The sequence below is a fragment of the Pelodiscus sinensis genome, chromosome 5 (assembly GCF_052426305.1).
Source record: "Pelodiscus sinensis isolate ZL-2025 chromosome 5, ASM5242630v1, whole genome shotgun sequence".
NCBI classification, from domain to species: Eukaryota; Metazoa; Chordata; order Testudines; family Trionychidae; genus Pelodiscus; species Pelodiscus sinensis.
Genome location: NC_143056.1, coordinates 30818389 through 30925442, shown reverse-complemented (window position 1 = coordinate 30925442; position 107054 = coordinate 30818389). Strand labels below are relative to the sequence as shown.

General features: G+C 43.6%; 1 protein-coding gene across 2 annotated transcripts; it reads right to left on the bottom strand.

Annotated features, from left to right (window-relative positions):
* Nucleotides 1-7275: 7275 nt before the first annotated feature.
* TRIP11 (thyroid hormone receptor interactor 11) lies at nucleotides 7276-92648 on the bottom strand. Of its 2 annotated transcripts, XM_075926705.2 has the most exons (21): nucleotides 92188-92648; nucleotides 79083-79159; nucleotides 76480-76590; nucleotides 74317-74595; nucleotides 73659-73727; nucleotides 69437-69602; nucleotides 65679-66044; nucleotides 61162-61202; nucleotides 56301-56396; nucleotides 50723-50929; nucleotides 46593-49619; nucleotides 43184-43324; nucleotides 41085-41278; nucleotides 36592-36755; nucleotides 34476-34579; nucleotides 32861-32960; nucleotides 16629-16710; nucleotides 16041-16155; nucleotides 14865-14990; nucleotides 12537-12666; nucleotides 7276-9438 (listed from the first exon to the last, which is right to left on the bottom strand). In XM_075926705.2, the coding sequence occupies exons 1-21, from the start codon at nucleotides 92324-92326 to the stop codon at nucleotides 9218-9220; spliced, it is 5955 nt and encodes a 1984-aa protein (XP_075782820.2). In that variant the 5' UTR covers nucleotides 92327-92648; the 3' UTR covers nucleotides 7276-9217. The 2 variants fall into 2 exon arrangements, with proteins under 2 accessions (XP_075782820.2, XP_014434360.3); XM_014578874.4 differs by lacking the exon at nucleotides 56301-56396.
* Nucleotides 92649-107054: the final 14406 nt, after the last annotated feature.

Genomic DNA, 107054 nt, shown 5'->3' with positions numbered 1-107054 from the left:
GAAAATTCTGAGCAAAAATGCTATTAAATCCCATCAAGACTGCGAGAAGCCATTTCATAAGAATCTTACACTGGCTATGAACAAACTCATTAACTGTTTGTTCAAGGCAGTCATAAACAGATGTAAATCATTAAAGAAATTAACAGCCTATTGTCACGTCAGTAAGGAAGCACATAATATCAAATCACTCAAAGTGGGCAGTCACTTAATGAAAAATGTCCTAATGAAAAATGTCTAGTTATGTTAAATTGATATTTGTTTTTATTTCAGCAAACATGCTTATTTCTTTGATCAAGTATTTCTCATTTGTTTGCCTAAATATGAAAGTGTTAGTAATTTGTCCAAATGATCATTCTGAAACATCAACTAATATGGTCAGCATAGAAAACCCATATTTTTCCTCTGATCTTGCTCTTTTATCCCTAGCTGTTACTAATAGATCAGTTCTCTTGGGCATTATTTGAAACAAAAAGTATTTCACTGATGCTACATATTTAAAGTTTCTAAATCTTAACAGCAAAAAAATCCAACTGTACTTAAATGTGAGTCTGTGGCAATTACATCTATTAGTTCACCATAGATATGACATTTGTGCTGCAGTAAACAACATGTGCAAGTCATTTTTTCTTTTAAATAAAAGCTAGCAGCTGTTCTAATTTTTTTATTCTGCATTATTGATTGCCAATTTACATGTATCATTTTTATTGTTAGCTTTTAAACTTTGTAATGCTGCACATAAATTAAAAAGTATATATATTTATATAGTGCAATGTAGTAAACCACAAATACTACAAGCTGTAGATTTTCACCTTACAAATATTTAAAACAATGAAAGCTAATAAAGATTTTACTAACTAGTAGGTTTGGCAAAATAAGTTTCGTGCTATAAAGATGGATCAAAATATGACAAAATCTCTTAAAATTTTTAAAGCCCTCTTGCTGGCACAGTGTCTCACATATATGTACGGATTTAAATGTCTCTATTTGCTTTTGATATTTAGGAATTTCCAAAGAGTGCATTTTGATGAAAGGAAGACTTTGAACGTACAAATAAAATTGGGAAGTTAGATTTTTGTTGATCAGAAGGTAAGTCGGGCTTAGCTTTCAAAGTTCTTTTTATAAATACTTCTTTGTACTTCCAAATTTAGGCCCTGATTTAATTAGTGCAATTGATTCTTTAGGTTGTTGTTGTTGCCACAGCAAAGTTTTTCTCTCCACAATGAAATGAAAATTTCCATTTTTCTTAAATAAAAGTTTAATGTTACTTGGGTTAAAGCTTAGTCTTCTCTAGAACTTGGGTTGCCAAGATACCTAGAAAATCACAGCACATAATTAACAAATGTGTATTAAATATATAAAATGAATTATTGCAACTGAAAATTGAAATCTTGAACTTTAAAAGTCATTAAGCAGCAGCTAAGCTTAGGGTTGCCAGATGGTTTAACCAAAAATACCGAACACCGCCTCCCTCCCCGCAAAAAAATAACACCAAGAAAAAAAATTCTGCTGAGAAAAGAAAAAGGGGGAGACCAAAGTTATTGAGCCAAAAAAAAATAATTAAAAAATTAAAAATCAGCATGGCCCCTTTAAGAGGCTTTTTTTTTTTTTTTTTGCCACTGGCCATTTTGTTTTTCTGCTCCAAATACAAGACAAACCCCTGTGGAACCAGGTAAGTGGGGGGAGGAGGATGTCTGGCAGGGAGTCCAGGGGGCCCAGCAGAGGGTTGAGGGGGATCTGGGGTCTGGGCCCAGTTACTGAATGTGTCGTAGCCTTGCCAGGTGTCCAGTATTTTTGCCTCCTGGTGGGGGGAAAATCAGAAAATACCAGACATTATAGGTGTCAGGTACTTTCTGAATTTTTTTACTGGACAGGAGGCAAAAATACTGGACGGTCCAGGTCAATACTGGACACCTAGCAACCCTAGCTGAGCTACATGAAAAACTGGTAGTAGCATAAATTTCAGAACTACAAAATTTCCAAGAAGCTTAAAAACTAGGTTTGACAGAATTCAATTTATTTTAAATGGTGGAAGTTAAAAGCTTTACAGACTTTAAAACATAACTTGTCAACATCATATGTGAAAATACAAATCTTCTTATATAACACATCATACCTAATTTTACTATTGACTTGTTAGTCTGTCTGTAATAAGTCAATTTAGAATTTGAAATCACTGGGGTTTGAGTCTAATAAGTTCTCAAGTAGCACTTTTCTTTCTTTGCCTATCTGTACATTTTGATCATCATTGACAAGGCATTTTATTTTCATTGGGTTTGTGTGTAAACAGCGAAAGAGACATTAACCAACCTTTATCAATATAAAACTAACCCTTCTTCCAAGCCTACTTATATAACATGAGAGAACTACTTTTAAGTTAAATGACATTTTCTTTTGTATTAATAATGCCATTGTACTAATCAATCATTGCTTTATAAATTCTTTAAAGTAGTCTGCCTTGTTACAAATTATTTGTGAAAAGTCTTTGTCAAGTGCATAAATCAGGAAAGTAAATGAGATACACATTAAGAGTTGCCATTTCACTTAGTTTTATCTACCTAAGTTGCTGCCTACAGTTTGTTTATACAGGCAGTCCCCGGGTTACGTACAAGATAGGGACTGTAGGTTTGTTCTTAAGTTGAATTTGTATGTAAGTCGGAACTGGTACATATTGTAGGGGAAACTCTAGCCAAACATTTTTTTTAGTTTTGGATAGCATAGGGAAAGGTTAACTCCCCTCTAATGTTTGTTTTGCTGTCTGTTCCCCTGTTCAGAAGATTTCACATCTATTTCTGTCCGTGACAAACTCAGGACTAAAGGAGTAACTCATCAAATACCAAACAGCTCTGCACCATGCTTTGAGCTAATAGCTTTATTTCCACACACCACCCAGGGTTCTAGGAGGAGGGTCCTTTTTTTGCTAACACAATGAGGCCAGCACTTTGTTTGTTTTGGTGGAGTCTTTGTTTGCCCAGGGAGCCCAGCATGTATAGGGGGAGGAGGGGCGGAGAGGCTGCTTTTGTCTGCTGTTCGGCAGCCTGTTGCTGGCAGGGGGGGAGGGGGCGGGTGTGCAGGCTGCGAGGCCGCGGGGGGGGGGGGGGCAGCGGGCGTGGGGAGGCACTTTTCCTCTGCCCGGCAGCTCTGTGGGACCCCAGTCGGAGCTGGCCCGAGGAGGAGAAGGTGGATTCTAGGACCCAGGTGAGCGAGCCCCGGGGACGCTGCTGCGCTCCGGGAGCCTGGCATGTATAGAGGGGAGGAGGGGCAGAGAGGCTGCTTTTGTCTGCTGTTGGGCAGCCTGTTGCTCAGGGGAGGGGGCAGCCTGTTGCTGGCAGGGGGGGAGGGGCGGGGCGTGCAGGCGGCGAGGCCGCGGGGGGGGGGGGGGCAGCGGGCGTGGGGAGGCACTTTTCCTCTGCCCGGCAGCTCTGCGGGACCCCAGTCGGAGCCGGCCCGAGGAGGAGGAGGAGGATCCTAGGACCCAGGTGAGCGAGCCCCGGGAATGCTGCTGCGCATGTGCGGGAGTTGCCTCACCCCGTTCGTATCTAGGGATCCGACGTAAGTCGGATCCACGTAAGTCCGAGACTGCCTGTACTGTGATAAATGAGTCATGTTTATTTTTATTGAACATTGGTGATAAAACCGTATTGCAGACAGTTGCACAGATGAGTTTTTAATTAGGGCTGTCAATTAGTGGGCATTAACGCCTGCAATTAACGCAGGGCAGAATTAATGAATAAAAAAAATTAACTCGCATTAATCCCAGAAGTCGGCACACCAGCATAAGCTGCTCCAGAGGCCGTCTCTGGTAAGATGCAGTAATGCACACTGCCACCAAAGGGCGCACAGAAAAATTAAGCAGCCAGAAAGGAGGGGAAAAAAAACCTGAAGACTGGTTCCAGCTCCAACAGAGAAGTAAACAAGAAAAGTAAAGATCCTGACACCCATCCTTCTCCCCTCCCAGGTGACCATATTTTTAAAAATAAAGCAGCCTGGGTGGGGGTGGGGGTTGCCTATGCTGTCATTCTCCCCCTACCCCACCAGCAGGGCTCACCCAAGCCACCCTCTTTTTGCTTCCTGGGACTGGGACTGACCCTCCCCACACATCTGATTCTGGGGCTGAGTCCACTGTCCCAAACTCTGCACTGCCCATGGTGGGGTCTAACCCTCCCTCCCCCTGCCCTGGGGCTGACTTGAGCTTGGGAGCTAATCCCCACCCCGAGTCCTATGCCACCTCCAATTGGGGGCTGAGTTCCCCTCCTGAATTCTGCACTGCTCACCACAGAGTCGAGCCCCCTCTGGCCCTGTGCCGCTCACAGCTGGGGCAGAGCTAAAAAAGGACTCTTGAATAGGACACAAATATATTGATTATATAGAAGAATTTAAATACAACTTTCATGATAGAATTTGCACTACAATTCTTTGGAGATGTGAACTGAAGTTATTTTTTAGTGTAAATGTTTTGTAATAAAAAATAAATACAAAGTGAGCACTATACACTTGTATTCTGTGTTGTAACTGAAATCAATGTATTAGAAGATGTAGAAAACATCCAAAAATATTTAAATAGATAGTATTCTTATTTTTTAATTGCATGATTAATCGTGATTAATTTTTTTTAACCACCAGACAGCCCTACTTTTAATGCAAGATATATTTTATTGCATAATGCCTCCAGTTTAACAGAACTACTGTGATACTTCTCTTCATTTGCGTAGCATGGAGTTGAGCAAAGAACCCAAAATGGTGTGATTTAAAATTTTCCCCTTTACAGTGATCTTGGAAAAAAAAGCTGCAGCAAATTAGAATCATGTTGTTCTCCTAAGACAAATTATAAAGAGGCTTATCAGATCAACCTTGGGGAGGATTCACTATGCAGTTCTTCCTGTGGGAATGGAGGTTTGAGGGACATAGTAAAATAAAAAACTTAAAATTGCATCCACTAAAAAAAGCAAAAAGATGTTTCAAGTACTGCACCTGCTCCTATGATCACAATCTTGTTTTTATGCTCACCTTTTTGCTATGTAAAATGTTTCTCCCCTGCCTTACTGTGGGAAAGACCCACACAAATAGCAGGAAAAACTGATTTAACTAATAGACTGTAAATACGGAAACAGATTATGTACGAAGAATCAAAGTAAATAAAAAGGAAAGATCAGAGGAAAACATTTTCACTAATCTTTCAGTAACCACAATCTTGAGCATTGCTTACAATAGTAACAGACAAAACATTCTCAGAAGGAAGTGTGATTAAGTCAACACAGTCCTTTCTGTACACTCTAGTGCAGTGGTCTCCAACGTATAAAGCACACTTTTGCTTTTTGAATTTAAGTCAGTCCAGTATCTACCTCAAACCCGAAAACCCTTGCCCTGCCTCCTTCCCTATGGCCCTGTACCTACACTACCCCTTCTCCCAGGCCCCACCCTGCTCACTCTGTGGAGATGGGGGCATGGAAAGGGAGACACACCCTGACATCAGCATCCCTTTCTTCCACCCTGCACAGCAAGCAGGAGGGCCAGCTCCAAGACAGCAGTGGGGAGAGGGAGAGGCAGCTGAAGACAGCCTCCCAGCCAAACCAGTCAGAATCAGCTGTCAGAAGCTCCAGGATATACCAGTAGATCCCAATCTACTGGTTGGTGACCATTGCACTAGTGGCTAAATACTGGGCTGAACAGTATTATTTCCCAAGGAGGAATGCAGTGGGGGAGCCACAATCTCTAATAGTTACCCACAGACTTCCTAGAACATGATTCGTGTTTCTCTTGGAGAAAGGAAAATGTATTAGGGACTCTGATATTTCCTGACTACCTGTGCTGCCTAGTCAAATCTTCCAAAGGATGAGAAGATTTTGGTGACATTTACCAAGCTATTGAAAAATGGTCGTGATCTAAAGTCAATGGTTCAAACAGGCATTATTTCCTGGTACCTATGAAGCTAACTTGTTTCACTTGTATGCATTTTAAATTTGGTAGAATTTTTACAAATCAAGATGAACATAAGAACATAGGAATGGCTGTACTCGGTCAGACCAAAGGTCCATCCAGCCCAGTACCCTGTTTGCCAACAGTGACAATGCCAGATGTCCCAGAGGGAGTGAATCGAACAGGTAATGATCAAGCGATCTTTCTCCTGCCATCCATCTCCACCCTCTGACAAACAGAGGCTAGGGATGCCATTCCTTACCCATACTGGCTATTAGCCATTTTATGGACTTAACCTCCATGAATTTATCTAGTTCTTTTTAAAACCCTGTTATAGTCCTAGCCTTCACAACCTCCTCAGGCAAGGAGTTCCACAGATGGACTGTGCGCTGTCTGAAGAACTTCCTTTTGTTTTAAACCTGCTGCCCATTAGTTTCATTTGGAGGCCCCTAGTTCTTATATTAAGGGAACAAGTAAATAACTTTTCCTTATTCACCTTCTCCACACCACTCATGATTTTATAGACCTCTATCATACCCCCCTTTAGTCTCCTCTTTTCCAAGCTGAGAAGTCCCAGTCTCTTTAATCTCTCCTCATATGGGACCCATTCCAAACCCCTAATCATTTTAGTTGCCCTTCTCTGAACCTTTTCTAATGCCAGTATATCTTTTTTGAGATGACACCACATCTGTATGCAGTATTCAAGATGTGGGCGTACCATGGATTTATATAAGGGCAATAAGATATTCTCTGTCTTATTCTCTATCCCTTTTTTAATGATTCCTAACATCCTGTTTGCTTTTTTGACTGCCGCTACACACTGCGTGGATGTCTTCAGAGAACTGTCCACGATGACTCCGAGATCTCTTTCCTGATTAGTTGTAGCTAAATTAGCCCCATCATATTATATGTATAGTTGGGGTTATTTTTACCAATGTGCATTAATTTAAATTTATCCACGTTAAATTTCATTTGCCATTTTGTTGCCCAGTCACTTAGTTTGGTGAGATCTTTTTTTAAGTTCTTCACTGTCTGCTTTGATCTTAACTATTTTGAGCAGTTTAGTATTGTCTGCAAACTTTGTCACCTCACTGTTTACCCTTTTCTCCAGATCATTTATGAATAAGTTGATTGGTCCTAGGACTGACTCTTTGGGAATAGCACTAGTTACCCCTCTCCAGTCTGAAAATTTACCATTTATTCCTACCCTTTGTTTCTGGTCTTAAATTTTTGATGAAAATAGTAATTAGCCAAAACATGGCTATCAGCCTCTATAATCAGGAGCTGCCAGCACATGTCCACTTGTATTATGATATACACTATAAAATAAATTATTTTAAAAAGATAAACATTTCTGATATATCAGCTCATCAAAAAGATTTTATTTGAAGTGATCACTCACCCTGAAATAAATATAATTACACATATATAAGAGACTGCACAGACACACCACATGGTTTAAATTTTCTTTAGTCTTTTGGATACAAAATTAGTCATTCTATGAAGGTGGTTTTTTCAATAACACCACACATTTTAAATAGCTTACCTGAATATTCTCAAGAAAGGTATCCAAAAGTGTAATAGGAATTTAAAATGTAGTTCTTATACAACACAATACTTGCTTTCATACATTAAAATATGCCTACTGACCTTTCAGAAATCAAATTTCGAAAGACTTAAAAGTATTCATTAATTTAGCCATAATAGAATTTTATAACAGATACTAGTGATCTGAAACAAAAATTCAATTATTACCAATCTGCTTCTAAATTTGCATTAACCTTCCATTTGAAATTCATACATTGGAGAATGGAATCATCATATGAAAATTATTCTGAAACTGAATTCTTTATGAAGACTGAAGTAACAGAATGAGAAACTTTGTTAGAGAATGCTTTAAAGGAAATGAAGGGATTTTATTTTACTTAAAGAAAAGTCTTGTTGAATTCATTATTTTGGCAGATTCTATACAAGTTTCTGTGTTTCATTTTATTAAACATAATTCACAACAATTTAAATGAAGGGTATGAAATGAAAATGGAGGGAGAGGATTAAAGGCTGACAGTTCTAATATAGAACATGTACAATAATCACCTTTAACACCATGGTACTAAACAAGGAATGGCACAAACAGGATTAGAAACTAGGCATTTCCAACAAAGAAGCTTTGTTGCAGATTTTAACTGTTTTTCTAAAAAGGTTAGTTTTAACTTTCGGTATGCAATTCAATACTTTGTCTGCAACACGTAGTATAAAGTGTACAAGTCATCACAGCAAAATTAACATAATAATTGGCTTTGGTTCTGGTCTTCTATGGGCCTATTTACAAATCTGGGATAGGCAAACATTTACCTTGAAGTTCTATACATATGTTCAAACTTTAAACCTGTTTCAAATCAGAATAAAAGGATTTTAAATATACATCTTACACCATTACAATACATTAGCACGTATATATAGAATTTATATATATATATATATATATTTATATATCTCCATTGATAGCTATTCACCACATGGAAGTTTTCAGAAAAATCAAATATTCTCCAAAACCTTGGTTTCCAGAATTAACTCCTTGGTGCCCAGAACTAACTCTTTGGTGCCAGTTGTTTTGCATTGCCATAGCAGCTATCAGACTGGGAAAAATACAGTTCCTAGTACAAAAACGACTGATGTGCCTCAAAGTGGCCAACAATTTGGGGTATAACTTATCCTTTTGATATGAGAGTGAGATGTGTTATTACATAAATATCACAGTGGGTAGTTTCAAGTATACCTTGTCATCTCCAGTAATCCAACTCCTACATGTCTCCCTACTTCCTTTGAAATTTGTATTATGAGTGGACATGCCAAGTATGATCCTATTATAATTTTGGTGAAATTTTAATTTCCAGTGGAGGTTCCTCATATGCCTGTTATCAATAACAGATTGTGCTCTTTGAAAAACTGACCCCAACACCAAAGAGTTAATATTGCTGTTGCACTCCTGAAATAACCGAGTACAGCTAGTGTTTTTGACTCCACGGCTTGTCTAACATTTCTACAACTAAGATAGAATAATTTTCTCTAGTTTAAAACCTACCTCAGAACCAATATGAAAAAAGAGCTATAAAGAGAGCAGTTAGTCCTGTGACTCCTACAATTTCCATAGTACTGTTTAGTTCATAATTAAATTTAAAGAAAAACCAAGAAAATCTGCCAACAGGTACATAGCTTTTACAAAAGGCCTCTTTGTGATAAATTATATACAATAAAGAGTTCTCATTTCCTTAAAGTGCTACCATCAATACTGATTCGGAATCATCTATTGTTTCAAGAGGTCTTTTAGTACAGCACCAGCACTGGCATCAGGCAACACTGGCAATGGTGTAAAAGTAGGCAAGGCATCAGAAATAGGTTTCATAAGCAGATGCCCCGATCCACCAGCTCCAAGAGAAGTGGGGGTGATAAGAGGCACTGCTGCAGATCGAGGTGCCAAGAATGGATTTGCATCTGATCTTCTGCTGGTTCCTGAACCTATAGTTTCTGAGATTAAAAAAACACACACACACACACACACACATTAGAAACCATTTACAGTCCAGCAATTGTCTGCATTTGTGTAGAAAGCAAATTATTCTTCAACTGACTCATTCACTGCATCAAATTGAATCTTCTTGACCTAGACTTCAAGGCCTTTCATAACTCTGGATCCTCTCTAGTTATATGCTTTATTATTACATCTCACTCACAAAATTATACCCCAGCTTTCATCATCCATGTATCAACTTCTCACAATCTGCACTTTTCTACAAAATGCTTTCCTATACCAGATTTTGTTCAAGTCGTTTCAAATTTGTATGAAAATTATCTGTCCCAGATGTAACTAGGACCCTACCAGATTAATGGCTGTGAAAAATGCATCACGGACATGAAATCTGTCTCGTGAAGGGAGGGGCACAGGTTTGGGGAGTCCTACTGTTCACAGAACTTCAGCTACTAGTCCCATACAAGCTGCAACATCCTTTGCCCCATTCAGAGGACACTCCTAGGGCAGTCAGACCCATCGCTGGGAACCTTATGCAGCTGCAGGAAGCTACACTGGAGCTGTCTGGAAATCCTGTTCTGAAGCCAGCACCATCAGCACCAGAGTGCAGAAGTGAGTGTAGTATGATATGGAATTGCCACCCTTACTTTCGTGCTCCCATTAGTAGCAGCACAGAAGTGAGGGTGGCAACACCATGACATTCTTACCATTGTGGTGCTGCTGATAATGGTGCTGCCTGTAGAGCTGTGCACCAATCCAACAACTACTACTCTCCATCTGCCCAACTCTGCAGGCAGCACCACCAGCAGCAGTGCAGAAGTAAGGTGACAATACAATGACCCTCCCTACAATAGACTTTCAATGCCATCCACAACCTGCTTTTGTGTAGTGACCCCCTCTAGTTACAATGCTGAAATTTCAAATTTAAATATTTAAAACTATGACATTTAATATTTTAAAAATCCTATGACCCAGAAAATGAGCAAAATTTGAGAGGACCCTAGATATAACCAACCTTTTCCCTTTGTGTGCAGACAGCAGAGGGGGAAGCGGGCAAAAAAAAAAAAATCAGGCTTATTGTAGAATCTCACTTTCTACTACTACTCCATACTAATTTCATAAATGTTTTAAAGATCTTTTATCACATAACTGGTTCAAACTTCTATAAATACAGCAAAGTCACTCAACTCCTTTTGCACTGGTATGGAATTTACATCCTTATCCTATGCTTTAAAACTACTTTCATAAAGTTTATCTCTGGCAACTGAAAACTTAGATACCAAAACAATTAAGGGATATAGGATGGGTGTCTGGTTTTATAAGGCAACAATATGGTTCCTAAAAGAATAAAGGACCTCAGAACTTAGTTTTTCCAGACTAGGGAAATAGGCTTTTGCCAAATAAAATAGGGTGCCCTGTCTATTATATTATAAATGACAAGAGCACAAAGAAATATAAAACCTAATTTAAGTTTATTGAAAGTATTGCTTTCAGAGATAAGCTCACACAACACACTGGAAATTCCTTTTGTTTCTTCAATTTAGTTTACTATAAAAGAGTTATTTAAAACTTAATATTGTGGCTTGCAATTGTTGACATTTTAATTTAAACATGCCTCTATGACGGGGTGGGCAATAATTTTTGATGGGAGGCCACTCCAAGATTTTGGAAAGGAGTGCTCCCCCCTCCCCAAAGATTAATAGAGGAGATGCAGGGTCTGGGATGGAGGCTGGGTGGAAGAAAGCCTGGGGTAAGGGACTAGGGTGCAGGAGGGAGACTGGAGTCTGGGAGGGAGCTGGGATGAAGCAGGTGGTTGTGACCTTGGGTAGTGGATTGGAGTGCAGGGGTTTGGGATGTGTGTAGGAGGGGATTGTGATCTGGGGCAGGAGATTGGGGTGCCAGATCTGGGAGCTGGTATGGGTGTAAGAAGGGGACAGAGGGTTTGGGTATGCTGAGTTGGGGGAGGGCAGAGAGTTGGGGCAGGAAAGACTGGGGTGCCAGAAGTAGGCTGTGGCCAGGAGATTTACTTGTCAGCTGCCAAACTAGCCTGCCTGCCTGCCGACTTAAAATGTTTCCTAACCAGCCAGCCTGCTTTCCGGGTCATGTGCTTCATGAATAACTGAGCCCACGGTGTGATTCTTCTTAGTTGCCTGTTATTCTAAGCAGCTCCCATTGGCTGGTTTTCTAGATCCCAGCCAATGGGAATATGCTGGGGGCAGGATGGCTCCTAAAACTTCCCCCCTCCTCTCCAGTTAAAAAAAACAAAAAACCAGAGCCCTGCAGCCATGTTTCTGCACAGCGCACGGGGCTGTGGGGCAAGCTGGGGTGCCTTCCTGGGCTGTATTTTGCCCAGACCTGCTCTATGATCAGCAACAGTTGGCATCTAAAAATGAAGTCCTAAAAAGCACAAAAATACATTCCAGGTGCAGAAGACTAATTAATTAAATTAAGGACTTGATCCTGCCAGGTGCTGAGCATCCTAAACACACATTATTCAGTGGTATGTGCTCAATGTCATACAGGATCAGAATTTAAATAAAAGTAAATTGATATTTTTGTACATATCTGCTAGGAAGTATTTCAAGCACAGGCATAATTATTAAAATATTCTGACTTTATCAACATGGAGAACAAATCAGAGATCCTTTCTCAGATCAAAAATCAATCTGCTAGTTTTAGCTTAATACTTAGGAAGTGAACTGGTGTTACACCTCACAAAACCACCACAAGCTTGGCACTGTAAGCTCAATGAGACCCAGGCTGAACAGCAGGTTATGCTGCAAATCAAGACTAGAGAGCAGACATAACCATATGCCGGGAAGATTACCCACCATCTGTTTGGCTCTAGTTTTCACTTTCATCGTGAAAAGCAATATATACACTCAGAGATTAAGGGAATTTTTGGGAGATGGGAAAAAAACGGTATTTCTAAGTGGTCTAAGGTAGCTAGGAACTTAATTCTCATATGCCTTTTTAAAAATCGCATCAGACTGAAAATCAGGAAAGACATGCGCATGCACACACACCTATACAGTGTGTCTCTTTCCCCTTACATTTAACACATAACTTCAAAATTTCCACTAAGGCAGGGTGTTACCTGTAAGGCTGCTAGAATTACAAATTCCTGTTGCTCCTAAAGGCTTCATGTCATGAACAGAGAGCTTGGGTAGGGGAAGATTTGGACGTGATTCTGTTTCAAGGAACTTCACAAATAGTTCTGAAAAAGACTAAAAAGAATATTCCGAGTAATTAGAACATTTTCAATACTTTTTATGCATATTCTAGGAACATCATTTTCTTTTATTTGTAACTGTTTCTGGGCCAAGATTTAGATTGAACTTGAAAAGGTCAGTATTGTGCTGCCAGAATTTTCCTAGCCCTGGGCCATGAGTCATCAGACCTTACAATTGGTGATCAAGGAATTTGACATACGTAAGTTAACATTCAGTGACATGGCAAAAATATATTTAAAACTTTAATAGGTTTCAAAGATAACATTTTTACCTTCACCAAAGTCTGATTATTTTTGGAATTTCATGCTGCTACTCACAGAATAAGCAGTGGAACACCGACACAGAAACAGTAGCATCTAGACTACAGGGAATGGTTGAAAGAAGATATGCAAATTCTGCAGAAATTGGCATATCTTCTTCTGATCCCACTTTCAAAAGCAGAGCTTTCTCGAAAGTGAAATTAAGATGCAGCTTTTTTCGACGAACCCCCCCTTTGTCGAAAAGCCACATAAACCTCCTTTTTTGAGGAAAAGCGGCTTTTCAACAAAGGGGGCGGTTCACCAAAAAAGCTGCATCTTAATTACTTCACTTTCGAAAGCTCCACTTTCAAAAGGGTGATCGGAAGAAGATATGCAAATTCCCGTAGAATTCGCATGTCCTCTTTTGACCATTCCGCATAGTTTAGATACACCCTAAGTTGCAACAACTTAATAACGTGGAGAAAATAATCAGATTTATTTTTAAAAGAACACCATTACTTTCTACATTTTGTTTATGAGAGACACTATGCCATGGATATGGGAACAGGAACTGCTTTTGATGTCAGCAAAAACGTAAGACATAGACTTCGCTAGGAGAACAAGCATTACAGAAAGAAAAATATTAACCTTCTTTATGCCTGTGAATCTAAGACAATTTAAATTATTAGCAGACAGACACACTGGGAAAAACCTCTCAGAGTGGTAGCTGTGTTAGTCTGTAACTTCAAAAACAACAAGCAGACTTGTGGCACCTTAAAGACTAAGAAAAGTATACAGGATCATGAGTTTTCATGGGTAAAAATCACTTCATCAGATCAACTGGGAGTGGGAAAAACCTTTTCTAAATTAAACTGACATTTACACCTTAAAATCACATCTCTGACTGGTAACTTAGGCCACGTTTTCACTACAAAGAAGATTGACACCTGTCTATGTTCCCGAGTTTAATTTAGCAAGTCTAGTAAAGATCTTTTAAATCAAACGCTGAAGGTGCCCCCATTGATGCCGGTACTCCTTGATCCACAAGGAGTAAGAGAAGTTGATGGGAGCACTTGTTCCCTTCGGCCTCCTGATGTGGAGGTAGTGCCGAAGGTGGAATTACGGTATGTCGATTCCAGCTATGCAATTAAGTCAGCTGGAGTTGGGTATCTTAATTTAACCTTTGGGGTAAGTATAGACTAGGCCTTACTTTATTACTCTACTTTATTGCTTGTGTCATTAGAGCAGCCAGTATCCTCCCACACTCTTACAATTTATGATTAATGCTTTACATCAATTCAACATTTTTTATTCTGTGGAAAAGTGAAACCCAAGACAACCCCTAAAGCATCCCACTTCCAAATCCTCTTATTATTCCTCACTGTTTGATTCTCAAATATGTTATATTCTGCTGACCACTAAGAAAGGCTCTATTCTATGGAATATGGTGTCGTCATAACCACTTTATACAAGTTAAGTGGCTGTGTTCTCAAGAACTTCTGAACCCAAGACCAACAATGTACAGCATAGAAAAGCTAGGAATTCCAGCTTTCAAGTTAAAATTGAAGGGAGCATGAAGGTGCTTGGGGTAAGAGAAGGACAAAACTGTAATCAAAAGTATTTCACAGTCTGATATATCCTGCTGAAGACTCTCAGCTTTCAGAAAACATTTTTAACCTTCTAGCTCTGAAGGTTCATACAATAAAGGTCCCTGGTGGACAATGATGTCTTAAGTCTCCAGAAGACTAGCAATATTTTTGTAATAGCCAAACACTTAGCATGGCCCACAAACCAGTATGACTTTTGAGCTCCTGTTTACTGGCTTTAAACAAATTCAAGATCTATTATCAGTAAAACCAACATTAAATCAAGCCCAAAATATCAAAACTAAAAATGCTAGCATTTATATGGAACTGCCATGCAAATGTAGAGAATTGTATATTTAATCCTTACACTATTGAAAACAGATTGATTAGTTGGCCTTAATGGTGTGCTAGGGACACTTTTTGATCCAGCTCCTCCTCCACCAAGCCAACCAGTCACCCATCTGGTAACACCTTTTTGATCTTCAGACAATAACTAGAGAGAAATAAAAAAAAAAGAGAGAAATGCTGAAACAAAGAAAAAAACCACCAGCCAATCAACAAAAAAGCAAGCAAGCAAACAAAAAGTACCTTATGGGCTGGCTCCCTTACATTTGCTCACGAATTGCAAAGGGAACTGTGTCAGAACCTTATACTGAAATTGGAAAAGGTTTAGGAAAGGGCAACAAAAATGATTAGGGTATAAAACAGCTGCAATATGAGGCAATATTAATAAAACTGGAACTTTGCAGTTTGGAAAAAAGACAACTAAAGGGGGATATGATTGAGGTCTATAACATCATGACTGGTATGGAGAAAGTATAAAGGAAGTGTTGTTTACTCCTCATAATACAAGAACTAGGGGGTCACCAAATTAAATTAATAGGCAGCAGATTTCAAATAAACAAAATGAATTTTTTTCACACAACGCACAGTTAACCCGTGCAACTCCTTGCCAGAGGATATTTTGAAGACAAGACTATAATAGGATTAAAAAAAATTAATAGAAGATAGGTCCATCAATGACTACTGGCCAGGATGTACAGGGATAGTGTCCCTACTCTGTTTGCCAAAAGCTGGGAATGGGTGTCAAGGGATGGGTCACTCGATGATCATCTGTTCCATTCACTCTCTCTGGAGCATCTGGCATTGGCCTCTGTCAGAAGATAGATACTGGACTAGATGGACTTTTAGTTTGACCCATTATGGCTGTTCTTATGTTCTAGATCTTCATGGTATTGTTTCTCCCTCCTCAGAGCGCTGTATTAGCAACCAAGTAAAGATCTTCCCTTCTACTACATCAACATATATCAGACAAGATAACATCCTGCATCTATTATTCTATTAAAGTCACTGTGAGATAAAGAGGGACATGCTGATCCTACTATAAGAATGAATACAGATGAGAGGCCAGTATTTTATATTTCCCATAAACATTGCCTGGCCTTGGCATTTAGTAGTAGCCAAGAACAACATTTTGGTTTATTAATATCACAAATATACATCAAATGAAAGAAGAAATCTAGTTTTTAAATTCAGTATTTACCTGATCTAGCTCTTCCTTTTTGATCCCCAAAATACTTCCCATTAACCGTAAGACTTCATGACGCTTATTCTTTGGAGTATGAAAATGCCCAATGAAGAGATTTCTCATCAAAACCCTACAAAAATTAAGAGAAAGAGCTAATTAATTCATTCAGCTTTTACAGAACCCCTGGTGTCAAAATATTAACTAGGGATGTTAGATAGTGTGTAGTTGAATAGTTTTGTAACTGCATAAAATATTATTCGTTACATAACAGTCCCCAGGGTTGGGGCTGGGCAGTCAGTGTGCTCCGGCCCCACTCCCAGGAAAGCCCCCTGAAACTCTATGCTGCTGCTTCTCTATCCAGCTCCCTGTGCAGACCGGCGCCACCTGCCAGCCCTCCGTGGGACAGAGGCTATTTTGCGGCAGCCTCCCATGCTTACCCCCCTGTGCTGCTGCCTCTGAAAGATGATCATCTGAAAAGAGGCAGCAGTGGGGCAGGAGGGGGGATGGGACAGCCAGCTCCTTGCCTGCCCTGCTGCCTCTGTAGCATGGATAGAATTAGAAGCAAAGTGACTATAAATACACCAATTTTAAAGTGTCACTTACTTGTCCACTTTCCCTTCTGTGCTGTTTATAAGGTTCATTAGCTTGTTTTGTGCATCTTCTAACATTTCTTGTTTGAGCTCACCTAGAGAATTAATATGTAATTTCACTGTAAATGAACTAAAATAGAAGACTTTAAGATTATATACACTTCAAAATCATATACAAATTTATGTTTTCAAAGAAAATGCATTGATATTATTAAAATAAAAGATTTTTTTAAATAAAGATGATGTGTTTGGAAAGCGTTCACTTAATTCTGCTAAGGTTAAATTAACTAACGCTGGAAAATAAGCCCTTATGTAACAGTTCATGAGCTGTTTCAATACATTCCTTGTGTGATTTCACTCCTATCTGAAAACTTACAGGCTATGTCTACACTACAGGGTTTTGCCAGCAGAGAGTATGCTAATGAAGCATTCATTAGCATTTGTTGCGCTTTCATTAGCATATTCTCTGCCTGAGGCTTTTTGCGCAAGAGGTTTCTGTGCAAAAACAAGCAGTATAGACAGGTAGGTCTGTTTTGCGCAAAAACTCCCTTTTGCACAAGATCTGTATGCTTCCTCTTTTAAGGCATAAGGATCTTGCACAAAAGAGAGTTTTGTGCAAAACGGGTGCATCTACACTGCTTGTTTTGGCACAAAAACCTCTTGCGCAAAAAGCCTTCGGCAGAGAATATACAAATGACAGCACGACAAATGCTAATGAGTGCTTCGTTAGTATTCTCTCTGCCGGCAAAACCCTCTAGTGTAGACATAGCCATATAGTATAAAGTATGAATTCAGAAACAACTTAGGTCACCAGTCTAGACAAACCTACCCCACAGAGTCTACTGAATTAAACACAAATGACTATTGACACCCAACAAGCTTGTAAATGTTAGCACTTTTCTCATGTTGGGAAATAGGTTTATTTGCATTTTTCTTTTTCCCATTTTCCAGGTATAATTTTGCAGACTGCCAATTTGACACAAAACTGACTCTTACGATGTTCTCTGGTCTGTAACAGGATCAGTGTATCCCATCTGGTCAAGAGTGTGCTGCCTTTTTAGCTTCCCAGTGCATACAGTCCCATCCTTTCTAGGAGTTTGGTTTATTAAAACAATATCACAGTTCAACATCAAGTCAATGCAAAACAAACTTTCACCAACTCAAGCATTCCTTCCCAAAACAAAGGTACAGCTGTTCGGCCCTAAAGACTCTGATCAGTAAAGCTTCTATTTCTGCTTTCTGTAGAAATCTCCCACCACACAATCCCATCTCTTTGCAATAGATGCTCCCGAAGTGGATTCTTCCTCTGGCCCTGGGTCATTCTTCTCACTCTCTTTAGCAACTCCATGCTGCCAACACATAATTCAGTCACAGTCCTATGCTGTAAAGCAGGGTGTTAAACATGTGCATGTACCTTAGAACCAGCATACTTACACGGTCTATTTTACCAATAATCCATACGATGAAAAGGAGTTATAGGAGAAACTGAAATGGCTTTTTGGAAGTATGAAAATTCAGTATAAAAAGGTTGGCAAACATCATAGATGCCATGAAACTTACTGAGATATGCAGCTGAGGGATAAAGGAGAGGGCCAAAGGCTGAGAGATATACGGCTATGATTTGCAAATTGAATGTGTATCAATATTTATGGAGCTAAACTAAAACATTAAAAAAAAGATCCATTAGCTGCTATCTTGAATTCCTACTGGCCAACTACATATTCCAATTGGTTACCGTGTTACAATAGCTGATATTCACCAGATCAGGGTGAGTGGAAATCATATGTAAAATGGTCAGCTACAGGGTATGAAAACTGGTTTTGTGATTGATACATTGAGTTACCAAGAACAATGATTAATTTCATACAGACCAAATAGGTATAGCCCTTTCATTGTTAGGAACATAATTTTTCCCCTGGCATCCATTTCTCTATGCATCTAATCTTACTATAGATTTTAGAAATGTGTCTGTCTGTTCAAGAACTCCCTCCTAAACAGTAAGGGAAAGGTCAGGATTTGGTTGTGCCAAGATAATGAGATATGCTTGGAATTTGTTTCTCATAAAATGCAAAGGGAGGAGTCTGCCAGGTGTTACTGCAGAAGGATCATAGCAGGGCAGCAAGAGGCCAGAGATAGGGTCTGAGACAGCTATAACCCCAGTAAGGCACAGGGGTGGAGAAAGGGACAGCTATCTACCATATATTTCAGAGAGTTTGTCTGTCCTGCAACCTGGAGACATGCACACCTCCCCGGGCTGTGCCCTCCGCAGCGGCCATGGACAGGCACTTGTCACCTGGCCTCAAGCTGTTGAGGTGAGACAGGGCTGGGGTTGCTCTCTCTTCCCGGGACAGCCTTCATACTGAATTCCTCATCCCCAGCCACCCTTCCCCCAAAACAATGATTTAAATGAAGAAAAACAAAACTTACTTGAGTTAAGAACATGAGCAACACTGGGTAAATCTAGTATTACATATAACTCAACTACTTGCCTTTTCTTAGATACATACAACCACCTAACTACCCTATGTAACTATCTTGGACTTTGCTTGACATTCCATCATCCAATAATGTGATAAAAAAAATAAAATCTTAAAGAAATTCACAAAACCAAACCATTAACCAATAAGCCAAGAGTTCTACTCATAAAACTATATTAAAATATGGAATCAAAAATAGTTATTAGATAAATGAAATATTTTTTGTGCAATCAAATATCAAACTGCTGGACAACTTCATCTTCAAAATGTAATGGTATTTAAGAGAAAGTTGACAATTGCTTAGGAATTAAAAGATATTTCCAGGGTAGTATAAGATGCTAACCAACAGTGTTAGATGCTGACCTCTGGTATACTGCAAAAGCACCACAGGGGGCAGCAAGGAGCCAGAGATGGGGACCAAAGTTCCCTGTAAGCTGTACACCCACACAGGCACACAGCCCTTTTCTGAGTCCTGTGCAGAGGTTCAGAACTCCCTGTACAGGCAGGGAACTCAGCTTATCGGCCGGAAAAGAGGGGGTGGGGGCACGTGGCAAGTTCTAGGTGTGATGCTAGTTGTTTCGTAGGATGAAACCCTATTTGCAAGATCTCTGAAACATGCATCTGTCTGTTAGAAAGGATGATACAAGTACTCCATGGTCTCAGAGGTAGCCATGTTAGTCTGTAACTTAAAAAAACAAAAAACAAACCAACCCTTAAAAAAAGAATGGTCCGGCAGCACTTTAGAGATTAACAAAATACATAAATAATATTAGGAGCTTTGGTGGGAACACCCATGTCTTCAAAGGGCAGTGTTAATTTTCTTTTTATTTGATTTCATATTAAATAATCATAAGAATTGTTCCTTGTTAATTATCCCTTATTTTAATGCTTTCTTCCACAGGTATGGACTATTTAAAATATATATTTAAAGCTATAGTTTTTATTTGTACCAGTGGGTGCACATCCACACATTACCTAAATACTGGTGTGTCTCATAAGAAATTTCAACCTACCCAAAAGAAAATCCAACCCATTTAAGGATGGAAAATCATAGAGGAAACACAGAGGGACCAGGAGGTGGCAACCTTCATGGCAAATTCCAAAGGAAAATGTCCTCTTTGAAGATCTAGCACCAACTTGATCAATCTTTGACTCTTTATCTAGCTTACATTTGTCACCAACATGCAGGATGCTGGAATGTCTCATTCACAAGTTTTCATTGATCAGTTTCCTCTCTGTGACAGAGAATCTCTTTGTCACTTCAGCTACAATGACAATTCACTAGATTGTCACAGACAGTCTGCTTCAACATCAACACCCTCGCGAACTGGAGAGGACTTCTCCCATCAATAAAATTAAAACAATTGCCTGATTTGAATTCCCTCAGCGTTACATTCACCCTAATGCAAGGGACAGGTAAAAACCTCTATGTACCATATATAAAGGTCGTAAGTGAGGCTTAACTGGAGCACAGGAACTCTGTGCAGAGTCTCTGTGATAAAATGGATTTCAAGTAACACTAACAGAAACCAGGAGCTTTTGCTTCCTTTGCTCTGTAGAGTTGAGTGGCTACCATTCCCAATCCTGTAGGAACGTCCCATCAGTTTAATCTACCCTGGCAAAAGGTTCCCCTGCTTATGCATTGGTATATTTCAGAGTGTTTCAAACTATACTTGTAAATGTTCAAGTTTTTTTCAATTTAAAAAATAATATTTTCTGTATTAAGAAACTGACCATAAGATATGGACATCTACTAGTCCCTATCAATAACATATGCTAGTAAAATTCCTAAGCAAAGTCAATAAGTAAATACGTATTTGGGGGCAACTTTATCTTTTTTGTTACAAATGATCTGACATACATGGAAAAATACTTCATTCTAATTTCCACATGGATTGTAATCCTTCACAAAATTCAGCCCACAATCATGTTGGCACAGTGAGGTTCTCTCAGTTAACAACTCCTCCCCCCATGCCACCCTCAGCAGGACTTTCTACATACATCAAAGACCTGAGCGATAAAATTGATAAGTTCTAATGTATCCTGTTTGAGGACTCCATATATAACTAATAGTTTTGCTTCACAAAATGAATTTTACAGTGTACAGAGTGGAAAGTAACTAGTTTCACGTTGGGAAAAATCTTACTCCAGGGGCATAAGGATTAAACTTTTTATTCAAAACAAAGTAAAAACTTTTATATATACTATTTAGAGATTGATTGATCTCTGTTCACGATTACTCTCTAACACATACCCCTTTAATAATCAGACTTTTTATTGTACAACACTATCAATTATATTCAAAATGCAAGAGGATGCTTAGAAATTCTACATATTAGCATTAATAAACTTTGAGAATTGATTTGATCAGCGAATCATCCTGATGCATAAAGTGCCAGAGTATCTCAGCAAAGCTTAAATACAAACATACACATGCAAATTACAAAAGTTTTGTAAATGCTAGACATTGAGGATGGGGATTACACTGCATTTAAAATGAAGGTTTTAACTATATAAATTATCATAATTTATATAAAAAAAACTTAGCATGTGGGATTACCCAAGACATTTTAAGAAAAGATGACAGCTCTGAATGTAATTTAGTTGATCCAGTATTTTGTGTAACAGGGAAGAGAAAATCATTTTTGAAAACATCATAGAATATAGAACACTAGAACTGGAAGAGACCTTGAGAGGTCATCGAGTCCAGTCCCCTGCCCTCATGGCAGGACCAAGCACCGTCTAGCCCATCCCAGATAGATATCTATCTAACCTGCTCTTGAATATCTCCAGAGATGGAAATTCCACAACCTCCCTAGGCAACTTATTCCAGTGTTTAACCACCCTGACAGGCAGGAAGTTTTTCCTAATGTCCAACCTAAACCTCCCTTGCTGCAGTTTAAGCCCACTGTTCCTTGTCCTGTCCTCAGAGGCCAAGGAAAACAATTTTTCTCCTTCCCCATCATAAAACTCCTTTAGGTACTTGAAAACTGCTATCATGTCCCCTCTCAGGGTGTGTCTAGACTACAAGGTTTTGTCGACAAAAGTGGACTTTTGTCGACAAAACTAAACCTGCGTCTACACTACCACTGAGTTCTGTCAACATAACATCGACAGAACTCAGCAGTTTTGTCGACACTGGTAAACCTCATTTTACGAGGAATAACGCCTTTTGTCGACAGAGTTCTGTCAACAGAAGGCGTTATTGCATCTTAACTGTTCTTTGCGTCTACACTGCTATGTCGACAAAGCAGCTTGCTTTGTCGACAGAACTGAATGTAGTCTATACGCTCTTTGTCGACAGAAGCTTTGTCGACAGTATCTGTAGACAAAACTTCTGTCGACAAAAGCCTGTAGTCTAGACGTACCCTCAGTCTCCTCTTTTCTAAACTAAACAAGCCCAATTCTTTCAGTCTTCCCTCATAGCTCATGTTCTCTAGTCCTTTAGTATTTTTTCTTCCTCTTCTCTAGACCTTCTCCAATTTCTCCACATCTTTCTTGAAATATGATGTCCAGAACTGGACACAATACCCCAATTGAGGACTAATCAGCGCAGAATAGAGCGGAAGAATGAATTCTCATGTCTTGCTCACAACACTCCTGTTAATGCATCCCAGAATCATGTTTGCTTTTTTTGTAACAGCATCACACTGCTGACTCATATTTAGTTTGTGGTCCACTATGATCCTTAGATCCCTTTCTGCAGTACTCCTTCCTAGATAGCTGCTTCCCATTCTGTATGTGACAATCTGATTGTTCCTTCCTAAAGTGGAGTACTTTGCATTTGTCGATATTAAACTTAATCCTATTCCTCATCCCATTTCTCCAGATCATTTTGAATTATGACCCTATCCTCCAAAGCAGTTGGAACCCTTCCCAACTTGGTATCATCTGCAAACTTAATAAGCATACCCTCTATGCCAATATCTAAATCTATGAAGATATTGAACAGACCCAGTCCCAAAACAGACCCCTGCGGAACCCCACTTATTATGCCCTTCCAGCAGGATCGTGAACTGTTAATAACTACTTTCTGAGAATAGTTATCCAGCCAGTTATGCACCCACCTTATAGTAGCCCCATCTAAGTTATATTTGCTTAGTTTATTGATAAGATGATTATGCGGGACCATATCAAAAGGCTTACTAAGGTCTAGGTATAACACATATACCACTTTTCCTTTATCCACAAGACTTGTTATCCTATCAAAGAAAGCTATCAGATTGGTTTGACATGATTTTTTTTTTTTTTTTTTTTTTTTTTACAAATCCAGGCTGGCTGTTACCTATAACCTTACTACCTCCAAGTGTTTGCATATGAATTCCTTAATTACTTGCTCCATTATCTTTCCTGGCACAGAAGTTAAACTGACTGGTCTGTAGTTTCCTGGGTTGTTCTTATGTCCCTTTTTATAAATGGGCACTATATTAGCCCTTTTCCAGTCTTCTGGAATCTCTCCTGTCTTCCAGGATTTTTCAAAGATGATAACTAAAGGCTCAGGTACCTCTTCTATCAGCTCCTTGAGTATCCTAGGATGCATTTCATCAGGTCCTGGTGACCTGCAGACATCTAACTTTTCTAAGTAATTTTTAACTTGTTCTTTTTTTATTTTAACTTCTAAACCTACCCTCTTCCACTAGCATTCACTATGTTAGGCATTCCTTCATCATCAGACTTCTTAGTGAAGACCAAAACAAAGAAGTCATTAAGCACCTCTGCCAATTCCAAATTTCCTGTTACTGTTTCTCTCTCCTCACTGAGCAGTGGGCTTACCCTATCCTTGGTTTTCCCTCTTGCTTCTAATATATTTATAGAATGTCTTCTTGTTTACCTTTATGTCTCTAGCTCGTTTGAGTTCATTTTGTGCCTTTGCCTTTCTAATCTTTCCCATGCATACCTGTATTGTTTGCTTATGTTCATCCTTTGTAATTTATCCTAGTTTCCACTTTTTATATGACTCCTTTTTTAGTTTTAGATCATGCAAGATCTCCTGGTTAAGCCAAGGCGGTCTTTTGCCATACTTTCTATCTTCCTACACAGCAGACTAGCTTGCTTTTGGGTCCTTAATAATATCCCTTTTAAAAACTGCCAACTCTCTTCAGTTTTCTTTCCTCTTAGTCTTGCTTCCCATGGGACTTTACATACCATTACAAAATCAAAACATTGACAGGAGCAGATATATCTGAAATTAACTTTTAACAGTTCTCCTCTTTAAAAAAAATAAATAAAATAAAATAAAATAAAATATTGACCAGATTTCAGCGTAATGATGTTGCTTTAGACCAGGGATGGGCAATAAAAAGATGGCAGCCCCCAGGCTTAGTCCCTAGCAGGCTGCTGCCACTAATTTTACTTGTGCCTCACAGGTATTGGAGGATTGCAGCTCTGATTGGCTGTGAATCTCCATTTGCGGCCAACATGAGTGGTGGGAAGCATTGCAGACTGGGACCCTGCTTCCCGCTGCTTGCATTGGCTGCTAATGGTGACTTGCAGCCAAAGAGATCTGCGATCCTCTGATACCTGCAGAGGAAGCAGATAAACATGGACACAGGGTCTGCCAGGGACCAATCCTGCGGATCAGATCTGGCCCACGGGCCAGAATTTGCCCACCCCTGCTATAGTCTATGCTAATTTTCAACTATCCATCTAAAAAGTTATCCTCATAGTCAAAACAAACATTGCCGATACATTTTAAAATTAAATTATTAATGATAAATATATGATTCTGCTTTTGCCAAAACATTTATTCCATCATGAGCTCTCTAAGGGTCACTTTAAAGACTATCTTCTATCATAAGGTTAATAAGAGTCAATTTAATGGCTATTACACACCCACAACCATGTGTAGAGTGAATAAATTGTTTAGAAGCAAACAGATTTCTGATGTGGAGTCTATTAAAATATTGTAACATCACAAGAATAATTCACAGTTGAATACAATTTAATCATTCACTTCATGGCTATGAAAACAGTGCATAATAGAAGGGAGCTGAACTGAAATTCAGCATGGATCGTCTTAAACAAGTCTTATATGACAGTCTCTAATAATTGGTTAACTATTTATGGGAATTCAAAAAACTGCATCTGGTATGTCTTCTATTTTTCCCATTAAATATCAATTCTCCTGCCCCCCAAAAAAAAATCCATAAAGAAATTCTCCAAAAGCTTTGGCCAACAAAGCTCTGTCTGGGAATGTATTTGGCCCGTGTTCAAGAGGACATATATGCTTTCTTGAATATGTAAGATTTTAAACTGAGAGCCTTCTCTTAAAAATCCACAAAAATCTATCTGACAGATACTTCTAAGTAAGTAAAATGTTATTTCCCTTATACATCAAATGTGAGACAAGGTGGGTGAGATAGTATCTTTTATTGGAGCAAATACTGCTGGTGGAAGAAACAAGCTTTAGAATTACAAAGCTCTTATTCAGATTTGGATATTCTCTCATATATCCTGGGATCAACATGGCTAAAACAACGCTGCAAAGAACACTTTATAGTTTGAAATAATAATAATAAGAAGAATTAAACTTACCTTTAAGTTCAACCCTACAGACCCTCATTTCCCACAATCATAATCATCAAATAAAAAAATATGGGATTCAATTTACCCTGGCATGAGCGCATCCTCTCACAAAAGAAGGTGAGTTTTGTCCACTTACACCGAGGCTCAATTTGGCCCCTGGTGTTGGTGAGAGTTTCACAGGGAATGGCTGTGCTGAAATCAAGCCATACAGACGGTTGAACTAAAACCAAAAAAGTTAACTAGCTGCATGTTCATACAGCAGCTTGCTATTTAATTTAGGATGTACAGAAGTCATGTGTGAACTTGGGAAAATACCCCTAACTTAACACATTGGAGGCCAAGTTTTGCACACACACAGCTGGAATTTCAGTAAACACTTATTGAATCAACTAAGAGTCACACTTTTTTTGGAAAATGGTTGCTAAAATAGCAGAGAGCTGCAAAATTACTTTGCATCCCCACTTCCTCTTTGACCCCAAGCATTCTTATCTGTTTGTTTTAAAAGGAAAAGTTTGTTTTAAGGAAGAAGAATAAGTTGATCAATGCATATAAGGAGCAAACAAAAATAAAAACACCAAAAAAGTTTTAAAACGAGCAGTAGGAATCAGATGAATATGTTCGTTGCACAACAGCAGATGATATTCTTCTTTCTAGTGGACAACAAGACACACCGGGCTTCTTCCCCCCTGGGAAACTCAAAAGAAGGAGGATCCTCCAATAATTTCTCATTGACAGGGGGGAAGAGAAGAGAATGAGCAAAAAAACAAGAGTTGCTAATAACTGCAGTGTATAAATGACCTTTTGCCACCACCTCATCTTCATACAAATTAATTAATGTGGACACTTTCTGACTCTCTTCCTACCGCCAGATTCTCATCAAGCCTGAATCTATGCAGAGATGGGCAGAGTGAAAGCAGAGTGTACAAATACAGTAATGGCAAAGCAGATCAATCAACCACCATAAAACTGAAGGCAATAGCATTAACTGTATATCTTATTTAAGAAAGGAACATGACTAATGTAGAAGGGATTATAGATCTAGTCTGGATTATATTGATATAGCTATACAGCAGAGCTAGCACAACATTAACATACTATCAGACTATTCTGGTGTAGGGATGTTAAATTTAAATTAATCAGCTAATCGAGTAGTCATTGGAATTTCCATCGACTACTTAATTAGTCGATAAGTGGGGTTCTGGCTATCTCCCTGCCTCTCTCCCTTTGAAACGCACAAGAGCTACCCAAGATTATTGTATATTTCAAAGAGAGAGATGCAGCAGGTTCGTTGCCTCTCTTCCTTTGAAATTACAAGAGCCACTTGTGACTCCTGTACCATTTCAAAGGGAGAAGAGCAGCAGTTGCATTGGCACAAGTGGGACTGTTTCAATCCCTGTTCACGCTGTTTCTCTTATGCCATCTGCCTCCCTAATGCCCGCAGAGATGGTGCTGGGGGGAACTGGCTTTTATGCGGCTCCCCACAGCACTGCGTCATGCTTTCCCATCCCCCTTGCTGCGTCTCTCTGATAAGAGGCAGCAATGGGGAGGGAGGGAGGGGAAAGCAACCAGTCGAGTTCCTATTTGACTATCGGATAAGCATTTGCTTATCAGGTAGTCAACTAGTTGCTTACATCCCTACTCTGGTAACAACTCAAATTAATTGATTCAAAAAGAAAATAAAAACAATATGAACCCCAAAGTTCTCTATATACTCATTATCTGAACTGCATCAGAGGTATCTGTTTAAAAACTAATATTTTCACAAATCTAACCTTACTGATGTTTTGTCTCATACAAATACCTAAATTTTCAAAATTACGTTTTTGCGATGTGAACTTGAGGCTGTATCATACAATGTGCTAATAAAGGTATGTAAAAGCAGAGTTGATAATTTTCATTGGAATATTACTGTGCTTTTTAAAAGTTTGCTTACATTGTTTTAATGCTAAAGCTCTTTGTCAATGAATCATTAATCTGCAGCTTGTTTATGAAAGAAAATGCCACACAACTCTTCTTTATATGATTCATGTCTATGTGCAGTCATAAAGCAAAAACAATTTATCTTTTTCAAAACTGTTTCTCCTGGCAAACTCCTTCACCGTCTGGCCAAGTTTTGTCTTAAAAATAACGTATAATATAACAACATCTATCAACATTAAAAATATTTAATCTAAGAATATGTGCAAAGCATCTTTCTAAACAGGGCAATGAAGAATCTTGTATTCCAAAATAAGTGAAATCAGAAACAAAAATACAGTCTTTAAACCAATCTCAGAGGTAGGCACATAACTTCCAATGATGTCAATGGGAGTTAGCTGTATGTGAAGCGATCTGACGCTTTATTAAGAAAATTTTAAAAAATAAGCACAAAGCATAAATATAAATTGCTCTTTGCTTACCAACCACCTCTGGTTCTCTCTCTACTGCAAATTGTTTAAAGATCTAAAGCAGGAATGTTAATTAATACATGTTAACACCCACGATTAGCACAGGAAAGCATTGACGTGTTAATTTTTTTAACATGTTGATCACAGGTGTTTCCATAGCACTGCTCTTTGAAACACCACTGTGGTGTTTCAAAGGGGCAGTGCTGCACGGAGCCTGGGGTCAGCTGGGGAAAGGAGGGCAGCTAGTGCAACATAGATAAAGACCACACACCTCCAAGAACTCCACCCCTTTCTTCGAGTGCTCGTTCCTGTTTGTATTTTGCTGTGGATGACCCTCAAGCAATACGCATATTTGAAGAGGGGACAAACTTGCAGGCAGTTTAAATGCTTGCAAGATTGACACCCCAAAGATAGAGGCCTGAACTAGGGTGTTATGCCTTATGAAAGTATGGCTAGAGCTCCACATTTCTGCTTTCTGAATGTAAGTAAGGACTAGGGATGTAAGCAACTAGTCGACTATCCAATACACAAAAGCTTATCAGATAGCTGACTAGTCACTTGACTAGTAGCTTCCTCACCCTTGCTGCCTCTATCAGAAGCATCAAGCTGGGGAGCAGGAGCTTGCACTGGGAGGAGCCGGCTTAAAAGCCAGTTCTCCCACAACACCCTCTCCACGGATGACAGGGGAGGGGTAGTGGGATCAGACGCGAGCCAGGAATCAGCTGATTCCTGGTTCACACCCAGTCTCAGACACTGTGCCTCTGCTTTTTAAAAATCAGAAGCGCAGCAGGGGGGACCCAGTGCGAGACGGGACAGTTGATTCCTGGCTTGCGCTGGGTTCCTACTGCTGCTCTTTAGCCTTTTAAATGTATTAAGAGCCTGCCGGGCTCAGAAACCTGGGAACTAATCCTGCTGCAATTCTGCCTTTGAAGTGTATTAAGAGCCTATTAGCTCTTAATACATTTAGAAGGCTAAAGCGCAGCAGGAAGGACCCAGTGCAAGCTGAGACAGCTCATTCCCAGTTTGTGCTGGGTCCCCACTGTTGCACACCAGCCTTTTAAATGTATTTAAAAGGCTTGTGTACAGTAGGGAGGAGAGGGGGAGACCCTGAGTGATCCAATAATCAGCTGTCCCAGCTCATGCTGGCCCCCCCCCCCCCCCCACACACACACTGTGCTTTAGCCTTCTGAATTTATGAAGAGCCTGTAAGCTCTTAATACATTTAAAAGGCAGAGTTGCAGCAGGGTTATCTCCTGGGCTGAGCTCACTTGCTTATCGACTAGTTGATGGAAAATCCATCGATTAGTTGATTAAATGTTACATCCCTACTAAGGACAACTCATGAAGTGATTACTGAGGTTGCTTTTGCAGGAAAGGAGACACAACCCAAGACACACCCTGAGAGAATAAAGCTTGCCCTCTCATTCATTCTGCTATAGAAAAAGATAATGTATGCGACATTCTGATCATTTTAATTTTTGCAGGTAAAGTACTAATGCACATCTCACCCTGAAGTAACAAGTCTGCTCTCTTCATTGGTGATAGGAGACATCACAAAAAAACAGTAGTAAGTGTATTGCCTGATTTATGTAGAAGTATAAAATTCACCCCTAAAGTGATTTCAGGTGCAGGCATAGAAAGACTATCTTTGTGAAATACTGCATATAGTGGATCAGCCATTGTAGTGATGAGTTCACCTACACATCTGGCAAAAGTGACAGCAATCTTTAGTGGTTTTTTTCCAAGAAAGCTCATACTAGATATATTTTTGTTAGTCTCTAAGGTGCCACAGAACTACTACTTGTTGTTAAAAAATAACTGATTACCTTGAGCCTAATTAATGTCGAGAATACTAAGATGAGTTCCCACGATGGGGTTTGGTTTCAACACTGAGGGGAGACACTTCAGAAACCTTGATGTCATCGGGTGATTTAAAGAATGAATAGCTTTCAATTGCCTGGGCCATTAGGGAGCAATGAGAATGACTAACTAAGTGCTCTGTCCTACCGGATCTTCCATAGAAACTGAGGAAATAGCAGAATGGGAGGAAAAGCATATCTAGGACAACAGGAGAATACTGCCTTTGAAGCTGTGTCCCTGAAGTCTCTTGGAACAAAATGTGTCATGCTTCCTGATCACATGGGATTCAAGTATCTCAAGCAGCAGCTCCCCTCTCAATGAAAATGTTATTCTCCCACCTTGTTGTGTTGTTCCCATTCATAATCAGTGTCAAAATGTCTGGTGAGGCTGTCTGGCAGTGAATTGGGGCATCCCGTAGGTGCAATGACACCATAATATTGTTCCTAATACACCAATTCAATAAATTTACCATTTCCATGTGTGGTGGATGGATTTAGCCCCTCCCTGTTTATGTGGCACATTGTCACAATTTTGTCTAATATTATCAGGATATAAAAGAATGATAAGAATGCCATGATGACTTCAGACTGCTTTTAGTTCCAAGAGAGTTAGACGTTCAAGTGTGATCATCTGTATCGGGGCAGGCGCCTGGGTTAATTTAACCCGGCCTGTGGCAAATCTCTGCACCACAGCCTGAAGCAGAAGTGCTGGCTTGCCCCGCTGAGAGAGGAAACCCTGAACCTCGGCACCCTACCCCCCCACTGCAGGGCTGAAGCATGGTGAGCACTCTTAAGTATAAGTGAAGAGCAGAGTTTTTTTGCTTCCCACCTTGGGAGCAGGTGAATAGAGAGGTCGTCCCCCCATTTGTGTGTGGTTCCCGACTGATTTTTCTGAGGGTACATCTAGACTGCAGCTCTATTTTGGGATACTGGAAGTATCCGAAATACCACCACCACGTTTTTAAACGCCATTTCCCGAAATAGCAGGTGCATTATTCCAGCATCCCTGTAGCTCTCATTCCACAAGAGTTAAGGGATTTGTCGGAATAGTGCCTTATTTTGAAATTTGGCACTGTCTACAGAGCACCAAATTTCAAAATAAACTCTTTTGACCTAGACTCAGAATAAACTACGCAATTTGATTAACACAAATTGCATAGCTTATTCCAACAGAAGGATGTTGTCTAGATGCACCCTGAGAGTCAGTGGCTTTCACTGAAAAAAGGTTTCCCATCCCTGATCTATATGAATTCCCCAGCCCAACAAAGAAGTATCTGTAATTACCATTATCTGGTGTGGGGAGAAGGAAAGGGCACTATACATTCACACTGAGGGTATTTCCATTATGTCAGCGAAGCCATCATCTTGAGAGTATATATACTGTTCAGAGCAAGCATGTCAGCAACATAAGTGGAATTTGGTAAATGGCATCAATTCACATAAGTACACAATGACACAGAAGAGTGAGGCACATCCAAATTGATGTCTGAGGGTTGTACATGATTTGGTCAGATCGATTGTGACATGGAATATGCCTGTAGCAAAATAAGACCTTGCCCTGATCAAGTCCAGAGTTGCTCCTCCAAATTTTATGGACTATGTTGGGGTCAGAGTAGATTTTTCCAAGTTCAATAAGATACCCAAGAATGTTAAGAGATGAAGCAGCAATGGAATTGATACCTGGACTTTAGGTCAGGACTTGCCTTTCAGAAGCCAGTCATCTAAGCATGGGGTCACGGTGGAGCTGTTGCAACTAAGCTATTCTGCTACTGATGCAAGGCCAAATAGAAGCATTTTATACAGGTAGTGGTCAGACCCACTGCAAATCTGAGGAAACCTTCTGAGAGAAGGGAGAATGTCCACATGAAAATAAGCAGCTTTCATGTCAAGGGCTATGAACCAAGTGTCTTTGATCTAGGATGGAATTACTGATGCCATTGTGATAATGCAACATTTCTGTTTACAAATAAAAACACTGAGTTGACATGAGTAAAGAATATGTCTCCACCCTCCTTCTTACGGAGCAGGAAATATTTAAAGAAATATCTTTCTCTCTGATGCTAATGTGGCACCCCTTCATTGCTTCCTTGTCATAGTGGTTCCTGAAGAATAGTAGGGAACAGGGATTAGAATAGGACAGAGAGAGAAATTATTTGTATAGCTGGAAGGGATAATATCATTCATCTGTCTGTTGTTACTATCCAAAATCAGGAAAATTAGGCTCCGTGGCCACTGAAGTGAACCTTGGAATACAGTGCTTATGATATCAACATCAGTGGCAGCTCCTGAGTGTTCTGCCAAAAATATTTTCTGGACCGAGGAGGTTGGATAGATGCAGCTAATGTAAAGAGGAGCAACAAATCTAGATCATTGCCCCCCTAGTTTGGGACTGTCTGAAGACCCATTGTATGGTCCATGAGATTCTTGCTAAGCCAGTGTTCTAGCATCTTCTTTGTCTGGCAAGGAAAAGTGCCAGACACTGAATTTAGTGAAGGCATGAGCTTCTCTGACAGTAGTAAGGGCCTGTTTAGTGGCTGTCAGACTGAAAAGCAGCAAGGACAGGAAATCATTTTTGAAGTCTCATATCCTGGGCATAATCTAACTCCCGTAACAGAGAAGCTGGGGTGGGATTCTAACACTAACTATACTAATACTAGATAGCAAAAACTCTATAGGTCCACAAAATGTCATGTAATTTTGAATAGTTACAGAATGAAGGGAAAGGATCAGCTTTAGGTACTGGAGGTTTGGTTCCAAATTAGGTGGTTGGTCTGAACTGCTCCTTATGCATGTGGTTTGGAGACCAAAGGAGCAGGTGTGGACCAATGAATAAGACTTTTTCAGTCCCAGTGACTAGAGAACACTTGTATCTAAAAGTGAAATCCATACAGGGACCAACACTCAAAGACCAGTTCACATCTTAGTGTGATTCTACTGAAAAGCTAACGATCTCCTCAATTTCTTGCACACGTTTAGAAAAAAAATCAACTTGTTTACCTTGTTTCCTAAGGTCCTCAATCTGCTCCTCTTTGAGATCCAACTGCTCTGTTAGCCTTGATGCTGCATCCAAAGCAGCATTTGCTTCCTCTAAACTTTCCTGCAAGGGAGGGAAAATCACTATCACACTTACCTATTGTGAAAACAAAAATCAAGTATTCCAGATTCAAAGACCTTAATTACTGTTATTTTAAACACTTGGGACTTTAAAAATCCAAGGAAAATAGATAATCGGAAAATTTCATCTTACTGGTTAGCTTGCCCTCCTTTTCTTCCTCCCTTGCAACCAAAGACTATTACTAATGAATTACAAGCATAGATATATTAGAAATGTCTGTCTGTCCGTCTGAGTCTGTTCGTTCAAGAAGTCTTCCTAAATAGTAAGAGCTAGGTCCACCGAATTTGGTATGCAGCCTCCTCTTATCCTATCGCAAGGCAAAGTCAGGGTTTGATTGTGCCAAGAAAATGGGAAGTGCTGGGAATGGAACAGTTTTTCCATAGCATGGAAAGGGAGAGGAAGCAGAGCGAGGAGGGATGTGATATTCAGAGTGACCACTGGGAGAACCAAGCCCACAGCAGAGAGATGTATGCAGAGTGGCCACGAGGGGCAGCTACACCACCAAGAGAGTGGACAACAGGGCTGGGGCTCCACCATCTTGCCTACCATGAGACCAAGTAGCCCTCTGCCCCAAAACTTCCCCTCAAACTCCTGGACACAGTGCCGGAAGGTGGGAAAGGCCCCTTGTGGGTGGGGCACTCCGGAGGAAGAGGGAAGAAATCTTCTGGTGGGTGGAGTTATGGGGGAGGGGCAGAAGGCCCCAGATGGCTGGGGGGGAGACTCTGCCAGTCAAAGAGGGAGAGAAAACCCCTATGAATGGGACCTTACCCACCATACTCTGAGCCCTTACTCACCCATCCCAGCCTTCACTCTTGCATTCCCTCAAGTCCTCAACCTCCTGCCCTGCCTCTCTCCCACATCCCCATGCACCTGCTCTAACTCCTGCACTTAGAGTTGCCAGATGGTTTAACCAAGAATACCAAACGCCCCCTACTCCCCCCAAAAAAACACTGGGGGAAAAATTCTGTTGAGGAAAAAAAAGGGGGGGGGGAGACCAAAGTTGTTGGGGGGGGAGGGGGGAGGACCCGGAGAGTTGTTATGCAAAAAAAAATAAATAAAAAAAACCAGCACAGCCCCTTTAAGAAATGCCCTTGAGGCTTTTTGGCCCTAGCAGATTGCCAGTGGCCATCCATCATCTTGTCTTCCTGCTCCGGGCCCGACAACTCCCCTGAGGAACCCAGTAAGCACCTGGTATTTTTGCCTCCTGGCCAGGGGAAAGAAAAAAAAAAAATCAGAAAGTACCGGACATTTTAGGTGTCCAGTGTTTTCTGAATTTTTTTTTTTTTTTTTTTACCGGACAGGTAAAAATATCTGACTGTCCAGGTCAATACCAGACACCTGGCAACCTTACCTGCACTTCCCACAAGTCCCCTGTCCTGAAAGACCCAGACAATGCCAGGTAAGTCTTCTATTGTAATATATTCCGGTGTAATAACATATTCAAAAACCAACAACTGGGAATATTTAGTACTGTAATTTAAAAAATTTTCCGCCTACCTGCAAAGACTCAACCTTCCCTTCTAGTTTTTCAGCTTTTTTTTTCCATTCTGCTGTTTGTTTTTGGTGTTTTTCTAATTCTGCTGAATACATGGCTTTCTCCTCTAAAAGGGAAAAAAAGACCATCATACAATTAGCTCTCACTTTCTAATCCTCTAGGTTTTGTGATGCAAAGCAGTAAGACTAACTATGGAAATCCAAATACAACACAGCTAGCAATGAAATTTTGGACCCACTGATGTCAATGGGATTTTTACCATTGAATTCAATGGGACCAGAATTTCACTCTAAGCCAGGGGTAGGCAAGAGCCCATCAGCAGGCCGGATCTGGCCCACCAAGTTCTTTCATTTGGCCTATGCAGCAGCTCCTGAACCTGCCCTCTAACACGTTGCCTGGGAACTGGGGAGACGTTATTTAACTATTAGCAGCTACAGGGAAGGAGTGAGCCCTTTAAATAGAAGCAGTTGAAAGGGCTTGCACCTCCCCAGCTCCAAGGCAACATGCTAGCAGTGTGGCTGGGAGCTGCTAGCCCCTTCACCTGCTTCTATTTAAAGAACTTGCGACTTCCCAGTAAGACCTTTAAATAGAAGCAGTTGAAAGGGCTTGTAGATCCTGGGCCCACTGCTAGTGTGTTGCCTGGGAGCCACCGGGGATGCGCAAGCCCTTTCACTGGCTTCTATTTAATGGGTTTGTGCCTGCCGGTAGGCTGCCAGGAAATGCATTAGTAGTGCCTGGCAGGCGCAAGCCCTTTAAATAGCAGGAGTTGAAAGGGCTTGTGCCTCCCTGGAGACTCCCATGCAAAGCATTAGCAGGCTGGGAGCCCTTTCAACTGCTTCTATTTAAAAGGCTTGTGCCTTCCCAGCAGCTGCTAAAGACACAAGACCTTTAATTAGAAGCAACTGAAAGACTGCAGCTCTCACCCCCTGCTAACGCATTGCCTGGTTGCTGCAGGGGAGGCACCATCAAGGTTCCCTGTAAGCCGCGCAACTGCAAACTCGTACAGCAATTTTCTGAGCTCCGCCCAGAAGTTTAAAAGTCTTGTGCAGGCAGGGAGCTCAGCTGATTTGCAGGGGGAAGGGCATTTCACTGAGCAAGCAGCTAGGTGCCTGCTTGAATTGAGGAGCTCTGAGAGATTAATTAACTGGCTAATGAGAAATCAGAGGGGAGGGGAGTTTAGAGGATCCCTCTGCAGGAGGAGAAAGAGACAAACTCAGCACTCTCAAAACCCCATCTCCTGGGAAGGGGTAGGGAAGGGGCTGACTGCATAGGGTAAGTTGGGGAAAGAGAGGGTCATTGGGTGTTGGTATCTGTGTAGTGAGGTGGAGGCAGGGGGCAGTTTGTTTGGGGTGTCTTACTAGCTACAGTCCTCTCTCTCTGACTGGGTTATGGGGGGAGCAGGCTGCAATGGAAGTGTGTGCCAGGACATTTGCATAATTGCATTTCAGACAGTTTGCATAAGGTGTTAATGACTTATGTTAAGCAACAGAATGTTTTGGAGAGTTGCAAATATCTAAAGCTCTGAATTAATGATTTTTTTAAAATCTGTGTTACTAAATAATACATGGTATATTGTATTGCATTAAGGCCAGACCTTTGCTATTAGGCTCTTATTAGTCAAAAGTAGCAAGTACTGTACTAGCTTGAGCTGTTAGAAAGGTTGATTCATGTACTCCAAGGGTAGTGTTAATTTTCTTTTTTTAATTTAATTTCATATTAAATACCGTTTGCGTGCATGCACATATGCACACACACAAAATCTGTGGTGCACATGAGAAATTTCAACCCGCCCAAAAGAAAATTCAACCTCCCCAAGGATAGAAAATGATAGAGGCAACACTAGATGTGAGCCCTTTCAACTCCTGCTATTTAAAGGCCCTTCCCCCTCCAAGGCGGCCTGCAAACACTTTGAACATTTTTCAAGTGGCCTCCCCTTCAAAAATTACTGCCTACCCCTGTGCTCCAAGCATATTATAAGTAAAATACAAATTTTGACATTAAAAAATACTTGAAAGCAAGTGGTGACCACCAAAACTGAAAACACTGCAAACTACAGCAATTATACTGAATGAAAATACTCAGTGCAATCTTTTCTTCAAGATTTTTTATGTAACTTACCTTGCTGGAATTGCTCTAATACCATTTGCAGGTTGGCTAGTGACAGTGCATACTGTTTCACCTGATCCTGTGAGATGGTAAGCTGAAGAACAGTTTCATCTCTTTGCCTGGTCACTAGGTTTAGCTGTTCTTGCAAGGATTCCACCTGCAGACTAGCTTGATGGCTTCACCACAAGAAAAAAAATATATACACATACATGTTTACACATACATACATATAATTCCAATTATCTGGATTCCCTCTCTCAGGTAAGCAAAATTATCTGAATCCACAGTGCATCCCCAATGTTAATTAATAGAACCGGCATTGATCCAAAAGTCTGGGATGTCCCGCAGCCCAATCGGATGAATGGGAACATAGTGTAGCATAGTACAGTGTGTAAAATGCTGCCTGAATACAGAAGAACCTCAGAGTTATGACCACCTCGGGAATGGAACTTGTTCCTATCTCTGAAATGTTTGCAATTCCGAATAAAACGTTATGGCTGTTCTTTCAAAAGTTAACATTACTTCATAACAGCTCTGAAAATTTATTATGCAGAGGAAAAATACTGCCCTGATTTTTTAGTAGTTTACATTTAACACAGTATTCTGCTTTTTTCCCTTTTGGGTCCATTGCTGACGGATTGTGTTCTTCTAGTTCCGAATGAGGTGAGTGGCTGACTAGTCAGTTTGTAACTGACCTTCTACCATATCTATTTTCTTCCTTGATTATACAGGCTGAAAGTATTTTCATAGAAATAGGGTTCTGATCTCAAAGGCCCAATTCTTTTCCCACTGAAATCATAGGTGTCTTTCCATCAAATGTCATGCAAGTTCACTATTCCAGAGTTCAGTTGATCTTGTTCCTTATTTTCCATTTGAAGTCACATTCCTCTATTTATTACAACCAAAAGATTATTGATCTGATTTACTACTATGTTATTCCCATTTTATGCTAGGACTAAAATGTATGGGAAATAACTAGAGCTGCCTGGAAAACACATGAAAAATTTGGAAAAATATTCTGATGAACAGGGCTCGACAAATAATACAATCTACTCGCCTGTGGTGAGTAGATTGCAACCCAGAAGAACCGGGTTTAGGCGATCTGTGCATGCGCAGATCGCCAGACAGCGCAGCGGGCGAGCAGGGCTCACCGCGGTTCAGCGAGCCCTGCTGAGGAAGACAATTATATAACTTTTTTCAGCCTTTCCCAATAGTTCTAGAAATAAGCGGAAGAAAATATTTTGCAAAGCAAAGATCCTTGTTTTGTGCTAATACCATTTATGCTGATGACTGAAGGAACGAACAATAAACACAATATGTTGTGCAAGAGAAACAAGATGTCACATAGATCTGTAAGGAAGCCAATTATTTTTTAAAGTTTAACAATATTTGGACACAATTTCCCCCCCTTGCTTTTTATGAAACTAAACTGTTCATTCTCCAAATTTATTTTAAATTAAAAGGTCCTAAATATGGGAATATAGCAGACAGGAAGAAGAACATAGATTCTATTTATATACTAGCCAATTAGCCCATCATAAGATAGGATTTTCAGGTCTCTCCTCCTCATCTCTCTCTCCTCCTCCTCCTGCCTCCCACTCTCTCTCCGTCTCTTTTTTCTCTTCTCCTCCTGCCTCTCACTCAGGGGACCGCGAGCCCAAACAGCTGTTTGGGCTCCACGCTCCCTGTGCTGCATGGGGAGCACAGACCCCAAATGGCCACTTGCGCCATTTGCTCCCGTGCGGCAGCCTGGCTGAGCGGCGCAGAAGTCAGCCGAGCTCCATGGTGGGAGGCAAAGGGGGGCAGGGCGGTGACGTTCACGGCCAGGGGGCAGGGCCCAGAGCAACTGTCATGCCGCACGTCACCACCCCACCCCTCTTTGCCTCTCGCTGTGGTGCTCAGCTGACTTCTGCACCGCTTAGCTGGGCCGCCGGGGGGAGCAAGTGGAGAAAGCGGCTATTTGGGCTCCCCTGCGGTGGCCTGGCTGAGCGGCCCAGAAGTCAGCTGAGCGCCATGGCAGAAGGCGAAGGGGGGGGGGGCGAGCAGTGACGTGACGCACACAGTCAGGCCCCACCCCCTGGCGGTGTACGTCACCGCCCCGCACCTCTTCCCATCCTGCCATGGCACTCAGCTGACTTCTGCACCACTCAGCCGGACCGCCACGGGAGAGCAAGCAGTGCAAGTGGCCGTTTGGGCCCCGTGCTTCCCATGCAGCATGGGGGTGCTGCATGGGGACCACGGCACTCAAACAGCCGCTTGCTCCCCTGCAACGGCCCGACTGAGAGGTGCAGAAATCAGCCAAGCACCACGGCGGGAGGCAATAATGCCGCCCAGAGGGAACAGCTAGCGTTACAGCATCACAGACATTGGGCTACTATATATATGATTTAAAAAATACGCATCTTTCTGTCCCATCTGTGAGTCCATTTGTTCAAGAACTTCTAAAGGGTAAGAGGTAGGGCCACCAAATTTAGTATGCAGCTTCCTCTTATAGTAACTTAAAGCAAGGTAATAATTTGGTTGTGCCAGGATAATGGGATGTGCCTGGAATTCAGCTGTTTCTCATAAAATACAAAGGGAGGAATCTTCCAGGAGGGAGTTTATACTGCAGAAGGACCACAGAGGGGCAACAAGGAGCCAGAGATGAGGATGGGGACAGCTATAACCCCACTGGGCCAGTATGGGGCAAGGATGAAGATGGGGACAGCTATCAACTACATAATTAAGAGAGTTCATCGGTTTGTGTGTCTCTCTGTCTCCAAGTAAGGGAACATGCACCCCTCCCATGGCTGTGCCTGCTGGAGCTACAGCAGCCATGGACAAGCGCTTCTCACCTAGCCCCAAGCTGCTGCAGTGAGAGGGGGCTCAGATGATCCTCTCTCCCCAGGGCAGTCTGCATACTGAATCTCTTATTCCCAGTCCCACCCCCGAACAATGATTTCAATGAAGAAAACCAAAATGTATTTGTGTTAAGGACCCGAGCAACGCTGAGTAAATCTTCTAATGTATTTATAATGAAAACATTCACCTATCCATGGCCTTGACTACTTATTTCTTTGGTCAGCTGGAATTAGGCAGGAGAGCAATGTTTATATTTTTAAAATAAGACAGACAATCTTTTACATTAGCATACATGTTTCAAGGCAATCACAGGATAATTTTCTCTCTCTGAATATGGTTACAAAGTCATATTTTAGCAGCAAGAGTATGACAGGTATTACAGCAGTGGTTTGCAACCTATTCATCGTGGGCCACATATGCAGCTCACTGTGTTATGTGGGCTGCATTCACATAATATATATAATACCCCACTTGCTGTGGTTGCCCCGGTCAGGTACATGACCCTCAACACCTACTCCCAGTCAGAGACAGGGGAGATCCACCCACTGAGTAATAGACCATCCTAACTTGGAAGCAGTCCATGGGACAAATTTCCACTCCACACGAGCTTTATCCTACAGATAGGACCTAAAGGGCAGCTTCCTGCTTTGGCTATTAGCTCTGGGTCTGGACATAGCAGAGGAAGGGCAGATGAGCGCCCTCAAGTCCCGCTGTCCCATCCCTTTGCCCTTTCGCTTTCCCTTCCACACTGTCTCCTGCCCTATACCCCTCCCCTCTGCTCTATTCCTCCATCCTCTTCTCTTCCCCATGTCCTCTCCCATCTCTCCTCTTTCCCCACTGCCTCTGATGGCACAAACAGGACTCAGCATACACAGAAGACAATGACAGGATGTGGTACCCTGGAGCTGGCAGTCCTGGAGTGAGCTTGGAGAAACTGGGGTGGGGTGAGGGGAAGGATGCCTGTGGCTGACGCAGATTGAGGACTCACCACTTCCTACCAATGGATTTTTCAGTCATAAGTGTTCCTGCAGTGTGGAGATAGGAGGGAGGAAGCAGCAGACTAAGCTCTTCTCCCAACACAGGGGGCTTCTTCATCTTCCCTGCGGCATCTTTCCTTTGGCCAGCCAGCCCACCCCTGGCCGGAACCAGTATGGAAAACTGAATTTTTTTTAAGCACAGCTGGGGCACAGCTATGTGTTAACTGGGGCGCATGCGCCCTATGGGCCAAGGGTGGAGAACCACTGTATTAAATAAAATAATTGGCTTATATTTGACAGCTCCTGCCCCCTGTGAGGACTCTCGTGTATCCTACTGGTACTACATCTGCCATAGATACCTATGGAAAACCAACCCAAAGAGGTAAGTGTTTCTGTATCTTAAATAAATATGAAATAGTAGCAGATGTACCTGGCTGTTGCTCAGGTCTTGAACTAAAGTAATCATTTGGGGGGGGGAAGAGGAGGGAGAGCAGAAATAAATGAAAAATGTACACGCTTCATTGCAATTATTCTATTTTTTGAAAATGAAGGCTGGAGTGAGGGTTATAGGGTAGGGAGAATCCAGGGCATATCTAAGCTCTTTAAAGCTAATAAAAATCACATCATCACTCTAGAATACGGCAATTATCCAAGGAAATGCGGATGTTGCATCAAGGCAAATATTACCTGGCATTTTCCACTGCAGTAGAAGAGGATACTAGTTTTTCTTCCAAAACCGTGACTTTCTTTCTTAGTTTGGTTTCTCGGTCCTCTGCAGCTAAAGCTTCCTGTGTATAGGAGTCCTCCATTTCTAAGAGGTGACTGCGCAGTCTCTCTAGTTCTTGGTTTAGACGCTGCTCCTTATCACGTAAATGTTGCACCTGAGTAGAATGTATTTCACATTCAATAATACATACTACTTTGTGCATGGTACTGTAAGCAAATCAAATTATTCCCTTTGATAGATATTTAGGGCTACTAAATGATTTAAAAATCATGACCAATGGTGAGATTACAAAAGTCATGATTAATCATAGTTTTAATCACAGTTTATTGTGTTAAACAACAGAATAACAATTTACATTTATTATAAATATTTTTGGATATTTGTCTACATTTTAAAACATTCATTTCAATTACAATACAATATATAAATTACACAGTGCTCACTTGATACTACTTTTGATTGTAAATATTTGCACTGTAAAAAACAAAAATAGTATTTTCATCAATTCATCTGCAGTGCAATCTCTATTGTGAAACTGCAACTTACAAATGAAGAGTTTTATTTTACATGACTGCACTAAGACCAAAACGATGTAAAACTTTAGAGCCTACAACTCCACGTAGTCCTACTTCTTGTTCAGACAATCATTAAGACAATCAAGTATGTTTACATTTATGGAAAATAATGCTATGTTTCTTATTTATAAATGATGAGCTTTCGTGGGGCAGACACACTTCTTCAGCCCCACAAAAGCGCATCACCTAATAAACTACCTTGTTAGTCTTTAAAGTGCTACGTGACTGCTTTTTTTGTGTTTTACCAAAATCAGACTAACACGGCTACCTCTCTGTTTATAAATGTTTTCCAAAAGTGAGGAACACGAAGGTTCTGCTTTTTAACAAGCCAAAGCTGTTGAAACTAATGCACTCTCATTTTCATCACCTGAGTCAGCTGCCACCAATAAAAAGCTGACTTTCTTTTTTGGTGGTTCATGTTCTGTAGTTTACACATTGGAATGTTGCTTGTTTAAGATTTGATAGCATGTTCCACACTTTGTGCCTTTCAGATTTTGGAAGGCACGTCAGATTCTTAAATCTTGGGTCAAGTACTGCAGCTATCGTTAGAAATCTCACTTTGGTATCTTCTTTACATTTTTTCAAATCTTCTGTGAAAGTGTTCTGAAAGCGAACAACATATGCTGGGCCATCATTCAAGACTGCCATAACATGAAACATATAGCAGAATCTGATCAAAACCACATAGCAGGAGATATAATATTCTCCCACATAGAGTTCAGTCACAAATTTAAACAACAGTTTTTTAATAAGCGACATCAGCAAGGACGCATGACCTCTGCAATGGTAGTTGAAGCATGAAGGGAACATGAATGTTTAGCATATCTGGCACATAAACCTTGCAACATTGGCTAACACAGTATCATGCGAATGTCTGTTCTCATTTTCAGATAAGACTATGAATAAAAAACAAGCAGAATTATCTCCCATAAATGTAAACAAATGTGTCACTCTCCACTATTAGCTGAACAAAAGAACTGATTAGACTTACTAGCTCTAAATTTGTAATTTTTGCTTTTGAATGCCTACATATATGTATATACACAGAGAGAGAGAGAGAGAAAAAAAAATATCAGTTGCACTTTCACAATAAAAAGATTGCCTTATAGTACTTGCATGAGGTAAACTGAAAAATACAAATATTTTCACTGTAAAAATAAAGTAATAAAAATAATATAAAGTGAGCACTGTACACTTTATATTCTATATTGTAACAGAAATCAATATAAATGAAAATATTGAATAATGTCCAAAATATTTATAATGCCTTTAAATTGACATTCTATTATTGTTTAATAGTATTATTAAGACTTCCATTAATCACAACTTTTGATATCGTTAATTTGTTTTTGTTAATGACTTGAGTTAACTGCAATTAATTTATAGCTCTAATTATGTTGCACAGATATACATTTTAGATGCTTTTTTATAGTTATCTAAGAATCTTAAAACAAGGTAAGCTATAGTCTTGTTTCATGTCATACCTCATTCTGTAGGGCACTGCTCTCCATTTGTTTTTGTTTGAGTGCTAACATGACTTGGTCTCTCTCTTGCTGAAAAGAAACTGCCTTTTCTTGCATTGACTTAACTTCATTTAACAGATGATTCAATTCCCCCATCTTGCCCTTTGAAAGGTGGATATACAATTTTAAAAAGGTTAGGAACTTATAAAAACTTTGAGGAATATATGCTTAAAACACTAAAAGAGTCTATTACTACTATTTATTACACATTTCTTCATTAACATGTTAGGCACAGCATAAAAGAAAGCATATTTTCTGTCCCACTTTAAAAAAGATTTAACAGACATGGATGGAGGAAGACCGTATCTACTGCACAGAAGATGATCCTTTGAAGAAATAGTTGCCTATTTTGTAATGATTTCACTGTCATATTGTCAATAGATCAGAAATTGTCATACACAAATATAATTGTTCACTAAATGCACTGAATAGATATCTAGCATCCTTCAATATCAGACGTGTACTTTAAAACTGCAATCCTCCTAATAAAAATCTCCAAAGCTAAACTTCCTTGTCAAAATAGCTTTTGCTAATTAACTTGATTTGAATCTTCTTTAGGCATTAGTTTGTGTTATTGTTCAGATTTGTTTTGATAGCTATATAAAAATAAAACTCTTGCCAAAAGATATATTAAAGTCAGATGAGTAGAACTTAGCTGAAAATAAACCATTAGGGGGTACTAATGTTTTAGGCACACTCCAAACTTTCAAGAATAAAAAATAAAATGATTATGTCAAAAAATGGCATCTTCCTGATGCACAGATCTGCTCTCCACATGTATTCAAAATCATATCATAATCTGATTAAGAAAAACACTAAAATATGTATTTTTATTTAGTTACTACTCTTATTAGCTCTTCAGAGACAACATGATGAAGAGTAAGCTACACTGTATCTCATTCAGCACAAAAGGAGTTGTTTACTAAGTTCCACTTACATTGTGAAACCCACTGAAAACATCTGAATTAAACTGGTGACACCAAGAGGCCTAATTTATTCTGCAAGACTTTTATTATTGAAAGTGATGCAAGAGATGGAGAGAAACTAGCTTGACTCAAGAGCCCAAGCTGAGTTTGCAGGACTAGCAGTTAGAAAAATATATATTTATTTGTAATTGTATTTTATATGGAAATAATCAAGAGTAAACATGAAACCATAAAATGACATTTTATAGTTTTACAAAATCAATCTGAACTTAATGATTTAAAGTGCCTTATCAATGCAATTTAATATTTAGCTGTAATAATCCAGAGTAAGATATTTGGACTGGAAGAGTGCTTCACATGTGTTTGAAGATGTTATGGATTAAAAAAATAAGATGACAACACAAATACAATTCCAACTGTCATTAACATCATACCATAAAGATTAGGTTACTTTTTATGTCAAGTCTCAAAGGGGTAGTGTTAGCCTGTATCTGCAAAACAACAAAGAGTCCTGTGGCACCTTAAAAACTAACAGATTTATTTGGGCATAAGCCTTCATGGGTAAAAACCTCTTCTGGTCACTTACTACCAGACGCTCTGCCCATGGAGTGCAGTACATTCCACTGCTACCACCAGTGTCACCGAGGTGTGGTGAGTGATTGCGCCCCGCAGCCCCATTCATAGTCAAAAGAAACTCTCAGGCAGCAGATAGAACAGAAGGTTTATCAGACAACAGGGACACAGCGTAGAACAGACTCAATACAATCCATCTCTGGGAGAGGGCAGCCCAAAGCTAAGTCCCTATCCATCCCCCAGCACCTCAAACCCACTGACACTAACTCACATGCCTAGCCACCCAGTTCTAGCCCTCCTCCAGGTCTCTGACCTGCTTTTTGGGCAAAAGATATCACCTGGATGCACCCCCTTCTGGGATCATGTTACAGGGGGCATTAGAGGGGGCTGAGGTAGTCTCCCTCAGTCAGAGCTGAAAGGCTTATCACCATCTAAGTATTGGTGCTGTACCCCAGGAAACTGATGAAAGCTTATTCCCAAATAAATCTCCTAGGCTGTGTCTAGACTACATGCCTCTGTCATCAGAGGCATGTAGATTAGACACATAGGCAAAGGCAAATGAAGCCGCCATTTAAATGATCGCGGCTTCATTTAAATTTACATGGCTGCCGCGCTGAGCCGACAAAAAGCTGGTCAGCTGTTTGTCCGCTCAGCGTGCTAGTCTGGACGCTCCCCTGCCGACATCAAAGCCCTTTGTCGGCAGCCCCAGTAAACCTCATCCCACGAGGAATAACGGGGCTGCCGACAAAGGGCTTTGATGTCGGCAGGGGAACGTCCAGACTAGCACGCTGAGCGGACAAACAGCTGATCAGCTGTTTGTCGGCTCAGCGCGGCAGCCATGTAAATTTAAATGAAGCCGCAATCATTTAAATTGCAGCTTCATTTGCCTTTGCCAAAACAACAAATCTACATGGCTCCGTCAACGGAGCCATGTAGTTTAGACGTACCCCTAGTCTTCAAGGAGCCACAGGACTCCCCATTGGTTTTTACTTTTTATGTAACTCAATACATTTTCAACATCTATGAAGAGTTGTGCTTTTTCAGAGAAATGGATTCCACTTAGATACAGAATGCTGAAAATCATGTCTAATAAATCGCAACTGCAGCTGGGGGGGAGAAGGGAAAGGCAACTATTTTTTTTTAAACTGCATCAGATCACTTTGCAATGATTTCTTTAAATGTTACTCTTGCGAGTAATACTGATGATCTTTGAAGACAAATATAGGTTTCTAAGAGATCCTTAACAGCGCACACACTAATCTTGCAACTGATCACTCAAAACTTTCAAGTTCATTCACTTCTGCTTTTAGTACCTCTTGTGATGTAGTGTCTGGACCTTGCTGGTTGCTATGCTTGGGCTGTGGATGACCCTACTGGCCTCTGTCTGTAAGCACTGCCCAACAAGGGAGGGGGAGGGCCCCCATGACAGTGACCGAACTGGTCCTACCAGTTAAGGGAAGGGACGGAACAAAGAAGTGAGTGTTGGGGGGGGGGGGGGGGGGAGAGAGGCAGTCTTTGGCTGGAACCATGAAGGAGACAGACTACGGAGGGGGCTGGGAGTCTCGGGGCCCAGGCACCCCGTCTCAAGGGTTCTGAGGCATCCAGGCCCTGACTCCTGTAGCCACATCACGTGTATGTTGTGCAGTATCCTGGAGAAGCAATAAACCCTCTCTATTCTACTGGCTGGTGGAGCCTGTTCTTGCTGCTACGGGGCTGCAGGATCGGGGAGGGGGGGGGGAACTCTGACACGCCATCATACCTCTCCACACTGTATTTGTGAGAATTTACAGTCACATGCATGATTAAACATGTTTATATTTTCTCCATTAAATATTTATAACTACTGGGACAAAAAAAACATTTTAAGATACCTGTTCTTTTTCTTTCAATAGTTTTTCAAAGGCAAGAGCCTTTTCTTTCATTGAGTGAGATTCAAATTCTCTCTCTCTTAACATCATTGAAAACTGCATGTTGGTCTCTTGTAATGCCCGGAATTCAGTTTCTTTCTCCTTGCATCTTGTCACTATTTTTTCATTTTCTTCTTTCAGCTTACAGATGTCCATTTCTAAAATTAGATTTCTTTCTTTAAGATTAGTGACAGCTTGTTTTAAAAGCTCATTTTCATTTTCTTTGTTACTAAGATTTTCACTTATAGAAAGTAACTGATCACTTTTAGATTTAATCAAGAGGTCTTTTTCCCTAAGTGATTTCTGGAAAACATCCAATTTTTCCTTTATCTGCCTCATCTCTGGATCAGTGTCTTTTTGTCCCTTTCTTTCCAACTCTGAAATTGCAGCCATAGAATCAGACAATCTTTGATTATTTTCCTTAAGAGTTCTTATAGTCATTTCTTTTTCTTGTAACATTTTTTTAAGTCGCTCCAATTCTTGTTGAAGGAGTTTGGATTCATCACTGACTATTTCAGGAGGAGTTCTGGTTGGAATGTCTGATGCGTGTGAAACAGAAGAAGCCATGAGTAAAGGTGGTGGTACCATATCAAGTTTTCCTAGAAGAAGATCCTTGGTATTATGAAGCTGTCCTATACTGTGCTGAACTTGTGCTAACTCCTGACTAAAACCTTTCATTTTTTTCTCATTCTGCTCATAACTCTGGATCAAACCATTGTAATCCATCTGTAACTTAGAACTGCTATCACTGTCAAGTGAAATTTGTGCCTGAAGCTTGTGTAGCTCCTCTTGGAGATGAGCTGACTCATGCTGCATGTTCTGGACTGTAGTCATTACTTGTTGCTTCCACTCTTCCATCTTCTTTACTTGTTGCTTTAATGTATCACGTTCTTGTAAAAGCTCCTCAAACTGATTACTGTTAACACCTCCTGATCCACTGTCAGTACCTACGTTGGATGTCTGTAGGACAGTCAATAAGGTTTGGCATTTCTGACTCAAGGCATCTATTTCAATATCCTTCTCTCGAATGATACGGGACAAATTCTGAATAGTTTCTCTAAACATATCTTGGCTGCTATTTTCAAACCTATTAGATAATTTTTGGTTGTCTTCTTGCAGCTTCATCAGAGCTGCTTCCTTAGCTGCTACCATATCCATGATTTTATGATACTCTGTTTTTAACTGACTGTTTTCTCTAGTCTTTTCACTTAAAACTGCCAGCACCTGTTCTCTTTCCATGGCATAGGCTTGTAGCTGCTGTTGAAGGTACAGAATATCCTGCCTATATGACGAAGAGGAAACACTTGCATGGAGAGCTTGTATCTCTAATTCTTTCTCTTGGATGATCTGAGTGAGTTTACCAACTTGATCTTTAGACAAGAGATCAATTTGTTGAGTTAAAGAAACATTCTTTTCATTCAGAAGCTTAATTTCCCTCTCTCTCTCTCTGATACCTTTTACTAGTCTTTCAATTTCAGACTTAGACAAGTCATGTTTTTCATTACCATTTTCACAATTTAGGGTCTGGACTTTGGTTTCTTGAAAGAGATCAGAGGAGTCCGTCTGAATGACTTGCCTTTCTGCGTGCAACTGAATTTTAATTTGTTCAATTGTTTCTTGCAAACTTTTAATTTCCTCATCTTTCTCCAAGAAAAGCTTTTCATGTGTGACATTCATTTGCTCATACTGAAATTTAGACTCATCTATTTCCCTTTTGTGCTCCTGCAAAGACTGTTGAAGTTGCACAGTTTTCCGATTTTGATCTTCAATTGTTTTTTTGTGAAGTTTTATCTCCTCTTCAAGATTGTTCTTTATTACGTGTAATTGTGTAATCTCACTTTCAAGTTCAGTAATATCATCAAGAGTTTTAGGCTCAGCAACAGGTGGAGATCTGCTTTGCTGGTCCTTTAGTCTTTCAATCTCTTCCTTCAGATGATTGTTTTCTTCTTTCATAGCTGCAAGACTTTTGTCTCTTTCTTCTAAATTTTGTCTTAAAATCTCATGCTTTTTGGAATCTTTAATGTATTCTTCAAGCTCCTGTTGCAACGCTAAAGCTCTATTTTTAAATTTTTCAACAAACACCTCTTTCTCTTTTATGAGTTCTGTCAATTGCTTTTGTCCTGCTAAGCTAGTTGTCAACATCTCTTTAGTTTCTTCATGATCGGCTTCCATCTGCTCAATGTTCCTTTTGAGTTCTGCTATCTCAAAGTCTCTCTCTTGATTGCATTGCACTAGACGCTCATGTTCAACCTGTAATTCAGTGATATTCATGTTATGTGCACTTGACAGTTCTTCAATGGTTTGTTCATATTTTTGAGCTTGTTCTAACAACCGCTTTTCAGTCTGTCTTAATTCAGTTTCCAATTGTCCTTTTTCCATCTTCAAAGCCTCTAATATAGTATCTTTTTCCAAGGAAACATTCTCAGAAAAGGCTTCATGCAGCTGCTGTTTCAGTTCTTCACAGACTGACAGAAGCTTTCCATTTTCTATTTTAAGATCACAAACTGATTTCTCCAAATTCTGATTGAGTTGTTTATTTTCTGAAATGTCTTTATTTAGTTTTGCAATTTCTGCTTCTCTTTCTTTAAGTGAATGATCTTGATAATTACTGTTAGATTCTTGGTTAATTATCTTTGTTAACTTATTCTGGGAAACAAAAAGTTCCTCTTCTTTTTGTTTCAGATTTTGCTTCAATTCTGAAATCTCCTTTTTATTATTTAAGTTACATTCTTGGGATTTCTTTAGTTGTTCTTCTAAATCCTTAATATTATGCTGAAACTGCTGATTACTTATATGCAAATCATTAAGTGCAGATGTACAGTGGTTCATTTTTAAATTTTGAGCTTCTAATTCCTTACTCATTTCCATCTTCTCAGCTTCTACTTCAGACACTTTCCTTCTTTCAAAATCTATGTCAAGTTTTAGCTGGGTGATGGTACTATCAGTTTTTGTATGCTGTTTTGATATTTGCTCTTTCAGGGTAATCATATGCTAAAATAAACAGAAACAAGCATTCATCAGGATAAAAGCAGAGCCAGGAAAAACAGAACTTTTATTCATTTAATCATCTGGATAGTTAAAGAATGTAAAGGAATTTTTAAAGGAGTTGATTAAGCAATTTAATATTTAAAAAATATATATATTCCATCAAACCTACAGAATCACTCTCCAAAAGGGTAAGTTAAATGTAAAAGTAAAAAATGTCCAGGTTTTCTCAGGATAATTAAATTGGCATACAGTAAACATCCATTTTAGCTGCATATGTTCAAATATTTCAAGCGAATATTTAGAGCCAGTTAATTTAATGCCTGAGTCACAAATAATTAAATGTTATTAGTGTGCATTCACATGAATACACAGATATAAATTAACATACAATCTCTACCACTGCAAGAAATGTTTATATTTGAATTATAAAAAACTTGATAAATTGGTATACCATGCCTACATAATACAGACCTTATCAGAATATCTGCAATTTAACTAGAGATTAATAATTTTATTAGAAGATATAGGAATATTTCTTCATTCCAGTCTTTATTAAAAAGCCTGTAAAAAACACCAGACACTGAAACTTTTTTAAACAAGTGGCCAAAACACAATGACATTAGCACACAATAGCAAAGACATATTTACTGAATATTCACTTTTCAATTGATAGCTGTTTTATAACATTTTTATGTTTAAAAAAAATCCAGTAATTAACTAAATGCACTGTCCTTTTGTGGACTTGGTTGAATGCCCCTCAAACAAGTTAGTTCTTTCTAAGAGCAGATAGCCTAATGTTTTCAGATACACCATAATAATTCATTTAACGATTTTGGTCTACATGATAGCTTAAGACATGAAGCCTTAATATAAAGGCTGCCACTACTTTTTTTTTTAAACTGTTTCAAAATATGGTTCTTCATTAAACCCAACTCATGAGTTCTTATTTTTCTCATGTAATTATGATTTAGTGTAGAGAATTTATATTATACATATGCCATCTATATTTCATTTTAGTCTTTGGGAACCTATTAGACCCGTGAGCAAAGATTAACACGACACACGGAAAGTAAAGCAAGTCCTTTAATTCTTGACAATATTATTACCTGCATGGTTTCTTGATTCTGCTTGTCCAATTCTTCCAATTCTGCTGTTAGTGTTGCTCTTTCTGTAATACTTTCCTTGAGTTCATGCTCTTTCCTTGCCAAATCTTGCCTTAATTGATTTAATTCCAAGTGCTGATCTTTAGTAGCTGCAGACGTAATATCCTCATCTTTATGTTGTAAACTTGCCAGATTCTTCTGAAGTTCTTCCTTGTATTAGACATAAATTGAATTTTATACTATTATTCAAGTTTCTTAAACACTGGTTTGAAAAGAGATTTTATATTTAGTCAACCAGAACAAAAGAGCAAGCCTTTTGGATACTAGGAAACACAAGTTTACTTGAGTTTTATCATTAAGCATTATTCAGTGTGAATAGGGTGCTTCATTAACATAAATTCATATATGTAAAAATATTTTCATCACAAGAATACCAGTACAACTTATAACTGTGCACAAAGAAGAATCATAGCATTCCCAAGTGAAATCGGTCCTAAGCTGGTGTGAACTGTCATAGTTGTATAATGGATATGTGTCCATGCAAAGTACAGGGGACCTTAGTTTTAAAGTCCTATCAAACACATTCAACTGACTACTATAGAATTAAGAATTCTATACAACCTTGCCAAAAGGAAAAAAGGTTACTCACTATGTACAGTAACTGGAGTTCATTGAAATATGTGTTCCTGAAGGTGCTCCACTGGAGATGTTGCAGCAGCACTCCTTGAGCCTTGGATCGGAACTATTCAGAAGCACTGCCGGTTGGGCCACACATGCGTTCCTCTCCATCTCACACAATGGTGGGCATATGTATTTACCTCTGTGTGTTCCAACCACCCTAAGTTCCTTCTCTACAGCGGAGCTTATTTTAGAGCTCTGAGCAGAGGGGAGTAAAGTGGGTGGTGGAGCATCCATAGGGACACATATCTTGAAGAATATCTGCACATGGTGAATACCTTTTTCTTTTTCAAGTGGTGTCCCTCTGGATGCTTCACTAGTGATAGAAATGTAGCCGTGTTTGTCCTGCATTTTGCTTCAGCTACCCCAGACTATGTAGCACTTTAAAGACTAACAAGATGGTTTATTAGATGATGAGCTTTCGTGGGCCAGACCCACTTCCTCAGATCATTTTGATCTGAGGAAGTGGGTCTGGCCCACGAAAGCTCATCATCTAATAAACCATCTTGTTAGTCTTTAAAGTGCTACATTGTCCTGCATTTTGCTGGATGCTTCACTGTAGCTAACTACAAAGCCAGTGCCCATACACAGAAAGCCGGGGCTTCAAAATTATGTCCAGTAAGGAGGTAAGGAGTGTTTCTTAGTGGGGCTTTTGTTGCTGCAATATGAGTAATTGCATCATGTTCACCAAAAGTCTCTGTGCATCCCAAGTGGTCACTTGGCTAGCATCAGTGATTAGCACATTGTTGTATGGGGGTCCATACATAGGCCTTGGTTCAGTTCTGGATAACGCAGATGAGCAGAGAGTTGTCTGTGTGTGTGTGTTCCATATATGCAGGTAGAATGAAGTACTTTTCATCCATTCCCTCCTGGTGAGAAAGGGAGTTCTCAGCGGTGAAGGAGAGTAGGGTTGTGACTCTGAGAAAGAAGACAAGCTAAAGAAAGTTTGCTATAGAGGACCAGAGACTCAGGCATATCAGAGATGACCAGGTGTGCCTTTGCTACTTGAACTGCTGTGGAACAGGCAGGAGCATCATCAGCACCAGTGACTGTTTAGAAAGATACTGAGGGCGGAGTGCATTCTCTCATGCAGCCAGTAGATGGTATAGATCAGGGTCAGCAACCTTTTCAAACCAAAGAATCAAACTACATCCAAATTCAGAACAAGTGGTCAACAAAGAGAGCCATATATGAATGCTCATTTACATGACTGAAAATATACAACTTAATATTACTGGCAATTGACATTATGATTAACAACATAAATGAAACATTGTACACTCAGACTTTATTTAATGGGATTTCTGGTGCTGCATTCTTTTTGTATATTTCTTTGAAGTTTACATCATAACTGGCCAAATCCAGCTTCATGCATGCATTCAGGCTGTCTTCTGTCAACCTTACGGTAGGGGGCTGGGGAGATTGGGGTGCAGGAAGTCTGGGTTGGTGTGTATGATGGACTCAGAGCAGAGGGTGTGGGTACATGATGGGCCCAGGGCACAAGGTTGGAGTATGGGGGAGGACGGGAAGGAGTATTATGGCAGGAAACTGGGGATGTGGGGGTATGAGGGGCAGAGGCTTCAGATATAGGATGGGCTCAGGGTTGGGGTGTAGGAGTGTTATGACACTGTGGCCAGATGGGGGCTGGGCCCCAATTGGGGGCTTGTTGGCCAGGCTTAATTTTTAAATAAAGTGAAATATGTCCAACACAAAAGGCAAGGGAGCCACTGACCCATAGAAAAATCAGTTAGGGACCACACAAGTGAGAAGCAAAAAAACACAAAACAACCTCCCCCCCCCAAAACTCCCAACTCTCACTAATGTGGTCTCCCCAAATGCCTTACTCCCATGATGCTCCAGGCCCAATGGTAGGGGGGAGAGGCAGGAAGGATTGAAGTTTTCTGGGGTTCCAGATTTAGTGGATTTTGTGGACCCCCTTAGACTCTGGGGTGAGGCAAAAAAATGAGGGGTTAAGTGTGCAGGACAGAGCTGCCAGTGAGTGGGATAGGGATGGGGGTACAGGATCTGGGCAGGAGGTGGGGTGAAGGAAGGGATGAGGGTGTGAGTGGGAAGTAGGGTGTAGGAGCAGGCTGGAGGCAGCAGTATGTGCAGCTGCTTCTGGCTCCAGCTTCTTCCCCACAAGCTGAATCCTAGCAGGGAGACTCAGGGCTCTCTCCCGCATAGGAAGCCAACACTGGTACTCCAATATTGTGGGGTGGCATGAAGCTGGAATGTCAGCTCAGGCTCCCTGCTGTTGGGGGAACATAAGGGAGCTGAGCTCAAGCAGCAAAAGAGCCATATCTGGCTCCCTAGTAAGCCACAGGTTGCCAACCTCTGGTATAGATGGTTTACTTGATCTCAAGAGCTTGCTCAGTGCCAAGAATTTGGTCAGTGCCAGCACTGGTGTCGGTGCTGAAGCACCAAAGTTTTTCTTGGATGAGGCACTCAGTACTGTTTCAGAAGCTCTTGTACTATGCTTCTTGGTCTTGAGAAACAGCATGTCTGCTTATTTCAAGGTTCCTGAACTTCTGTTTAGCTCCACTATTGGAGGTACCCTGATGGTCATGGTCATAGGAGCTAAATCTCACTTCTGATGATGCTAAACCTACTCACCTTACAGAGAATGGATTTCTCTGAGGTAGTTCCTTGGCAAGTGAATTAGTGGCCCATTTCTTCCTCTCCTTCCCACTAAGATTGGATTTCCTCTTGGATGGCCACAGCAAGTAGAGAGGAGGAGGTCACTTGCTGACTGAACTTAGAGCGAGAGCCATGCCGGAGAGGTGAAAGGGCTGGCGTCCAGTAGCTGACCACAGACAGCTCTCCATGAAGAGAATTTCTATTCTGAGTTCACAGTCCTTTTGAGCTTGGGGTGTCAATTTGATGCAGTGAGAGCACTTGTGTGACGTGGCCCACACAGAGGCAGCAGCAGATGTACCACAGCTCACAGGAAAGGTAGCCAAAGGGCAGGGGAGAGGAAAGCTGGTGCGCATGGGGAGCCATGATTATATGTTTACTTGAATAAATGCTTTTTAGCATCCTTAATAACTACTAATGAGAGTTTCTCTTAAAGGTTAATGAGGTAGAAGAATTCTCCAGATTCCATCCCAGACCAAAGGATGATTGAAAAACAACCTGAAGGCAGCTAGATCACACCACGCTAAGTGGCTCACAGCAGATGAGTGTGTGTGGCCCAACTGGCACTGCTACTGAAGATCTGTGATTCCAGGTGCAGGGAAATCACACCACATACAATGAAGTACGCATAGGGACATTTCTTGAAGAAGAAACTAAATTTCCAAGGAGACCAGGTATTACAACTTGATGCTTTGAATACTATGCCATTTCTTTGATTTAACAATTTTTTTACTAAAGAAATTGAAGACTTTGGATCTCTTATATAGTATCAAAATGTTGTAATTCTGGGTGGGGGAAGGGATGCACGGTGTGACTATAACAGCAAACAGAATTTGGAGGCCACAATGCAATGCTAAGGGGACTCATATTTAACCAAGCATTGACAGATATTGATGGGAACACTATAGCTATAAAGCTAGTAATTCAGAGATTATTTTTCCTTATATTAAAAATGAGGTAACATAGTATCAACACAATTCTGTAAAATGGTTAATATTAGAATTCAAAACACATCAGGTCCTATGATATAGTATTCATCAAGTAAACAAAAAGTGCAAAACAACAAGTGGTCTGGTAACACGTTATAGACTAACGAAACATGTAGATGGTATCATGAGCTTTCGCGGGCACAGCCCACTTCTTCAGGTGACCAGAGTAATGAGTTGGGGAAATGAAAACTTGAAATAAATAGGAGAGGAGAAGGGGAGGAGAGGGGGGAGAGAAAGAAACATTACTGTACATCCAGTAATTTGATCTATGCCATCAAATGCCAGCAGTGCCCCACTGCTATATATATTGGACATACTGGATGGTCTCTGCGGGAAAGAATCAATGGACACAAATTGGATATACATAAAGGGAATAAACAGAAGCCTGGTGAGCATTTCAGCTTGCCTAACCACAGTCTGACAGACCTGCAAGTAGCTGTCTTGTCACAAACCAGCTCTACAAGCCAAATACACAGAGAAGTCCTGGAATCCCAGTTCATCCACAAATTCAATTCACATGCTAATGGACTCAATTGTGATATGGGCTCCTGAGGACTCTACCTACTTAATAACCACTGAAGGTGCTAACAGCTCCCTGAGTGGTATCCTTCCTGTTTTAGGAATCTATCTATTGACTATGATTTTTATCTGCTTAGGTTTAAGTACCCATTCTCCAGATACTTAATGATGCTCTGTCTCCCACCTCCCTCCCTTTTTCTCTCTCTTCCCCCTCTCCTATTTAAAGTTTTCATATCCCCAACTCATAACTCTGTGCCCACGAAAGCTCATGATACCATCTACATGTTTCGTTAGTCTATAAAGTGATACCAGACCATTTGATGTTGTTTTTCTGTAACAGACTAACTTGGCTACCCCCTAAAGCTCCAAAAAGTGAAAAGGGTGGCTCTTTCCCTCACAATATGTCAGTGGGATGTACTTTCAAGCACTAGTGACAAACAACATTCAGAATCAAATATTTTAATGTGGACCTTTACTTGAAATTTTGTTTAATTTTGAGATGGGACTGAATTTTCTTGAGATTCTTATAAAACCAGAGAAATAAAAAACCCCACCAGAAGTCCAACATCTTCATGGAAATACCTTAATGAACAAAGTCAAATTTTCTAAGCAGAGTTAAGGCTGGCCTGAAAACTTTAAATAAGATGGTATATGTGCACAAGTATACAGTACTCACACAATATGTCCGTTAATACTCTTCTTACACTACAGTAAACATATATACAAAACTAAAACTATAAATGGTCAATTAACTAACAAACCCTTTCTTTTCCTAGTTTATGATTTTTTGCTTTTAGAATGTGTGTATCTGTTTTAACCTTTACGCCATCTTCTCCTGCACCAATAAAACTGCCAGCCTATAAAAACAGTTGATGTATCTGATAATTTTGTTTCTTACAAATTCACATCAAAGTATCAAAACAAAAACATCTGCAAGAATTCTATAATATTTTATAATTTTGTATAGAGGAGCATGTAAGAATGAGACAAACTATTTTTAAAAGTGGTAATACGGATACTATAATATATTATCACAAAGTCTACATATGATTTTTAGGTGGTCTTCACCACTTAATTAAAAATAAGTTATACACTGTATTAGACTGAACAATAATCTGTTAGAGGGAGTACAACAGTTCTAACTACTAGAGTGTATGAGTTTCTCATAGCAGACTAAATATGTTTTCCCTATCTCTTCTACATCTAATCTACAGATATAAAAAAAGGTTTAAAAACATTAACCACATAACAATTAAAAATCCTAGCAGTTAAACAGTTGACCATTCTTGGGGATCTACAGCTGGATAGGACTAGGGAGGGAAGGATAGTGAGTGGTGCCCCGCACTGCTCCTGGGTAGCCGGTTACTGCCCTGTACTACAGGCGCTATAGTAAAGGAGACCACAGCATGGAGCAGCAGGCGGCTCCCTGGGATCAGGGCCGACAGTCGGAAGTGTGGAGCTGGAAGAGCCCACAGTGCTTAAAAGCTAGGACTTATCAACCAGCTTCCGGCTGCTGGCCCCGTTCCCGGGAGCTGGCTGTGTTGCAGGAGTTTAATGGTAATGGAAACCTATAAACTGATGTTTCGTTTAACCAGTTAAACCAAAACTCTTACATTTCTAATCCAATCATGAAATCATTACCCTAATGTTATTTCCTTGATTATCACAAGGAAAATAAAAAAAGCTTTAAAATTGTTCAATTCAAAACACGTAATTGCAATAGAAGGCTTTCCCTTACACTTACATTAAGGAGACAGAATTGGGAGCAAGACCTGTCAGGATAAAAAGAGGAAAAACAAGTGTGTCATGGGAGGAATCAACTATGTACCACCCAATCAGGAAGAAGAGGTGGATGAGGCTTTGTTAAACAAAATAATAAAAAAAACCAGGAACTGATGGTAATGGGGGACAACTGCTCAGATATCTATTAGAAAAATAATACACCAAGACACAGATTATCCAACAAATTCTTGGAATGAACTGGCTACAACTTATTACAGGACATGGAGAAAGAGACTAAGGAAGAAGCTATTCTGGATTTGGTTGTGACAAAAAAGGGAATAACTTGGAGAATCTGAAGATGGAAGGCAACTTGAATGAAAATTATCATGAAATGATAAAATGAAGGAGCCTAAGGAATGAGAGGAGGGAAAATAGCAAAATAAAGACAATGGATTTGAAGGGAGACTTTAAATAAAAAAAGGTCTGTATGAATGTACTGTTAATGTACTTAAGTACATAAGTGTATGTAAGTACACTAATCTGTAGAGCAAGTACAGCTTGAACCTCCCTAATTCAGCACCCTGGGGACTTGACCAGTTCTGAACCAGAGAATGTTCTGAACCATGGGAGGTCAATATTGTCTAGCAGCATTACTAACACTTCCACTGTTTCCTGGGCTGTTAGAGGACTTTTAGGGGTAAATTAGAGCTAAATCACAGAGATAAATCACACTGAGAGCCACGACTGGTGGCTATAAATAAACTTTATGGGACCGCGGGAAACTTGGCCACACCCATGAAAAGTGGACTTCCATCTAAGTAAAATCATGCCAGACGACAGATGTTTCTGGATCTGAGAGTTCTGGACTAGAGAAGTTCAACCTGTATATCCAAAGATTTATGTTGGTGAAGGAATAAGATATGGATATGGGAAGTTGGGTTCTGACACGAATATTCAGGATAGTGCAAAGATCCTTGAAGAGGACAAACCACCAAGTGGGCTTAGTTCTTTCAGTTCTTCTTTTGTTTAGCTATCAGCTTGACTTTTGCAGTATAGCTTAACTACTCTACATTTGACACTTCTCTCCACCTGCTCAGCCCTGAGCAACCTGGACATGTCAGAGACAAAGTAGGTCCTTTGTTTCCCATCACCAGGTCCTTAAGGAGGGTGAGTATACTAGTTAAATTGACTTTGTAAGGAATGCTATGCCATGTAACCACAGAACTGTATTCTTTCTTTATTCCTGATTAGGTTGTCTGAGGAGAGAATGCTCGCTCCATCTGTGACCACAGGCAGCGAAGAAGCAACTGGCGGGAGCCAGACCACACAAGAGATCAAAAGGATGCAAACTGCGTGAAGCACGAGCCATGCATGCACAGTCCACCTGACTACTATTAATGAAAAAACTCTGAACTGTGGTTCCTGGAAGACCCAACACCAAGGCTACGTCTAGACTACATCCCTTTTTCGTAAAAGGGATGTAAATTAGACGTATCGCAATTGCTAATGAAGCAGGGATTTAAATCTCCCCCACTTCATTAGCATAAAAATGGCTACCGCTTTTTTTCGACACGGAGTTTTGCTGGAGAAAAGCGCCAGTCTAGATGCTGATCTTGCGGAAAATAAAGCCTTTTCCGAAAGATCCCTTATCCCTTATTTCAAGAGGGATAATGGATCTTTCGGAAAAGGCTTTATTTTCCGCAAGATCAGCATCTAGACTGGCGCTTTTCTCTGGCAAAGCTCCGTGCCGAAAAAAAGCGGCAGCCATTTTTATGCTAATGAAGCGGGGGAGATTTAAATCCCCGCTTCATTAGCAATTGCGATACGTCTAATTTACATCCCTTTTATGAAAAAGGGATGTAGTCTAGATGTAGCCCAACAGTGGAGCATTCACGGGGACATCACTCGAAGAAGAACTATAGACTAGATAAATCTACTATAATATGGGTGTATAATTGGCTGGAAAACCGTATTCAGAGTAGGGATATAATAGTATAGTTGATTAACCGATAAGCAAAAGCTTATAGGTTAATGCAATAGACTACATACATTACCCCCCCTCACGACCCCAATTGCCAGGACATTTTTTTAGACCAACATTTGTCTATTGGGGTATTAGAGCATAAGCTTTCAAGAGCTGCATATCACTTCCTCAGATGCTGATGTTCAGGACAATACTGATGTACAGCATCTAAGGCAGTGAGTTGTAGCTCAGAAAAGCTTATGCTCTAATACTCCAATAAATGTGTTAGTCTTTGATGTGTCACTGGACTCCTTGTTGTTGCTAAAACACACTAACACAACTATTTCTCAGATACTTTAGGAAAAAATACTACAGAAAAGGATCTGGGTGTTATAGTGGACCACAAATTAAAAACAAGTCAGTAATATACTACTGTTGCAAAAAAACAACCAACAAATAACCAGCATTCTGGGATGTATTATGATTCTTGTAAGCAAAATTAGAAGTAATTCTTCCACTTTACTCAGCATTGGTAAGACCTTAACTAGAGAACTGTGTTCAGATCTAGACACCCTATTTCAGGAAAAAGATGGAAAAATTGGAAAAAGTCCAGAAGAGGCAACAGAAATGATTAAAGGTCTAAGAAACACGATGTATAAGTAAAGATTTAAAAAACTGGGTGTGTTTAGTCTGGAGAAGACTAGACTGAGGAACAACAAAATAATGAACTTCAACTACCTAAAAGGTTAGAAAGGGGAAGGGGATTAATTGTTCTCTTTAACCATGGAGGACAGGCCAAGAGGTAATGGATTTAAGATGCAGCAAAGGAGAGTTAGTTTAGACCAGTGGTCTCCAACCTTTTTAAGCACAAGATCACTTATTGAATTTAAGTACAATCCAAGATCTACCTCAAACTCAAATACTCTTGCCCCACCTCCTTTGTGCTCCTTGCTCTGCCTCTCGCTGAGGCTCTGTCCTGACTCACTCCATTCTCCCTCCCTCCCCCACCTTCACTCATTTTCACCAGGCTCAGGCAGAGGGTTGGGGTGCAGGTTCTGGTCTTGGGTTAAGGGATTTAGAGTGTGAGGGCTCTGAGCTGAGCTTGGGGCAGGCAGTTGAGTTGCAGGAGGAGGGTTCTAGGTGCAGGCTCTGGGAGGGTGTTTGGATGCATGGGGGCTCAGGGTTAGGGCAGGGGCTTGAGGTATAGGAGGCGGTTCATGACTTTGGGTAGGAGTTCAGGATTTGGACTCCAGCTGGGCACTGCTTACCTCAGGTGGCTCCTGGGTGATGGTGCAGTGGGGCTAAGGCAGGTTCACCCCTGCCCTGGCCCTGCACCACTCCCAAAAGCAGCCAAGAAACTTGCTCTATCCCTAGTCCTGTTGTGTCCCCCTCTCTGCTCTGTGGAGAAAGGATACAGAGTGGGAGAAGAGGGCTTCATGACATTAGCACCCCTCCTGTCCCTCTGCTGCCCTGCATCGCAAACAGGAGGCTTCTGGGGGAACAGCGCCAAAGCAAAAGGCCAAAGAGGCGCAGCCATGGGAGAAGGAGCAAATGAAGTGCAAGAACTTCATAGCCTCTTTGCCAACCCAGTCAGGATCACCTGTAAGAGACTCCAAGATCTACCAGTAGATCCCGATCTACTGGTTGGTGACCATGGGTTTAGACTTTAGGAAAAGCTTCCTAACTATAAGGGCAGTTAAACACTGGAATAAATCACGTAGGAGATTGTGGGATCTCCATCATTGGAAGTATTAAAGAACAGGTTAGACAAATGCCTGTTAGAAATATTCTAGATAATAATTAGGCTTATGGCAATGTAGGACACTGGACTAGATGACTTATCAAGGTCCCTTCGAGTCCTTTATTTGCATGATTATATAATTAACATGCATTCTCACTATTATGACTTCAGTGTTGATATTTCAAAATCAGTTTACCTGATGTAGGGTATTAAGTCTCATTATTTCTTTTTCTGCATCTGTAAAAACAGCAACAAAATTAAATTATATTTCTTTTGACAACCAAAATATTAGATCATTTAAATGGCTATACAGATTAAGCAGAAAAATCCTATAGCCCTAAAACCAAATTAATGTCTACAAGCAATACTGGGAAAATCCATAATGTAATAACACAACAGTATGATTCAGGTTTCATCACTACTCATCTTGATTCAGCCAATGGTGTTAGAATACAAAGTTACAGCCACAGTCCATCAGCAGTTATTGAATTTTTGCTTTGAATGACTAAGTACTTAAGACTTATTTAAAACACTAAGAAATATTGTTCAGGAGAAAATGATTAAATATTTGACCACAACACACATGCTGCCTAAAAATCACAAATAAGCATCTGTAAATCACTCCTATAATATTAAGAAACAATTCATTCTAAAGGAAAACTATTCTTTTAAATGTAACTCCTACTGAGTTTTTATAGCAGTTACAAGTAAAAGCATATGCTTCTGTTATTTCTAAGTGAATATTACTGTGAGAAATTAATGGCTAACAGTCTTGTTTTCAGACCAATTCCCTCAAAAGAAACCACAAGAAGTCCGATGTAAAAAAAGGTTAGGAGGCAAGAAACATTACGAAGTTCATTTGACTGTCTTGACTGGATTCTCCAGTTAGGAAAAAATACGGAGTTCTGACCCTGTGCTCTGCTGTTCTCTGGGAAACTATTGCAGAGGCTCCTGGCTGAACGATCATGTTGCCAGGGACTTCTTAGAATCCCCTGAATGGCAGCTTCTATAAAATTGACGTGGCTTAGGCAGTATTAACGCTGGAGCATATATACTTTTTTTGTGGAGGGAGGAGGGGGCTGCAGCCCTCCCTTTCATACTTGGTAATCTGGACCTGCAGGCCTCTCTGTGGATTCTTTGGGAAAAAGCAAATAATGCTGCAGATGGGAAGATCCATACTCAGAGGTGCTCTACAGTATACCATTCATAGCCCTAGGTTTGCTGGAGCAAGAGAAGAAAAACAAGACATAGTAAAAATAATAAATGGTCTGGTAGCACAGTATAGACTAACAAGGGCGATGTCATGCTAGGAGTCTTCTACAGGCCACTACCCAGGTGGAAGAGACTTTTTTTTAAACAACTAACAAAATCATCCAAAGCCCAAGATTTGGTGGTGATGGGGGATTTTAACTATCCAGCTCTATGATGGGAAAACAACAGAGCGGGGTACAGACTATCCAACAAGTTCTAGGACTGCATTGGAGACAACTTTTTATTTCAGAAGGTTGAAAAAGCTACAGGGGGGAAACTGTTCTAGATTTGATTTTAACAAATAGGGAGGAACTGGTTGAGAATTTGAAAGTGGAAGGCAGCTTGGATGAAAGTAATCACAAAATCATACAGTTCACAATTCTAAGGAAGAGTAGAAGGGAGAACAGCAAATTAGAGACAATGGATTTCACGAAGGCAGATTTTGGTAAGCTCAGAGAGCTGATTGAAAAACTACCTAAGGGACATTGTTAAAGGCCCAAAAGCAAGGCATTCCGCTGTGTAGGAAAGATAGAAAATATGGCAAAAGACCACGTTGGCTTAACCACGAGATCTTGCATGATCTAAAAATAAAAAAGGAGTCCTATAAAAAATGGAAACTAGGACAAATTACAAAGAATGAATATAGGCAAACAACACAGGAATGCAGGGACAAAATTAGAAAGGCAAAGGCACAAAATGAGCTCAAACTAGCTACAGGAATAAAGGGAAACAAGACGACATTTTATAAATACATTAGAAGCAAGAGGAAGACCAAGGACAGGGTAAGCCCACTGCTCAGTGAGGAGGGAGAAACAGAAACAGGAAACTTGGAAATGGCAGAGATGCTTAATGACTTTTTTGTTTTGGTCTTCACCGAGAAGTCTGAAGGAATGCCTAACATAGTGAATGCTAGTGGGAAGGGGGTAGGTTTAGAAGATAAAATAAAAAGAGAACAAGTTAAAAGTCACCTAGAAAAGTTAGATGCCTGCAAGTTACCAGGGCCTGATTAAATGTACCCTAGGATACTCAAGGAGCTGATAGAGGAGATATCTGAGACTCTAGCTATCATCTTTGGAAAATCATGGAGACAGGAGAGATTCCAGAAGACTGGAAAAGGGCAAATATAGTGCCCATCTATAAAAAGGGAAATAAGAACAACCCAGGAAACTACAGACCAGTTAGTTTAACTTCTGTGCATGGAGCAAGTCATTAAGGAAATCATCTGTGGACACTTGGAAGGTGGCAAGGTGATAGGGAATAGCCAGCATGGATTTGTAAAGAATAAATCATGTCAAACCAATCTGATAGCTTTCTTTGATAGGATAACAAGTCTTGTGGAGAAGGGAGAAGCAGTGAATGTGGCATACCTAGACTTTAGTAAGACATTTGATACGGTCTCGCATGATATTCTTATCAATAAACTGGGCAAATACAACTTAGATGGGTCTACTATAAGGTGGGTGCATAACTGGCTGGATAACCATACTCAAGGAATAGTTATAAATGGCTCTCAATCCTGCTGGAAAGGTATAACAAGTGGGGTTCTGCAGGGGTCTGTTTTGGGACCGGCTCTGATCAATATCTTCATCAATGATTTAGATATTGGCATAGAAAGTACGCTTATCAAGACTGCAGAGGATACCAAACTGGGAGGGGTTGCGACCGCTTTGGAGGAAAGGGTCACAATTCACAATGATCTGGACAAATTGGAGACAAATGCAAAGTGCTCCACTTAGGAATGAACAATCAGTTTCACACATACAGAATGGGAAGCGACTGTCTAGGAAGGAGTACGGCAGAAAGGGATCTAGGGGTTAGAGTGGACCACAAGCTAAATATGAGTCAACAGTGTGATGCTGTTGCAAAAAAAGCAAACATGATTCTGGGATGCATTAACAGGTGTGTTGTGAGCAAGACACGAGAAGTCATTCTTCCGCTCTACTCTGCACTGGTTAGGCCTCAATTGGAGTACTGTGTCCAGTTCTGGGCACCGCATTTCAAGAAAGACGTGGAAAAATTAGAGAGGGTCCAGAGAAGAACAAGAATGATTAAAGGTCTAGAGAACATGACCTATGAAGGAAGGCTGAAAGAATTGGGTTTGTTTAGTTTAGAAGAGAGAAGATTGAGGGGGGACATGATAGCAGTTGTCAGGTAATTAAAGGGGAGGAGGAAAAAAACTTGCTCATCTTGGCCTCTGAGGATAGAACAAGAAGCAATGGGCTTAAACTGCAGCAAGGGAGGTTTAGGTTGGACATTAGAAAAAAGTTCCTAACTGTCAGGGTGGTCAAACACTGGAATAAATTGCCCAGGGAGGTTGTGGACTCCCCATCTCTAGAGATATTTAAGAGTAGGTTAGATAAATGTCTATCAGGGATGGTCTAGTCAGTACTGGGTCCTGCCATGAGGGCAGGGGACTGGACTCGATGACTTCTCAAGGTCCTTTCCAGTCCTAGTATTCTATGATTATATGAAAACATGTAGATGGTATCATGAGCTTTTGTGGGCACAGCCCACTTCTTCAGAAGACTAGAAGAAGTGCCCACAAAAGCTCATGATACCATCTACATATTTTGTTAATCTATAAAGTGCAACCAGACCATTTGTTGTTCAAGTTTATTCTGTACAAACTAACTCGGCTACCCCCTGAAGCTTCCAAGACACAGTAAGACAGCAAATGATAATGGAAGACAAACCAAACCAGCAGGAAAGCTCATTTATCCATGAGCCATGACATAAGGATAAAATTGTCATCTTTAGCTTCTCTTCTTTCCAACATAAATCGTAGTATTTTCTGTAACATTTAAGACCTGTCATAACATTTGTCAATCTCTCTTTACACATTCTGATCTTAGCTGTATCTTTACAGAGTGATGCAACCAATATTTGAAATAATCCCAGTACAATCAGCATTACTATTTTAGTCTTTCAACAGAACAGAGAACCAAAATTTCTGCTAGGCCATAAGCAGGGATCTTCACTAAGCTATCCAAAGACTTCTATTTCACTTTTGGGCCTGTCTACATGACAGAGAAAATCTTCTGGGGTTCAAATTAGCAGGTCTAGTGAATTGGTAGTCTAGTGAAGACATGCTAACACAAATAGAAAGGATCCTCCCGTCAGCACCGGTAGTCCTGCTCCTCGCAAGGAGCATGTGCTCTCGTCAACTTCCTGCTGTGTGGACCTCACTAAAACACAATTTAAGATACCTGAACTCCAGCTATGTAATTAATGTAGCTGGAGTTGCGTATATTATGTCAACTAAGCCTTTCAGAGTAGTGCCAAGGTAGTCCTTTCAGATCTTGTTTGAGCTGATCATTTCAGGTGTAAACAGTTTTCTAAGATGGCTCTATTCATAGTTATCACAATCTCATATTTAATCACACTTCTTTTCCTAAAATTGCTTCTATTTTTAAAAGTGTAAAATCTTTCAGATAGGATCTGAAAACTTCAATTGCTTCCTACCCAACAGTGCTTGTTGGAGTCGGAGCACTTCTTCCTCTGATGATGTCATCGGTGGGAGTTTTTTCCCCTGTTCTTTCAGAAGGGTCTCCTGTTCTGTCACAAAATTCTGAAGCTTAATAAACTCAGATTTCAGTCTTTGATATTCTTGTGTTATTTGGCTCTTTTCCACCTTTACCAGTTCTCTCTCATTCAACAGGATTTGGTTCTCATTTTCTACAGAGGACAATTTCTGATTGAAATTTTTTATTTTATCCTCCAGTTCCTTCATAGCCTGTGTGTCCTCTAGTTTTTCAGTTTGTAGTATTTGAATATTCTTTTGTAGTTCGCTAATATTAGAATAATCACTGATGTCAATGCCTGCCCCACCTAGAAAAGCACAAGAGATTGAGTTTATATTAGTAACCAAAGTCAGCATTACAGAATTTTCTCCTGGAACAGGTACCAAGAATTTTTATTTTTGAAAGGTTGACAATGTTAAGCAATAACTTTAGTGAAATGGGGGTACTCACTTCATCTACAGAAAACGAGACACACATTTACAAGAACAAATGTTTGAAGTATATCAAGATATGCAATTTGCTTTGGAAGAGATATACCCCACATCTTTCATTGACAACTATAAAATGGCAATTTTTAAACAAGTGAAGTAAGGCAGACATGGTTCTAATCACTAAATTAAAAAATGACTAATGGGGGAAAAATCAAATATAATAAATATTAAAAAATAAAGTTGTATAGTCAGTCCTTCATATGTTCCTAAAACTATTTGGCTGTTAGCCTACCAGGTTCATTCTGGATCAAAGGACACTAGGTTTGTGATTTGTTATTTTAATGTACCATAATTAATGAATGGCTGTCAGAGGTTATAATAATATGTATATTTCAAATGTACTCATTTTAGTGAATTTTAAATGCTCAGGATTGTGGCTTGAAAATGGCAATTAGTACAAATTTATTAGATTAATTTTAAGCTGCTGTAATAATTAAAGAATGTTTTGATTGCAATCATAATTTCTATAGACCACACAACATTTAAATTCTCATTACATTTTACTTTGTCATACTATATAGCAGGGTGGGCAAGATCCGACACACCAAGCCACCCTAAGTGCACAAAGTCTCCTCCCTCTGCCAGGTATGTGCAGTGCCTAGAGAGAACCACCCCTTTCCACCTGAGACCCCGCCTATTCTACCTATCAAAATTCGTGAAGTGGCTCCCCTGTAAAAATTATTGCCCACCCCTGCTATGCTAAACTAAATCCTAATATTTATAATTCAATATACAATCAACAGAAATGAATTTTCCTTTTAAGATTGAAATTAAAAGTGTTGCTTGCCTACCATAGACAGGAAGATAGTTTTCTTGTAGAACAATGTATCAGACTTCCAACATAAAAGTCATGTTCAACAGAAGTTTGGCTTTTATGGGCACCAGATATTATGTCCCTGAAATTTTAGGAGCCTTCATATAGTTCGCACAACTTAAAATGCAAATTATTTATACAAATTACAGAGCTCAAGGCAGAAAGCCAAAATGTAGATAGAAGCTGTTAAAAGACACGTTGCTTGTCCATTCACAATTATGTAGACGCTTTGAAAACAAGAATCTCCAGGATCTGCATCCAGATGATCCCAGACAGGAAAAATTAACAAGGATATAGGTGACTAAGAAGTGTGAGAAGTATTTTGTCTTATAGCTGACTCATGATGCAAGAGATGTGTGGCTCATAAGGATGTTAAAGATCAGTTACTTGCCTAAATGTGTAGTCAATACAATTTGTATGGACTACATGATTAGTCGATAAGGGGTCCACTCTGCAAAGCTGCAGTAGCTCCCAGAGCCAGCTCGAACTACGACTGAGCTGTCCCAGCTCGTGCCAGCTCCAGGATTGCTGCGCCTCTGTATTTTAAATATAGTAAGAGCCAAATGGCCAGCCTCAGCTGTCATGAACAGAGGCTGCTCTGACAGCAGCCCCGCTCCATGGCCAGCCCTGGCTCCCTCCCTACCTCACCCCCATCACAACAGCCTCCCTTATCCTGCCCCCTCTATCAGAGGCAGCAAAGGGGAGGCAGGCAGCACTGTGGAGACAGTACTGGTGGGAACCCGCTTTTAAGTCAGCTTTCCCCAGCACCGACCTCTGTTCTCCCCTGCTTGTTGCCTCTCATACAGAGGAAGAGAGGCAGGGGAAGAAGCAAGTAGTCATGTACTCTACTCAAGTATCTGATAAGCATAAGCTTATGCTTATTGAGTAATTGAGTACTTGCTTACATCCCTAGTGGCTTATGCCTTTGACTTTATCCAAGACTAAAAGGATTGTTTTGAAAGTAGTCAGAAGACAGAGAACAATTTTAACAGGCATTAAGATACCATGAGTTAATTCCCTACCATTTCTGGTTGAGAATTCAAAGTTCTTACATGGTACTTTTGCCTACTCTGTATCTGAGGGGACACTATCGATGATGGAGTTTCCCCTTCATTTGGGAAGGGACAATGGTCACTAGAAGTACGTCTCTTTTCCAAAGAATATCATGCACTCTGTGGCTGGCAAGGCTTTGACAAATCAATTACAAACTTACAAATTCTGGATAGGATTTTGTAAATGATGCCCCTTCAAAAAGAGACTCAATAAGGGCTCATCTAGACTATGCTAAAATGTAGAATGTCGAAAGAGGATATGCAAATTCCATGGGGATTTGTATATCTAATTCCAATCTCACTTTCGAAAGTGAGAGTCGTCTGGACACGTTTTTTCGGCAGCTCCCTCCCTTTTTTGACAACCCTCTCCCTTTTTCGAAAAGCCACGTAAACCTAATTTTTGAGGAAAAGCGGCTTTTCGAAAAAGGGAGGTTGCCGAAAAAAACTGCTTCCAGACGACTTTCACTTTCGAAAGCTCTGCTTTCAAAAGTGAGATCGCAAGAAGATATGCAAATTCCAGTGGAATTTATATATCCCCTTTCAACACTTAAGAGTAGTCTAGACATAGCCCAAGACATACAAACTTGTACGAGGATATCTTTGGATACATAAAAGTGAAAAACACAGATAAACTACGGCACTTGTTGCTACCAAGTGTTCTAGCTTCCAAGTCATCCAACCAGGAATTTATACAGCCCACATCACCATCATGTCTGACTTCTTATAATTCAGTGAGTGAACCATTTAGTATCTACTACTTGTCTCGAGAACCTTTTTCTAATATTCTTTACTCTGCAGTCTTTTTTCAAATCAACACTGGAGTGCAATCAACCATATGTTGGATTTATGGATTTAGAACATACCACCTGCCTGAGAATAATTCCACTCTAAATGGATGCAAGCAGATTACGAGGGGACAAGTTATTACTCAAGATTTTACAAGGAATATGAGAAGAAATATATCTGTTTCTCAGATAGTTTTCAACTCTAGTGTATTAAGAATAGCAGGAGAGAAGCATTCCAAAAGTAGAACTTCCATAGTTCGGAAAAATTAATTTAAACAGACCTGAAGAGTTTTTTTACTATCTAGACCAGAATCTGCATGGTGGGCAGCTGAAAGTCACATATGCATTTCTTATGAAGAACAGGCATTCAAAATGCAATTGAACGTGTTCAAATTAATTATAACCAAACTAAAGATTTGCTAAGTCTATATGAATGTATTAGACAGCAAGTACACTGCTCATCTTCATGTGCATTTGATATTCTGAATAAAGTTCACTCCGCATAAAAGCTGATGGTAGCAGCCAATAAAATAGAATGATTGCAGGGTAATAAATACCTTGCTGTAATTGATTTTCAAGTTCTTCAATTCGCTCCTCATATTCACTTAACTCCTCCCGGTGCCGACTACTTATCTCTGCTAGTTTCTGTCGATGTGCATCCTGTAATACTGAAAGCTCATGCTGATGTTCATCTATTTCATGACTTAATTTCTGTTTCAGCTCCTAAAAAGTATAATTGGAAAAAATATTTAGAATGCAGACACAAACTTTAAAAGAATATTTTTCTGCATATGCAAAGATACTGCCAAATATTTTACACTTGAAATAAAAAATACCTGTTTAAAAATTATCAGTTTATGCAAACAATGTGGTTGACATGGTACAAATTACAATAAAAAATATCCCCAAATCAAAGAATTTATAATCTCAGACTCACAGGAGACTATACCATTTAGAAATAGTCATCTAACTTTCTCCTCCTCCACTCACATACACATAATCTCACTATCACTCCTCCAGGCTTTGTCTACACCAGTGGTCTCCAACCTTTTTACACTAAAGATCACTTTTTAAATCTCAGAACAAGTAAAGATCTACTGCCCCTCCCCTCGGAGACTGCACCCCTTCCTTGAAGCTCCGCCCTCTCTATTCTCCTCCTCTCCATCACTTGCTATCCTCAGACCTTATACACTCTACACTGCCACTTCACCTAGGCTGAACACCACGGCCAGCTGGCTGGGCAGTCACTCCTCTTTGCTCCAGCCTAGCTGCATCGCGCTCAGCCCAGGAAGGCTGTGCTTCGCTACAGCTGGGCTGGAGCAAAGAGGAAAGGCTTCCTGGCCAGCAGGAGAATGGCGCAGCCTCCCCGGGCTGAGCGCAGGGCAGCTGGGCTGGTGCAAAGAGGAGCAGCTGCCTAACCAGCTGGCCATGGTGCTCAGCCAGGGTGCATGATGCTCCACATGGGCTGGAGCAGAGGAAAAGCAGCCCTATCAGCTGGAGCGCGGCGCAGCCTCCTCCCCCACAGCCAGCTGTCCAGGGTGTTTCAGCCCTCCCGACCCAACAGATCCCAACACAGCTACTCAACTGTGTTGCTGCTCCGTGAGCAGCTGCTCCACAAAGAGTCCCAATTCAAAATTAGTTGTCCAGAAGGAGCTAAAGATCGACTCATAGAGCCCTTGCGATAGACTGGTAGATTGCGATCAACCGGTTGGTGACCACAGGTCTACACTTTCAACTGATCAACAAAACTTTTGTTGTTCACAAGTACTTACACCCTCTACATCGCCCAATGACAAAAGTTTTGCCACAGCTGCTTTGACACTGCTCTGTCAGCAGCAGTGCTCTCCAGCCAACGAAGTGAAAGCTGCTTGCAGGAGTTAGACGTATTTTGTCAGCAAAAGTTCAGACAAATACCATTCACATATGCAACTTTTACCAACAGGACTGTGTCGATACAGCCTTGTCATAGTGTAAACACAGCCAAAGTTAAATTATAATCAGGTTAATATGAGCTCACATATTAAATAAGTTGTATTATCAGATCTACCACCTTGTTCCAATGGCAGACAAAAAAAATCCCTAACCTCTGTTAATGAAAGTTCAGATAATATTTTGTTTGGATGGAGAACTTATGTTAATTAGGAAACTAACTATTGATACAATGTCAGGGATGCCAAGTAAACAGACGTTTCTTGTTGGCTGTATTGAGAAAATAACAAAAAATGTGTGTTACCATTTCTGTAAAATACCATGCTATGTCTCATGGATGTACACTTCTACTCTGATCTTTATATCACAAAGTATGGCAATAATGGCACATATCCCACAGTACGTCCGTCCCCCGCACTCTCAGATAAAGCAACCCATAGCATCAGTTAATAACCAGTTACGTTAAGGCCCTTTATCTTTCCTTTAGGTTCTCAAGTCCCTGGAAGTGCTCACACTGAAGATTATTGCATAAACAACAAAAATGCTTAGCTAACACTTATACAGCACGTCGTATATTTTAAGAACTTTACAAATACTGAAACAAAAATACATCTTGCAGCTCGACAGTACAGTAATGCAAAACTGAAACCAAAAACATTTAGCCCTAGCAATAGCTGGCAGTGTTAATTCACCAAAAATACAACTTAAGGTTTGTGCACATGACAAATTAGTGCCTAGCAAGCCAGCATGTGAAGCGACAGATCACGAGCTTGCCTTGCATTAACTCACCATAAGGACATTACTATAGTGGAGTGAAAAATGCCCAAGTAGTATTCTGCACAGTCCGCCAGGATTTTTACTGAGAGATAGCAATGTCTACATGGTGAGTTAGTGTGTGGCAAGCTGATGCCCTACAGATTCACATCTTGGCGTGCTGGGTATTAACTTCCCATGCAGACAAGTCCTTACCTTATTCAAGCATAGAAATTTACTAACAGCCAGAAGTTAGCCCACAACTTTAACCTTAATATTCTCCTCTGTAAGCAACAAGAAAATTCAGACCCACTAGGGAGAATAGTTGAGACTATTCTTGAAGAAAACTCAAGATCCTGATCAATTCATTTGTACTGAAGAAAAAAAAATCAGCACTTGCCATAGATGGCTACAAAAATTAAAATACTGGATTGCTCCTACTTAACAGAAAGCATGCTTAATTCTGTAAAGTGGGGTCATCTTGGAAGAGATTCCACAACCCTGAGATTCTCTCACAAGGCTTAAACTTGCACCCAAAGAAGTCAGAGAGACCTGCAGTACAGTACATCACAGAATTCAAAAGAAAGACTAATTTTCTGATTCAGCTACAGAGCAAAGTGTCTGTGGGGAAAGCAGTGGGGCAGGCTGGTCCACAATACAAAGTGTATGTAAAAAGAGCTGCAGCTCTCATACAAACTTCTGTGAGTCTTATTTAGAGCAATGATTCTCAACCAGGAGTACGTATCCCTGAGATATCCAGTCTTCCAGAGGGGATATCAATTCATCTAGGTATTTGCTTAGCTTTACAAGGCTACATAAAAATTAGTAACAAAGTATGCAGCTAAGTACAATGACGATACACTGAAATGTAAGAGCAATTATTTATATTTCACTTTATTTTACCATTATTTTATAAAAAGTTAGAATAGTTAACTTAAAATAACAGGACACAGAACAGAGCTAAATTACATCCAGATATGCACATATAGAAAATATGTACCTTACAAATTAAGACAAAAAATGTTATGTCTAATTTAGCCAGCAAAGGCCTTAAATTCAGTAGTGTGCCGCCCTTATAGTTCCCACTGACTTAATTTGGAGTTGTAGAGACTTAGCCCACTGTGGCAATGATTTTGGGAAGGAAAGCAAACTCAAAATATCAGACACAGGCATCAAAAAATTTAGGCACTATAAATCACTGGCTACTTTTGATGGCCTTAATCTTACAAACTTTAAACATTCAAGCTTCTAATACTGTAATAAGTCATTTGTATAACCAACCTGAAAGACACTAGTTTAGCTAATCTCCTATATTTAAAAAAATTCTGAGTGATGTGGCAACATTTCAGTCAAACACAATTACATTACATGCTAATACACTTTGTACTAAACAAAGGACTTAGGCCCTGATTAGGGATGTTAGCAAGTATCGTCAACTTGCTCCCCCCCCCCCCGCTGCCTCTGTGAGAGGCAACAAAGGAGGAGGGGGGAGAAAGACATGAGACGGTGTTAGGGGGAGCCAGCTTAAAAACTGGCTCCGCCTCCCACTATTTCCACGGTGGCGCCTGCCTCTATCAGAGGCTAGGAGAAGCTGCTCCAGCAACAGCCCCTGTCTGTGGGTGTCCCAGCTGGGAGCTGCTCTGGCAGCCACGCATGGCCTCTGCGAACAGGGCCTGGTACCGAAGCAGCCTCTGTTTGCAACGGACAGAGCTGGCCGCTGTGAACAGGGGCTGGTGGACTTGGCATGAGCTGGGATCAAGCATTCCAGCTAACACTGGTCTGGGACCCTGCTCCTCTGCATTTTAAATGTGGTAAGAGCCCAGCAGCTCTTAGTATATTTGAAATGCAGAGCCACAGCACGGGTAGCTCCCAGAGCTCAGTCCCAGCTCAAGTTGGCTCCTGGAACTACCCCCACTGCAGCTCTGCAGAGCAGCCATTATCGATTAATCATGTAGTCAATACAAATTGTATCGACTTTGAGCTGCATGACTGAAGTCATTAGTACTACACATGTACATTTTTGAAGGATTGGTGGTTTTGCGGCAAATCATAAAAAATGTATTTGTGTGAGTGGATTTGTCAAAATTGTCACCTTACCTTGATAATATTTTGCAGCTTGCAGATTTCACTTTGATCAGCATTATTTGTTCCTTGAACTCTGGAAGACTAGATAAAGAAGAAGAAGAAGAATTCAGTTTGGAAAATAAATTGAGATAAACAATGATTTATTTTCCTTTGAACACTTCAACAGCAAAAAAATTTAAAACAATAGAAAATGTAAGTACATTAGCTGTATCACCACTGTGGATTAGGTCAGCATTGGTATGGTGTTCAGATATATGGATTTGTTACACTCCAAGTACTGCAGTTATGTCAACTTACATCCGGGACATTAGATAGCATGTAATTGAATACTCATGTAACCGCATCACATTTTTGTGGTTACACGACTATTCAATAGTCCTTCGAGGCAGGACTGAGAGCCAGTGCACTCCTGGCCCCACTCCCAGGGAACCCTCTGCCATCCCCTGCTGCTGCCTCTCTATCGGGGCAGGAGTGCGAGGTGGCAGCAGCCCCTGAACACTGGGGGGTCCGAGCTCTCCGTGCTTATAAGTTAATTGTATAGTTGACTACACATTGACACCCCTAACTTAAATGCTACTTCTCTACATATATCTGCTGACCATGAACTTTAACATGACTGATTTCAAGAGTGATCAATTCACTTAATGTACTAAATATAAGGAAGGATTACCTGTGCTATCTGCATCCAGTGAGCAACCTCAGATTCAAGTCTAGAAACTTCATTGGACAATCTATTTATTTCTTGCTGGGACCAGATTACATCTCCAAAGTCCATGTCATCTCCTTGAAAACCTGAAGAATGATGTTTAACCACAGGAACAAAGGAAGCTGGTGTAGTGGTTGGCGGCATAACACCAGGTCCTAACTGTGCTGACTGAGCAGCTGACTGTAACTTTTGCAATTGTTCCTGCAGTGCATTCTGTCTAGCTTTTAGATGGCTGATTTCAACCTAAATATACAGAATATAGTACATGATTTTAGTATGAAGAAAATATCAAACTATATTCACTTTATCTTTTGTAAACAAATAAAATGTAAACCTCCTATTTGTATACTCATCTGACCTCATACTGAGGTCTCCTTATTCTTTCATTAGTAAAACAAAAATAAAAGGCATTTTCTCTCCAGCTCAATGGAGAGAATGTTCTTGATTGGCCTCTTTTACAAGAGCTTTGCTTTATAATTGCTTGCAAAAATTATTCCTATTACATGTAACAACTAATAAGCTAAACACACCATATAAGCAAAGAATAAGCACTGACCATTAAAAAGAATGCTTCCCTTGTAAATAAAGATTTTGGGATATTCAGCAGGCAACTATACCTAAATTCTATAGCAAGGCTTCCAAGTGCCAAGTCCCACAACACCATTAAATATAAAAAAATGGTGTTTTTTTAAATTAAAGATGAAAATAAAAAACAACCAGTACAGGTTTCCTCAAGTTATTTATTTTCATTTTGAAATTGAGTTTATTTTTATACTCCTGTTTTTCAATGTATTCAAAGTTTTGCATTTACAACATACTATATTATAAAAGTCACTCTTGGATAAAAGTATTTATACTAAGATACAGAATGGACAATATATTACAAATATCCAGATGTTGTTTTTCCACCCTCAATATGTCGTTTCCTATGCATGTACAAATCAAGAGTCTGTTCTTGCTCTCCTTGAAGTCACTGGGGATATGTCTAGACTGCATCCCTCTGTCGGCAGAGGGATGCAGATTAGACAGGTCGACATTGCAAATCAAGTGGGGATTTAAATATCCCGTGCTTAATTTGCAGAAAAAGTGGCTGCTGTTTTTGCTGACTCAGCACTGTGTCAGCAAAAAGCAACAGACTAGAGGGGGATCTATCGAGAAAAGAAAGCCTTTTTCGACAGATCCCTTATGCCTCCTGCAAGGATGTTTACAGGAAAAGACTCTCTCTCTCAACAGATCCCCCTTTAGATTGCCACCTTTTTTCCGACAAAGTGCTGAGTCAGCAAAAATGGCGGCTTTTTTTATGCAAATTAAGCACGGGCTATTTAAATCCCCGCTTCATTTGCAATGTCGACCTGCCTAATCTGCGTAATCCCTCCGCCAACAGAGGGATGCAGTCTAGACATACTCTGGGAGATCAGCACTGACTTCAGTGGGTGCATCATGTCTCAAAGACAGGCTTTAGCAGAAAGAATATTCTGTAAAAGCAAGTTTTATAAATATTTTCCTAATTTGGAAGACTAAAATCTCACTGTATACAGTTGCATACATAATGGGTTATTTTATATACCGAACAAGCCACTTTCCAGAGCTGTGACTGATAATTCTGTTCCACTCTAAGTCTACACATGTAACCAAATGAACATCTGAAAGAACAAGAAAAGAGACCTGCCTCCTTTTATCTATCCTTCCAAAAATTACGATTTAGAATTATAAAATGATTTTTAATAATATATGGTGATTAATATTCCCTGTTATTCCTTAGTGGTAATAAAATAGGGAGAAACTATGGCATCAGCCAAGACATTTCTGAGGCTAATTAGATCATTAGCTGTATTATACTGAGTCATCTGGCAGATTTAAGTGTAAACTGATGTGTGTTATGATTTGTATGCATTATGTTGGTAACTGAAACAATCTATACATTTATAAATGAGCAACAGCATAAATGGCAGGATGAACAATATTGTACTTTGTACCATGACGAACTGCTTGCCCTTCCTCTTTAGAGATTATATATTTACTGAAGACATACAGATATTAACTACCAGAAAAACAAACTTAATATAGCATATTTTTGTTAATAAACACAGATATATATTGCCTCAAATTGTATATGCTGCACTGTACCTCTCTTTGTTGCAGCTGATTGCGGTACTCTATGGACAACTGCTTTATCTGAAGCTCTGCTGCTTCATGCTTTTCTTCTAAATCACTGCAAACCTTTTTCAGTCTCTCATTCTAGAAAAGTGCAAAGCGACTATTAATAAACATAAAAACTAAATGTTATGTTTCTATGGAATTGGTAAATGGGAGAAAAATTAAAATAACCATGCTGCAGACTTTCCTTGTTCTCCTACTTCACTTTTTCAAACTTTAATGCCTCTTCATTTAAAATACTGCATATAAAAATGTGATACTGAGGGTGATACGCCAGAAATTACACCTTCTAAATTTGTTCTGATTTGTAGCCAGATCTTAAATGCAAACACAGCTATTCACAAAGCATCTATTTATCTCCTTATCAGTCAAAAATTTTGAAACTTACAATAAACCTGGACTTAAGACCATTACAGAGTCAGAGATTATTGTTACATTTCAAGGTCCTACTGTCCGACAAGAACAAAGTCAGAGTGATAAAGTCAATCAAAGCAGGGATGTAAGCGACTAGTCGACTATCCAATAAGCATAAGCTTATCGGATAGCCAACTAGTGATGTGACTAGTTGCTTCCCTCCTGCTTGCTGCCTCTATGGCTTAAAAGCCAGTTCCCATTAGCACTGTCTCCACAGGGGGGCAGGGGAGGTAGAGGCACAGCAGAAAACGGTGCAAATGGGGACTGAAGCAGTCTCCTCTCATGGTTCTGCTGCGATTTTGCTTTTGAAATGTACAAGAGTCCTGGCAAGGTTCTTGTACGTTTCAAAAGAAGCCCCACAGGCAGCATGGGGCCAGTGGGGGACTCCCCCACTAGCCCCACACTCCCTGCGGAGCTTCCACTTTTGGACAATAGTAAGAGCCCTGCTGGGCTCTTGCTACTGTTCAAGATGGAGGCACCCTTATCAACTAATTGAATAGTCAATGGAAATCCCATCAACTGTCTGATTAACTATTCTAAATTTAATATCCCTAGTAGGAAGAGGTGATAAATCTACAACACAGATATGTCCTGTGAGTCTTGCAATACCAGCAGATATTAGCAGCCTCAGAGACTAGCTATGGTTCTATACACAGCCCCTTTCTCTTTACAGGAGGCAGGGTCCACAGCTTAGTGAGCCACACTCATCACCAGGGCTTGACAATTTAGGTCATCTACTTGCCACAGGTTAGTAGATTATAGCCCGGCACCATGCCGCAGCGCGGTCTGCGCATGCGCAGCGTGCTGAACAGTGCGGCTGGTGAGCAGGGCTCGCCGCAGCTTGGCGAGCCCTGCTCATCACAGGCTAGTCCATGGTTTTGAGGTGAAAACACTTTGATAGTCCTGGTCTCCCTTCTTGAGACAGGCTGTGTGTTGGCATCAGGTAAGGTCTGGGGGGAACCCGGGCCCGTCCACTCCTCTGGATTTCAGCCCAGGGACCCTAAAGTAGCAGCAGAAGTCAAGGTTGTTTTCCTTCTGGCTTGGCAGCTTTTTCACTGGGCCACTTCTCCAAATAACCTTTCACAATCAGGAGTGCTGACCAGCACCTGGTGACTAAGGGCTTAATTCATGTACTTAGCTAAGGTGTTGGGCAGTCGGCCAATAACAATGCAGGTAGGAATTTCAAACTGGAAAAAAGGGGTTTTACTCTCTCTGTTCTTTGTTCGAAATCAGAGCAGTTTCTTCCAGGTATTAAGGGAGATGAGAGAAGCGTCTCTCTCCAAGAACGGACTTCTTACAATGAGTAAGTAGTGAAAAGTTTAGATTGTCAGGGTTTATTGTTTTCCTTGTTTGGAAACCATGTCTGAATTTTCTAAGGGTTTTTCTTTTTCTCTTTTGAAACTAAGCCTTACAGCCCAAGGGTTTCCCCTGAGAATCTATATCAAATGGTGGCTCTTTCCATCTAGCCAATTTACTATGCTTGCAACTGTAGTTTTGTTTTGATACTTAAAGATTCTTTATTTTTTCTAATTAACCATTATTGGTTGATTCTTGTGTCCTGGAAGGTCCGCCTGTGTGCATCTGACTGAGGGGTCAGCTACCAGAGACTGCAGCTTGGTTCTCTCTCGTCTCCCTTTGATACCTGGTAACCAGCTCTCAACACACACAACTTCTCCTTGTTCCTCCCTTTCTCCTTCCTGTCTGTCACTCTTTGTCTCCCCCTTCTTCCTTGTGTGGAAGAGCCCTTTTAAAGTGGCACTGCAGGCCTTAATTGGCTGCAGGTATTGAGTGACTTGCCTGAGGGAGCAATCTATTTAATTAGCCCCAGGTGTTTTCCTGCCTGGTTTTATAGCAGCAGGATCTAGTAGTTCATTCTGGAATGAGAAAACCAATTATCCACTGTCCTGTATCTCTGCCTTCCAGAGTGTGGCAGGCTGCTGGCAGTTCATACCCAAAAACATATCCGGCCTTCTGAATATGATGATGGATGGTCACCAAGCTGAAAAATTGGCATTTAAACTCCAATGTCATCTTCTTTTCTAGATTTTATCAGAGTGAGCATTTTTCAAATCATATTTCTAATGTGTAGAGACAATCGAAGTTACCCCAATCAGTGTATCTTTATTTCTTCTAATTATCTGCATTCCAGAATAGCTTACCTCCAATCTCTGCGTTGCATTAACACTTTCTATTTCTCTTAGCCTAGAATTGGATACTTGGTGTTCTGTTGGTGCATCTAAAAATTAAAAAAAAAATCTCAAATTTTGCTCATCTGAATTGGCTGTGACAGTTCCACAGGAAGACACGCAATATATATTCTCAGGTAAAGAGAAAAATAACCGAGTTTGGTGGTACTGACAAAAGTATTAGGGAATAAACTTTTGTGAGCTACAACTCACTTCATTAGATGCTGAAGGAGGAAAAAAAAAAGATAGAGAAGACAGTTTAACATTAGTGCTAATCAAATCAGAGTGGATGTGGCTCACCTCCAATGATGATGAGAAGTCTCAAAGGGGTAGCAGTGTTAGTCTCTAACTTTAAAAACAATGAGCAGTTCCATGGCACCTTAGAGACTAACAAATATATTGTATAATGAGCAAAAGTAGTTACCTGTCAACTGTAGGGCCAGTGTTAATGATGCTAATTGAGTCAGGCTGGATGTGTCCCATTCATAGCTTTTTGATATCTAAATCTGAATATCAAAAGCAGGGGAAATTGCTATTGTAGTATGTTAACCAATTAATATCTTTATTTAAGCACAAGTTGATAACATCAAATTTGTAAATGAACTCCAGTTTCCCTGTGGAATTGGGTAATAACATTCCTTTGTAGAAGAATGGCTACACTGTCAAGTAACTGCTTGTGCATTTATATATACTCTGCATTCTGTAATAACACTCCAACACATCTGATGAAGTGGGTTTTACCCATGAAAGCTCATGGTATAATATATTTGTTACTCAGAGATGAGAAGGTGAGAGTACCTGATTAGGAATTACTACTGTAAAATGAGAACCACTCAGTATGTCTATTTAAATCTTGGTTTAGGTGTAAAGAGGTTAAGGTAATATTTTAAAGTCTTTATTTGGTGAGATACATTTATGGAGTAATAATATGTATTAGTTGTTTTTTTCCTTTCTATCTTTTAAAACATTGTACAGATTACAACCTCGTCAATTCAGATTGTGGAATATCTTCCATTATTTATGCTTTTTTATAAATCTTGGAATCAACTGTTAAACTGTAAACTTATTTCTATTTCATTAGGACTAATATTCTGATCTCAAACCATTTAAATATTCAATGTTCTGTACCCTTTATAATTGTAAACACTTCAGTGAAATTACTCCTATCATATTTTTTGAAACACAAAATATAAATCCCATGTTGCCTCTAAATTTTTTGCCCACTTCTTTGAGCTTATTTCAATTTTGCTACACCTTTCTTGATGGGAGATAACCAAAATTAGAATAGCATAGTACTACAAATCAGGCCTGGGCAAAATACAGCCCATGGGCCACATCCAGCCTGCCAAGCCACAGGATCCGACTCGCAGAGGCAACAGGGAGCCCCAGGCAGGCTCCCTTACTCGTCCCAAATGCCACTCAGAACGCTGCTGCAGGGGCATTTTCTATTTAAAAACCTGAAAGGAGGGGGGGAAGATTCAGATGCTGTTCCTGCCCCCAGCGCAATCCCATTGGTTGGTTTCTTGTCAGAAACTGGTCAATGGGAGCTGCCTGTTTGAATAACAGGCAGCCATGAAGTACAACCCCCTTCTCCTGCTCAGTTACTCACTCAAGCACATGGCCAGGCAGGCAGAAACATTTTAAGTTCTGCAAGCCTTTAGCTCTGCAGGCAGGCTGGTAAATCTCTTGGCCAGAGCCTGCCTCTGACACCCCAGCCCCTCCCTTCCCCAACCCTCTGCCCCCCACTTCTGCCCTGCTACTTCACATATCCAGACCCTCTGCCCCACTCTTGCACCCATATCCCCTCCCACATCTGTGACCCCAATCTCCTGCCCAATATCACAATCCCCTCCTACCCTAGGTCACATCCAAAAATGTTGAACCCCAGTACAGGCAGTCCCCGGGTTACGTACAAGATTGGGACTGTAGGTTTGTTCTTAAGTTGAATCTGTATGTAAGTCAGAACTGGCGTCCAGATTCAGCCGCTGCTGAAACTGATCAGTTTCAACAGCGGCTGAATCTGGATGCCAGTTCTGACTTACATACAGATTCAACTTAAGAACCCCAGGCGTCCCCAAGTCAGCTGCTGCTGAAACTGATCAGCGGCTGATTCCAGGAAGCCGGGGGCAGAGCAACTCTGCCTCAGGCTTACTGTAGTCAGCCGCTGGTTAGTTTCAGCAGCGGCAGACTTGGGGATGCCTGGGGCAGAGCAGCTGGGGTGCTGCCGGGTTGGTCCAGTAGCGCCGAGGAGCGGCGCTGCGGGACCAACCCAGCAGCGCCCCAGCTGCTCCACCCTAGGCGTCGTGAGCAGAAAAGCCTGGTCTGCTGGGGGGGAGGGGACACTAGCTGCGCCCCCCTCCCCCCCCCCGAGCAGACCAGGGAGACGCGGAGCAAAGCCGCGGAGGACGTCCGCTGCGGGACAACCGCGGCGCGCCTGGGCTGTCCCACTGCGGGCGTCCTCTGAGGCTTTGCTCCCCGTCTCCTTGGTCTGCTGGTCAGACCAGGGAGACGGGGAGCAGCTTTTCTCGCCCCGGAGAACACGGGTGGCGGGACCGCGGTTCATCTGGGCATTCCGCAGCTCCCGTCCTCTGGGGCGAGAAAAGCCCCGTTCGTAACTGCGGATCCGACGTAAGTCCGATCCGCGTAACTCGGGGACTGCCTGTACTCTGCCCTAGGTCACAACTGCCTCCTTCACCCAAACTCCTTCTCAGATCCCATTCTCCTTCCTGCACCCAAACCCTTACCCCAAGTTCCCTTCTGTACTCAACCTCCATCCCAGGCTCTGAACCTCCTCCTTTAATACCATGGAAGAGTGCGGCCCTCAACCACTCTCCAAATTCTTGGGGTGGCTCCCCATCAAAAATTATTGCCCACTCCTGCTATAAACAAAGGTATATTGCTAGTAATATTTTCTACATGATTTTAACCCTTTTTAAAGCAATTCAGTATTTCATTTGCATTTTCCCTTATTGCAGTTGTGTGATGGGGGATCTTCCTCTTTACTGAGCACAATGTAAAATTCAGAGCTCACCTCTATATAACATATTTAGTCTATTTTGATCAGTTTGCACTACCTTACATTTATACAAATGTAATTTGTCATAATGTTACCAGTTCTATTTCCTACCCCAACTGTGTTTAAATTCAACTGGAACTGCTCACAGTTTTACCAAAATTAACTTAGGGCAATTGGGTAACGTGTTCTCTACCATTACCAAGGGTCAAATGTTATTGAAAATATCCTTCACTTCCATTAGCCCACTTCCCCCACAATATTTAAAATTTCCTTATGGCTGTTCACTTTGAGCTAGTTACACAAAGGGACTTAAGACAGCATGACACTGAATGTCATAACACCTAATTTCTAGGTACCTATAAAAATCACAACACTGATTCATAAAGACAGAGTTAGATACCAAGGCTCCCTAAACAACGCATAAGGCAACATAGGTCTACACTAATATTTTTGTTGGTAAAACTTTTGTCATTCAAGGGGTGTGAAAAAATACATTAATCAGGGGGTAAGTTTCATCAACAAAAGCATTGGCATGGATAATGCTATGTCAGAGGGAAATTCTCTCCTGCTGACACAGCTATCACCACTTGTTGCGATGGTGGTTTAATGATGCTGACAGGAGAGCTCTTGCTCTTTGGCAGAGGGCTACATGGGAGATCTTACTGCTGCACTGCTGCTATGGTACAGCTATGCCCTGCTTAGGTACCCAAGGTGTTTCTTGACTGAATGAGTTAAGCAGGCACCTAACTCCACACAAAATACCACCGACCTCATTATGATGTTTATCCCAGTGGTTAGAACACTCATCTGGCTTATGAGAGATCTAGGTTCAACTTTCCCCCACGGGCATCTGGTGCAGAGGGGTAAGGAGAGGTGGGAACCAGTCACAAGATCTTCCCAGCCTGGGGAAGAGCCATGGCAACCCCCTTTTGCCCCAGTCCCTGACCTTGCTCTGCTCCTATTCATCCTCTCCCAACTTCTCCTACTTGTGCCATCCTCCTCTTCCAATGCATATGAAGAAAAGACGGGTTGAAAGCCAGTGCCAGCAGTAGGAGTCCGCCCACACCAACAGAGCAAGTGGAGCTACCTGGCCCCAGGTTGTTTCGCTCCACTTCCCACAGGTGAGTGCAGGGTGGTCCTGCCCCTCCCTGAGCAACGCAGCTGGAGAAGAGCTGTGAGCTGGGGCTGTTACTCTGCTTGCCTGTCTCTATCAGTGAGTGGAGGAAGGCTGAAACCCCTGCTGCAAGCATACTCACATCCCACCCACTAGTTCCTCAGCCAGTTGCTGGCCAGTCCTTTGCCCATCCCACCAATGGCATTTGGGGGTACATGCCCCTCATACTCCTCACACATGTTGCCTATGACTGCCCCCTCTATTGACGGGGAGAGAAGATTTGAACAGAGGACTTCCCACATCCCAGATGAGTGTTCTAATTACTGGGATTAAAGTTGTAGAGTATGCAGCAGCAGCATCACCACCTCTCCTTCAGCTAGATTTTGATTAGAACCCTTACCCAAAGTGGTGGGCAGCCTCTGAACTCACCTACTGGAGTGGGCCCCCCTCCCCTCCACAAGATAGGGAAGTGAACACCTACCTTCTCCTCTTCATGAACTGCACCAGGGCTTAGGTGAGAGATAGGCATCTGCATGTCTAGAGCAGTGGTTCTCAAACTTTTTGGCCTGTGGCCAATCCCACTCAATATAGACATTTCTGCTGACCACCAGCTAAACACCCTTGATGACAAAATGGGTGCAGGATGGGATGAGTGGGTTTGGATCTGAGAGGGAGGTTGGGTCCAAGAGTGGGACAAAGGGAGGAGTCTGGTAGTGAGGGAGGCACAAAAATAGTCTGGGGGTGCAAGGTTCTGGCAGGAGGGTGCTTGGGGTCTGGGCATAAAGGTGATGGGGGGGGGTGCATTCCTGGCTCTGTGCTCACAGGCACTGCCCCCGCTGCTCCCATTTGCTATGATTCTGGCCAATGGCAGCAGCATTAGGGAAAGCTTTCAGGTGAGGGACGGGGAGCAGCATCATGCGGAGCTGCTTACTTCCCCTGCAAGGTGGATCCATCCTGTGAGGCTCTCCCCCCACAACAGGCAGCTGGTGCTCCAACCTCGCAGGGGGACCACATGGGGCTGTAGTACCAATACAGGGGCAAGGGAGCCCTTAGCCTGGGGCTCACCCGCAAGCTGGTCAGAGACCTCTAGTAGTCCCTGGACCACACTTTGAGAACCACTAGTCTAAAAGGAGGCAGGCACAGTGAACATACTCAAAAGTGGACACATAGGCACCAAGGAAACTTTTACTCTGAAATTTAGGTGCCTCCAGGATAGGGATGTTAAAATGGTTAACCAGTTAAATGACAGTGCTTAACCAATTAACTGCTTTGACTCCGGTCCTGCTGTCCAATCCCACTGCACTGCTGATGTCCCACTACGGATGTTAAATATCAGTTAACTGAATAGTTGAATAACCTCATGAATTCTTATCGGATACTCAACTACAGGCAGTCCCCAACTTACGTGGATCCGACTTATGTCGGATCCGCACTTATGAACGGGGCTCTCTCGCCCCGGAGCTCGCAGGCAGCGATCCACCACCTCGACCTCCGGGGCGAGAAAAGCTGCTCCCGGTGCCCCTGGTCTGCTGGAGACCGTCTCCAGCAGACCAGGGGCACCGGGAGCGAAGCTGCAGCAGCGGCGGGTTCCCGCGCTTCTGAGGCTTTGCTCTGGCTTTGCTGCTGCGGCTTTGCTCTCGGTGTCTCTGGTCTGCTGGGGACCGTCTCCAGCAGACCAGGGACACCGGGAGCGAAGCCGAAGCCACAGCCGCGGCGGGGTCCCGCGCCTCTGAGGTTTTGCCAGAGCAAAGCCTCAGAGGCACGGCACCCCGCTGCCGCTGCGGCTTTGCTCCCCGTGTCCCTGGTCTGCTGGGGAGGGGGAGGCGCAGCTAGTGTGCCCCCTCCCTCCCCAGCAGACCAGGCTTTTGTTGTGGACCCTGGGGCAGAGCAGCTGGGGCGCTGCCGGTTGGTCCTGCAGCGCCGCTCTGGGCACTACTGGACCAACCCGGCAGCACCCCAGCTGATCTGCCCCAGGCGTCCTGATTCAGCCGCTGCTGGTCAATTTCAATTTGCTCTGGCAAAACCTCAGAGGCGCGGGACCCCGCCGCGGCTGTGGCTTCGGCTTCGCTCCCGGTGTCCCTGGTCTGCTGGAGACCAGCACTGACTGACCAGCGCTGACTACAGAAAGCCCGAGGCAGAGTTGCTCTGCCCCAGGCTTCCTGGAATCAGCCGCTGATCAGTTTCAGCAGCAGCTAACTTGGGGACGCTTGGGGTTCTTAAGTCGGAACTGGCGTCAGCCGCTGCTGAAACTGATCAGTTTCAACCGCGGCTGAATCTAGATGCCAGTTCTGACTTACATACAGATTCAATTTAAGAAACCCAGGCATCCCCAAGACAGCTGCTGCTGAAACTGATCAGCGGCTGACTCCAGAAAGCCTGGGGCAGAGCAATTCTGCCCCGGGCTTCCTGGAGTCAGCCGCTGGTCAGTTTCAGCAGCAGCTGACTTGGGGACGCCTGGGGCAGAGCAGCTGGGGTGCTGCTGGGTTGCTCCAGTAGCGTGGCTCCTAGGTGCTACTGGAGCAACCCAGCAGCACCCCAGCTGCTCTGCCTCAGGCGTCCTGATTCAGCCGCTGCTGAAACTGACCAGCAGCAGCTGAATCAGGACGCCTGGGGCAGAGCAGCTGGGGTGCTGCCGGGTTGGTCCGGAGCGGCACTGCGGGACCAACCCGGCAGCCCCCAGATGCTCTACCCCAGGGGTAGGCAAGAAAAGCCTGGTCTGCTGGGGGGGGGGGCACTAGCTGCACCCCCCCCCCAGCAGACCAGGGAGACGGGGAGCAAAGCCGCTGAGCACGCCCACAGCGGGACCGCTGTGGGCGTGCTCCAAGGCTTTGCTCCTGTCCCCCTGGTCTGCTGGGGGGGGTCCATCAAAGCCGCTGGACCCCCCCAGCAGACCAGGGACACCAGAGCAAAGCCGCCGCCTGGGCGCCTGGTGTCCCTGGTCTGCTGGTGGGGTCCAGTGGCTTTGCTGGACCCCCCCAGCAGACCAGGGGGACAGGAGCAAAGTCGCCCAGGTGGCGGGAGTCCCGCTGCCTGGGCGGCTTTGCTCCGGGGCAAATGAGCAAAGCCGCCCAGGCAGCGGGACTCCTGCCACCTGGGCGGCTTTGCTCGGATGTCCCTGGTCTGCTGGGGGGGTCCAGCAGCTTTGCTGGACCTCCCCCCCCCCCCCCCCCCCCAGCAGACCAGGGAGACCGGGAGAAGCTTTTCTCGCCCCGGAGGACACGGGTGGCGACCCGCCGCCCGTGAGCTCCGGGGCGAGAAAAGCCCCGTTCGTAAGTGCGGATCCGACATAAGTCGGATCCGTGTAAGTCGGGGACTGCCTGTAGTCCCTGGAGGTGGGCCAGCAGCCAGTGCACTCCTGCCCCACTCCCAGGCAGCCCCCTGACACTCTGCACTGTTGCCTCTGTATCAGAGGCAGCAGCACAGCTTGCCAGGCATGAGCTGGTCTGTGAGGGAAGTCAGTTTAAAAACCAGCTCCCCTCACGAATCATCTGCCTGTTGCCCCACGCTGCTGCCTCTGATACCATTCTGGCACGAGTTGGAACTGAGCCAGGCTGCCTGCCTGACTCTTAATAAACTTTAAATGCAGAGCTGCAGCAGGGGTAGGTCCTGGACGCAGCACAAGCAAGGACTGAGCCAGGCTGCTAGCCAGCCTGCTAAAAAATTTACCGGAAAGGGGAGTGGCTTATCGGTTAATTGACTGCACTTTTATCCCTATGTTCCACCACACTGTGGGGCACTGCCACCCAGCCTCTCTGTGGCCAGAGTGCCTTTGGGAATCTAATTCTATGTGACTGTTTCTTATTGCTGAATAAACTTTTAATCCAAACCAGGACTTTGTTCCTTTACACAATGCTTTCTTGTTTTTCTTAATACTCCCACGTGATGGTTTGCATTAAAATCAAATACGTTATGTCCAATGGGTCACTTTTTTGCACTTTTATTAACTTTTCCAAGGACAAATATGAAAGGCAGATTTTCCTTAACACAAGCAAATCTGAGTTGACCATATGATATATTTAATACAACATCATAATACTGTACTCTGTCCTTAGACAATATGATTAGTTTCCCTAGAAAACAGATAAAGTTCACCACTGTACCACAATTTATCTTGGATCCCCTTTTTTAGCAACCAGACACAACATTAAAGCTTTCTCTTACTACAGAACAGTCATTGCTTTTAAAAGATGTACAGGTCAGGCCTCTTGTTTCACACTTTACATCTTTCAAAACTCAAACAATGTTGGGTGATTTGCTGCATTTGCAATCTTCTACCTGATGTTTAACAATTGATGATGAGAGTTTCCACTGGCTCAAGTATTTGAAACTACACTTCTATGTCTATAAAATAGCTAATTAAGATATTAAGGAAAGCTATATATTCCACAAGAATTGTTATGCACAAGATTGGAAGTCAAGAGATGGTCAAATGTAAGAGATGTGATTGTCTTGTAAGGGATGCAAATGGATTTATATGGCAAGGAAAGGAATGAGATGATAAAAAATGTTCCGTATGCAGTACCTGAACATCTTTACTAAAAGAGAACAGCTCATAAACAGCACTGGAACCTACTCTCTCTCTAGAAGTAAGTCTACTAACTCACAGAACAATACATTTGACAAAGTCTCATTATAATACTCCTGCAAAGACAAAAACGGAAATTCAAGAGTTCACTATGATCAATGAGATCGAGCACATTTGGGGAGTAAACCACACAACATGCTTTTCATTTCTGGGTCCAGAAGAGTTTGCTTGCAGTACACTGTTTATTATTCATCTTTTTTTGAAGGGAAAAGCCAATATATCAAATTACTAGATAGTTTAGCATCCTTCACACAAATGGGAATTTGAGAACAGGATATCTCAGATTTAATAAACATTTCACATTTTATTAGTGCAATTATTTCAACATTCTAGATGAAAAAACAACTCAGATCTTAGAAGTAGGGTATTGACTTTATAGTGCTGTCACAGGCATCACTTATTGCAGAATACAGCTAATGTGGGAGCATAAGTTACTAGAAGCAGTTCAGATCAGCATCCAAAGTACAGTGGAAGTCAGCTTTTGTGACTGATATCATTTCCACTTTTTTCTTGAGATCTACATACCTAGGATTTTCTATCAACATGACAAAAGAATATTAAGAGAAAAATCAAATGAGTATGTTCGCACGTGTAACCTCTGTAAACAGGAGATTTACACGACTAGAAAGGAGAATTTTTGTCCCTTTTCAGGAAAGCACTACTTGCATTGACATTGGGTATCTAGATATATACAGACTGACCCGACCCCTACTGCCAATCATAGCCACTATCTGGTTCTAGATGTAAGCAGAGTTTGAATGAGTATTCCTCTGGTAGCTAGCTGTGAAAGGGAGAGACTTCAGAAGGGGAATGAGGAGAATAGGTGGTATGCTGGTGCAGACTCTGTCCGCAGCAGGTTCCTCCCCCCCCCCCGCAAACAGGAGCTGCTCTGTGGAATGCAGGTGCAGCCTCTGTCCGCGGGGGCGCTCGGGTCCTCCTGTGGACAGGGGATACAGGAGCAACCTCTCTCCATAGGGATCTCAGGCCCCCTGCGGACAGGGGCTGCTGCCACCTTGTGCTGCTGGCAGGCAAGAGGCAGTCTGTGCTGGGAGCCAATTTTTAAACGAGCTACCCTCGTGGACCAGCTCCGCCTGCCACCCCGTGCTGCCGCCTCTGATATGGAGGCAGCAACTCAGGGTGCTCCCTGGAGTTGGGCTGGAAGCACACTAGCTGCTGTCCCCACCCCCAGGGAGTATTTTAGTAACTGTGTAACTGCTAAAAATTGTTGTGTTGATACAATTACTAAAATACATGACATCTAACATCCCTAACGTTTACATTAACATTACTTTGTCTAGAATGATATCTAGCAGCTAGAGGAGGGGTCTCCAACCTTTTTAAGCATGAGATCACTTTTTGAATTTAAATGCAATCCAGGATCTACCTCAAACCCAAACACCCTTGGCCCACCCCTTCCCTCAGGCTCCGCCCCTGCTTACTCCATCCTCCCTCCCTCACGTTTATCAGGCTAGGGGCAAAAAGCTGGAATGTGGAAGAAGGGGATGCTGATTCTGTTCTTGGGCTAAGGGATTTGGAGTGTGGGAGGAGTTCTCAGCTGAGCCTGGGGCATGGAGTTGAGGTGCAAGATGGGTGCAGGCTCCAGGAGGGAGTTTGGGTGCAGGGAGACTCAGGGCTAGGGCCAGGATTTGGGATGCAGGAGGGGTTCAGGGCTGGGGTTTGGAATGCAGGCTCCAGCTGGGCACAGATGGCATCTGGGTGGTGGGGAATAAGTCAGGCTTACCCCTATTCTGGCCCTGCACCACTCCCAAAAGCGGCCAGTAATCTCTCTCCATCCCAGCCTCCCCCCCCCCCCTCCACCTCAGTGGAGATGAGGTACAGGGTAAGGGAAAGGGCACCTAGACATCAGCATCAACAGGCTCGGGGGAGGAGGGAGGAGAAGAACAGCTCCAGGGCAAAGGGCAGAAACAGCACTGAGACGGGCAGACAAAGTGCCAGCACTTGATAGCCTCCCGGCCAAACCAGTCAGGATCACCTGTGAAAGGCTCCAAGATCTAACAGTAGATCCTGATCTACTGGTTGGTGACCATTGAGCTAGAGCTAAGCTGCTCAAAGTGACAAAAGTATCCACGGCAAGAGAAGTGGACTCTCCCTAAACCTTCGCACCCCATAACAACGGGGGGGAGGGGAGGTCTGATTTAACCTTTTCCTCTATTTTTCTTCAAAGACAGAGCTAAATAGGCTCAATTTGTAGCCTTTTGTTATTGTAAGTGGTCAAAAGAGCTGATAATCATTGTCGTGAGATTATGTTTCTGCACATCCTAAACTGAAAATCTCAGAGCTGGGGCAAACCTTAACAGGTTTGTAAAGGTCACAGCAGAGAGGCAGGTGGCAGAAGGTGACTAGTAAGGAACAGTGGCTAGTAGGGTGAATGGAGGGGGAAAAGTGGGTTTCCCCTGGGGACGAATGAGTGGCTGGCGTGGCGGCCAGCCAGAGCAAGTGCTCAGATGGTGGAGCAAGTAAAGTGTTTTCTTCCCTGAGTAAACTCACATGATGTGGGGTCTTCACTGACCAAGGACAACCACTGTGAGCAAGGTATGGTGAGAATGCAGTGAGGGGCACAGAAAAAGAACTTTTGGTTGTCAATCTCAATAACATGAGGCAGAAGGCACTGCCCCATTAACGCTGAGGGGGTTGTCCTGGTCAGAGTTTTATCATTATGAATTCTAAATGGGGCATTTTCCCTAATTAACTTCCCTCCCTTCATCAAATGTTTATTTTCTATGCAAGTAGTAAAGTTCTGCCTATCAGAGAAAGCTGGGTTGATGTGTAATTTTCCCAAGTTACTGGGCAGGGGCTTGAGCCATAGATACTGAACCCAATCCTGGCTGCTGCCAGCTCCATTTGGCAAAAGGTAACAAATATTTATGGAAAGAATTCTCACTGAGCTGAAACACCACATTTCCAAAGGCATTGTTAACTATATTAATTTATAAAAACAAGGATTGGTCCAGTAGCACCTCAGAGACTAATAAGACCACTTGTTTTAAGTTACAGACTAACATCGCCTAATAAACCATCTTGTTAGTCTTTAAAGTGCTGCATAGTCCTGTCTTTTGTTTCATGGTTACGTCTATGAGTATATTTATGTATGTATATTTTCATTATGTTAGGAAGATAAACTATAACAGGAAAAGTCAAAAGTTTAGTTTATAAATCTTAAATGCCTTGGAAAAGTTAAAAATACTAACACAAAGTCAGAATTAAAACTGTGTTTTTGTCATTGAACTGATCATTTTGCTTTCACATTGCATCCCTTTTATTTCTCATCTCTTTTAATCATTTTAAATTGTAAGCTCTTTCAGACAACAACTTCATTTTCGTATTTGTTGTATGTAATACAAGAGGCTCCAGTTTTGATTGGATTCTTTGAGCATTACTCTAAAATAAATAAAAAAGTTCCAACTCTATTAAAACTTTGCCTGGGTGTCCACGTCACATTTAGAATCACATACATATGTGGAAAACACTGAACTTGCAACTAGGGTGCAGTTTTACAAAACTTCCTCCTTCTAAATGGCACAGATCAAGCCAAACTATAGATAAACTGAATAAACAAAGATATAACCAAAGAATGATATGCTTTCACTCCTAATCAACCAAGTACCCTAATACATATCCAACAATTCAGGACAACAAAACAAGAGCGGGAACTAGACACACTTCAATAACTTTTTCAATATATACCTCTAAATAAGTTTATGTATACATGGTTTGCTTTGCTAAGTTTGTTCTCCATAGAGCCCACATAGTGTGGTCTGTACAGATTAAGAACCCGAGGGGAAAAAATGGAGAGAGCATATAGCTCCTCCAGAAAAAAACAGAGGGGCAAAATTTGGTTGTTCTGATCAGCAGGAAACATCTTTTTATTATTTATTATTACTTATTTTATTATTTATTATTTTTAAAAAAGGGAAAACAGAGGTAGCAATTCTCTCTTTAGACTGATATGTTCCAGTAAGACACTGAAAATCTCAGTCATGTTTATCTCTACATTCAAGTGGTCTTGCAGGGCCCAGTCCTAAATAAACCTTTTCCCCACTGATAACTAAAAGATGTAGCAACTGTTATTCATTATCATTAATACCCTAGCAGATGAGTACATGGTACTTAACAGATGAGTACATGGTACTTAACAGATGAGTACATGGTACTTAACAGCCATATAAAGCATTACAGCCCATAGAGCTGAAGAAGCCCATGAAAGCTCATGCCACCATCTAAATGCTTTGTTAGTCTCTAAAGTGCTACAAGACTATTTGTTGTTTTTTAAGGTTTAGCCCATAGAGCTGACAATCCTTCCCCATCGCCCAGTTCCCCCCAATACACACCGGCCCTCTCTTACCTCCTACTTCCTCGGTGCCCTCCAGCAGGATGTCTTTGGTGAAACTGGAGATCTGGCCACTGAGGGAGGACAAGCTGCCACCCACCTGCCCCAGGGACTGGCCCAGCCCCGAGCCCAAGCCCCCTAACCAGGACGCCATCGCTGCTGCTGCTGAACAGGCCCCAACACACGGTCCTCAGAGCTGGCCGGAGGCCTCCACACGGGAGCAGCCCGGCCCCGGCTCGCTGCCTCCTGCGGGCGCTGGGCAGCCTGCTCGGAGCCGGCTCCTGCTACCAAGCCCGCTCAGCAAAGACCAGTGCCAGCAGGCGCCTAGGGAAGGAGTCCCAGTGCACCGGCCATTATTCCCGCCCGGCGCTGACCGCGGCGTCAGCGGCTCCTCCCGGCTGCTTTAGGCGCTGCCACCTCGACGGCAGCCATGACAGCTCCGAGCCCACACAGACGCCCCGCATAACCATAGAGATTCGCTGCGTAAGCCTAGAGCGGCACCTCGACTACTGGAACGTGTACAAGGCAGCAAAGGCGCTCGGGATAGCGGCGGCCGAGCAGCGTGTGTCCACTGGTGTTAGGAGAGTAGCACGCAGGTTCCGCCGGAGCCTTTGCTTCATCGGCTCCGACAGTCCGCCAGGGCCACTGCCGCCGCGCCACACAGATGTGGCCGCTCGGCCGGGGTGTCCCATTTCACCTGCGGCCGGCCGGCTGCTCTCCCTTGCGGGCCCTCTCCGCCAGCTCCACGCGGACCCGATCCCTGGGGAGCCCCGCCAGCTCCACGCGGACCCGATCCCTGGGGAGCCCCGCCAGCTCCACACGGACCCGATCCCTGGGGAGCCCCGCCAGCTCCACACGGACCCGATCCCTGGGGAGCTCCTCCCGCCCCGCCAGCTCCACGCGGACCCGATCCCTGGGGAGCCCCTCCCGCCCCGCCAGCTCCACGCGAACCCGATCCCTGGGGAGCCCCTCCCGCCCCGCCAGCTCCACGCGGACCCGATCCCTGGGGAGTCCCTCCCGCCCCGCCAGCTCCACGCGGACCCGATCCCTGGGGAGTCCCTCCCGCCCCGCCAGCTCCACGCGGACCCGATCCCTGGGGAGTCCCTCCCGCCCCGCCAGCTCCACGCGGACCCGATCCCTGGGGAGCTCCTCCCGCCCCGCCAGCTCCACGCGGACCCGATCCCTGGGGAGCCCCTCCCGCCCCGCCAGCTCCACGCGGACCCGATCCCTGGGGAGTCCCTCCCGCCCCGCCAGCTCCACGCGGACCCGATCCCTGGGGAGTCCCTCCCGCCCCGCCAGCTCCACGCGGACCCGATCCCTGGGGAGCTCCTCCCGCCCCGCCAGCTCCACGCGGACCCGATCCCTGGGGAGCCCCTCCCGCCCCGCCAGCTCCACGCGGACCCGATCCCTGGGGAGCCCCTCCCGCCCTACCAGCTCCACGCGGACCCGATCCCTGGGGACCCCCTCCCGCCCTACCAGCTCCACGCGGACCCGATCCCTGGGGAGCTCCTCCCGCCCCGCCAGCTCCACGCGGACCCGATCCCTGGGGACCCCCTCCCGCCCCGCCAGCTCCACGCGGACCCGATCCCTGGGGAGCCCCTCCCGCCCCGCCAGCTCCACGCGGACCCGATCCCTGGGGACCCCCTCCCGCTCCGCCAGCTCCACGCGGACCCGATCCCTGGGGAGCCCCTCCCGCCCCGCCAGCCCCACGCGGACCCGATCCCTGGGGACCCCCTCCCGCCCTGCCAGCTCCACGCGGACCCGATCCCTGGGGAGTCCCTCCCGCCCCGCCAGCTCCACGCGGACCCGATCCCTGGGGAGCTCCTCCCGCCCTACCAGCTCCACGCGGACCCGATCCCTGGGGAGCTCCTCCCGCCCTACCAGCTCCACGCGGACCCGATCCCTGGGGACCCCCTCCCGCCCCGCCAGCTCCACGCGGACCCGATCCCTGGGGAGCCCCTCACGCCCCGCCAGCTCCACGCGGACCCGATTCCTGGGGAGCCCCTCCCGCCCTACCAGCTCCACGCGGACCCGATCCCTGGGGAGCTCCTCCCGCCCCACCAGCTCCACGCGGACCCGATCCCTGGGGAGCTCCTCCCGCCCCACCAGCTCCACGCGGACCCGATCCCTGGGGACCCCCTCCCGCCCCGCCAGCTCCACGCGGACCCGATCCCTGGGGAGCCCCTCCCGCCCTGCCAGCTCCACGCGGACCCGCTCCCTGGGGACCCCCTCCCGCCCTGCCAGCTCCACGCGGACCCGATCCCTGGGGACCCCCTCCCGCCCTGCCAGCTCCACGCGGACCCGATCCCTGGGGACCCCCTCCCGCCCCGCCAGCTCCACGCGGACCCGATCCCTGGGGAGCCCCTCCCGCCCCGCCAGCTCCACGCGGACCCGATCCCTGGGGACCCCCTCCCGCCCCGCCAGCTCCACGCAGACCTGATCCCTGGGGACCTCCCTCCCGCCCCGCCAGCTCCACGCGGACCCGATCCCTGGGGACCCCCTCCCGCCCCGCCAGCTCCACACGGACCCGATCCCTGGGGACCCCCTCCCGCCCCACCAGCTCCACGCAGACCTGATCCCTGGGGACCCCCTCCCGCCCTGCCAGCTCCACACGGACCTGATCCCTGGGGACCCCCCTCCCGCCCTGCCAGCTCCACACGGACCTGATCCCTGGGGACCCCCCTCCCGCCCTGCCAGCTCCACACGGACCCGATCCCTGGGTACCCCTCTACCGCCCTGCCAGCTACACATGGACCCGATCCCTGGGGACCCCCCTCCCGCCCCGCCAGCTACACACGGACCCGATCCGTGGGGAGTTGAGCCCCTGCCCATGGTCAGTTCTGCACAGACCTCGCTCCTGTGGTATCCCATAGCCCAGAGGTGGGGAGGCTCAGGGGCCAGATGTGGCCCCCACCTTGCCTGGATCCAGACCCTGAGTCTCAGCATTGGAAAGCCCAAAGCTGGCGTTTCAGCCACCCACTCACAGGGCTGGAGCACACAAAATCTCCCCTTCAGGCTCTCGTATGTGAGTGGAATGTTGGGAGTGTCTCCTTCTCAGTCAGGGGCTTCTCACTTTGTTTCTTACTTGTGTGTGGCCTGGACTAATTTTTCTGTGGGTCAGTGGCCGTGACCCAAAAAAGGTTCCCCACCTCTGCCCCAGCCCCTCACACTCTTACCAGTCACACACAGACAGATTCCCTGAGCCACTCTCAGCCTGCTAACTACACACAGGTATTGGCCTCTGGGAGTTCCTCATCCTTCTCACATGGCAGCAGCTACACACAAACACACAGAACATCCCCCAATAATTTTTGCATAAAGCTCATAACTTCTATTTAAGATCTAGAATAGCCTTTAAAACGGGTGGGGAACCTTTTCTGAATCAGGGCTGTACACAAGTGAGAAGAAAAAAAAAAACCAAACAAAAAACCTCACTGGCATAGCCCCTGAGAAGGAGACATTCACCACATTCCCCTCGTACACCAGAGGCTAGGAAGAGCCAAGCTAATATATTTTGTGTGTTCTAGCCCCATGGTTGGGTGGCAAGGATCTGGAATTCCAGCATAGTCTTCCCAATGCTATGGGGAGCCCTGAACCTCGGGGGCTGGATAAAGGCAAGTTGAGCTGCATGTGGCCCCCAGGTCTGAGATTCCTCACCCCTGCTTTAAAATATTCACTCTTCACTTAAATACTTCAAGTGATGGAGAATCCACCACATCTCTAGATAATTGTTCCAATAGTTACCCTCACCATTAAAAATGTGCACCTGAATAGGTTGAATATTCAAAGCTTCAGCTTCCAACCACTGGATCTCATGTCCTTCTCTGCTAGATTAAAGAGCTATCTCCGCTCAAAGATCTTTTCCCCATGTATAATGTGTCATATCATGATCAAGTTGCCTATTAATCTTAGACAAAATCAAGATTGGGCTTTTTAGATCTCTCACTATATGATTTTTAGAATTCAGCTCCTTCCTGTATCTCTTTTCTGAACCTTTTCTGGTTTTCAACATCCTTTTTGAAGTTTGAATGGACCCTAGTACTGACAGTATTCTAGTGAGAATCTCCATAATGCTGCATGCAGAGCTAATATTTTCCTGCTTTTACATCCAAGGACTGGATTAACTCTCTTAGCTACAGCATAGCACTGAGAGGTCGGATTCAGTTGGTTAGCTGTTGTGACCCCTAAAATTAGTCTTTTGTGTTCAAGGACACAGTCCCCATCTGATAACTGTGATCTCCATTCTTTGCTCCTAGATTTATGACTTTCATTTTATGATGTTAAATCATGTGTTATTCATTTAGCAGCCCATATTGCTGATTTTGAAAGTACAGAGTAATTACCGTATTTTCCGGCGTATAAGGCGACTGGGCGTATAAGACGACCCCCTAATTTTCCAGTTAAAACATAGGTTTTGGCCTATACTCGCCGTATAAGACTACCCCCCCTTCCGAGGCAACACCATTTAATAACACCAGCCCGCTGGATGTGCCCTAATACAGTACTGTAGCTTCGGCTACATACAGAACGTCCCTGTGCTGATACTATATGTACCGCGCTGAGCCAATCCCGGCAAGCGGTGTATTCTATTAATGTATACAAAGCCTGCTCAGACTGGCAAAGGTTGTAATAGCCCGCCTCTCTGACTCAGCCAATCCGAGCAGGCTTTGTATCAGCACAGTATCAGCACAGGGACGTTCTGTATGTAGCCGAAGCTACAGTATGTTTATACCCGGCATATAAGACGACCCCCGATTTTTGGGGGATGTTTTTTAGTATAAAAAGTCGTCTTATACGCCGGAAAATACGGTATAAGATGCTTGGAATAACAGAGACACAGTGGGATAACCTCACATGATTGTGTAAACTGCTCAGGAAGGACAAGTGGGGGAGAAAAGATGAAGGAGTTGCACTGTATGTAAGAGCGGTATGATTGTCCAGAGCTCCAGTATGAAACCAGAGAAGTCTGTTGGGAAACTTTGGGGTAAGATTAGAGGCAAGAGCAACAAAAATGATGTTATGTTGGGCATCTGCTATAGACCACCAGAGCAGAAGGACAAAATAGTCGAGGCTTTCTTTGGAGAACTCACAGAAATATCTAGATCATAGGCCTTGGGTCTCATAGGGACTTCAATCATCCTGACATCTGCTGGAAAAGCAATGCATCTGTGCACAGACAATCCTGGAAGTTTTTGGAGAGTGAGGACAACTTTCTGGTGCAACTAGAGGAACTAAGTAGAGGTCATGCTCCTTTTGACCATCTGCTCACTAACATGTAAGAATCGGTAGGGGAAGCCTAAGTAGGTGGCAACTTGGGCACAGTGACCATGAGATGGTTGAGTTTAGGATCCTGAAAAAAGGAAGAAAGAGCAGCAGAACATGGACACTGGACTTCTGAAAAGCATATTTTTACTCCCTCAGGGAACTGATGGGCAGGATCCTTTGGAAAGCTAATATGAAGAAGAAAGGAGTTCAGGAGAGCTGGCTGTATTTTAAAGAAGTCTTATTGAGGGTGCAGGAACAAACCAGCCCAATGTCCATAAAGAATAGCAAATATGACCAGCGACCAGCTTGTTTTAATAGAGAGTATTCTGATGAGCTTAAACACAAAAAGAAAGCTTTCAAGAACTGGAAATTTGGAAAGATTATTAGGGAAAGGTATAAAAACATGTCTTGAGTATGGATAGGTTAATCAGGAAGGCAAAAGCACAATTGGAGATGCAACTAGCAAGGGATATGAAGGATAACAAGAAGGTGTTTCTACAAGTACGTTAGCAGTAAGGTGGTGGTCAGGGAAAGCATGAGACCCTTACTGAATGGGGAAGGCAACCCAAAGGGGGTACATCTACACTACAGCGCTAATTCAAACTAACTTAGTTCGAATTAGTTAATTCGAACTAAGCTAATTCGAACTAACGCGTCTAGAACTAAGAACTAGTTCGAATTAGCATTTTGCTAATTCGAACTAGCGCGTCCACACTGATTGGACGCAGGGGGGCATTTAAGGGCAGCTGAAACAGGTTCTGGCAGGGCATCAGGTCAGTAGTTGCTTTGTGTGGCTGCTGTCTGAGGCTATCTGAGGCTCGAGCTTAAAGGGACCCCCCTGGACAGCTGGTTCTCAGCTTTTCCTGCTTCCTTGCCAACCTCGCCGAGGAACAGCAAAGCGTTGGTCTCTGTGCCCGTCTGTGTCGGTGCTTCCCTTCGGGGGGGCCGCCGCAGGTGGCAACATGGAGCCACAGCTCGCCCTGCACCTTCTGGTGCACTTTCTGGACTTGCTGCTGCAAGCCTGCCACCAATGGCTCGAGGCTGCCTGGCACCACCTGGTGCACGTCAGCCCCCTGCCTCTCCGCCTGGCTGCCCTGGGGGCCGTGGAGGAGCCGCGGCAGCGCCCCGGCACCGGCGTGCCCCGCTGCATCTGGCGTCTGGACACCAGCACCGACTGGTGGGACCGCATCGTCCTGGAGCGCTGGGAGGACCGACAGTGGACCCAGAACTTCAGGATGAGGAGGGACACCTTCCTGGAGCTCTGCGAGTGGCTCGCCCCTGCCCTGCGCAGAAGGGACACTCGCATGAGGCCCGCCATCCCCCTCCAGAAGCGGGTGGCCATTGCCCTATGGAAGCTCTCCACGCCGGACAGCTACCGATCTGTCGGGAACCAGTTCGGCGTGGGGAGATCCACCGTCGGAGCGGTGCTCATGCAGGTATGGCACTCGTCGGCCACCGAGCTGGGGGGGAGGGGGGCTGCGAGGAGGGGATGGGCCGCCCCAGGGACAAAGGGGGGGCGGGAGGAGGCGAAAGCGCCCCGCACCGGAGGGGTCGGTCTGTCCCAGCCGTACTACACGCCGCCAGGGGGGTTGCTACCGGGAGTGGGGCGCGGGGAACTGCCAGGGCACGAACGCTCCCAGCCACCCGGGCGCCCCACTGATTGGCGCTTTGCTGTGTCTCTCTCTGCAGGTGGTCAAGGCCATCAACCGGGTGCTGCTCCGCAGGGTGGTCCGCCTCGCCGACCCGGACGCCGTCATCCAGGGGTTCGGCGCCCTCGGCTTCCCCAACTGCAGGGGGGCCATCGACGGGACGCACATCCCTATCCGTGCCCCGGAACACCAGGCGTCCCGGTACGTCAACCGCAAGGGGTACTTCTCTGTGATCCTGCAGGCCGTGTGTGACCACCGGGACCAGTTCACGGACATTAATGTGGGCTGGTCCGGCAAAGCACACGACGCCCGGGTGTACCGCAACTCCTCCGTGTGCCAGTGGCCCGCAGGCCGGGACCTTCTTCCCCGACCGCCACATCAGGGTCGGGGACGTGGACATGCCCGTGTGCCTGGTGGGGGATGCCGCCTACCCACTGCAGCCGTGGCTCATGGAGCCCTACACGGGGCACCTCAATCCCTCCCGCCAGGCCTTCAATGCCAGGCTGACCAGGGCCCGCATCATGGTGGAGGGGGCCTTCGGGCGACTGAAAGCCCGCTTTCGATGCCTCCTCACCTGTCTGGACCTGGCCGAGCACAACATCCCTCCCGTGGTGGCAGCATGTTGTGTGCTCCACAATTTGTGTGAGCGGAAGGGGGAGGCTTTCCTGCCAGGCTGGATGGCTGAGGCTGACCGCATGGCTGGACACTACGGTCAGCCCCACACCGCCACCATCCGGGAAGCCCAGTGGGGGGCCGTCCGGATCCGGGAAGCCCTGCGGGAGAGCTTCCTGGTGGAGGAGGAGGACTGAACTCTCCCTGCATGCGCCACGGGGGCCTTCTTCCACCCTACCCCCCTTCCCCTTTCCCCTCCCTACCTACTGTAAAATAAAGACACCTGTTTTTCAAACAAAAACGTATGTTTATTTAACATAAGTGGGGTGGGGGGGGAGGATGGGAGAGGGGAGGGGGAAACCTGGGACGAGGGAGCTGGAAGGGGAGGGAAGGGAGGAAGGGAAAGGAAAGCTCAGGGGTGGGATTCCGCTGCCTCTCCCGTCTCGCCACACTGCGGGTCTGGGGGCGTCGGTGGGAAATAGTTGTGGAGGGGGGGGCAGGAGGGACAGGGGGTGTGGAGGAAGCAGGAGCGGAAGCAGGAGCGGAAGCAGGAGCAGGGGGAGCAGGAGGAGCAGGGGGAGCAGGGGGAGGAGGAACTGGGAAGCGGTCGAGCAGGCTCTGGAGGTGGCCTCGCAGGGCACGGCCCTGCTCCTCCAGGGCCTCCAGACTCCTCCGGCGCAGCCTCAGGTCCTCCTGGACCCAGTGGTCCTGGGTGCGGAGCTGGTGGTCCATGAACCGGAGGTGCCGCCTTTGGTACTCCTCCTCGTTCCTGGCTCTCCTGCTTGCCCGGGCATGGGCAGCTGCTGCAGGCAGTGTGGTGCGCCCTGCAGGCCCAGGTGCTGCAGCTGTGGTGCAACAAGACCAGCGGTCAATTACCCCAGGGGCCCAGGTGTGTGAAACCCAGCTCCCCTCTGCAAGGCCAGGGCCCCTGCAGGATCCCCAGCTGCTGCTCCTTGGTGGGCAAGGCCCAGGCGCACGGTCCCGGGGCTCCCTCTCGCCCCAGCCCCCCGTACACATAAGGGGAACACGATGGTACCCACATGTGGACGCCTCCCCGGCCTCGGACGACACAGGCGAACGGCTCTGTGGGGTGCCTCGGGGGTCCCGGGTCCTGGGCAGGCTGGTGGCAGGCTCCTGGCTCTCAGAGCCCTCCTCCTCCTCCTCCGTCTCCAGGAGCGGGCCCTCTGCCCCGGGGTCTATCACGTCCCGGGGGGCAGGGATGGCATGAGCCCCCAGGAGGCGGTCCAGGGCGTGGAAGTGGGGGCAGGCCTCCGGGTCGGCCCCTGGCCGGCAGGCCCGGGAGTAGGACTGCCGCAGGTCCTTAATTTTGCACTGGACCTGCTCCCGGCTGCGCTGGTGGCCCCTGGCGGCCAGGCTGTCAGCCATGCGGCCGTAGACGGCCACGTTCCTGTGGCTAGTGCGGAGATCGTGGACATTGGAGGCTTCCCCCCAAACCTTGATGAGGTCCACGATCTCCGCACTTGACCAAGCGGGCGCCCGCCTTTTGTGCCCCCGGGCAGGCTCCTGGGAGCCGCCAGGCTGGTCCTGGGGAGCAGTGGAGGGCTGGGTGTCATCGGGTGGCTGGCTCATGGTGTGGCAGGTGCAGGGTCTGCTGGCACGGGTGCTGGCAGCCTTGCAATTGGCACAGTGTAGCCAGCCCGTGGCCCTTTAAGGGCTCCGGGGCCGGGAGGGGGGCAATAGAGGTTCCCTGGTGTTGGCCAGAGTGGCCACCAGGGAAACCTGGAAAGCCTCCCACTAGTTCGAATTAAGGGTCTACACAGCCCTTAATTCGAACTAGCTAGTTCGAACTAGGCTTAATCCTCGTAAAATGAGGTTTACCTAGTTCGAACTAAGCGCTCCGTTAGTTCGAATTAAGTTCGAACTAACGGAGCGCTAGTGTAGCGCCTATCAAAGTTAGTTCGAACTAACAGACATTAGTTCGAACTAACTTTGTAGTGTAGACATACCCAGGCAGATTATGTGGAAAAAGCTGAAATACTCAATGCTTTTTTTGCCTCAGTCTTCTCTAAGTCAGCTTCCAGACTGCTGTGCTGGGTAGCACAGTATGGAGAGGATATGAACAGCCATTAGTAGTGTAATAACAGATGAAGGACTATTTAGAAAAGCACAAGTCCTGGAAGCCAGATGAAGAAGTTACTCACCCCGTGCAGTAACAGTGGTTCTTCGAGACGTGTGGGTACTCCACTCAGGTCTCGATGCATCCCTGCACCGGCAATCAGAGAATTTTGCATAGCAGTGCCCCTTGCGCCACGCCTGCGTACTCAGCCTCCCCCTGCTTCCCCCCGGAGGCCATAGAGCACGCACATGGCGTGAGTCCCGTCTGTTCCTTTTCTACTTGAAGTCCCAGAAACTCCAAGCAGAGGAGAGGCCAGGAGGGTAGTGGAGCATCCACAGGGACACCCATCTCGAAGAACCACCGTTACTGCACAGGCTAACTTCTTCTTCTTCATCGAGAGGTGTCTCTGTGGGTGCTCCATTCAGGTGACTCCAGGGCCGGCTGAGGAAGTGGGCCTCCTGCCCCTCAGTGCCCTCACACATTACTTGCTCCATCCCCACCTTTATCATGCCCATCCCTTCTTTCAAGTCTTCTCTCAGCACCTCCCGCTTCCCACTATAGCCCCCAAAGTCCTTCCCCTCTCCTCTCCTCTTCCAGCATCACCCTGTCCCCCCTCCCACTGACACCTCCCCTCCTGCCCTTTTCCTCATTGTCTGTACTTGGCCCCCTGGCATTTGTCTCTCCTCCACACTGAACCTTGGTGCCTTTCCCTTTCTTCCCCCTCCCCTTCCGCACAAGCCCCTTCCTCTGCCACTCCTTCCCCCTCCGCCTCCGCACAAGCCCTTTCCTCTCCCACTCCTTTCCCCTAGTTTTCCCCCTCCCTTACCTTCTGCCTTCCACTTTGCGAGGCCGGCATCTGCACTCGGGCCCCAGACTCCAAACCCGGAGCTAGGCCGAGCCGTGCAACGCGGCACCAAGCAGTTTTAAAGTCCCGGGCCATGACGTCACGTCACGCCCGGGTATCTCCCCGCTCACCTGAGAACGCCACGCATGGCAACCGCAGCAGCTGGCAAGGGGGAGCCACAATGAGAGCTGCACATGGCAGGGATGGGACGGGGCCGAGGGGGACACTCTGGGGCCGGGGTGGGAGGATGCGTGGGGGGGGGGGGGTCAGCAGGTGGGGTCCAGGCAGAGCCGGGGGAGAGACCCAGCTCCAAATATTGCTGGAGCAGGGCCTCTGGCTCTGAATATTAACTCGCTACCCATAGTGCCCGGCACACTTCCAGGTTCAGGGCGCGGGGCCTGATTCGGGGGAATCGGGCGAATTGGCCTAAGGCTGGCCCTGGGTGACTCCTTAGCAGTATCCATCTAATGGAGGTGGCATTGAAGTCTTTCTAGGTGGAAGAGGGAAGAACCACCTCTGCTAGAGATGTGGAAGGTATTGGCCCGCTGTGAAAGGCATAGTGATGCATGAAAGTATGGTGCGAAGACCATGTGGCTGCTCTACAAATGTCTGTCAGCGGTACATTATAGAGGAAGGCTGTTGTGGTGGCCATTACTCGTGTGGAGTGTGCCCTAATAGGCTGCAGTGCATGTCTGCCCTTAAGTTCATAGGCAGTGCGTATGCAGCCTGCGATCCATTTGGATAGGCGTTGAGCGGAAACTGCTCTTGCTGTGCGTGGTCCTGACCATGCAACAAAGAGTCTGACTTCCTGGTCGGTGTGGTTCTATCAAGGTAGAACGCAATTGCCCTCCTCGCATCCAAGGTGTGTAATATAGACTCCTTAAGGGAGACATGAGGTTTAGGTAAATAGGCTGGTAAGTAAATGGGCTCGTTTACATGAAAGTTAGATATAACCTTAGGGAGAAACCTGGGATGGGGTCTAAATATGATTTTATCCCTGGTGAATGTAGTGAAGGGCGGGTCTGCCATGAGGGCTGCGATCTCTCCTACCCTTCTAGCTGACGTTATCGCCACTAAAAATGCAACCTTCATAGATAGGTATTGTGGTGATATAGTGGCTAGTGGCTCAAATGGAGGCTTGGTAAGAATGTTGAGGACCAGGCTCAGGTCCCCCGGTGATACTGGAGGGCAGATGTTTGGCCGCATTTTCTGCAGGCCTGAGAGAAAATGCTTCACCAATGGGTGTGTGAAAAGGGAGAAGCTGTCTACTGAGACATGGAAGGCTGTGATCGTGGATAGATGGACCCGGATAGAAATGATGGAGAGGCCAGAGTTGCTGAGGTCCATAAGATAGTCGAGTAAGGTAGGTATGGGAACTGTGGTGGGATGCAGATTGCGTCTCATGCACTAATGTTGGAAACAAGTCCATTTGTTCCGGTAAGTGTTCCTTGTGGAGGGATGATGGCTGTTTAGAAGAGCTTGTTTGACCCTGTCTGAGCAGGTAAGTTCTTCATTTTGGAACCATTGAGGAGCCAAGCTGTAAGTTTCATGGTCTTGATACTGAGATGGTGTATAGTACCGCAGCATTGTGTGAGGAGATCCGGCAATGCTGGGTGAGGGATCAGTTGGTCTATGGACAGGTAGGATAGGTAAGGAAACCAGGGCTGTCTCGGCCATGCTGGGGCTATCAGGATTACTGTGGCCCGATCAGATCGAATGTTATTGATCACTCTAGAGCTGACTGGGAAGGCTTAAAGAAGAGGAGTCTCCCCTTCCAACCTCTTGCCTATTCCTGCCCAAAAGCAGAATTTGTGACACTTGCGGTTGTGCAGTGTTGCAAAGAGGTCTATGGTCGGGAAGCCCCATTTGAGAAGATTGAGAGAAGGGCGTTGGTATTGATCTCCCACTCGTGCCGATCTGAGAAATGTCTGCTCAATCTGTCGGCCCTGACGTTCTGTTCTCCTGGAATATACATTGCCATTGGCATTATGTGGTTCCTGATGCACCAATTCCAAAATTTGATTGCCTCAGCATATAGAGTGTGTGATCGGGCACCCCCCATAACAGTTGATATAAAACATGGATGGTGTGTTGTCTGTGAGGATACGAATCGTTCTTCCCTTTATGAGAGGCAAAAAGTGGGTGCACGCCTTGTGAATGGTTCTCAGCTCCAAGATATTGATATGGAGGTGTCTCTCGTGCTGGGTCCTTGTGCCCTGTATTGATATTGACCCAAAGTGGGCTCACCATTCCATAAGGGATGCATCTGTTGTTATAGAAACTGAGGGGTCTGGTCAGTGGAAGGGTACACCAGTGAGAAGATTGTGCGGGGATGTCCACCAGTCAAGGGACTGTAATACCATTGGAGAAGGTGAGAGGTGTTTGGCGATGCTATGTTGGGCTGGTATATAGTTGTTTGCGAGCCAATGCTGTAGGCAATGCATGTGCAGTCTTGCAACGGGGACCACCAAGGTCGTAGCCACCATATGGCCTAACAGTTGTAGGTACACGCGGACCATGGATAAAGGGGCCTGTCGGCTCTGTTGGCCAAGGTCGCAGATTGCGGTGAATCTTTGAAGCGGAAGGTAGGCTCTCACTGTGACTGAATCTAGTAATGCCCCAATGAATTCTATCTTTTGCGTGGGTTGTAGGGTGGATTTTTGTATGTTGATAAGCAAGCCCAGACGCAAAAAACATTCCCTAGGTCGTCATGATAGTGGTTTGGTGATGGGTGGGGCCCTTGATTAGGCAGTCATCCAGGTAAGGAAAGATGACGACGTTCTGCCTTCTGTGAAATGCTGTGACTATGGCCAACATCTTTGAAAACACACGAGGGGCAGTAGAAAGGCCAAAGGGGAGGACAGTATACTGGTAATGATCCTGTCCCACCACAAATCTGAGGAATCTTCTGTGGGACTGGTGTAAATATGAAAATATGCATCCTGTAGGTCCAGTCCCCCTCGTCCTGTGCAGGTATTATTGTTGCTGAGGTCACCATTCTGAATTTTGAGTTTCGAATAAACTTGTTGAGGTTCCTGAGGTCTAAAATTGGTCTCCAACCCCCTGATTTTTTGGCTGTGAGGAAGTAATTGTAATAGAACCCCTTCCCGTGATGTTGTTCGGGTATGGGTTCCACCGCTCCTAGAGCAAGAAGCTGCAGGACCTCCGCCTGTAACAGAGGTTCATGAGAGGAATCCCTGAAGAGGGATGCGTGGGGGGATGGGGAGGGGTCATGGAAGTAAAGGGTATTGTGTAGTCCAATCAGATGACTTCTAGGACCCATTTGTCTGTAGTAATTAGGGCCCACTGGTGGTAGAAAGGCCTCAGGCAGTGACCAAAAATGACATTGGACTGCACTGAGGATGTGGGGTGGTCATTCAGACCCCCAACCAAAACTTCAAATTTGCTGTTTGCCAGAGGTGGACTGGTTTTTGTGGTTCCTCCTCCTATTAGGGTGTTGCTTGGGTCTGTTATCGTATGGCCAGTATTGCTGCCTATAGTGATTGTAATTGTAACTATAACCCCTTGGTTTCTGATGAGTAAATTTGCGTTTATTGTTGGGAGAAGTGTACATCCCCAGGGTACGTAAGGTCGTGCAAGAATCCTTCATAGAGTGAAGGATCTCATCTGTATTTGAAGCAAATAGCAGTTTCCTATCAAAGGGGAGATCCTCTGCCTTTGCTTGCAATTCTTTTGGGGCCCCCAATAATTGTAGCCAGGAAGCCCTGCGCATAACTATGGCCATCGCTGTGGTCTTGGGTGCAGTGTCTGACACATCCATAGCGGCCTGAAGAGCTGTTTTTGCTATAGATAAGCTCTCCCTCCATGATGGGTTGAAGGAGAGGGCATTTGCTTTAATGTGGGAGGGATAGTTCAGTGGTTTGAGCATTAGCCTACTAAACTCAGGGTTGTGAGTTCAGTCCTTGAGAAGGCCATTTAGGGATCTGGGGCAAAATCTGTCAGGGATGGTACTTGGTCCTGCTGTGAAGGTAGGGGACTCAACAACCTTTCAACGCCCCTTCCAGTCCTAGGAGATAGGTATCTCCATTCATCTCAATCATTTTGAAGGAGATCCTGTAATTGGCCAACAATGCTGTATAATTAGATATATGGAATTGCAATGTGGCCGAGGAGTATACTTTGTGGCCCAAGGTATCTAAGCGTTTACAATCCTTGTCATGGGGCATAGATGTAAATTGTGGTCTTTTTGCCCTGTGGTTCATGGAGTCCACCACCAGCAAATTTGGCTGCAGGTGGGCAAAGTCCTTGTCCCTTGAAGGAACAAAGTATTTTCTGTCTGCTCTACGGTTTGTAGGTGGGAGAGAGGCTGGATTTTGCCACAAAGTGTCTAAGGTTCAAGAATAGCTTCATTGATAGATAAAGCTAGTTTGGAGGATATCGAGTAATTAATTTATATTGTTTAAGTAATTTATAT

Bases quoted from the DNA above. Each gene is read 5' to 3' on its own strand.
- TRIP11 (XM_075926705.2), bottom strand. From the start codon at position 92,326: ATGGCGTCCTGGTTAGGGGGCTTGGGCTCGGGGCTGGGCCAGTCCCTG. The intron at 41,279-43,183 runs GTATGACATGAA...CATTCTACTCAG, and splicing joins GCAGTGCCCTACAGAATGAG to GTGCAACATTTACGTGATAA. The intron at 16,711-32,860 runs GTAAACAAGTTG...TTAATTCTCTAG, and splicing joins TGAGGACCTTAGGAAACAAG to GTGAGCTCAAACAAGAAATG.